A 144179-nucleotide genomic window follows, 5' to 3' on the forward strand; every position below is an offset into this window, starting at 1 on the left:
CCTTTGGTGGGTGGTGCTCAGATCCCACACCCGGTACAATGAAGCAGAGCCCTTTCTCCTGCGCACAGTTGAAAGTCACTTTAAGGCTGAGGCCACACGGGGCACTACTGCGATGCTCGCATGAGACTCGGCTCGCGCTGGAAGCACAGCAGGAGCCGAGTGTCATGCGAGCGTGCCTGCGTCTGAGGTCAGACCCTGCGAGCGGACCTCAGCTGCGGGGGGCGGGCTGGCAATGCGGAAGGGCGGACCAGCACTGCACAGGGGCGGGGCGGCACGGAGGAGGGGAGGGATTTCTCTCCCTCTCTCCTCCGTAGCCGGCTATTGCCATTCTCGCTCTGCACGCGCGGTACACCGGAGTACCGTTAGTGCAGTGCGATTTTTCTCTCGCCCCATTCACTTGAATGGGTGCGAGAGAAAAGGGTCTCACCTTACAATTGCAGCATGCTGCGATTGTTTTCTCGGTCCGATTAGGGCTGAGAAAATAATCGCTCATGTGCGCTGGTCCAAGGAGAATGCGATATTTTATTGCACTCCACTCGCACCGATTTTTCTCGCCGTGTGGCTTAGGCCTAACTCCTCTGCTTGGAACGGGGGAAGTAAACTTCCCTGCACTAGTCCGGATTCCCACTCACAATACCGGCGGGCCACTACCCTGCCCCGGTCCACTTCGGGTTCCTTCCTAGAGCAACTCGTTCCAGCGGTCCCGGAACTCACTTTCCACTTCAGTTCCCTGAGCTTACTCCTCACTTCGGCTCCCAGAACTTGGCTCACACTGCACGCTGCCACAGCAGCCCAGGAGCTGCAACCCCTGTCTGCTTTGCTCTGCTCTCCACTTACTTCCAACTACTTGTTTCCTCCCAAGACACTTCATATCCCCTGAGTGGGCATCCCTACTGTTCTAGGGGGAGGGGGGGGGTCTGTTGGATTGTACCAGTGTGGGATCAGGTGGATTTACCAAGGAGGAGTGAGTCCTGCACCCCTGTGGTAGATGAAGTCCTCTGTGCCACCCTGGTTTTGCCAGGGCGGCACATTAGCAAATTACTTTGGAATTCTGTTAGCTGTAAAGAAAACTGTACAACCTTGTTGTCAACTTGGGTTTTTAGTTAGTAGGCTATGTTCACACACTGCGTTTTTTACCTGCGTTTTTGGTGCTTTTTTGCTGCAGAAATTTCTTGAGAAATTCTTGTAACCTTTCTGCAGACATTCCCCAGCAAAACCTATGGCAAAAAAAATTAGCTGTGCACACACTGCGTTTTCTTCTTCAGAAAATTCTTTCAGTAGATTTTCTTAAGAAAAAGAATGAGCATGTCACTTCTTTTCTGCAGCTAACTGCGTTATTTGCCATAGATAATGGCACAATAACGCAGGGAGCAACCAGCGGTAAAAACGCACCAAAAACGCACCAAATCGCGGTAAAAACGCAGGTGCGCTAATCCTTCACTCTCAAGAAATTTCTTAAGAAATTTTCTTGAGAAAAATCCTTTTTCTAGTGTGCACATAGCCTTATTATAGACTCAGCTCAGATGGAGTGAACACTTCCTGCATTAGGCTACATGCGCACGCTGCTTTTTTTGCTGCTTTTTTGGCTGCAGTTTTGTTGTCAGAACTTTCTGACATTTGACTTCCAAGCAAAGTCTATGAGAAGTCAGATTTGTCATGCGCACATTGCAGTTTATTTGTCAGCGTTTTTTTGTCAAAAGTTTGTGACAAAAAAAAATGCAGCATGTTCATTCTTCCTGCGTTTTTGTCAACATTTGTCACCCATTGAAATCAATGAGGGCATCAAAAACGCAGGAACAATGCATGCTATCAAAAGTGGTGCATTTTACCTGCATTTTTGGTACCAAAAACGCAGGTGATTTGTCAGGAAGTGAGGTAACAGGCAAGTGGAAACCCCATTGTTCCATGCTAAATAGTGTAGGAGCAGAACTTTGGAGTGCAGCAGAAGACATGACCTGGTATCAACGTATGCAGATTAATGTAAGGAAGCTGATTGAATTGGTAAGTATATTACCAAAATTTCCACTGATAGTCCCGTCCTCCACGTGTTCCCCGAAGTACCACTGTCCCCAGCGTGCACGCACAGGGGAAATGATGTGGAGGATGGGACTATCAGCGGCGGCGGCAGCGAGAGGGGTCCATCATCTCCCCTGTGCGTGCACGCTGGGGACACGGTACTTCGGGGAACACGTGGAGGACGGGACTATCAGCGGCGGCGGTAGCGAGAAGGGGTCCATCATCTCCCCTGTGCGTGCACGCTGGGGACACGGTATTCGGGGAACACGTGGAGGACGGGACTATCAGCGTCGGCGGCAGCGAGAGGGGAAAAATCAATGTTTTCAGCTGCCAATGTCCATCCCCCTCTCGCTGCCGCTGATAGTCCCGTCCTCCACGTGTTCCCCGAAGTACCGCTGTCCCCAGCATGCACGCACAGGGGAGATGATGGACCCCTTCTCGCTGCCGCCGCCGCTCATAGTTCCGTCCTCCACGTGTTCCCCGAAGTACCGTTGTCTCCAGCGTGCACGCACAGGGGAGATGATGTGGAGGACGTGACTATCAGCGGCGGCAGCAGCGAGAGGGGAAAATCAATGTTTTCAGCTGCCAGAGCCACCAAATGAGGTGAGCCGCGCGATCAGATGAGCTGTCACTGAGGTTACTCACGGCCACCGCTGGAATCAGCGGTGGCCGTGGGTAACCTCAATGACATCATCAGTTCATCCCGCGGCTGTCTTCATTTGCTGCGTGGAGCTGACAGGAGCGGCGGTGTCTGCTGCTGCTCCGGTCACCTCCATGCAGCAGAGCTGGAAGCGACGCTGGACCATCCTGGATTACGCCGGACATGGAGGGCTTTGTCGGGCTTATTAAATGGGAGAACGAGGGAATTTGTTAGTGTTTTTTATTTCTAATAAAGGATTTTTTCAAGTGTGTGTTTATTTACTGTAACTTACAGATTAATCATGGAAGGTATCTCGGGGAGACGCCTGACATGATTAATCTAGGACTTATTGGCAGCTATGGGCTGCCAATAACTCCTTATTACCCCGATTTGCCAACGCACCAGGGCAAATCGGGAAGAGCCGGGTACTGTCCCAGAACAACCGCATCTAATGGATGCGGCCATTCTGGGCGGCTGCTGACTGATATTGTTAGGCTGGGGGGCTCCCCATAACGTGGAGCTCCCCATCCTGAGAATACCAGCCTTCAGCCGTATGGCTTTATCTGTCTGGCATTGAAATTGGGGGGACCGCACGGCGTTTTTTTAATTTATTTATTTCTTTCTATGCGCCATAGTGACACGCCCACCGGCTGCTGTGATTGGGTGCAGTGAGACACCTGTCACTCGGGGGGGGGGGGGGCGTCGCACTGCAACCAATCATAGGCGCCGGTGGGCGCGGGAAGCAGGGAAAATGTGATGGAATAATGAGCAGCCGGCATTTTCAAAAGAGGAGAAGCCGCCAGAGCAGTGTGACAGCCGTGCAGTGCCGCGCCAGTGATTGATGAGTATAAAGGAGGGAGGGAGGGAGGGAGAGACTGACCGACAGAGAAACTATTTACACACAGTCTGGGCATGCCCAAAAACGAAACCGGCGCCGGCTTTCGTCATATGATCCGGCGTCCATAGGCTATCATTATAAAACACCCCACCAGACCCGTATTTTTGCCGGGTACAAAAACGTTCCCCTCAACGTTCCATCCGGCCGCCGGACAAGCAAATTTTGCCGGATCAAGACAAGCATTATGGGCTTGTTTGAACTGAAAAATACATGAAACAATTGTTGACAAAACTGCTGCCAAAAACGCACCAAAAAAGCAGCAAAAACGCACCAAAAAAGCACCTACATTTTTTGTGACATTTCCAGGCTCTTTCTGACAAGGTGCAGTTTTGGCTGCAGTTTGTGAACACGAAAAAGAAGCAGCGTGCGCATGTTAATTAAGCTAAAATTCATATTCATAGATTTTTTAGCTAGAGAAAAATGTACATTGAAAGAATTGCAATGTTTGCTAGCCCTTTTTAATTTTGCTTTGTGTATAATTCCAAAGGGCAGAATTTTTTATAGACGTTAGTATGATGCGACAAAGAAAATCCTTTCCACAAGAGCGGAGGTCTCAAACACGCAGTCCGCGGGCCGCTCCCAGGCTGCTTCTTGCGGCTCACAGGCAAGTGCACCCCTTGACGATCACGACTGGTGCAGGGTCCGCAGCCGTCACTGCTCCCTGCTTTATTTCAGATGAACGTCTTATTTATGTTCTATCTGCACTAGTCCAATGGCAGCCACTGGCCAATCAGAGGCAAGTAGATTAGATGACGCATTAAGGCTGCTTTCACACATCAGTATTTTGCAATCAGGCACAATTCAGTTTGTGCCTGCTGCAACGGATCCGTCTCAGATTGTGTAAAAAGTGATGCGACGGATCCGGTAAAAAACGTTTTTTGTTTTTTTTTTAATGCTGAGAGAGCGACCCCATCATCAGCGCACAAAAAACCGGCACTACCGCCCACCCCATCACCACACACATGGGCACTACAGCCCCCATCATCACCGCACACACAGGCACTATCGCACGCATCATCACCGCACATGCAGGCACTCTCGCACGCATCACCACCGCACATGCAGGCACTCTCGCACGCATCATCACCGAACATGCCCCGCCATTACCTCAGTGACGTCACCGCTGACAGCGCGACTTCCTTCAGTTGCTGCATGGAGCTCCCGGGAGCGGCGGTGTTCTACTGCCGCTCCTGTCAGCTTCATGTAGCAGAGCTGATAGCGTCGTGGGACCTCTGTGGATTACGTCGGACCTGGAGGAGTATTTGGGGAATTTAATAAAATGGTGAAAGAGAGGGGTTTTTTTTGTCTTTTATTCCAAATAAAGTATTTTTTCGGGTGTATGTGTTTATTTACTTTCACCTACAGGTTAATCATCGGGGTGTCTCATAGACGCCTGCCATGATTAACCCCTTATTACCCCGATTGCTACCGCACCAGGGCAATTTGGGATGAGCCGGGTAAAGTCCCAGGACTGTCGCATCTAATGGATGCGGCAATTCCGGGCGGCTGCTGGCTGATATTGTTAGGCTGGGGGGCTCCCCATAACATGGAGCTCCCCATCCTGAGAATACCTGCTATTAGAGCATGTTAGTGCAGGGTGATTTTTCCCTCTTTTGCGATCGTTTATGGGCGCTCAGAGGAGTCACACTCCTGCACACACTGCGATCTCGCTAATGAGGCCGGATGTGCGTCACAACCACGGTGACCCCGACGATATCTCCGTAGTGATATCGCAGCGTGTAAAGCCCCCTTTAGTGTGTGGCAGGACCTGCTGGACAATGCAACAAACAGGCCATTTCAGGACTAAATCACAAGACTGCTGAAAGCTGAGTGTAGTGCAGGGCGAGATGTCTGATTAGGGTACAATTTGTGTAAAAAGGCATTTAGCCTACCTTGATTGTTTTAAATGACCCACTACTGCTACAAAGAAGATGAAATTTTAAAGGGATTATTCCATAACTGCTGCTATTAGAGCATGTTAGTGCAGGGCGATATTACCTACTTCACAAAACAAAATGCCATTTTAAAGATGGAATTCTAAAATTGCTGCTCTCAGCTGGTTAGTGCTTATAAAGTTTAATGGAGTAAGGTCAACAGAGTGTTTAACAATTTAATGTTCAATTACTTGGTGCTTCCACCACCAAAATGTCATTTTAAAGGGTGAATTCTAAAACCGCTTCTATCGTTCCTTATTACTGCTTATATAGTTTAATCGAGTAAAGTTGACAGAGTGAATAAAAAAAGGCAGTTGGGAAGGGTTGATTGTGTTCAGTTACCTGGGACTACCCCCACCAATACGGCATTTAAAAAAAGAATTCTAAAAACGCTTCTATCGTCCCTGTTAGTGCTTATATAGTTTAATGGAGTAAGGTTCAGATTATATTCAAAACTCTCATCTCCATTGCTCTGGGATCTGCAGCAGGCCTATAATTACTTGCACATTACGATTTCAACCAGGTGAGCCCACCAATTACTTCTTCTTTCCCTCCTCAACACTGGATAAGACCCTAGGTGCTCTTTTTTACAGTGAAATGCATTGTGCGAGCTGCGGAAAGTGTTTGTTCAGCTTAAATTTTGCTTACATCCAGAGTTAATAGAAAAAAAAACCAACACCGGCTATCCATCTCCGGAAATGTTTTGCTATGGGCTAAAAGCAAAACATTCCTGGAGGTGGGTGGGCAGTGTTGTAAGTTTTTTTTTTAATTCTCCATGAACAAGACATCTCTTAATGCTGGATTTAAGTAAATTTTGAGCCGAACAAACACTTTCCACAGCTCGCACAATCCTGCGCATCACACGAGCACAGAGCGATACTAACCTGGGAGAATTTCACGTCATTTTCCGAGCTGATATTTTAATAAATAATAAAATTTAATAATAACTATAATTATAAATTAATAATTAAAACCATACCTGTTACAGCAATTTCATTTTTTGATAACTCCGTTTGATGTGTGGCACCTATGAGGAAAGAATAAAAAAGATGATTATCTTAAGTGGAGAAAAACATTGTACAACAATTTCATTATGGTTATTATGATACAACTAATATTTAACCCCTGCGCGCAAGAGCCTATTTTTGCCTTCGTGACCAGGCCAATATTTTTATATCAGACCAGTGTCACTTTCACAGGTTATAACTCTGGAACGCTTCAACAGATCCCAGTGATTGTACTTCACGACACTGGTAAATTTAGAACAATATTTTTTGCATTCAATTGCGAAAATATTGGAAATTTGGCGGTAATTTTGCAATTTTCAAACTTTTAATTTTTATACCCTTAATCCAGAATATTAGAGCACACAAAATAGATAATAATTAATATTTCCCATATGTCTACTTTACATCAGCGCAATTTTTGAAATATCATTTTTCTTTTTTGTTTGGAAGTTAGAAGGGTTCAAAGTTTATCAGCAATTTCTCATTTTCCCAACAAAATTTACAAAACCGTTGTTTTAGGGACAACATCAGATTTGAAGTGACTTTCAGGGGCCTAGGTGACAGAAAATACCCAAAAGTGATAACTTCCTAAAATCTGCACATAAACTAAAGCATGGTAATGCATGATACTGTCAGATCGCCTTTCAGACCCTGCTGCAGGCTGGGCCTGACAGGCGCAGAGGTCATCATGTGACGTTCGGCTGACAACCCTCAGCTCCCCTGTGATCATGTCATGAGGAGCCGGAGAGGTAAGAGAAGGAGCGCACTGATTCTGACTTCTATGTGTTGCAATCGCAATTGATTGTGGCATATAGAAGATTGCAAAGGGTTAACATCATCAGGTCCCGATGATGTCTCTCGTCTGAAGTACCGTTCTTCACCAGAAACCCAGCGATTGTAGCGCGCAGGGGTTGCGACCTCATCTTGGCCACAGACTGTGAATAAATGTTGGTGCTGCACAAAACCGAGCAAGCGCAAACATTGATTTACCATCGGCAGTCATGAACAGGTTAATATTAATATACAGTAGTTACCCATTCATTTATTTTTTGCATTTTTTTATTTGCCTTGTGGCATGTGTCCTTATACTTTGCACTTACGTTACAAGCACACTCCGCTTTCACCATACACTTTCTAACATGCATTTTCACTAACATCTTTCAAGCCTCTCTCTAATATATGTAGTTCTCCTCTTATGTTCTTAGTATATTCACTTTGCTTTGCACACGGGGCTGGGAAGGAGGAAGGCGACTGACCAAGATGGAGGAGGCCCCGGACCGAGAGCAGTGACATCCATTGGACTGGACCGCCCCATAGGTGAGTATAATGAAGGGTTTTTTAAGTTCTACAGAGCGGCCTGGGCTGTTATATACAGGATTCTAGTATGCTGTATATAGGAGCTCACTGGTGGGGGCCGCAGGATATAAGGGAAAATCCTGGTGACAGGTTTCCCTTCGTTCACTTGGATTTCATTTCCTCATGGGTTTTTCGTTATGTTATTTTTTCAAAGCTTTTTCTACTTTTCTTCAATTGGTTTTGAAACATAAATGTGATTTTGGAGGGTGTTGCATTATCTGGACAATTTACTGTTCATTGGTCCTGCTGAATCTGATCCTAGTACGGTTTAATGGCTAAATTACAAGACTTAAGGCCCCGTCACACGCTACGATATAGCTAACGATATGTCGTCTGGGTCACAGAGTTTGCGACGCACATCCGGCATCGTTAGAGATTTCGTAGCGTGTTACATCTCCGAACGACTGTTAACGAGCAATAATACTCACCTTATCGTTGCTCGTTGACACATCGTTCATTTTCATAATGTCATTCCTCCTTCTGTGCGCCGGTTGTTCATCGTTCCTGAGGCACAACACATCACTATGTGTGACACCCCGGGAACGACGAACACAGCTTACCTGCGTCCCGCCGGCAATGCAGAAGGAAGGAGGTGGGCGGGATGTTACGTCCCGCTCATCTCTGCCCCTACGCTTCTATTGGGCAGCCGCTGTGTGACGTCGCTATGACGCCGAACGTCCCACCCCCTTCAGGAAGAGGATGTTCGCCGCCCACAGCGACGTCATTAGGGAGGTAAGTACATGTGACGGGGGTTAACGACATTGTGCGCCATGGGCAACGAATTTCCCGTGACGCATACATGACGGGGGCGTGTGCGATCGCTCTTGCGATCGCACGATATATCGGCGCATGTGGCGGGGCTTTTAGTGTCGCGGATGGGTGCCGCTGCGGCAACCGGGGCTGCTCGAGTGGCGCTTGGATCTGGGATCGTGTCTGGGGCTCGAGTGGTGACCGGACCCGGGGCTCGTGCAACCGCCCGTCCACTTACACAGTGAAAGAGGGGAGTATTTACAGAGGAGATTGTCTGTGACATGGGTTGCGGTGATGGGATGGTGGCACCGCCGCTGCCTCTCGGGGCAGGCGTCCGGGACCGATGGTGTGGGGGCAGCAAGGTGATATCCCCTCCACGGGTAGGGGAGGTGTAGTCCCGGGGCGCAGTTGGGAGTTGTGGTGGTGGCAGGGATAGCACAGTGGAACGCCGTCCGCAGGATTGGACCGGAGGGGACTGGTGTACTCACTCTGAGGATGACGCAGTAACTTCACACAAGTCCGTAAGGTAAACCAGAAATTGCCGGTGTCCGTGGGCCTTTGGTGGGTGGTGCTCAGATCCCACACCCGGTACAATGAAGCAGAGCCCTTTCTCCTGCGCACAGTTGAAAGTCACTTTAAGGCTGAGGCAACACGGGGCACTACTGCGATGCTCGCATGAGACTCGGCTCGCGCTGGAAGCACAGCAGGAGCCGAGTGTCATGCGAGCGTGCCTGCGTCTGAGGTCCGACCCTGCGAGCGGACCTCAGCTGCGGGGTGCGGGCTGGCAATGCGGAAGGGCGGACCAGCACTGCACAGGGGCGGGCCGGCACGGAGGAGGGGAGGGATTTCTCTCCCTCTCTCCTCCGTAGCCGGCTATTGCCATTCTCGCTCTGCACGCGCGGTACACCGGAGTACCGTTAGTGCAGTGCGATTTTTCTCTCGCCCCATTCACTTGAATGGGTGCGAGAGAAAAGGGTCTCACCTTACAATTGCAGCATGCTGCGATTGTTTTCTCGGTCCGATTAGGGCTGAGAAAATAATCGCTCATGTGCGCTGGTCCAAGGAGAATGCGATATTTTATTGCACTCCACTCGCACCGATTTTTCTCGCCGTGTGGCTTAGGCCTAACTCCTCTGCTTGGAACGGGGGAAGTAAACTTCCCTGCACTAGTCCGGATTCCCACTCACAATACCGGCGGGCCACTACCCTGCGCCGGTCCACTTCGGGTTCCTTCCTAGAGCAACTCGTTCCAGCGGTCCCGGAACTCACTTTCCACTTCAGTTCCCTGAGCTTACTCCTCACTTCGGCTCCCAGAACTTGGCTCACACTGCACGCTGCCACAGCAGCCCAGGAGCTGCAACCCCTGTCTGCTTTGCTCTGCTCTCCACTTACTTCCAACTACTTGTTTCCTCCCAAGACACTTCATATCCCCTGAGTGGGCATCCCTACTGTTCTAGGGGGAGGGGGGGGGGTCTGTTGGATTGTACCAGTGTGGGATCAGGTGGATTTACCAAGGAGGAGTGAGTCCTGCACCCCTGTGGTAGATGAAGTTCTCTGTGCCACCCTGGTTTTGCCAGGGCGGCACATTAGCAAATTACTTTGGAATTCTGTTAGCTGTAAAGAAAACTGTACAACCTTGTTGTCAACTTGGGTTTTTAGTTAGTAGGCTATGGTCACACACTGCGTTTTTTACCTGCGTTTTTGGTGCTTTTTTGCTGCAGAAATTTCTTGAGAAATTCTTGTAACCTTTCTGCAGACATTCCCCAGCAAAACCTATGGCAAAAAAAATTAGCTGTGCACACACTGCGTTTTCTTCTTAAGAAAATTCTTTCAGTAGATTTTCTTAAGAAAAAGAATGAGCATGTCACTTCTTTTCTGCAGCTAACTGCGTTATTTGCCATAGATAATGGCACAATAACGCAGGGAGCAACCAGCGGTAAAAACGCACCAAAAACGCACCAAATCGCGGTAAAAACGCAGGTGCGCTAATCCTTCGCTGTCAAGACATTTCTTAAGAAATTTTCTTGAGAAAAATCCTTTTTCTAGTGTGCACATAGCCTTATTATAGACTCAGCTCAGATTGAGTGAACACTTCCTGCATTAGGCTACATACGCACGCTGCTTTTTTTGCTGCTTTTTTGGCTGCAGTTTTGTTGTCAGAACTTTCTGACATTTGACTTCCAAGCAAAGTCTATGAGAAGTCAGATTTGTCATGCGCACATTGCAGTTTATTTGTCAGCGTTTTTTTGTCAAAAGTTTGTGACAAAAAAAATGCAGCATGTTCATTCTTCCTGCGTTTTTGTCAACATTTGTCACCCATTGAAATCAATGAGGGCATCAAAAACGCAGGAACAATGCATGCTATCAAAAGTGGTGCATTTTACCTGCCTTTTACCTGCATTTTTGGTACCAAAAACGCAGGTGATTTGTCAGGAAGTGAGGTAACAGGCAAGTGGAAACCCCATTGTTCCATGCTAAATAGTGTAGGAGCAGAACTTTGGAGTGCAGCAGAAGACATGACCTGGTATCAACGTATGCAGATTAATGTAAGGAAGCTGATTGAATTGGTAAGTATATTACCAAAATTTCCACTGATAGTCCCGTCCTCCACGTGTTCCCCGAAGTACCACTGTTCCCAGCGTGCACGCACAGGGGAAATGATGTGGAGGACGGGACTATCAGCGGCGGCGGCAGCGAGAGGGGTCCATCATCTCCCCTGTGCGTGCACGCTGGGGACACGGTACTTCGGGGAACACGTGGAGGACGGGACTATCAGCGGCGGCGGCAGCGAGAAGGGGTCCATCATCTCCCCTGTGCGTGCACGCTGGGGACACGGTATTCGGGGAACACGTGGAGGACGGGACTATCAGCGTCGGCGGCAGCGAGAGGGGAAAAATCAATGTTTTCAGCTGCCAATGTCCATCCCCCTCTCGCTGCCGCTGATAGTCCCGTCCTCCACGTGTTCCCCGAAGTACCGCTGTCCCCAGCATGCACGCACAGGGGAGATGATGGACCCCTTCTCGCTGCCGCCGCCGCTCATAGTTCCGTCCTCCACGTGTTCCCCGAAGTACCGTTGTCTCCAGCGTGCACGCACAGGGGAGATGATGTGGAGGACGTGACTATCAGCGGCGGCAGCAGCGAGAGGGGAAAATCAATGTTTTCAGCTGCCAGAGCCACCAAATGAGGTGAGCCGCGCGATCAGATGAGCTGTCACTGAGGTTACTCGCGGCCACCGCTGGATTCAGCGGTGGCCGTGGGTAACCTCAATGACATCATCAGTTCATCCCGCGGCTGTCTTCATTTGCTGCGTGGAGCTGACAGGAGCGGCGGTGTCTGCTGCTGCTCCGGTCACCTCCATGCAGCAGAGCTGGAAGCGACGCTGGACCACCCTGGATTACGCCGGACATGGAGGGCTTTGTCGGGCTTATTAAATGGGAGAACGAGGGAATTTGTTAGTGTTTTTTATTTCTAATAAAGGATTTTTTCAAGTGTGTGTTTATTTACTGTAACTTACAGATTAATCATGGAAGGTATCTCGGGGAGACGCCTGACATGATTAATCTAGGACTTATTGGCAGCTATGGGCTGCCAATAACTCCTTATTACCCCGATTTGCCAACGCACCAGGGCAAATCGGGAAGAGCCGGGTACTGTCCCAGAACAACCGCATCTAATGGATGCGGCCATTCTGGGCGGCTGCTGACTGATATTGTTAGGCTGGGGGGCTCCCCATAACGTGGAGCTCCCCATCCTGAGAATACCAGCCTTCAGCCGTATGGCTTTATCTGTCTGGCATTGAAATTGGGGGGACCGCACGGCGTTTTTTTAATTTATTTATTTATTTCTATGCGCCATAGTGACACGCCCACCGGCTGCTGTGATTGGGTGCAGTGAGACACCCGTCACTCGGGGGGGGGGGCGTCGCACTGCAACCAATCATAGGCGCCGGTGGGCGCGGGAAGCAGGGAAAATGTGATGGAATAATGAGCAGCCGGCATTTTCAAAAGAGGAGAAGCCGCCAGAGCAGTGTGACAGCCGTGCAGTGCCGCGCCAGTGATTGATGAGTATAAAGGAGGGAGGGAGGGAGAGACTGACCGACAGAGAAACTATTTACACACAGTCTGGGCATGCCCAAAAACGAAACCGGCGCCGGCTTTCGTCATATGATCCGGCGTCCATAGGCTATCATTATAAAACACCCCACCAGACCCGTATTTTTGCCGGGTACAAAAACGTTCCCCTCAACGTTCCATCCGGCCGCCGGACAAGCAAATTTTGCCGGATCAAGACAAGCATTATGGGCTTGTTTGAACTGAAAAGAAGGGAATTTTGTTACTTACCGTAAATTCCTTTTCTTCTAGCTCCAATTGGGAGACCCAGACGATTGGGTGTATAGCTACTGCCTCCGGAGGCCACACAAAGTATTACACTAAAAAGTGTAAGGCCCCTCCCCTTCTGGCTATACACCCCCCGTGGGATCACGGGCTGCTCAGTTTTAGTGCTAAAGCAAGAAGGAGGAAAGCCAATAACTGGTTTAAACAAATTCAATCCGAAGTAACATCGGAGAACTGAAACCGTTCAACATGAACAACATGTGTACCCGAACAAACCAAAAATCCCGAAGGAAACAGGGCGGGTGCTGGGTCTCCCAATTGGAGCTAGAAGAAAAGGAATTTACGGTAAGTAACAAAATTCCCTTCTTCTTCGGCGCTCCATTGGGAGACCCAGACGATTGGGACGTCCAAAAGCAGTCCCTGGGTGGGTAAATTAATACCTCATGTTAGAGCTGCAAAACAGCCCTTCCCTACGAGGAGGCAACCGCCGCCTGCAGGACTCTTCTACCTAGGCTGGCATCCGCCTAAGCGTAGGTATGCACCTGATAATGCTTGGTGAAAGTGTGCAGACTCGACCAGGTAACTGCCTGGCACACCTGCTGAGCCGTAGCCTGGTGCCGTAATGCCCAGGACGCACCCACGGCTCTGGTAGAATGGGCCTTCAGCCCTGATGGAACCAGAAGCCTAGCCGAACGGTAGGCTTCAAGAATTGGTTCCTTGATCCATCGAGCTAGGGTGGATTTGGAAGCCTGCGACTCTTTACGCTGACTAGCGACAAGCACAAAGAGTGCATCCGAGCGGCGCAGGGGCGCCGTGCGGGAAATGTAGATTCTGAGTGCTCTCACCAGATCCAACAAATGCAAATCCATTTCATATCGATGAACTGGATGAGGCAAGAGGAAGGTAAGGAGATATCCTGATTGATATGAAAGGGGGATACCACCTTAGGGAGAACTCCGGAATCGGGCGCAGCACTACCTTGTCTTGGTGAAACACCAGGAAGGGAGCTTTTGGATGACAGCGCTGCTAGTTCGGACACTCTCCTAAGAGACGTGACCGCTACCAGAAAGGCCACTTTCTGTGAAAATCGAGAAAGTGAACATCCCTCAGAGGCTCGAAGGCCGGCTTCTGGAGAGCAATTAGTACCCTGTTCAGATCCCATGGGTCTAACGGCCGTTTGTACAGAGGGAGAATGTGACAAACCCCCTGCAGGAACGTGTGTACCTGAGGAAGACGTGCTAGGCGCTTCTGAAGAATACAGATAGCGCTGAGACTTGTCCTTTAATGGAGCCGAGCGACAACCCTTTTTCCAAATGCAAATGGCCAGGGAGACACTCCCTTAGCAGAGCACTAAGAGAAGAATATCTTCCACATCCTGTGGTAGATCTTGGCAGGCGTCGGCTTCCTAGCCCGTCTCATGGTGGCAATGACGTCTTGAGATAATCCTGAAGACGCTAGGATCCAGGACTCAATGGCCTCACAGTTAGGTTCAGGACAGTAAGTCTGGCCGGTCTGGTAGTGCCCACGGTTGGTCGACCGTGAGATGCCACAGATCCGGGTCCATGACCTCCTCGGCCAGTCTGGAGCGACGAGGATGGCGCGGCGGCAATTGGAGCTGATCTTGCGTAGCACTCTGGGCAACGGTGCCAGAGGGGTAAACACATAGGGTAGCTGGAACTGCGACCAATCCTGAACTAAGGCGCCTGCCGCCAGAGCTCTTTGATCGTGAGACCGCGCCATGAAAATCGGGACCTTCTTGTTGTGCCGAGACGCCACTAGGTCGACGTCCGGCATCCCCCAGCGGCTACAGATTTCCTGAAACACGTTCGGGTGCAGAGATCATTCCCCTGCGTCCATACCCTGGCGACTGAGGAAGTCTGCTTCCCAGTTTTATACGCCCGGGATGTGAACTGCGGATATGGTGGATGTCTTTTCACCCACATGAGGATCCGCCGGACTACCTGGGAGGCTTGCCGACTGCGTGTTCCGCCTTGGTGGTTGATGTATGCCACCGCTGTGGAGTTGTCCGACTGAATTCGGATCTGTTTGCTTCCCAGCCACTGCTGGAAGGCTTGCAGGGCAAGATATACTGCCCAGATTTCCAGAACATTGATCTGAAGGGTGGACTCCTGCTGAGTCCACGTACCCTGAGCCCTGTGGTGGAGAACGACTGCTCCCAACCCTGACAGACTCGCGTCTGTCGTGACCACCGCCCAGGATGGGGGTAGGAAGGACTTTCCTTTTGACAATGAGGTGGGAAGAAGCCACCACTGAAGAGAGTCCTTGACCATCTGAGAAAGGTAGACGTTCCTGTCTAGGGACGTCGACTTCCCATCCCATTGGCGGAGAATGTCCCATTGAAGTGGACGCAGAAGAAACTGCGCGAAAGGGACTGCCTCCATTGCTGCTACCATCTTTGCTAGGAAGTGCATGAGGCGTCTTAAGGGGTGCGACTGGCCTTGAAGGAGAGACTGCACCCCCGTCTGTAGTGAACGCTGTGTGACCAGCGGAAGCTTCACTATCGCTGAGAGAGTATGAAACTCCATGCCAAGATATGTCAGCGATTGGGTCGGTGTCAGATTTGACCTTGAAAAGGTGATGATCCACCCGAAACTCTGGAGTGTCTCCAGCGCAACGTTCAGGCTGTGTTGGCATGCCTCTTGAGAGGGTGCTTTGACAAGTAAGGGATCACAGAGTGACCCTGAGAGTGCAGGACTGCTACCTCTGCTGCCATGACCTTGGTGAAAACCCGTGGGGCTGTCGCCAGACCGAAGGGCAGGGCTACGAACTGAAGATGCTCGTCTTCTATAACGAATCGTAGCAAACGCTGGTGCTCTGGAGCAATCGGCACATGGAGATAAGCATCCTGCTGTCTAATGATGCTAGGAAATCTCCTTGAGACATTGAGGCAATGACGGAGCGGAGGGATTCCATCCGGAACCGCCTGGTTTTCACGTGCTTGTTGAGCAGTTTTAGGTCCAGAACGGAACGGAAGAGCCGTCCTTTTTGTGGCACTACAACAAGATTGAAGTAAAAACCGTGAACTTGTGCCTGAAGGTAACAGGGATTACCACTCCTTCTGCCTGCAGAAGAGCATCGGCTCGGTCGGGAGGAGAAGAATCGAGCCAGAGGATGAGAACAAAACTCTATCCTGTACACGTGAGACAGATGTCTCTCACCCACCGGTCTTTGACCTGTGGCAGCTAAATGCCGCCAAGCGGGAGAGTCTGCCCCCGACCGCAGAGCGGAGAGAGGGAGAGAGGGCTGAAAGTTATGAGGAAACCGCCTTGGTAGCGGATCCTCCGGCTGCCTTCTTTTGGGCGTGAGTGAGCCCGCCAGGAATCTGAGCCCCTCTGGGCCATTTGAGTCATTTTGGACTAGGAATTGGGACCTGCCCGAGCCTGGAAAGGACCGAAACCTCGACCGTTTGATCTGGGTTGGAGTAAGGACGAATCCTTACCCTTGGACTGTTTGATTTCATCCAATCGCTCACCCAACAGTCTGTTACCAGATAATGGCAAATTGGTTAAGCCCTTTTTTGGAAACAGAATCTGCCTTCCATTCCCTTAACCCCAAGGCTCTGCGCAAAACCACGGAGTTGGCGTACGCCACCGGCGTACGGCTCGTAGAGTCCAGGACAGCATGAATAGCGTAAGTCGCAATGCAGACATATGCGAGGTTAAGGACGCCACCTGCGGCCCAGATGTACGTGAGACAGTGCCCATCTGCGCAAGACCAGCTGAGATAGCTTGGAAGTGCCCATACGGCTGCGAATGCCGGAGCAAACGACACGCCGATAGCGTCATAGACAGATTTGAACAGAGGTCCATCTGTCTGTCAATGGCATCTTGCAACTATGGATCTAGCCGCAAGCTCGGAGATTGGGGGATCCACCTTAGGACCTGGGTCCAGCGCTTGACCACGTCAGGGGAAGAAGGGTAACGTGTATCCTTAAGACGTTTGGAGCAAGCTTGTCTGGATAAGCGTAGTGTTTCTGGACTGCTTCCCTGAAGTCAGAGTAGCCCAGAAAATACTGAATTTACGCTTGGGATACATGAAATGGAATTTCTCCTGCTGTGAAGCTGCCTCCTCCAGTGGAGGGGCTGAGGGAGAAATATCCACCAGTGTATTGATGGGCGCTATGAGATCATTCACCCTGGCGTCACCATTAGGAGCATCCAGAATGAAAGCGGTCTCAGGATCAGAACCTGATTAGCTACCTCATCATACAGAGAATCCGCCCGCTGAGACCCTGACCAGTGTGTGAAGTCGAGGGTCTCTCCCAGCGAGCTCGCTTAGGCTGTCTGGGACTGTCGTCCGTGTTAGAGCCTTATAGGACCCCCTTGGAGCACGGATTAGTTCCAACTGAGGGAGACCGGGGATTGTACAACAGTGCCCATGGTCTGCGTCACCGGCCTGGACTGCAAAGTTGCTAGAATTTTGTCCATAGCCCTAGACATTTTATCAGCAAAAAACTGCAAACTCTGTCCTCTGGACAGTTTCACAGGTGGCCCCTCTGGGCCACCACTAGCAGAGACTCTACCCAATGGGGGTTAGTGGAACCTGCCGGTAAAGCAGCCGCACATGCGGTACAGACAGCATAAAGAGCCTGTGCCTTGGCCCCCTTGCTCTATGCTGACGACATGCTGTTGTCTCCTCAGAGCTATCTAGGGGTATATTGCCAAGAAGCGACCGTACAGCCACAAGTCTCAGCCGCGCCGCAGCCTCCAGCAGCGGCCGGCGCGGCAGTTTCCCACAGATAAACTCACTCAGCTAAGCTGCAGTGAGTATAATCCAAGCGTGCAGCGCTGTTGTCCGCGGCGCACTAACACACCCAGCAATGCTGGCGTGTGTCTGTGCATGGTCTTGCAACATAGGTACAAGCATAAACACAAAAACACTGTGGCAATAAAGGGGTCAGCACCAAGGTGCTGCTTACCGCCCGCATGAGCGGGTATGTGGTCGCCAGAATCCCTTTGCTGGGTCTCCCAGAGCCTGTGTCCGTTCACCAGCCTAGACTGCCTGCAGGAATGGCTGCCGGCGTCCTGTGAAGAGGGGCGGGCCATGGGCGTGCCCCAGACAAAGTGCGGGAAACTGGCGTCTCACTGTGCCCAGTGGAGAGGGCTGGAGTATGTAAATAAGACTCCAGCCCTCGGCGCTGACCATTGTACAGCGTCTCTCCCCTTCCCTGACTGACAGGCCTGGGGGCGGGAACGAAACGAAAGTAGGCCGCAAAAGCCGGGGACTCGATTTATAAGCGCTGCCGTCGTATAAGCACGGCCAGCGCGGAAGTCCCCGGCGCACCACAAGTCCCAGCCGCGCCGCAGTGTAAAACAGCCAGCGGCGGCCGGCGCGGCCGTTCCCCATACATAAACTCACACAGCCGAGCTGTTGTGAGTAATAGCCCAAGCGCGCAGCGCTGTTGTCCCCGGCGCACTAACACACCCAGCAATGCGGCGGTGTGACTGCGTGTGATCCATACGGGGACACAGAGTACCTTAACGTTGCAGGGCCTGTCCCTGACGATACTCCGCTCCATTCCAGCAGGATCTCCGGGTCTGTGGATGGAGCCCGGCCTCAGAGCCTGGAGGCCGGTAAGATCCCACTTCCCTCAGAGCCCTCGTGGGGATGGGGAAGGAAAGCAGCATGTGGGCTCCAGCCTCCGTACCCGCAATGGGTACCTCAACCTTTACAAACACCGCCGACAAAAGTGGGGTGAGAAGGGAGCATGCTGGCTCTTTTCTTCCATCCGACATAGTCAGCAGCTACTGCTGACTAAACAGTGGAGCTATGCGTGGATGTCTGACCTCCTTCGCACAAAGCTTGAAAACTGAGCAGCCCGTGATCCCACGGGGGGTGTATAGCCAGAAGGGGAGGGGCCTTACACTTTTTAGTGTAATACTTTGTGTGGCCTCCGGAGGCAGTAGCTATACACCCAATCGTCTGGGTCTCCCAATGGAGCGCCGAAGAAATACATGAAACAATTGTTGACAAAACTGCTGCCAAAAACGCACCAAAAAAGCAGCAAAAACGCACCAAAAAAGCACCTACATTTTTTGTGACATTTCCAGGCTCTTTCTGACAAGGTGCAGTTTTGGCTGCAGTTTGTGAACACGAAAAAGAAGCAGCGTGCGCATGTTAATTAAGCTAAAATTCATATTCATAGATTTTTTAGCTAGAGAAAAATGTACATTGAAAGAATTGCAATGTTTGCTAACCCTTTTTAATTTTGCTTTGTGTATAATTCCAAAGGGCAGAATTTTTTATAGACGTTAGTATGATGCGACAAAGAAAATCCTTTCCACAAGAGCGGAGGTCTCAAACACGCAGTCCGCGGGCCGCTCCCAGGCTGCTTCTTGCGGCTCACAGGCAAGTGCACCCCTTGACGATCACGACTGGTGCAGGGTCCGCAGCCGTCACTGCTCCCTGCTTTATTTCAGATGAACGTCTTATTTATGTTCTATCTGCACTAGTCCAATGGCAGCCACTGGCCAATCAGAGGCAAGTAGATTAGATGACGCATTAAAGCTGCTTTCACACATCAGTATTTTGCAATCAGGCACAATTCAGTTTGTGCCTGCTGCAACGGATCCGTCTCAGATTGTGTAAAAAGTGATGCGACGGATCCGGTAAAAAACGTTTTTTGTTTTTTTTTTAATGCTGAGAGAGCGACCCCATCATCAGCGCACAAAAAACCGGCACTACCGCCCACCCCATCACCACACACATGGGCACTACAGCCCCCATCATCACCGCACACACAGGCACTATCGCACGCATCATCACCGCACATGCAGGCACTCTCGCACGCATCACCACCGCACATGCAGGCACTCTCGCACGCATCTTCACCGAACATGCCCCGCCATTACCTCAGTGACGTCACCGCTGACAGCGCGACTTCCTTCAGTTGCTGCATGGAGCTCCCGGGAGCGGCGGTGTTCTACTGCCGCTCCTGTCAGCTTCATGTAGCAGAGCTGATAGCGTCGTGGGACCTCTGTGGATTACGTCGGACCTGGAGGAGTATTTGGGGAATTTAATAAAATGGTGAAAGAGAGGGGTTTTTTTTGTCTTTTATTCCAAATAAAGTATTTTTTCGGGTGTATGTGTTTATTTACTTTCACCTACAGGTTAATCTTTGGGGTGTCTCATAGACGCCTGCCATGATTAACCCCTTATTACCCCGATTGCTACCGCACCAGGGCAATTTGGGATGAGCCGGGTAAAGTCCCAGGACTGTCGCATCTAATGGATGCGGCAATTCCGGGCGGCTGCTGGCTGATATTGTTAGGCTGGGGGGCTCCCCATAACATGGAGCTCCCCATCCTGAGAATACCTGCTATTAGAGCATGTTAGTGCAGGGTGATTTTTCCCTCTTTTGCGATCGTTTATGGGCGCTCAGAGGAGTCACACTCCTGCACACACTGCGATCTCGCTAATGAGGCCGGATGTGCGTCACAACCACGGTGACCCCGACGATATCTCCGTAGTGATATCGCAGCGTGTAAAGCCCCCTTTAGTGTGTGGCAGGACCTGCTGGACAATGCAACAAACAGGCCATTTCAGGACTAAATCACAAGACTGCTGAAAGCTGAGTGTAGTGCAGGGCGAGATGTCTGATTAGGGTACAATTTGTGTAAAAAGGCATTTAGCCTACCTTGATTGTTTTAAATGACCCACTACTGCTATAAAGAAGATGAAATTTTAAAGGGATTATTCCATAACTGCTGCTATTAGAGCATGTTAGTGCAGGGCGATATATCTGTTTAGGGTCCAGTGAGTTTAAAAAGGTATTTAGACATGATTGATTTCGTTAAATTACCTACTTCACAAAACAAAATGCCATTTTAAAGATGGAATTCTAAAATTGCTGCTCTCAGCTGGTTAGTGCTTATAAAGTTTAATGGAGTAAGGTCAACAGAGTGTTTAACAATTTAATGTTCAATTACTTGGTGCTTCCACCACCAAAATGTCATTTTAAAGGGTGAATTCTAAAACCGCTTCTATCGTTCCTTATTACTGCTTATATAGTTTAATCGAGTAAAGTTGACAGAGTGAATCAAAAAAGGCAGTTGGGAAGGGTTGATTGTGTTCAGTTACCTGGGACTACCCCCACCAATACGGCATTTAAAAAAAGAATTCTAAAAACGCTTCTATCGTCCCTGTTAGTGCTTATATAGTTTAATGGAGTAAGGTTCAGATTATATTCAAAACTCTCATCTCCATTGCTCTGGGATCTGCAGCAGGCCTATAATTACTTGCACATTACGATTTCAACCAGGTGAGCCCACCAATTACTTCTTCTTTCCCTCCTCAACACTGGATAAGACCCTAGGTGCTCTTTTTTACAGTGAAATGCATTGTGCGAGCTGCGGAAAGTGTTTGTTCAGCTTAAATTTTGCTTACATCCAGAGTTAATAGAAAAAAAAACCAACACCGGCTATCCATCTCCGGAAATGTTTTGCTATGGGCTAAAAGCAAAACACTCCTGGAGGTGGGTGGGCAGTGTTGTAAGTTTTTTTTTTTAATTCTCCATGAACAAGACATCTCTTAATGCTGGATTTAAGTAAATTTTGAGCCGAACAAACACTTTCCACAGCTCGCACAATCCTGCGCATCACACGAGCACAGAGCGATACTAACCTGGGAGAATTTCACGTCATTTTCCGAGCTGATATTTTAATAAATAATAAAATTTAATAATAACTATAATTATAAATTAATAATTAAAACCATACCTGTTACAGCAATTTCATTTTTTGATAACTCCGTTTGATGTGTGGCACCTATGAGGAAAGAATAAAAAAGATGATTATCTTAAGTGGAGAAAAACATTGTACAACAATTTCATTATGGTTATTATGATACAACTAATATTTAACCCCTGCGCGCAAGAGCCTATTTTTGCCTTCGTGACCAGGCCAATATTTTTTATATCAGACCAGTGTCACTTTCACAGGTTATAACTCTGGAACGCTTCAACAGATCCCAGTGATTGTACTTCACGACACTGGTAAATTTAGAACAATATTTTTTGCATTCAATTGCGAAAATATTGGAAATTTGGCGGTAATTTTGCAATTTTCAAACTTTTAATTTTTATACCCTTAATCCAGAATATTAGAGCACACAAAATAGATAATAATTAATATTTCCCATATGTCTACTTTACATCAGCGCAATTTTTGAAATATCATTTTTCTTTTTTGTTTGGAAGTTAGAAGGGTTCAAAGTTTATCAGCAATTTCTCATTTTCCCAACAAAATTTACAAAACCGTTGTTTTAGGGACAACATCAGATTTGAAGTGACTTTCAGGGGCCTAGGTGACAGAAAATACCCAAAAGTGATAACTTCCTAAAATCTGCACATAAACTAAAGCATGGTAATGCATGATACTGTCAGATCGCCTTTCAGACCCTGCTGCAGGCTGGGCCTGACAGGCGCAGAGGTCATCATGTGACGTTCGGCTGACAACCCTCAGCTCCCCTGTGATCATGTCATGAGGAGCCGGAGAGGTAAGAGAAGGAGCGCACTGATTCTGACTTCTATGTGTTGCAATCGCAATTGATTGTGGCATATAGAAGATTGCAAAGGGTTAACATCATCAGGTCCCGATGATGTCTCTCGTCTGAAGTACCGTTCTTCACCAGAAACCCAGCGATTGTAGCGCGCAGGGGTTGCGACCTCATCTTGGCCACAGACTGTGAATAAATGTTGGTGCTGCACAAAACCGAGCAAGCGCAAACATTGATTTACCATCGGCAGTCATGAACAGGTTAATATTAATATACAGTAGTTACCCATTCATTTATTTTTTGCATTTTTTTATTTGCCTTGTGGCATGTGTCCTTATACTTTGCACTTACGTTACAAGCACACTCCGCTTTCACCATACACTTTCTAACATGCATTTTCACTAACATCTTTCAAGCCTCTCTCTAATATATGTAGTTCTCCTCTTATGTTCTTAGTATATTCACTTTGCTTTGCACACGGGGCTGGGAAGGAGGAAGGCGACTGACCAAGATGGAGGAGGCCCCGGACCGAGAGCAGTGACATCCATTGGACTGGACCGCCCCATAGGTGAGTATAATGAAGGGTTTTTTAAGTTCTACAGAGCGGCCTGGGCTGTTATATACAGGATTCTAGTATGCTGTATATAGGAGCTCACTGGTGGGGGCCGCAGGATATAAGGGAAAATCCTGGTGACAGGTTTCCCTTCGTTCACTTGGATTTCATTTCCTCATGGGTTTTTCGTTATGTTATTTTTTCAAAGCTTTTTCTACTTTTCTTCAATTGGTTTTGAAACATAAATGTGATTTTGGAGGGTGTTGCATTATCTGGACAATTTACTGTTCATTGGTCCTGCTGAATCTGATCCTAGTACGGTTTAATGGCTAAATTACAAGACTTAAGGCCCCGTCACACGCTACGATATAGCTAACGATATGTCGTCTGGGTCACAGAGTTTGCGACGCACATCCGGCATCGTTAGAGATTTCGTAGCGTGTTACATCTCCGAACGACTGTTAACGAGCAATAATACTCACCTTATCGTTGCTCGTTGACACATCGTTCATTTTCATAATGTCATTCCTCCTTCTGTGCGCCGGTTGTTCATCGTTCCTGAGGCACAACACATCACTATGTGTGACACCCCGGGAACGACGAACACAGCTTACCTGCGTCCCGCCGGCAATGCAGAAGGAAGGAGGTGGGCGGGATGTTACGTCCCGCTCATCTCTGCCCCTACGCTTCTATTGGGCAGCCGCTGTGTGACGTCGCTATGACGCCGAACGTCCCACCCCCTTCAGGAAGAGGATGTTCGCCGCCCACAGCGACGTCATTAGGGAGGTAAGTACATGTGACGGGGGTTAACGACATTGTGCGCCATGGGCAACGAATTTCCCGTGACGCATACATGACGGGGGCGTGTGCGATCGCTCTTGCGATCGCACAATATATCGGCGCATGTGGCGGGGCCTTTAGTGTCGTGGATGGGTGCCGCTGCAGCAACCGGTGCTGCTCGAGTGTCGCTTGGATCTGGGATCGTGTCTGGGGCTCGAGTGGTGACCGGACCCGGGGCTCGTGCAACCGCCCGTCCACTTACACAGTGAAAGAGGGGGGTATTTACAGAGGAGATTGTCTGTGACATGGGTTGCGGTGATGGGATGGTGGCACCGCCGCTGCCTCTCGGGGCAGGCGTCCGGGACCGATGGTGTGGGGGCAGCAAGGTGATATCCCCTCCACGGGTAGGGGAGGTGTAGTCCCGGGGCGCAGTTGGGAGTTGTGGTGGTGGCAGGGATAGCACAGTGGAACGCCGTCCGCAGGATTGGACCGGAGGGGACTGGTGTACTCACTCTGAGGATGACGCAGTAACTTCACACAAGTCCGTAAGGTAAACCAGAAATTGCCGGTGTCCGTGGGCCTTTGGTGGGTGGTGCTCAGATCCCACACCCGGTACAATGAAGCAGAGCCCTTTCTCCTGCGCACAGTTGAAAGTCACTTTAAGGCTGAGGCCACACGGGGCACTACTGCGATGCTCGCATGAGACTCGGCTCGCGCTGGAAGCACAGCAGGAGCCGAGTGTCATGCGAGCGTGCCTGCGTCTGAGGTCCGACCCTGCGAGCGGACCTCAGCTGCGGGGGGGCGGGCTGGCAATGCGGAAGGGCGGACCAGCACTGCACAGGGGCGGGCCGGCACGGAGGAGGGGAGGGATTTCTCTCCCTCTCTCCTCCGTAGCCGGCTATTGCCATTCTCGCTCTGCACGCGCGGTACACCGGAGTACCGTTAGTGCAGTGCGATTTTTCTCTCGCCCCATTCACTTGAATGGGTGCGAGAGAAAAGGGTCTCACCTTACAATTGCAGCATGCTGCGATTGTTTTCTCGGTCCGATTAGGGCTGAGAAAATAATCGCTCATGTGCGCTGGTCCAAGGAGAATGCGATATTTTATTGCACTCCACTCGCACCGATTTTTCTCGCCGTGTGGCTTAGGCCTAACTCCTCTGCTTGGAACGGGGGAAGTAAACTTCCCTGCACTAGTCCGGATTCCCACTCACAATACCGGCGGGCCACTACCCTGCCCCGGTCCACTTCGGGTTCCTTCCTAGAGCAACTCGTTCCAGCGGTCCCGGAACTCACTTTCCACTTCAGTTCCCTGAGCTTACTCCTCACTTCGGCTCCCAGAACTTGGCTCACACTGCACGCTGCCACAGCAGCCCAGGAGCTGCAACCCCTGTCTGCTTTGCTCTGCTCTCCACTTACTTCCAACTACCTGTTTCCTCCCAAGACACTTCATATCCCCTGAGTGGGCATCCCTACTGTTCTAGGGGGAGGGGGGGGGGGTCTGTTGGTTTGTACCAGTGTGGGATCAGGTGGATTTACCAAGGAGGAGTGAGTCCTGCACCCCTGTGGTAGATGAAGTCCTCTGTGCCACCCTGGTTTTGCCAGGGCAGCACATTAGCAAATTACTTTGGAATTCTGTTAGCTGTAAAGAAAACTGTACAACCTTGTTGTCAACTTGGGTTTTTAGTTAGTAGGCTATGTTCACACACTGCGTTTTTTACCTGCGTTTTTGGTGCTTTTTTGCTGCAGAAATTTCTTGAGAAATTCTTGTAACCTTTCTGCAGACATTCCCCAGCAAAACCTATGGCAAAAAAAATTAGCTGTGCACACACTGCGTTTTCTTCTTAAGAAAATTCTTTCAGTAGATTTTCTTAAGAAAAAGAATGAGCATGTCACTTCTTTTCTGCAGCTAACTGCGTTATTTGCCATAGATAATGGCACAATAACGCAGGGAGCAACCAGCGGTAAAAACGCACCAAAAACGCACCAAATCGCGGTAAAAACGCAGGTGCGCTAATCCTTCACTCTCAAGAAATTTCTTAAGAAATTTTCTTGAGAAAAATCCTTTTTCTAGTGTGCACATAGCCTTATTATAGACTCAGCTCAGATGGAGTGAACACTTCCTGCATTAGGCTACATGCGCACGCTGCTTTTTTTGCTGCTTTTTTGGCTGCAGTTTTGTTGTCAGAACTTTCTGACATTTGACTTCCAAGCAAAGTCTATGAGAAGTCAGATTTGTCATGCGCACATTGCAGTTTATTTGTCAGCGTTTTTTTGTCAAAAGTTTGTGACAAAAAAAATGCAGCATGTTCATTCTTCCTGCGTTTTTGTCAACATTTGTCACCCATTGAAATCAATGAGGGCATCAAAAACGCAGGAACAATGCATGCTATCAAAAGTGGTGCATTTTACCTGCCTTTTACCTGCATTTTTGGTACCAAAAACGCAGGTGATTTGTCAGGAAGTGAGGTAACAGGCAAGTGGAAACCCCATTGTTCCATGCTAAATAGTGTAGGAGCAGAACTTTGGAGTGCAGCAGAAGACATGACCTGGTATCAACGTATGCAGATTAATGTAAGGAAGCTGATTGAATTGGTAAGTATATTACCAAAATTTCCACTGATAGTCCCGTCCTCCACGTGTTCCCCGAAGTACCACTGTCCCCAGCGTGCACGCACAGGGGAAATGATGTGGAGGACGGGACTATCAGCGGCGGCGGCAGCGAGAGGGGTCCATCATCTCCCCTGTGCGTGCACGCTGGGGACACGGTACTTCGGGGAACACGTGGAGGACGGGACTTTCAGCGGCGGCGGCAGCGAGAAGGGGTCCATCATCTCCCCTGTGCGTGCACGCTGGGGACACGGTATTCGGGGAACACGTGGAGGACGGTACTATCAGCGTCGGCGGCAGCGAGAGGGGAAAAATCAATGTTTTCAGCTGCCAATGTCCATCCCCCTCTCGCTGCCGCTGATAGTCCCGTCCTCCACGTGTTCCCCGAAGTACCGCTGTCCCCAGCATGCACGCACAGGGGAGATGATGGACCCCTTCTCGCTGCCGCCGCCGCTCATAGTTCCGTCCTCCACGTGTTCCCCGAAGTACCGTTGTCTCCAGCGTGCACGCACAGGGGAGATGATGTGGAGGACGTGACTATCAGCGGCGGCAGCAGCGAGAGGGGAAAATCAATGTTTTCAGCTGCCAGAGCCACCAAATGAGGTGAGCCGCGCGATCAGATGAGCTGTCACTGAGGTTACTCGCGGCCACCGCTGCTGATTCAGCGGTGGCCGTGGGTAACCTCAATGACATCATCAGTTCATCCCGCGGCTGTCTTCATTTGCTGCGTGGAGCTGACAGGAGCGGCGGTGTCTGCTGCTGCTCCGGTCACCTCCATGCAGCAGAGCTGGAAGCGACGCTGGACCATCCTGGATTACGCCGGACATGGAGGGCTTTGTCGGGCTTATTAAATGGGAGAACGAGGGAATTTGTTAGTGTTTTTTATTTCTAATAAAGGATTTTTTCAAGTGTGTGTTTATTTACTGTAACTTACAGATTAATCATGGAAGGTATCTCGGGGAGACGCCTGACATGATTAATCTAGGACTTATTGGCAGCTATGGGCTGCCAATAACTCCTTATTACCCCGATTTGCCAACGCACCAGGGCAAATCGGGAAGAGCCGGGTACTGTCCCAGAACAACCGCATCTAATGGATGCGGCCATTCTGGGCGGCTGCTGACTGATATTGTTAGGCTGGGGGGCTCCCCATAACGTGGAGCTCCCCATCCTGAGAATACCAGCCTTCAGCCGTATGGCTTTATCTGTCTGGCATTGAAATTGGGGGGACCGCACGGCGTTTTTTTAATTTATTTATTTATTTCTATGCGCCATAGTGAAACGCCCACCGGCTGCTGTGATTGGGTGCAGTGAGACACCTGTCACTCGGGGGGGGGGGCGTCGCACTGCAACCAATCATAGGCGCCGGTGGGCGCGGGAAGCAGGGAAAATGTGATGGAATAATGAGCAGCCGGCATTTTCAAAAGAGGAGAAGCCGCCAGAGCAGTATGACAGCCGTGCAGTGCCGCGCCAGTGATTGATGAGTATAAAGGAGGGAGGGAGGGAGAGACTGACCGACAGAGAAACTATTTACACAGTCTGGGCATGCCCAAAAACGAAACCGGCGCCGGCTTTCGTCATATGATCCGGCGTCCATAGGCTATCATTATAAAACACCCCACCAGACCCGTATTTTTGCCGGGTACAAAAACGTTCCCCTCAACGTTCCATCCGGCCGCCGGACAAGCAAATTTTGCCGGATCAAGACAAGCATTATGGGCTTGTTTGAACTGAAAAATACATGAAACAATTGTTGACAAAACTGCTGCCAAAAACGCACCAAAAAAGCAGCAAAAACGCACCAAAAAAGCACCTACATTTTTTGTGACATTTCCAGGCTCTTTCTGACAAGGTGCAGTTTTGGCTGCAGTTTGTGAACACGAAAAAGAAGCAGCGTGCGCATGTTAATTAAGCTAAAATTCATATTCATAGATTTTTTAGCTAGAGAAAAATGTACATTGAAAGAATTGCAATGTTTGCTAGCCCTTTTTAATTTTGCTTTGTGTATAATTCCAAAGGGCAGAATTTTTTATAGACGTTAGTATGATGCGACAAAGAAAATCCTTTCCACAAGAGCGGAGGTCTCAAACACGCAGTCCGCGGGCCGCTCCCAGGCTGCTTCTTGCGGCTCACAGGCAAGTGCACCCCTTGACGATCACGACTGGTGCAGGGTCCGCAGCCGTCACTGCTCCCTGCTTTATTTCAGATGAACGTCTTATTTATGTTCTATCTGCACTAGTCCAATGGCAGCCACTGGCCAATCAGAGGCAAGTAGATTAGATGACGCATTAAGGTTGCTTTCACACATCAGTATTTTGCAATCAGGCACAATTCAGTTTGTGCCTGCTGCAACGGATCCGTCTCAGATTGTGTAAAAAGTGATGCGACGGATCCGGTAAAAAACGTTTTTTGTTTTTTTTTTAATGCTGAGAGAGCGACCCCATCATCAGCGCACAAAAAACCGGCACTACCGCCCACCCCATCACCACACACATGGGCACTACAGCACCCATCATCACCGCACACACAGGCACTATCGCACACATCATCACCGCACATGCAGGCACTCTCGCACGCATCACCACCGCACATGCAGGCACTCTCGCACGCATCATCACCGAACATGCCCCGCCATTACCTCAGTGACGTCACCGCTGACAGCGCGACTTCCTTCAGTTGCTGCATGGAGCTCCCGGGAGCGGCGGTGTTCTACTGCCGCTCCTGTCAGCTTCATGTAGCAGAGCTGATAGCGTCGTGGGACCTCTGTGGATTACGTCGGACCTGGAGGAGTATTTGGGGAATTTAATAAAATGGTGAAAGAGAGGGGTTTTTTTTGTCTTTTATTCCAAATAAAGTATTTTTTCGGGTGTATGTGTTTATTTACTTTCACCTACAGGTTAATCATTGGGGTGTCTCATAGACGCCTGCCATGATTAACCCCTTATTACCCCGATTGCTACCGCACCAGGGCAATTTGGGATGAGCCGGGTAAAGTCCCAGGACTGTCGCATCTAATGGATGCGGCAATTCCGGGCGGCTGCTGGCTGATATTGTTAGGCTGGGGGGCTCCCCATAACATGGAGCTCCCCATCCTGAGAATACCTGCTATTAGAGCATGTTAGTGCAGGGTGATTTTTCCCTCTTTTGCGATCGTTTATGGGCGCTCAGAGGAGTCACACTCCTGCACACACTGCGATCTCGCTAATGAGGCCGGATGTGCGTCACAACCACGGTGACCCCGACGATATCTCCGTAGTGATATCGCAGCGTGTAAAGCCCCCTTTAGTGTGTGGCAGGACCTGCTGGACAATGCAACAAACAGGCCATTTCAGGACTAAATCACAAGACTGCTGAAAGCTGAGTGTAGTGCAGGGCGAGATGTCTGATTAGGGTACAATTTGTGTAAAAAGGCATTTAGCCTACCTTGATTGTTTTAAATGACCCACTACTGCTACAAAGAAGATGAAATTTTAAAGGGATTATTCCATAACTGCTGCTATTAGAGCATGTTAGTGCAGGGCGATATATCTGTTTAGGGTCCAGTGAGTTTAAAAAGGTATTTAGACATGATTGATTTCGTTAAATTACCTACTTCACAAAACAAAATGCCATTTTAAAGATGGAATTCTAAAATTGCTGCTCTCAGCTGGTTAGTGCTTATAAAGTTTAAGGCTGGTTTCACACTACGTCTTTTTAACATCCGTCCTTAATGTTATTTTAGCGGACAAGCGGATCCAGTGCAAATGCGTTTTCATTTCAATGCATTTGCAATGGACTCGCGTTAACATCCGTTCACCTGCGTTTGCCTGCGTTATAGTGAGGATCCAGTGACTTGCAGTTTTTTAACATGTTTCAAAAACGCTACTTGTAGCGTTTTTGAGCTCCGTCCAAATACTGCAAATTGCTGGATCCTGACTATAACGCACGCAAACGCAGGTGAACGCTGGCATGCTGATAGACAGGATCCTGCTTTTGTACTGAGCATGCCCAGAAAGTACTGAGCATGCCCAGAACCAGTCTCGCGTGATCTGTCTATCTCTCTACTCCCTCCCTCACCCTCTCTCTCTCTATCTCTGTCTTTCCCCCTTCCTCTCTCTCCCACCTGACAGCTGCGGACACTCGGAACCAAGGTAAATATCGCGTAACCACTTCTCTTAGTTACCCGATGTTTACGTTGGTTACGTGTGCAGGCAGCCCTGCTCCTAGCAGCTGCAGACACTCGTAACCAAGATAAATATCGGGTATCCAAGGCCGATGTTTACCTTGGTTACCAGCGTCTGCAGCTGTCAGAAGCCTCCTCCCAGTCTAGTTCCCCTCACTCCCGATCACATGACTCCAATGCCCGCCCCTAAACATCCAGTGCAGGATCCTGCAAAATAACATATGCGTTTGCATACGTTATTTGCTGTAAAAGCAGGATCCGTACTTCCGCTAAAAAAACGTTTTCAGCGGATGTTAAAAAGACGTAGTGTGAAACTAGCCTAATGGAGTAAGGTCAACAGAGTGTTTAACAATTTAATGTTCAATTACTTGGTGCTTCCACCACCAAAATGTCATTTTAAAGGGTGAATTCTAAAACCGCTTCTATCGTTCCTTATTACTGCTTATATAGTTTAATCGAGTAAAGTTGACAGAGTGAATCAAAAAAGGCAGTTGGGAAGGGTTGATTGTGTTCAGTTACCTGGGACTACCCCCACCAATACGGCATTTAAAAAAAGAATTCTAAAAACGCTTCTATCGTCCCTGTTAGTGCTTATATAGTTTAATGGAGTAAGGTTCAGATTATATTCAAAACTCTCATCTCCATTGCTCTGGGATCTGCAGCAGGCCTATAATTACTTGCACATTACGATTTCAACCAGGTGAGCCCACCAATTACTTCTTCTTTCCCTCCTCAACACTGGATAAGACCCTAGGTGCTCTTTTTTACAGTGAAATGCATTGTGCGAGCTGCGGAAAGTGTTTGTTCAGCTTAAATTTTGCTTACATCCAGAGTTAATAGAAAAAAAAACCAACACCGGCTATCCATCTCCGGAAATGTTTTGCTATGGGCTAAAAGCAAAACACTCCTGGAGGTGGGTGGGCAGTGTTGTAAGTTTTTTTTTTTAATTCTCCATGAACAAGACATCTCTTAATGCTGGATTTAAGTAAATTTTGAGCCGAACAAACACTTTCCACAGCTCGCACAATCCTGCGCATCACACGAGCACAGAGCGATACTAACCTGGGAGAATTTCACGTCATTTTCCGAGCTGATATTTTAATAAATAATAAAATTTAATAATAACTATAATTATAAATTAATAATTAAAACCATACCTGTTACAGCAATTTCATTTTTTGATAACTCCGTTTGATGTGTGGCACCTATGAGGAAAGAATAAAAAAGATGATTATCTTAAGTGGAGAAAAACATTGTACAACAATTTCATTATGGTTATTATGATACAACTAATATTTAACCCCTGCGCGCAAGAGCCTATTTTTGCCTTCGTGACCAGGCCAATATTTTTATATCAGACCAGTGTCACTTTCACAGGTTATAACTCTGGAACGCTTCAACAGATCCCAGTGATTGTACTTCACGACACTGGTAAATTTAGAACAATATTTTTTGCATTCAATTGCGAAAATATTGGAAATTTGGCGGTAATTTTGCAATTTTCAAACTTTTAATTTTTATACCCTTAATCCAGAATATTAGAGCACACAAAATAGATAATAATTAATATTTCCCATATGTCTACTTTACATCAGCGCAATTTTTGAAATATCATTTTTCTTTTTTGTTTGGAAGTTAGAAGGGTTCAAAGTTTATCAGCAATTTCTCATTTTCCCAACAAAATTTACAAAACCGTTGTTTTAGGGACAACATCAGATTTGAAGTGACTTTCAGGGGCCTAGGTGACAGAAAATACCCAAAAGTGATAACTTCCTAAAATCTGCACATAAACTAAAGCATGGTAATGCATGATACTGTCAGATCGCCTTTCAGACCCTGCTGCAGGCTGGGCCTGACAGGCGCAGAGGTCATCATGTGACGTTCGGCTGACAACCCTCAGCTCCCCTGTGATCATGTCATGAGGAGCCGGAGAGGTAAGAGAAGGAGCGCACTGATTCTGACTTCTATGTGTTGCAATCGCAATTGATTGTGGCATATAGAAGATTGCAAAGGGTTAACATCATCAGGTCCCGATGATGTCTCTCGTCTGAAGTACCGTTCTTCACCAGAAACCCAGCGATTGTAGCGCGCAGGGGTTGCGACCTCATCTTGGCCACAGACTGTGAATAAATGTTGGTGCTGCACAAAACCGAGCAAGCGCAAACATTGATTTACCATCGGCAGTCATGAACAGGTTAATATTAATATACAGTAGTTACCCATTCATTTATTTTTTGCATTTTTTTATTTGCCTTGTGGCATGTGTCCTTATACTTTGTACTTCATATTTCTGTTTACAATATAATATGGGCATTATGCACTTTATAAATGCTTTTTATTAAGATTCAAATGTCTTCTTTGTTGTTTGTGTTCTATAATTGCTGCTTATATATTATTATGCCCTTCCATCATATTGCACTTACGTTACAAGCACACTCCGCTTTCACCATACACTTTCTAACATGCATTTTCACTAACATCTTTCAAGCCTCTCTCTAATATATGTAGTTCTCCTCTTATGTTCTTAGTATATTCACTTTGCTTTGCACACGGGGCTGGGAAGGAGGAAGGCGACTGACCAAGATGGAGGAGGCCCCGGACCGAGAGCAGTGACATCCATTGGACTGGACCGCCCCATAGGTGAGTATAATGAAGGGTTTTTTAAGTTCTACAGAGCGGCCTGGGCTAATATATACAGGATTCTAGTATGCTGTATATAGGAGCTCACTGGTGGGGGCCGCAGGATATAAGGGAAAATCCTGGTGACAGGTTTCCCTTCGTTCACTTGGATTTCATTTCCTCATGGGTTTTTCGTTATGTTATTTTTTCAAAGCTTTTCCTACTTTTCTTCAATTGGTTTTGAAACATAAATGTGATTTTGGAGGGTGTTGCATTATCTGGACAATTTACTATTCATTGGTCCTGCTGAATCTGATCCTAGTACGGTTTAATGGCTAAATTACAAGACTTAAGGCCCCGTCACACGCTACGATATAGCTAACGATATGTCGTCTGGGTCACAGAGTTTGCGACGCACATCCGGCATCGTTAGAGATTTCGTAGCGTGTTACATCTCCGAACGACTGTTAACGAGCAATAATACTCACCTTATCGTTGCTCGTTGACACATCGTTCATTTTCATAATGTCATTCCTCCTTCTGTGCGCCGGTTGTTCATCGTTCCTGAGGCACAACACATCACTATGTGTGACACCCCGGGAACGACGAACACAGCTTACCTGCGTCCCGCCGGCAATGCAGAAGGAAGGAGGTGGGCGGGATGTTACGTCCCGCTCATCTCTGCCCCTACGCTTCTATTGGGCAGCCGCTGTGTGACGTCGCTATGACGCCGAACGTCCCACCCCCTTCAGGAAGAGGATGTTCGCCGCCCACAGCGACGTCATTAGGGAGGTAAGTACATGTGACGGGGGTTAACGACATTGTGCGCCATGGGCAACGAATTTCCCGTGACGCATACATGACGGGGGCGTGTGCGATCGCTCTTGCGATCGCACGATATATCGGCGCATGTGGCGGGGCCTTTAGTGTCGCGGATGGGTGCCGCTGCGGCAACCGGGGCTGCTCGAGTGGCGCTTGGATCTGGGATCGTGTCTGGGGCTCGAGTGGTGACCGGACCCGGGGCTCGTGCAACCGCCCGTCCACTTACACAGTGAAAGAGGGGGGTATTTACAGAGGAGATTGTCTGTGACATGGGTTGCGGTGATGGGATGGTGGCACCGCCGCTGCCTCTCGGGGCAGGCGTCCGGGACCGATGGTGTGGGGGCAGCAAGGTGATATCCCCTCCACGGGTAGGGGAGGTGTAGTCCCGGGGCGCAGTTGGGAGTTGTGGTGGTGGCAGGGATAGCACAGTGGAACGCCGTCCGCAGGATTGGACCGGAGGGGACTGGTGTACTCACTCTGAGGATGACGCAGTAACTTCACACAAGTCCGTAAGGTAAACCAGAAATTGCCGGTGTCCGTGGGCCTTTGGTGGGTGGTGCTCAGATCCCACACCCGGTACAATGAAGCAGAGCCCTTTCTCCTGCGCACAGTTGAAAGTCACTTTAAGGCTGAGGCCACACGGGGCACTACTGCGATGCTCGCATGAGACTCGGCTCGCGCTGGAAGCACAGCAGGAGCCGAGTGTCATGCGAGCGTGCCTGCGTCTGAGGTCCGACCCTGCAAGCGGACCTCAGCTGCGGGGGGCGGGCTGGCAATGCGGAAGGGCGGACCAGCACTGCACAGGGGCGGGCCGGCACGGAGGAGGGGAGGGATTTCTCTCCCTCTCTCCTCCGTAGCCGGCTATTGCCATTCTCGCTCTGCACGCGCGGTACACCGGAGTACCGTTAGTGCAGTGCGATTTTTCTCTCGCCCCATTCACTTGAATGGGTGCGAGAGAAAAGGGTCTCACCTTACAATTGCAGCATGCTGCGATTGTTTTCTCGGTCCGATTAGGGCTGAGAAAATAATCGCTCATGTGCGCTGGTCCAAGGAGAATGCGATATTTTATTGCACTCCACTCGCACCGATTTTTCTCGCCGTGTGGCTTAGGCCTAACTCCTCTGCTTGGAACGGGGGAAGTAAACTTCCCTGCACTAGTCCGGATTCCCACTCACAATACCGGCGGGCCACTACCCTGCCCCGGTCCACTTCGGGTTCCTTCCTAGAGCAACTCGTTCCAGCGGTCCCGGAACTCACTTTCCACTTCAGTTCCCTGAGCTTACTCCTCACTTCGGCTCCCAGAACTTGGCTCACACTGCACGCTGCCACAGCAGCCCAGGAGCTGCAACCCCTGTCTGCTTTGCTCTGCTCTCCACTTACTTCCAACTACTTGTTTCCTCCCAAGACACTTCATATCCCCTGAGTGGGCATCCCTACTGTTCTAGGGGGAGGGGGGGGGGTCTGTTGGATTGTACCAGTGTGGGATCAGGTGGATTTACCAAGGAGGAGTGAGTCCTGCACCCCTGTGGTAGATGAAGTCCTCTGTGCCACCCTGGTTTTGCCAGGGCGGCACATTAGCAAATTACTTTGGAATTCTGTTAGCTGTAAAGAAAACTGTACAACCTTGTTGTCAACTTGGGTTTTTAGTTAGTAGGCTATGTTCACACACTGCGTTTTTTACCTGCGTTTTTGGTGCTTTTTTGCTGCAGAAATTTCTTGAGAAATTCTTGTAACCTTTCTGCAGACATTCCCCAGCAAAACCTATGGCAAAAAAAATTAGCTGTGCACACACTGCGTTTTCTTCTTAAGAAAATTCTTTCAGTAGATTTTCTTAAGAAAAAGAATGAGCATGTCACTTCTTTTCTGCAGCTAACTGCGTTATTTGCCATAGATAATGGCACAATAACGCAGGGAGCAACCAGCGGTAAAAACGCACCAAAAACGCACCAAATCGCGGTAAAAACGCAGGTGCGCTAATCCTTCACTCTCAAGAAATTTCTTAAGAAATTTTCTTGAGAAAAATCCTTTTTCTAGTGTGCACATAGCCTTATTATAGACTCAGCTCAGATGGAGTGAACACTTCCTGCATTAGGCTACATGCGCACGCTGCTTTTTTTGCTGCTTTTTTGGCTGCAGTTTTGTTGTCAGAACTTTCTGACATTTGACTTCCAAGCAAAGTCTATGAGAAGTCAGATTTGTCATGCGCACATTGCAGTTTATTTGTCAGCGTTTTTTTGTCAAAAGTTTGTGACAAAAAAAATGCAGCATGTTCATTCTTCCTGCGTTTTTGTCAACATTTGTCACCCATTGAAATCAATGAGGGCATCAAAAACGCAGGAACAATGCATGCTATCAAAAGTGGTGCATTTTACCTGCCTTTTACCTGCATTTTTGGTACCAAAAACGCAGGTGATTTGTCAGGAAGTGAGGTAACAGGCAAGTGGAAACCCCATTGTTCCATGCTAAATAGTGTAGGAGCAGAACTTTGGAGTGCAGCAGAAGACATGACCTGGTATCAACGTATGCAGATTAATGTAAGGAAGCTGATTGAATTGGTAAGTATATGACCAAAATTTCCACTGATAGTCCCGTCCTCCACGTGTTCCCCGAAGTACCACTGTCCCCAGCGTGCACGCACAGGGGAAATGATGTGGAGGACGGGACTATCAGCGGCGGCGGCAGCGAGAGGGGTCCATCATCTCCCCTGTGCGTGCACGCTGGGGACACGGTACTTCGGGGAACACGTGGAGGACGGGACTTTCAGCGGCGGCGGCAGCGAGAAGGGGTCCATCATCTCCCCTGTGCGTGCACGCTGGGGACACGGTATTCGGGGAACACGTGGAGGACGGTACTATCAGCGTCGGCGGCAGCGAGAGGGGAAAAATCAATGTTTTCAGCTGCCAATGTCCATCCCCCTCTCGCTGCCGCTGATAGTCCCGTCCTCCACGTGTTCCCCGAAGTACCGCTGTCCCCAGCATGCACGCACAGGGGAGATGATGGACCCCTTCTCGCTGCCGCCGCCGCTCATAGTTCCGTCCTCCACGTGTTCCCCGAAGTACCGTTGTCTCCAGCGTGCACGCACAGGGGAGATGATGTGGAGGACGTGACTATCAGCGGCGGCAGCAGCGAGAGGGGAAAATCAATGTTTTCAGCTGCCAGAGCCACCAAATGAGGTGAGCCGCGCGATCAGATGAGCTGTCACTGAGGTTACTCGCGGCCACCGCTGCTGATTCAGCGGTGGCCGTGGGTAACCTCAATGACATCATCAGTTCATCCCGCGGCTGTCTTCATTTGCTGCGTGGAGCTGACAGGAGCGGCGGTGTCTGCTGCTGCTCCGGTCACCTCCATGCAGCAGAGCTGGAAGCGACGCTGGACCATCCTGGATTACGCCGGACATGGAGGGCTTTGTCGGGCTTATTAAATGGGAGAACGAGGGAATTTGTTAGTGTTTTTTATTTCTAATAAAGGATTTTTTCAAGTGTGTGTTTATTTACTGTAACTTACAGATTAATCATGGAAGGTATCTCGGGGAGACGCCTGACATGATTAATCTAGGACTTATTGGCAGCTATGGGCTGCCAATAACTCCTTATTACCCCGATTTGCCAACGCACCAGGGCAAATCGGGAAGAGCCGGGTACTGTCCCAGAACAACCGCATCTAATGGATGCCGCCATTCTGGGCGGCTGCTGACTGATATTGTTAGGCTGGGGGGCTCCCCATAATGTGGAGCTCCCCATCCTGAGAATACCAGCCTTCAGCCGTATGGCTTTATCTGTCTGGCATTGAAATTGGGGGGACCGCACGGCGTTTTTTTAATTTATTTATTTATTTCTATGCGCCATAGTGACACGCCCACCGGCTGCTGTGATTGGGTGCAGTGAGACACCTGTCACTCGGTGGGGGGGGGGGGGGGCGTCGCACTGCAACCAATCATAGGCGCCGGTGGGCGCGGGAAGCAGGGAAAATGTGATGGAATAATGAGCAGCCGGCATTTTCAAAAGAGGAGAAGCCGCCAGAGCAGTGTGACAGCCGTGCAGTGCCGCGCCAGTGATTGATGAGTATAAAGGAGGGAGGGAGGGAGAGACTGACCGACAGAGAAACTATTTACACACAGTCTGGGCATGCCCAAAAACGAAACCGGCGCCGGCTTTCGTCATATGATCCGGCGTCCATAGGCTATCATTATAAAACACCCCACCAGAACCGTATTTTTGCCGGGTACCAAAACGTTCCCCTCAACGTTCCATCCGGCCGCCGGACAAGCAAATTTTGCCGGATCAAGACAAGCATTATGGGCTTGTTTGAACTGAAAAATACATGAAACAATTGTTGACAAAACTGCTGCCAAAAACGCACCAAAAAAGCAGCAAAAACGCACCAAAAAAGCACCTACATTTTTTGTGACATTTCCAGGCTCTTTCTGACAAGGTGCAGTTTTGGCTGCAGTTTGTGAACACGAAAAAGAAGCAGCGTGCGCATGTTAATTAAGCTAAGAAGGGAATTTTGTTACTTACCGTAAATTCCTTTTCTTCTAGCTCTTATTGGGAGACCCAGACGATTGGGGTATAGCTACTGCCTCCGGAGGCCACACAAAGCACTACACTAAAAAGTGCAAGGCCCCTCCCCTTCTGGCTATACCCCCCCGTGGTATCACGGGTTCTCCAGTTTTAGTGCCAAAGCAAGAAGGAGGAAAGCCAATAACTGGTTTAAACAAATTAACTCCGAGTAACATCGGAGAACTGAAAAACCGTTCAACATGAACAACATGTGTACCCGCAAACAACAAAAACATCCCGAAGGACAACAGGGCGGGTGCTGGGTCTCCCAATAAGAGCTAGAAGAAAAGGAATTTACGGTAAGTAACAAAATTCCCTTCTTCTTCAGCGCTCTATTGGGAGACCCAGACGATTGGGACGTCCAAAAGCTGTCCCTGGGTGGGTAAAGAAATACCTCATGTTAGGGCTGCAAAACAGCCCTCCCCTACGGGGGTGTCACTGCCGCCTGCAGGACTCTTCTACCTAAGCTGGCATCCGCCGAAGCATAGGTATGCACCTGATAATGCTTGGTGAAAGTGTGCAGACTGGACCAGGTAGCTGCCTGGTACACTTGTTGAGCCGAAGCCTGGTGTCGTAATGCCCAGGACGCACCCACGGCTCTGGTTGAGTGGGCTTTTAGCCCTGAAGGAACCGGAAGCCCCGCAGAACGGTAGGCCTCTAGAATTGGTTCTTTGATCCATCGAGCCAGGGTGGCTTTAGAAGCCTGCAACCCCTTGCGCGGACCAGCGACAAGGACAAAAAGTGCATCGGAACGGCGCATGGGCGCCGTGCGGGAAATGTAGAGTCTGAGTGCTCTCACCAGATCTAACAAACGTAAGTCCTTTTCATACCGGTGAACCGGATGAGGACAAAAGGAAGGCAAGGATATATCCTGATTAAGATGAAATGAGGATACGACCTTAGGGAGAAACTCCGGAATGGGGCGCAGCACTACCTTGTCCTGGTGGAACACCAGGAAGGGAGCCTTGGATGACAGAGCTGCCAGCTCAGACACTCGCCGAAGCGATGTGATCGCAACGAGAAACGCCACCTTCTGTGACAGGCGAGAAAGGAAACTTCCTTCAGAGGCTCGAAAGGCGGCTTCTGGAGAGCAACTAATACCCTGTTGAGATCCCATGGATCTAACGGCCGCTTGTACGGGGGTACGATATGACAGACCCCCTGTAGGAACGTGCGCACCTTAGAAAGACGTGCTAGACGCTTCTGAAAAAACACGGATAGTGCCGAGACTTCCCCCTTAAGGAAGCCGAGCGACAAGCCCTTTTCTAACCCCGATTGCAGGAAGGAAAGAAAAGTAGGCAATGCAAATGGCCAGGGAGACACTCCCTGAGCCGAGCACCAGGTTAAGAAAATCTTCCACGTTCTGTGGTAGATCTTAGCAGAGGTGGACTTCCTAGCCTGTTTCATGGTGGCAACGACCCCTTGGGATAATCCTGAAGACGCTAGGATCCAGGACTCAATGGCCACACAGTCAGGTTCAGGGCCGCAGAATTCCGATGGAAAAATAGCCCTTGGGACAGTAAGTCTGGCCAGCCTGGTAGTGACCACGGTCGGCCGACCGTGAGATGCCACAGATCCGGGTACCACGATCTCCTCGGCCAGTCTGGGGCGACGAGTATGACGCGGCTGCAATCGGATCTGATTTTTTGCGCAGTACTCTGGGCAAGAGTGCCAGAGGTGGAAACACATATGTGAGCCGGAACTGCGACCAATCTTGCACTAAGGCGTCTGCCGCCAGAGCTCTGTGATCGCGCGATCGTGCCATAAATGCCGGGACCTTGTTGTTGTGCCGAGACGCCATTAGGTCGACGTCCGGCACCCCCCAGCGGCGACAGATTTCCTGAAACACGTCCGGGTGAAGGGACCATTCCCCTGCGTCCATACCCTGGCGACTGAGGAAGTCTGCTTCCCAGTTTTCTACGCCCGGGATGTGAACTGCGGATATGGTGGATGCTGTGTCCTCCACCCACATGAGGATTCGCCGGACTTCCTGGAAGGCTTGCCGACTGCGCGTCCCTCCTTGGTGGTTGATGTATGCCACCGCTGTGGAGTTGTCCGACTGGATTCGGATCTGCTCTCTTTCTAGCCACTGCTGGAAAGCTAGTAGGGTAAGATACCCTGCCCCGATTTCCAGAACATTGATCTGAAGGGTGGACTCCTGCTGAGTCCACGTCCCCTGAGCCCTGTGGCGGAGACAAACTGCTCCCCACCCTGACAGACTCGTATCTGTCGTGACCACTGCCCAGGATGGGGGTAGGAAGGATCTTCACTGTGACAATGAGGTGGGAATAAGCCACCATTGCAGAGAGTCCTTGGCCGTCTGGGAAAGGGAGACTTTCCTGTCCAGGGAGGTTGACTGCCCGTCCCATTGGCGGAGAATGTCCCCTTGCAGTTGGCGCAGATGAAACTGCGCAAAGGGAACTGCCTCCATGGCTGCCACCATCTTCCCTAGGAAGTGCATGAGGCGCCTTAAGGGGTGCGACTGGCCTTGAAGGAGAGACTGCACCTCTGTTTGCAGTGAACGCTGCTTGTTCAGCGGAAGCTTCACTATCGCTGATAGAGTGTGAACTCCATGCCGAGATACGTTAGTGATTGAGTCGGTGACCGATTTGACCATGCCAAATTGATGATCCACCCGAAAGTCTGGAGAGTCTCCAGCGTAACATTCAGGCTGCGTTGTCATGCCTCGAGGGAGGGTGCTTTGACGAGTAGATCGTCCAAGTAAGGGATCACCGGGTGTCCCTGAGAGTGCAAGACTGCTACCACTGCTGCCATGACCTTGGTGAACACCCGTGGGGCTGTCGCCAGACCGAATGGCAGAGCTACGAACTGAAGATGGTCGTCTCCTATCACAAAACGTAGAAAACGTTGGTGCTCCGTAGCAATTGGCACGTGGAGATAGGCATCTTTGATGTCTGTTGAGGCAAGGAAGTCTCCTCGAGACATTGAGGTAATGACGGATCGGAGGGATTCCATCCGGAACCGCCTGGCGTTCGCATGCTTATTGAGCAGTTTTAGGTCCAGAACAGGACGGAAGGAGCCGTCCTTTTTTGGAGCCACAAAGAGATTGGAGTACAAACCCTCGCCCTCGTTCCTGAGGGGGGACAGGGATCACCACTCCTTCTGCTCTTAGAGCGTCCACCGCCTGCAGCAGGGCATCTGCTCGGTGGGGAGGTGGGGCCGTTCTGAAGAATGGAGTCGGAGGACGAGAACAGAACACTGTCCTGTGCACGTGAGCACAATGTCCGTCACCCACCGGTCTGTGACCTGTGGCAGCTAAATGTCGCCAAAGGCGGGGGAGTCTGCCATCAACCGCGGATGCGGAGAGAGAGAGAGAGCTGAGAGTCATGAGGAGACCGCCTTGGTAGCGGTTCCTCCGGCTGCCTTCCTTGGGCGTGATTGAGCCCGGCCGGAATCTGAGCCCGTCTGAGGTTTTGTAGCCCTTTTGCACGAGGACAATTGGGACCTGCCCGAGCTTGGGAAGGACCGAAACCTCGACTGTACTTTTAGGACAGCATTAATAGGGTAAGTCGCAGTGCAGACATTGCGGAGTTACGGACGCCTCTGCGGTACAGATGTACATGTGCTCAAGGCCAGCTGCGCAAGAACAGCTGAAAAGGTTAGGTTGCCTATACGGCTGTGAATGCCGGAGCAACCGACACGCCGATAGCCTCCTAGACAGATTTCAACCAGAGTCCATCTGTCTGTGAATGGCATCTTTAAGTGAAGCCCCATCTCCAGTGCAACTATGGCTCTAGACGCAAGCCTGGAGATTGGAGAATCCACCTTTGGACCCTGGGTCCAGCGCTTGACCACGTCAGGGGAAAAGGGATAACGTGTATCTTAAAAACGTTTGGAGAAGACGCTTATCTGGTAAGCGTGGTGTTTCTGGACTGCTTCTCTGAAGTCAGCGTGGCCAGAAAAATACTCAATATCCGTTTGAGATACTGAAAAGGGACTTCTCCTGCTGTGAAGCTGACTCCTCCACTGGGGGAGCTGAGGGAGAAAGATCCAACCTTCCATTGATGGACGCTATAGGATCATTCCGTATGGCGTTACCATCCGGTGTATCCGGATTGATAGCGATGTCAGGATCAAAGTCCTGGAGAGCTGCCTTATCATACAGAGAGTCCTCCTGGGACCCCCCCCGTTCCAAATGAGGTTGGTCAGGAAGATTGCCCATGGCCTGTCTGGACTGCAAGTCTCTATCTTATGACAATATATCTGTCGAAACTGCAACTCCGTCCCTGTCCTTGGACAGGGATGACAGGTGGTTTCTTTGGCCACGACTAGTAGAGACCCCGGCAGACGAAGTGCTAGAGACCCCGGCAGACGAAGTGCTACAGGGGAGCATGCACACAATGGGACGGTGTCATGAACAGCATCCCATGTAGTAAAAACAGCACTGAAAATCTGTGTTGCTTTTCTGCCGCTGCCGACTAGCCATCTAGAAGTATATAGCCAAGATTGGTGACCGTACAGTGCAATGTATAGCATACAAGCATAAAGTACAAATGAACACTGCAGCACAAGCAATACAAGCAGCATAGAAGCCTGTGCCCTGGCACCTCTGCTCTTCTGCTGCTGTAGACTAGTCATCTAGGGGAATATAGCCCAGAAGAGTGACCATACAGTGCAATGTATAGCATACAAGCACAAGTACAAATGCACACTGCAGCCCATGCAATACAAGCAGCATAGAAAAAAACCTGTGCCCCAGCACCCTTGGTTTTCTGCTGCTGTAGTCTAGCCATTCCAGGAGAATATAGCTAAGACTAGCGACTGTACAGTGCAGTGTATAGCATACAAGCATAAACACAAATGAACACTTCAGTACGTGCAATACAAGCAGCCTAGAAAGCCTGTGCCTTAGCACACCTGCTTTCCTGCTGCTGATGTGTCGCTCTCCAAGCGGGCATATAGCGACCTATGCAGTTAAAATACACATGTACACACTGCAGTATATATTGGGGTCAGCACTATGTGTGCCGCTTACCGCCCGCCTATAAGCGGGTGTATGGTCGCCACCGTCCTGCCTGGTTGCCGAAAGTCCGAGCTCGGACTGCAGTAATGGCTGCCGGCGTCTTCCCCAGCTCGTGTGAGGAGGGGCGGGCCGTGGGCGTGCCCCAAGTCAGAGCGGGAATCCGGCGTCCGACAGTGTGCAGTGAGAGGGCTGGAGCATGTAAATAAGGCTCCAGCCCTCGGCGCTGCTGATTGCTCAGCGTCTGTCCCCTTCCCTGAGTGACAGGGAGGGGGCGGGAACGAAGCGGCACTAGGCCGCAGAAGCCGGGGACTGGATTTATAAGCGCCGCCGCCGTAAAAGCGCGGTCGGCGCCCAGTCCCCGGCGAACTACAAGTCCCAGCCGCGCCGCCGCTCCCGGAGCGTCCGGCGCGGTAGTTCCCAATACACAAAGTCACTCAGCAAAGCTGCAGTGACTGTAACCCTTTACTGTCCCCGGCGCACTAGCACACCCAGCAAGTCTGGAGTGTGCTGTGCCTGTGTGTACGGGGACACAGAGTACCTGTAATGGTGCAGGGCCATGTCCCTGAACGGTACCCAGCTCCGTATCCAGCAGGTTCAAATGGGTCTGTGGATGGAGCCCGGCGTCAGAGCTTTGAGGCCGGCAGGATCCCACTTCCTCAGAGCCCCCCAGGGGGATGTGGAAGGAAAGCAGCATGTGGGCTCCAGCCTCCGTACCAGCAATAGGTACCTCAACCTTACAACACCATCAACGGGTGAGAAGGGAGCATGCTGGGGGCCCTATATGGGCCCTCTTTTCTTCCATCCGAAATAGTCAGCAGCTACTGCTGACTAAAATCTGTGGAGCTATGCATGGATGTCTGACCTCCTTCGCACAAAGCTTGAAAACTGGAGAACCCGTGATACCACGGGGGGGTATAGCCAGAAGGGGAGGGGCCTTGCACTTTTTAGTGTAGTGCTTTGTGTGGCCTCCGGAGGCAGTAGCTATACCCCAATCGTCTGGGTCTCCCAATAGAGCGCTGAAGAAAATTCATATTCATAGATTTTTTAGCTAGAGAAAAATGTACATTGAAAGAATTGCAATGTTTGCTAGCCCTTTTTAATTTTGCTTTGTGTATAATTCCAAAGGGCAGAATTTTTTATAGACGTTAGTATGATGCGACAAAGAAAATCCTTTCCACAAGAGCGGAGGTCTCAAACACGCAGTCCGCGGGCCGCTCCCAGGCTGCTTCTTGCGGCTCACAGGCAAGTGCACCCCTTGACGATCACGACTGGTGCAGGGTCCGCAGCCGTCACTGCTCCCTGCTTTATTTCAGATGAACGTCTTATTTATGTTCTATCTGCACTAGTCCAATGGCAGCCACTGGCCAATCAGAGGCAAGTAGATTAGATGACGCATTAAGGCTGCTTTCACACATCAGTATTTTGCAATCAGGCACAATTTAGTTTGTGCCTGCTGCAACGGATCCGTCTCAGATTGTGTAAAAAGTGATGCGACGGATCCGGTAAAAAACGTTTTTTGTTTTTTTTTTAATGCTGAGAGAGCGACCCCATCATCAGCGCACAAAAAACCGGCACTACCGCCCACCCCATCACCACACACATGGGCACTACAGCCCCCATCATCACCGCACACACAGGCACTATCGCACGCATCATCACCGCACATGCAGGCACTCTCGCACGCATCACCACCGCACATGCAGGCACTCTCGCACGCATCATCACCGAACATGCCCCGCCATTACCTCAGTGACGTCACCGCTGACAGCGCGACTTCCTTCAGTTGCTGCATGGAGCTCCCGGGAGCGGCGGTGTTCTACTGCCGCTCCTGTCAGCTTCATGTAGCAGAGCTGATAGCGTCGTGGGACCTCTGTGGATTACGTCGGACCTGGAGGAGTATTTGGGGAATTTAATAAAATGGTGAAAGAGAGGGGTTTTTTTTGTCTTTTATTCCAAATAAAGTATTTTTTCGGGTGTATGTGTTTATTTACTTTCACCTACAGGTTAATCATTGGGGTGTCTCATAGACGCCTGCCATGATTAACCCCTTATTACCCCGATTGCTACCGCACCAGGGCAATTTGGGATGAGCCGGGTAAAGTCCCAGGACTGTCGCATCTAATGGATGCGGCAATTCCGGGCGGCTGCTGGCTGATATTGTTAGGCTGGGGGGCTCCCCATAACATGGAGCTCCCCATCCTGAGAATACCTGCTATTAGAGCATGTTAGTGCAGGGTGATTTTTCCCTCTTTTGCGATCGTTTATGGGCGCTCAGAGGAGTCACACTCCTGCACACACTGCGATCTCGCTAATGAGGCCGGATGTGCGTCACAACCACGGTGACCCCGACGATATCTCCGTAGTGATATCGCAGCGTGTAAAGCCCCCTTTAGTGTGTGGCAGGACCTGCTGGACAATGCAACAAACAGGCCATTTCAGGACTAAATCACAAGACTGCTGAAAGCTGAGTGTAGTGCAGGGCGAGATGTCTGATTAGGGTACAATTTGTGTAAAAAGGCATTTAGCCTACCTTGATTGTTTTAAATGACCCACTACTGCTACAAAGAAGATGAAATTTTAAAGGGATTATTCCATAACTGCTGCTATTAGAGCATGTTAGTGCAGGGCGATATATCTGTTTAGGGTCCAGTGAGTTTAAAAAGGTATTTAGACATGATTGATTTCGTTAAATTACCTACTTCACAAAACAAAATGCCATTTTAAGAAGGGAATTCTAAAATTGCTGCTCTCAGCTGGTTAGTGCTTATAAAGTTTAATGGAGTAAGGTCAACAGAGTGTTTAACAATTTAATGTTCAATTACTTGGTGCTTCCACCACCAAAATGTCATTTTAAAGGGTGAATTCTAAAACCGCTTCTATCGTTCCTTATTACTGCTTATATAGTTTAATCGAGTAAAGTTGACAGAGTGAATCAAAAAAGGCAGTTGGGAAGGGTTGATTGTGTTCAGTTACCTGGGACTACCCCCACCAATACGGCATTTAAAAAAAGAATTCTAAAAACGCTTCTATCGTCCCTGTTAGTGCTTATATAGTTTAATGGAGTAAGGTTCAGATTATATTCAAAACTCTCATCTCCATTGCTCTGGGATCTGCAGCAGGCCTATAATTACTTGCACATTACGATTTCAACCAGGTGAGCCCACCAATTACTTCTTCTTTCCCTCCTCAACACTGGATAAGACCCTAGGTGCTCTTTTTTACAGTGAAATGCATTGTGCGAGCTGCGGAAAGTGTTTGTTCAGCTTAAATTTTGCTTACATCCAGAGTTAATAGAAAAAAAAACCAACACCGGCTATCCATCTCCGGAAATGTTTTGCTATGGGCTAAAAGCAAAACACTCCTGGAGGTGGGTGGGCAGTGTTGTAAGTTTTTTTTTTAATTCTCCATGAACAAGACATCTCTTAATGCTGGATTTAAGTAAATTTTGAGCCGAACAAACACTTTCCACAGCTCGCACAATCCTGCGCATCACACGAGCACAGAGCGATACTAACCTGGGAGAATTTCACGTCATTTTCCGAGCTGATATTTTAATAAATAATAAAATTTAATAATAACTATAATTATAAATTAATAATTAAAACCATACCTGTTACAGCAATTTCATTTTTTGATAACTCCGTTTGATGTGTGGCACCTATGAGGAAAGAATAAAAAAGATGATTATCTTAAGTGGAGAAAAACATTGTACAACAATTTCATTATGGTTATTATGATACAACTAATATTTAACCCCTGCGCGCAAGAGCCTATTTTTGCCTTCGTGACCAGGCCAATATTTTTATATCAGACCAGTGTCACTTTCACAGGTTATAACTCTGGAACGCTTCAACAGATCCCAGTGATTGTACTTCACGACACTGGTAAATTTAGAACAATATTTTTTGCATTCAATTGCGAAAATATTGGAAATTTGGCGGTAATTTTGCAATTTTCAAACTTTTAATTTTTATACCCTTAATCCAGAATATTAGAGCACACAAAATAGATAATAATTAATATTTCCCATATGTCTACTTTACATCAGCGCAATTTTTGAAATATCATTTTTCTTTTTTGTTTGGAAGTTAGAAGGGTTCAAAGTTTATCAGCAATTTCTCATTTTCCCAACAAAATTTACAAAACCGTTGTTTTAGGGACAACATCAGATTTGAAGTGACTTTCAGGGGCCTAGGTGACAGAAAATACCCAAAAGTGATAACTTCCTAAAATCTGCACATAAACTAAAGCATGGTAATGCATGATACTGTCAGATCGCCTTTCAGACCCTGCTGCAGGCTGGGCCTGACAGGCGCAGAGGTCATCATGTGACGTTCGGCTGACAACCCTCAGCTCCCCTGTGATCATGTCATGAGGAGCCGGAGAGGTAAGAGAAGGAGCGCACTGATTCTGACTTCTATGTGTTGCAATCGCAATTGATTGTGGCATATAGAAGATTGCAAAGGGTTAACATCATCAGGTCCCGATGATGTCTCTCGTCTGAAGTACCGTTCTTCACCAGAAACCCAGCGATTGTAGCGCGCAGGGGTTGCGACCTCATCTTGGCCACAGACTGTGAATAAATGTTGGTGCTGCACAAAACCGAGCAAGCGCAAACATTGATTTACCATCGGCAGTCATGAACAGTTTAATATTAATATACAGTAGTTACCCATTCATTTATTTTTTGCATTTTTTTATTTGCCTTGTGGCATGTGTCCTTATACTTTGTACTTCATATTTCTGTTTACAATATAATATGGGCATTATGCACTTTATAAATGCTTTTTATTAAGATTCAAATGTCTTCTTTGTTGTTTGTGTTCTATAATTGCTGCTTATATATTATTATGCCCTTCCATCATATTGCACTTACGTTACAAGCACACTCCGCTTTCACCATACACTTTCTAACATGCATTTTCACTAACATCTTTCAAGCCTCTCTCTAATATATGTAGTTCTCCTCTTATGTTCTTAGTATATTCACTTTGCTTTGCACACGGGGCTGGGAAGGAGGAAGGCGACTGACCAAGATGGAGGAGGCCCCGGACCGAGAGCAGTGACATCCATTGGACTGGACCGCCCCATAGGTGAGTATAATGAAGGGTTTTTTAAGTTCTACAGAGCGGCCTGGGCTGTTATATACAGGATTCTAGTATGCTGTATATAGGAGCTCACTGGTGGGGGCCGCAGGATATAAGGGAAAATCCTGGTGACAGGTTTCCCTTCGTTCACTTGGATTTCATTTCCTCATGGGTTTTTCGTTATGTTATTTTTTCAAAGCTTTTTCTACTTTTCTTCAATTGGTTTTGAAACATAAATGTGATTTTGGAGGGTGTTGCATTATCTGGACAATTTACTGTTCATTGGTCCTGCTGAATCTGATCCTAGTACGGTTTAATGGCTAAATTACAAGACTTAAGGCCCCGTCACACGCTACGATATAGCTAACGATATGTCGTCTGGGTCACAGAGTTTGCGACGCACATCCGGCATCGTTAGAGATTTCGTAGCGTGTTACATCTCCGAACGACTGTTAACGAGCAATAATACTCACCTTATCGTTGCTCGTTGACACATCGTTCATTTTCATAATGTCATTCCTCCTTCTGTGCGCCGGTTGTTCATCGTTCCTGAGGCACAACACATCACTATGTGTGACACCCCGGGAACGACGAACACAGCTTACCTGCGTCCCGCCGGCAATGCAGAAGGAAGGAGGTGGGCGGGATGTTACGTCCCGCTCATCTCTGCCCCTACGCTTCTATTGGGCAGCCGCTGTGTGACGTCGCTATGACGCCGAACGTCCCACCCCCTTCAGGAAGAGGATGTTCGCCGCCCACAGCGACGTCATTAGGGAGGTAAGTACATGTGACGGGGGTTAACGACATTGTGCGCCATGGGCAACGAATTTCCTGTGACGCATACATGACGGGGGCGTGTGCGATCGCTCTTGCGATCGCACGATATATCGGCGCATGTGGCGGGGCCTTTAGTGTCGCGGATGGGTGCCGCTGCGGCAACCGGGGCTGCTCGAGTGGCGCTTGGATCTGGGATCGTGTCTGGGGCTCGAGTGGTGACCGGACCCGGGGCTCGTGCAACCGCCCGTCCACTTACACAGTGAAAGAGGGGGGTATTTACAGAGGAGATTGTCTGTGACATGGGTTGCGGTGATGGGATGGTGGCACCGCCGCTGCCTCTCGGGGCAGGCGTCCGGGACCAATGGTGTGGGGGCAGCAAGGTGATATCCCCTCCACGGGTAGGGGAGGTGTAGTCCCGGGGCGCAGTTGGGAGTTGTGGTGGTGGCAGGGATAGCACAGTGGAACGCCGTCCGCAGGATTGGACCGGAGGGGACTGGTGTACTCACTCTGAGGATGACGCAGTAACTTCACACAAGTCCGTAAGGTAAACCAGAAATTGCCGGTGTCCGTGGGCCTTTGGTGGGTGGTGCTCAGATCCCACACCCGGTACAATGAAGCAGAGCCCTTTCTCCTGCGCACAGTTGAAAGTCACTTTAAGGCTGAGGCCACACGGGGCACTACTGCGATGCTCGCATGAGACTCGGCTCGCGCTGGAAGCACAGCAGGAGCCGAGTGTCATGCGAGCGTGCCTGCGTCTGAGGTCCGACCCTGCGAGCGGACCTCAGCTGCGGGGGGCGGGCTGGCAATGCGGAAGGGCGGACCAGCACTGCACAGGGGCGGGCCGGCACGGAGGAGGGGAGGGATTTCTCTCCCTCTCTCCTCCGTAGCCGGCTATTGCCATTCTCGCTCTGCACGCGCGGTACACCGGAGTACCGTTAGTGCAGTGCGATTTTTCTCTCGCCCCATTCACTTGAATGGGTGCGAGAGAAAAGGGTCTCACCTTACAATTGCAGCATGCTGCGATTGTTTTCTCGGTCCGATTAGGGCTGAGAAAATAATCGCTCATGTGCGCTGGTCCAAGGAGAATGCGATATTTTATTGCACTCCACTCGCACCGATTTTTCTCGCCGTGTGGCTTAGGCCTAACTCCTCTGCTTGGAACGGGGGAAGTAAACTTCCCTGCACTAGTCCGGATTCCCACTCACAATACCGGCGGGCCACTACCCTGCCCCGGTCCACTTCGGGTTCCTTCCTAGAGCAACTCGTTCCAGCGGTCCCGGAACTCACTTTCCACTTCAGTTCCCTGAGCTTACTCCTCACTTCGGCTCCCAGAACTTGGCTCACACTGCACGCTGCCACAGCAGCCCAGGAGCTGCAACCCCTGTCTGCTTTGCTCTGCTCTCCACTTACTTCCAACTACTTGTTTCCTCCCAAGACACTTCATATCCCCTGAGTGGGCATCCCTACTGTTCTAGGGGGAGGGGGGGGGGGTCTGTTGGATTGTACCAGTGTGGGATCAGGTGGATTTACCAAGGAGGAGTGAGTCCTGCACCCCTGTGGTAGATGAAGTCCTCTGTGCCACCCTGGTTTTGCCAGGGCGGCACATTAGCAAATTACTTTGGAATTCTGTTAGCTGTAAAGAAAACTGTACAACCTTGTTGTCAACTTGGGTTTTTAGTTAGTAGGCTATGTTCACACACTGCGTTTTTTACCTGCGTTTTTGGTGCTTTTTTGCTGCAGAAATTTCTTGAGAAATTCTTGTAACCTTTCTGCAGACATTCCCCAGCAAAACCTATGGCAAAAAAAATTAGCTGTGCACACACTGCGTTTTCTTCTTAAGAAAATTCTTTCAGTAGATTTTCTTAAGAAAAAGAATGAGCATGTCACTTCTTTTCTGCAGCTAACTGCGTTATTTGCCATAGATAATGGCACAATAACGCAGGGAGCAACCAGCGGTAAAAACGCACCAAAAACGCACCAAATCGCGGTAAAAACGCAGGTGCGCTAATCCTTCACTCTCAAGAAATTTCTTAAGAAATTTTCTTGAGAAAAATCCTTTTTCTAGTGTGCACATAGCCTTATTATAGACTCAGCTCAGATGGAGTGAACACTTCCTGCATTAGGCTACATGCGCACGCTGCTTTTTTTGCTGCTTTTTTGGCTGCAGTTTTGTTGTCAGAACTTTCTGACATTTGACTTCCAAGCAAAGTCTATGAGAAGTCAGATTTGTCATGCGCACATTGCAGTTTATTTGTCAGCGTTTTTTTGTCAAAAGTTTGTGACAAAAAAAATGCAGCATGTTCATTCTTCCTGCGTTTTTGTCAACATTTGTCACCCATTGAAATCAATGAGGGCATCAAAAACGCAGGAACAATGCATGCTATCAAAAGTGGTGCATTTTACCTGCCTTTTACCTGCATTTTTGGTACCAAAAACGCAGGTGATTTGTCAGGAAGTGAGGTAACAGGCAAGTGGAAACCCCATTGTTCCATGCTAAATAGTGTAGGAGCAGAACTTTGGAGTGCAGCAGAAGACATGACCTGGTATCAACGTATGCAGATTAATGTAAGGAAGCTGATTGAATTGGTAAGTATATTACCAAAATTTCCACTGATAGTCCCGTCCTCCACGTGTTCCCCGAAGTACCACTGTCCCCAGCGTGCACGCACAGGGGAAATGATGTGGAGGACGGGACTATCAGCGGCGGCGGCAGCGAGAGGGGTCCATCATCTCCCCTGTGCGTGCACGCTGGGGACACGGTACTTCGGGGAACACGTGGAGGACGGGACTTTCAGCGGCGGCGGCAGCGAGAAGGGGTCCATCATCTCCCCTGTGCGTGCACGCTGGGGACACGGTATTCGGGGAACACGTGGAGGACGGTACTATCAGCGTCGGCGGCAGCGAGAGGGGAAAAATCAATGTTTTCAGCTGCCAATGTCCATCCCCCTCTCGCTGCCGCTGATAGTCCCGTCCTCCACGTGTTCCCCGAAGTACCGCTGTCCCCAGCATGCACGCACAGGGGAGATGATGGACCCCTTCTCGCTGCCGCCGCCGCTCATAGTTCCGTCCTCCACGTGTTCCCCGAAGTACCGTTGTCTCCAGCGTGCACGCACAGGGGAGATGATGTGGAGGACGTGACTATCAGCGGCGGCAGCAGCGAGAGGGGAAAATCAATGTTTTCAGCTGCCAGAGCCACCAAATGAGGTGAGCCGCGCGATCAGATGAGCTGTCACTGAGGTTACTCGCGGCCACCGCTGCTGATTCAGCGGTGGCCGTGGGTAACCTCAATGACATCATCAGTTCATCCCGCGGCTGTCTTCATTTGCTGCGTGGAGCTGACAGGAGCGGCGGTGTCTGCTGCTGCTCCGGTCACCTCCATGCAGCAGAGCTGGAAGCGACGCTGGACCATCCTGGATTACGCCGGACATGGAGGGCTTTGTCGGGCTTATTAAATGGGAGAACGAGGGAATTTGTTAGTGTTTTTTATTTCTAATAAAGGATTTTTTCAAGTGTGTGTTTATTTACTGTAACTTACAGATTAATCATGGAAGGTATCTCGGGGAGACGCCTGACATGATTAATCTAGGACTTATTGGCAGCTATGGGCTGCCAATAACTCCTTATTACCCCGATTTGCCAACGCACCAGGGCAAATCGGGAAGAGCCGGGTACTGTCCCAGAACAACCGCATCTAATGGATGCCGCCATTCTGGGCGGCTGCTGACTGATATTGTTAGGCTGGGGGGCTCCCCATAACGTGGAGCTCCCCATCCTGAGAATACCAGCCTTCAGCCGTATGGCTTTATCTGTCTGGCATTGAAATTGGGGGGACCGCACGGCGTTTTTTTAATTTATTTATTTATTTCTATGCGCCATAGTGACACGCCCACCGGCTGCTGTGATTGGGTGCAGTGAGACACCTGTCACTCGGGGGGGGGGGGGGGGGGGCGTCGCACTGCAACCAATCATAGGCGCCGGTGGGCGCGGGAAGCAGGGAAAATGTGATGGAATAATGAGCAGCCGGCATTTTCAAAAGAGGAGAAGCCGCCAGAGCAGTGTGACAGCCGTGCAGTGCCGCGCCAGTGATTGATGAGTATAAAGGAGGGAGGGAGGGAGAGACTGACCGACAGAGAAACTATTTACACACAGTCTGGGCATGCCCAAAAACGAAACCGGCGCCGGCTTTCGTCATATGATCCGGCGTCCATAGGCTATCATTATAAAACACCCCACCAGACCCGTATTTTTGCCGGGTACAAAAACGTTCCCCTCAACGTTCCATCCGGCCGCCGGACAAGCAAATTTTGCCGGATCAAGACAAGCATTATGGGCTTGTTTGAACTGAAAAATACATGAAACAATTGTTGACAAAACTGCTGCCAAAAACGCACCAAAAAAGCAGCAAAAACGCACCAAAAAAGCACCTACATTTTTTGTGACATTTCCAGGCTCTTTCTGACAAGGTGCAGTTTTGGCTGCAGTTTGTGAACACGAAAAAGAAGCAGCGTGCGCATGTTAATTAAGCTAAAATTCATATTCATAGATTTTTTAGCTAGAGAAAAATGTACATTGAAAGAATTGCAATGTTTGCTAGCCCTTTTTAATTTTGCTTTGTGTATAATTCCAAAGGGCAGAATTTTTTATAGACGTTAGTATGATGCGACAAAGAAAATCCTTTCCACAAGAGCGGAGGTCTCAAACACGCAGTCCGCGGGCCGCTCCCAGGCTGCTTCTTGCGGCTCACAGGCAAGTGCACCCCTTGACGATCACGACTGGTGCAGGGTCCGCAGCCGTCACTGCTCCCTGCTTTATTTCAGATGAACGTCTTATTTATGTTCTATCTGCACTAGTCCAATGGCAGCCACTGGCCAATCAGAGGCAAGTAGATTAGATGACGCATTAAGGCTGCTTTCACACATCAGTATTTTGCAATCAGGCACAATTCAGTTTGTGCCTGCTGCAACGGATCCGTCTCAGATTGTGTAAAAAGTGATGCGACGGATCCGTTAAAAAACGTTTTTTGGTTTTTTTTTAATGCTGAGAGAGCGACCCCATCATCAGCGCACAAAAAACCGGCACTACCGCCCACCCCATCACCACACACATGGGCACTACAGCCCCCATCATCACCGCACACACAGGCACTATCGCACGCATCATCACCGCACATGCAGGCACTCTCGCACGCATCACCACCGCACATGCAGGCACTCTCGCACGCATCATCACCGAACATGCCCCGCCATTACCTCAGTGACGTCACCGCTGACAGCGCGACTTCCTTCAGTTGCTGCATGGAGCTCCCGGGAGCGGCGGTGTTCTACTGCCGCTCCTGTCAGCTTCATGTAGCAGAGCTGATAGCGTCGTGGGACCTCTGTGGATTACGTCGGACCTGGAGGAGTATTTGGGGAATTTAATAAAATGGTGAAAGAGAGGGGGTTTTTTTGTCTTTTATTCCAAATAAAGTATTTTTTCGGGTGTATGTGTTTATTTACTTTCACCTACAGGTTAATCATTGGGGTGTCTCATAGACGCCTGCCATGATTAACCCCTTATTACCCCGATTGCTACCGCACCAGGGCAATTTGGGATGAGCCGGGTAAAGTCCCAGGACTGTCGCATCTAATGGATGCGGCAATTCCGGGCGGCTGCTGGCTGATATTGTTAGGCTGGGGGGCTCCCCATAACATGGAGCTCCCCATCCTGAGAATACCTGCTATTAGAGCATGTTAGTGCAGGGTGATTTTTCCCTCTTTTGCGATCGTTTATGGGCGCTCAGAGGAGTCACACTCCTGCACACACTGCGATCTCGCTAATGAGGCCGGATGTGCGTCACAACCACGGTGACCCCGACGATATCTCCGTAGTGATATCGCAGCGTGTAAAGCCCCCTTTAGTGTGTGGCAGGACCTGCTGGACAATGCAACAAACAGGCCATTTCAGGACTAAATCACAAGACTGCTGAAAGCTGAGTGTAGTGCAGGGCGAGATGTCTGATTAGGGTACAATTTGTGTAAAAAGGCATTTAGCCTACCTTGATTGTTTTAAATGACCCACTACTGCTACAAAGAAGATGAAATTTTAAAGGGATTATTCCATAACTGCTGCTATTAGAGCATGTTAGTGCAGGGCGATATATCTGTTTAGGGTCCAGTGAGTTTAAAAAGGTATTTAGACATGATTGATTTCGTTAAATTACCTACTTCACAAAACAAAATGCCATTTTAAAGATGGAATTCTAAAATTGCTGCTCTCAGCTGGTTAGTGCTTATAAAGTTTAATGGAGTAAGGTCAACAGAGTGTTTAACAATTTAATGTTCAATTACTTGGTGCTTCCACCACCAAAATGTCATTTTAAAGGGTGAATTCTAAAACCGCTTCTATCGTTCCTTATTACTGCTTATATAGTTTAATCGAGTAAAGTTGACAGAGTGAATCAAAAAAGGCAGTTGGGAAGGGTTGATTGTGTTCAGTTACCTGGGACTACCCCCACCAATACGGCATTTAAAAAAAGAATTCTAAAAACGCTTCTATCGTCCCTGTTAGTGCTTATATAGTTTAATGGAGTAAGGTTCAGATTATATTCAAAACTCTCATCTCCATTGCTCTGGGATCTGCAGCAGGCCTATAATTACTTGCACATTACGATTTCAACCAGGTGAGCCCACCAATTACTTCTTCTTTCCCTCCTCAACACTGGATAAGACCCTAGGTGCTCTTTTTTACAGTGAAATGCATTGTGCGAGCTGCGGAAAGTGTTTGTTCAGCTTAAATTTTGCTTACATCCAGAGTTAATAGAAAAAAAAAACCAACACCGGCTATCCATCTCCGGAAATGTTTTGCTATGGGCTAAAAGCAAAACATTCCTGGAGGTGGGTGGGCAGTGTTGTAAGTTTTTTTTTTTAATTCTCCATGAACAAGACATCTCTTAATGCTGGATTTAAGTAAATTTTGAGCCGAACAAACACTTTCCACAGCTCGCACAATCCTGCGCATCACACGAGCACAGAGCGATACTAACCTGGGAGAATTTCACGTCATTTTCCGAGCTGATATTTTAATAAATAATAAAATTTAATAATAACTATAATTATAAATTAATAATTAAAACCATACCTGTTACAGCAATTTCATTTTTTGATAACTCCGTTTGATGTGTGGCACCTATGAGGAAAGAATAAAAAAGATGATTATCTTAAGTGGAGAAAAACATTGTACAATAATTTCATTATGGTTATTATGATACAACTAATATTTAACCCCTGCGCGCAAGAGCCTATTTTTGCCTTCGTGACCAGGCCAATATTTTTATATCAGACCAGTGTCACTTTCACAGGTTATAACTCTGGAACGCTTCAACAGATCCCAGTGATTGTACTTCACGACACTGGTAAATTTAGAACAATATTTTTTGCATTCAATTGCGAAAATATTGGAAATTTGGCGGTAATTTTGCAATTTTCAAACTTTTAATTTTTATACCCTTAATCCAGAATATTAGAGCACACAAAATAGATAATAATTAATATTTCCCATATGTCTACTTTACATCAGCGCAATTTTTGAAATATCATTTTTCTTTTTTGTTTGGAAGTTAGAAGGGTTCAAAGTTTATCAGCAATTTCTCATTTTCCCAACAAAATTTACAAAACCGTTGTTTTAGGGACAACATCAGATTTGAAGTGACTTTCAGGGGCCTAGGTGACAGAAAATACCCAAAAGTGATAACTTCCTAAAATCTGCACATAAACTAAAGCATGGTAATGCATGATACTGTCAGATCGCCTTTCAGACCCTGCTGCAGGCTGGGCCTGACAGGCGCAGAGGTCATCATGTGACGTTCGGCTGACAACCCTCAGCTCCCCTGTGATCATGTCATGAGGAGCCGGAGAGGTAAGAGAAGGAGCGCACTGATTCTGACTTCTATGTGTTGCAATCGCAATTGATTGTGGCATATAGAAGATTGCAAAGGGTTAACATCATCAGGTCCCGATGATGTCTCTCGTCTGAAGTACCGTTCTTCACCAGAAACCCAGCGATTGTAGCGCGCAGGGGTTGCGACCTCATCTTGGCCACAGACTGTGAATAAATGTTGGTGCTGCACAAAACCGAGCAAGCGCAAACATTGATTTACCATCGGCAGTCATGAACAGGTTAATATTAATATACAGTAGTTACCCATTCATTTATTTTTTGCATTTTTTTATTTGCCTTGTGGCATGTGTCCTTATACTTTGTACTTCATATTTCTGTTTACAATATAATATGGGCATTATGCACTTTATAAATGCTTTTTATTAAGATTCAAATGTCTTCTTTGTTGTTTGTGTTCTATAATTGCTGCTTATATATTATTATGCCCTTCCATCATATTGCACTTACGTTACAAGCACACTCCGCTTTCACCATACACTTTCTAACATGCATTTTCACTAACATCTTTCAAGCCTCTCTCTAATATATGTAGTTCTCCTCTTATGTTCTTAGTATATTCACTTTGCTTTGCACACGGGGCTGGGAAGGAGGAAGGCGACTGACCAAGATGGAGGAGGCCCCGGACCGAGAGCAGTGACATCCATTGGACTGGACCGCCCCATAGGTGAGTATAATGAAGGGTTTTTTAAGTTCTACAGAGCGGCCTGGGCTGTTATATACAGGATTCTAGTATGCTGTATATAGGAGCTCACTGGTGGGGGCCGCAGGATATAAGGGAAAATCCTGGTGACAGGTTTCCCTTCGTTCACTTGGATTTCATTTCCTCATGGGTTTTTCGTTATGTTATTTTTTCAAAGCTTTTTCTACTTTTCTTCAATTGGTTTTGAAACATAAATGTGATTTTGGAGGGTGTTGCATTATCTGGACAATTTACTGTTCATTGGTCCTGCTGAATCTGATCCTAGTACGGTTTAATGGCTAAATTACAAGACTTAAGGCCCCGTCACACGCTACGATATAGCTAACGATATGTCGTCTGGGTCACAGAGTTTGCGACGCACATCCGGCATCGTTAGAGATTTCGTAGCGTGTTACATCTCCGAACGACTGTTAACGAGCAATAATACTCACCTTATCGTTGCTCGTTGACACATCGTTCATTTTCATAATGTCATTCCTCCTTCTGTGCGCCGGTTGTTCATCGTTCCTGAGGCACAACACATCACTATGTGTGACACCCCGGGAACGACGAACACAGCTTACCTGCGTCCCGCCGGCAATGCAGAAGGAAGGAGGTGGGCGGGATGTTACGTCCCGCTCATCTCTGCCCCTACGCTTCTATTGGGCAGCCGCTGTGTGACGTCGCTATGACGCCGAACGTCCCACCCCCTTCAGGAAGAGGATGTTCGCCGCCCACAGCGACGTCATTAGGGAGGTAAGTACATGTGACGGGGGTTAACGACATTGTGCGCCATGGGCAACGAATTTCCCGTGACGCATACATGACGGGGGCGTGTGCGATCGCTCTTGCGATCGCACGATATATCGGCGCATGTGGCGGGGCCTTTAGTGTCGCGGATGGGTGCCGCTGCGGCAACCGGGGCTGCTCGAGTGTCGCTTGGATCTGGGATCGTGTCTGGGGCTCGAGTGGTGACCGGACCCGGGGCTCGTGCAACCGCCCGTCCACTTACACAGTGAAAGAGGGGGGTATTTACAGAGGAGATTGTCTGTGACATGGGTTGCGGTGATGGGATGGTGGCACCGCCGCTGCCTCTCGGGGCAGGCGTCCGGGACTGATGGTGTGGGGGCAGCAAGGTGATATCCCCTCCACGGGTAGGGGAGGTGTAGTCCCGGGGCGCAGTTGGGAGTTGTGGTGGTGGCAGGGATAGCACAGTGGAACGCCGTCCGCAGGATTGGACCGGAGGGGACTGGTGTACTCACTCTGAGGATGACGCAGTAACTTCACACAAGTCCGTAAGGTAAACCAGAAATTGCCGGTGTCCGTGGGCCTTTGGTGGGTGGTGCTCAGATCCCACACCCGGTACAATGAAGCAGAGCCCTTTCTCCTGCGCACAGTTGAAAGTCACTTTAAGGCTGAGGCCACACGGGGCACTACTGCGATGCTCGCATGAGACTCGGCTCGCGCTGGAAGCACAGCAGGAGCCGAGTGTCATGCGAGCGTGCCTGCGTCTGAGGTCCGACCCTGCGAGCGGACCTCAGCTGCGGGGGGCGGGCTGGCAATGCGGAAGGGCGGACCAGCACTGCACAGGGGCGGGCCGGCACGGAGGAGGGGAGGGATTTCTCTCCCTCTCTCCTCCGTAGCCGGCTATTGCCATTCTCGCTCTGCACGCGCGGTACACCGGAGTACCGTTAGTGCAGTGCGATTTTTCTCTCGCCCCATTCACTTGAATGGGTGCGAGAGAAAAGGGTCTCACCTTACAATTGCAGCATGCTGCGATTGTTTTCTCGGTCCGATTAGGGCTGAGAAAATAATCGCTCATGTGCGCTGGTCCAAGGAGAATGCGATATTTTATTGCACTCCACTCGCACCGATTTTTCTCGCCGTGTGGCTTAGGCCTAACTCCTCTGCTTGGAACGGGGGAAGTAAACTTCCCTGCACTAGTCCGGATTCCCACTCACAATACCGGCGGGCCACTACCCTGCCCCGGTCCACTTCGGGTTCCTTCCTAGAGCAACTCGTTCCAGCGGTCCCGGAACTCACTTTCCACTTCAGTTCCCTGAGCTTACTCCTCACTTCGGCTCCCAGAACTTGGCTCACACTGCACGCTGCCACAGCAGCCCAGGAGCTGCAACCCCTGTCTGCTTTGCTCTGCTCTCCACTTACTTCCAACTACTTGTTTCCTCCCAAGACACTTCATATCCCCTGAGTGGGCATCCCTACTGTTCTAGGGGGAGGGGGGGGGGGTCTGTTGGATTGTACCAGTGTGGGATCAGGTGGATTTACCAAGGAGGAGTGAGTCCTGCACCCCTGTGGTAGATGAAGTCCTCTGTGCCACCCTGGTTTTGCCAGGGCGGCACATTAGCAAATTACTTTGGAATTCTGTTAGCTGTAAAGAAAACTGTACAACCTTGTTGTCAACTTGGGTTTTTAGTTAGTAGGCTATGTTCACACACTGCGTTTTTTACCTGCGTTTTTGGTGCTTTTTTGCTGCAGAAATTTCTTGAGAAATTCTTGTAACCTTTCTGCAGACATTCCCCAGCAAAACCTATGGCAAAAAAAATTAGCTGTGCACACACTGCGTTTTCTTCTTAAGAAAATTCTTTCAGTAGATTTTCTTAAGAAAAAGAATGAGCATGTCACTTCTTTTCTGCAGCTAACTGCGTTATTTGCCATAGATAATGGCACAATAACGCAGGGAGCAACCAGCGGTAAAAACGCACCAAAAACGCACCAAATCGCGGTAAAAACGCAGGTGCGCTAATCCTTCACTCTCAAGAAATTTCTTAAGAAATTTTCTTGAGAAAAATCCTTTTTCTAGTGTGCACAAAGCCTTATTATAGACTCAGCTCAGATGGAGTGAACACTTCCTGCATTAGGCTACATGCGCACGCTGCTTTTTTTGCTGCTTTTTTGGCTGCAGTTTTGTTGTCAGAACTTTCTGACATTTGACTTCCAAGCAAAGTCTATGAGAAGTCAGATTTGTCATGCACACATTGCAGTTTATTTGTCAGCGTTTTTTTGTCAAAAGTTTGTGACAAAAAAAATGCAGCATGTTCATTCTTCCTGCGTTTTTGTCAACATTTGTCACCCATTGAAATCAATGAGGGCATCAAAAACGCAGGAACAATGCATGCTATCAAAAGTGGTGCATTTTACCTGCCTTTTACCTGCATTTTTGGTACCAAAAACGCAGGTGATTTGTCAGGAAGTGAGGTAACAGGCAAGTGGAAACCCCATTGTTCCATGCTAAATAGTGTAGGAGCAGAACTTTGGAGTGCAGCAGAAGACATGACCTGGTATCAACGTATGCAGATTAATGTAAGGAAGCTGATTGAATTGGTAAGTATATTACCAAAATTTCCACTGATAGTCCCGTCCTCCACGTGTTCCCCGAAGTACCACTGTCCCCAGCGTGCACGCACAGGGGAAATGATGTGGAGGACGGGACTATCAGCGGCGGCGGCAGCGAGAGGGGTCCATCATCTCCCCTGTGCGTGCACGCTGGGGACACGGTACTTCGGGGAACACGTGGAGGACGGGACTATCAGCGGCGGCGGCAGCGAGAAGGGGTCCATCATCTCCCCTGTGCGTGCACGCTGGGGACACGGTATTCGGGGAACACGTGGAGGACGGTACTATCAGCATCGGCGGCAGCGAGAGGGGAAAAATCAATGTTTTCAGCTGCCAATGTCCATCCCCCTCTCGCTGCCGCTGATAGTCCCGTCCTCCACGTGTTCCCCGAAGTACCGCTGTCCCCAGCATGCACGCACAGGGGAGATGATGGACCCCTTCTCGCTGCCGCCGCCGCTCATAGTTCCGTCCTCCACGTGTTCCCCGAAGTACCGTTGTCTCCAGCGTGCACGCACAGGGGAGATGATGTGGAGGACGTGACTATCAGCGGCGGCAGCAGCGAGAGGGGAAAATCAATGTTTTCAGCTGCCAGAGCCACCAAATGAGGTGAGCCGCGCGATCAGATGAGCTGTCACTGAGGTTACTCGCGGCCACCGCTGCTGATTCAGCGGTGGCCGTGGGTAACCTCAATGACATCATCAGTTCATCCCGCGGCTGTCTTCATTTGCTGCGTGGAGCTGACAGGAGCGGCGGTGTCTGCTGCTGCTCCGGTCACCTCCATGCAGCAGAGCTGGAAGCGACGCTGGACCATCCTGGATTACGCCGGACATGGAGGGCTTTGTCGGGCTTATTAAATGGGAGAACGAGGGAATTTGTTAGTGTTTTTTATTTCTAATAAAGGATTTTTTCAAGTGTGTGTTTATTTACTGTAACTTACAGATTAATCATGGAAGGTATCTCGGGGAGACGCCTGACATGATTAATCTAGGACTTATTGGCAGCTATGGGCTGCCAATAACTCCTTATTACCCCGATTTGCCAACGCACCAGGGCAAATCGGGAAGAGCCGGGTACTGTCCCAGAACAACCGCATCTAATGGATGCCGCCATTCTGGGCGGCTGCTGACTGATATTGTTAGGCTGGGGGGCTCCCCATAACGTGGAGCTCCCCATCCTGAGAATACCAGCCTTCAGCCGTATGGCTTTATCTGTCTGGCATTGAAATTGGGGGGACCGCACGGCGTTTTTTTAATTTATTTATTTCTATGCGCCATAGTGACACGCCCACCGGCTGCTGTGATTGGGTGCAGTGAGACACCTGTCACTCGGGGGGGGGGGGGGGGCGTCGCACTGCAACCAATCATAGGCGCCGGTGGGCGCGGGAAGCAGGGAAAATGTGATGGAATAATGAGCAGCCGGCATTTTCAAAAGAGGAGAAGCCGCCAGAGCAGTGTGACAGCCGTGCAGTGCCGCGCCAGTGATTGATGAGTATAAAGGAGGGAGGGAGGGAGAGACTGACCGACAGAGAAACTATTTACACACAGTCTGGGCATGCCCAAAAACGAAACCGGCGCCGGCTTTCGTCATATGATCCGGCGTCCATAGGCTATCATTATAAAACACCCCACCAGACCCGTATTTTTGCCGGGTACAAAAACGTTCCCCTCAACGTTCCATCCGGCCGCCGGACAAGCAAATTTTGCCGGATCAAGACAAGCATTATGGGCTTGTTTGAACTGAAAAATACATGAAACAATTGTTGACAAAACTGCTGCCAAAAACGCACCAAAAAAGCAGCAAAAACGCACCAAAAAAGCACCTACATTTTTTGTGACATTTCCAGGCTCTTTCTGACAAGGTGCAGTTTTGGCTGCAGTTTGTGAACACGAAAAAGAAGCAGCGTGCGCATGTTAATTAAGCTAAAATTCATATTCATAGATTTTTTAGCTAGAGAAAAATGTACATTGAAAGAATTGCAATGTTTGCTAGCCCTTTTTAATTTTGCTTTGTGTATAATTCCAAAGGGCAGAATTTTTTATAGACGTTAGTATGATGCGACAAAGAAAATCCTTTCCACAAGAGCGGAGGTCTCAAACACGCAGTCCGCGGGCCGCTCCCAGGCTGCTTCTTGCGGCTCACAGGCAAGTGCACCCCTTGACGATCACGACTGGTGCAGGGTCCGCAGCCGTCACTGCTCCCTGCTTTATTTCAGATGAACGTCTTATTTATGTTCTATCTGCACTAGTCCAATGGCAGCCACTGGCCAATCAGAGGCAAGTAGATTAGATGACGCATTAAGGCTGCTTTCACACATCAGTATTTTGCAATCAGGCACAATTCAGTTTGTGCCTGCTGCAACGGATCCGTCTCAGATTGTGTAAAAAGTGATGCGACGGATCCGGTAAAAAACGTTTTTTGTTTTTTTTTTAATGCTGAGAGAGCGACCCCATCATCAGCGCACAAAAAACCGGCACTACCGCCCACCCCATCACCACACACATGGGCACTACAGCCCCCATCATCACCGCACACACAGGCACTATCGCACGCATCATCACCGCACATGCAGGCACTCTCGCACGCATCACCACCGCACATGCAGGCACTCTCGCACGCATCATCACCGAACATGCCCCGCCATTACCTCAGTGACGTCACCGCTGACAGCGCGACTTCCTTCAGTTGCTGCATGGAGCTCCCGGGAGCGGCGGTGTTCTACTGCCGCTCCTGTCAGCTTCATGTAGCAGAGCTGATAGCGTCGTGGGACCTCTGTGGATTACGTCGGACCTGGAGGAGTATTTGGGGAATTTAATAAAATGGTGAAAGAGAGGGTTTTTTTTGTCTTTTATTCCAAATAAAGTATTTTTTCGGGTGTATGTGTTTATTTACTTTCACCTACAGGTTAATCATTGGGGTGTCTCATAGACGCCTGCCATGATTAACCCCTTATTACCCCGATTGCTACCGCACCAGGGCAATTTGGGATGAGCCGGGTAAAGTCCCAGGACTGTCGCATCTAATGGATGCGGCAATTCCGGGCGGCTGCTGGCTGATATTGTTAGGCTGGGGGGCTCCCCATAACATGGAGCTCCCCATCCTGAGAATACCTGCTATTAGAGCATGTTAGTGCAGGGTGATTTTTCCCTCTTTTGCGATCGTTTATGGGCGCTCAGAGGAGTCACACTCCTGCACACACTGCGATCTCGCTAATGAGGCCGGATGTGCGTCACAACCACGGTGACCCCGACGATATCTCCGTAGTGATATCGCAGCGTGTAAAGCCCCCTTTAGTGTGTGGCAGGACCTGCTGGACAATGCAACAAACAGGCCATTTCAGGACTAAATCACAAGACTGCTGAAAGCTGAGTGTAGTGCAGGGCGAGATGTCTGATTAGGGTACAATTTGTGTAAAAAAGGCATTTAGCCTACCTTGATTGTTTTAAATGACCCACTACTGCTACAAAGAAGATGAAATTTTAAAGGGATTATTCCATAACTGCTGCTATTAGAGCATGTTAGTGCAGGGCGATATATCTGTTTAGGGTCCAGTGAGTTTAAAAAGGTATTTAGACATGATTGATTTCGTTAAATTACCTACTTCACAAAACAAAATGCCATTTTAAAGATGGAATTCTAAAATTGCTGCTCTCAGCTGGTTAGTGCTTATAAAGTTTAATGGAGTAAGGTCAACAGAGTGTTTAACAATTTAATGTTCAATTACTTGGTGCTTCCACCACCAAAATGTCATTTTAAAGGGTGAATTCTAAAACCGCTTCTATCGTTCCTTATTACTGCTTATATAGTTTAATCGAGTAAAGTTGACAGAGTGAATCAAAAAAGGCAGTTGGGAAGGGTTGATTGTGTTCAGTTACCTGGGACTACCCCCACCAATACGGCATTTAAAAAAAGAATTCTAAAAACGCTTCTATCGTCCCTGTTAGTGCTTATATAGTTTAATGGAGTAAGGTTCAGATTATATTCAAAACTCTCATCTCCATTGCTCTGGGATCTGCAGCAGGCCTATAATTACTTGCACATTACGATTTCAACCAGGTGAGCCCACCAATTACTTCTTCTTTCCCTCCTCAACACTGGATAAGACCCTAGGTGCTCTTTTTTACAGTGAAATGCATTGTGCGAGCTGCGGAAAGTGTTTGTTCAGCTTAAATTTTGCTTACATCCAGAGTTAATAGAAAAAAAAACCAACACCGGCTATCCATCTCCGGAAATGTTTTGCTATGGGCTAAAAGCAAAATATTCCTGGAGGTGGGTGGGCAGTGTTGTAAGTTTTTTTTTTTAATTCTCCATGAACAAGACATCTCTTAATGCTGGATTTAAGTAAATTTTGAGCCGAACAAACACTTTCCACAGCTCTCACAATCCTGCGCATCACACGAGCACAGAGCGATACTAACCTGGGAGAATTTCACGTCATTTTCCGAGCTGATATTTTAATAAATAATAAAATTTAATAATAACTATAATTATAAATTAATAATTAAAACCATACCTGTTACAGCAATTTCATTTTTTGATAACTCCGTTTGATGTGTGGCACCTATGAGGAAAGAATAAAAAAGATGATTATCTTAAGTGGAGAAAAACATTGTACAACAATTTCATTATGGTTATTATGATACAACTAATATTTAACCCCTGCGCGCAAGAGCCTATTTTTGCCTTCGTGACCAGGCCAATATTTTTATATCAGACCAGTGTCACTTTCACAGGTTATAACTCTGGAACGCTTCAACAGATCCCAGTGATTGTACTTCACGACACTGGTAAATTTAGAACAATATTTTTTGCATTCAATTGCGAAAATATTGGAAATTTGGCGGTAATTTTGCAATTTTCAAACTTTTAATTTTTATACCCTTAATCCAGAATATTAGAGCACACAAAATAGATAATAATTAATATTTCCCATATGTCTACTTTACATCAGCGCAATTTTTGAAATATCATTTTTCTTTTTTGTTTGGAAGTTAGAAGGGTTCAAAGTTTATCAGCAATTTCTCATTTTCCCAACAAAATTTACAAAACCGTTGTTTTAGGGACAACATCAGATTTGAAGTGACTTTCAGGGGCCTAGGTGACAGAAAATACCCAAAAGTGATAACTTCCTAAAATCTGCACATAAACTAAAGCATGGTAATGCATGATACTGTCAGATCGCCTGTCAGACCCTGCTGCAGGCTGGGCCTGACAGGCGCAGAGGTCATCATGTGACGTTCGGCTGACAACCCTCAGCTCCCCTGTGATCATGTCATGAGGAGCCGGAGAGGTAAGAGAAGGAGCGCACTGATTCTGACTTCTATGTGTTGCAATCGCAATTGATTGTGGCATATAGAAGATTGCAAAGGGTTAACATCATCAGGTCCCGATGATGTCTCTCGTCTGAAGTACCGTTCTTCACCAGAAACCCAGCGATTGTAGCGCGCAGGGGTTGCGACCTCATCTTGGCCACAGACTGTGAATAAATGTTGGTGCTGCACAAAACCGAGCAAGCGCAAACATTGATTTACCATCGGCAGTCATGAACAGGTTAATATTAATATACAGTAGTTACCCATTCATTTATTTTTTGCATTTTTTTATTTGCCTTGTGGCATGTGTCCTTATACTTTGTACTTCATATTTCTGTTTACAATATAATATGGGCATTATGCACCTTATAAGTGCTTTTTATTAAGATTCAAATGTCTTCTTTGTTGTTTGTGTTCTATAATTGCTGCTTATATATTATTATGCCCTTCCATCATATTGCACTTACGTTACAAGCACACTCCGCTTTCACCATACACTTTCTAACATGCATTTTCACTAACATCTTTCAAGCCTCTCTCTAATATATGTAGTTCTCCTCTTATGTTCTTAGTATATTCACTTTGCTTTGCACACGGGGCTGGGAAGGAGGAAGGCGACTGACCAAGATGGAGGAGGCCCTGGACCGAGAGCAGTGACATCCATTGGACTGGACCGCCCCATAGGTGAGTATAATGAAGGGTTTTTTAAGTTCTACAGAGCGGCCTGGGCTGTTATATACAGGATTCTAGTATGCTGTATATAGGAGCTCACTGGTGGGGGCCGCAGGATATAAGGGAAAATCCTGGTGACAGGTTTCCCTTCGTTCACTTGGATTTCATTTCCTCATGGGTTTTTCGTTATGTTATTTTTTCAAAGCTTTTTCTACTTTTCTTCAATTGGTTTTGAAACATAAATGTGATTTTGGAGGGTGTTGCATTATCTGGACAATTTACTGTTCATTGGTCCTGCTGAATCTGATCCTAGTACGGTTTAATGGCTAAATTACAAGACTTAAGGCCCCGTCACACGCTACGATATAGCTAACGATATGTCGTCTGGGTCACAGAGTTTGCGACGCACATCCGGCATCGTTAGAGATTTCGTAGCGTGTTACATCTCCGAACGACTGTTAACGAGCAATAATACTCACCTTATCGTTGCTCGTTGACACATCGTTCATTTTCATAATGTCATTCCTCCTTCTGTGCGCCGGTTGTTCATCGTTCCTGAGGCACAACACATCACTATGTGTGACACCCCGGGAACGACGAACACAGCTTACCTGCGTCCCGCCGGCAATGCAGAAGGAAGGAGGTGGGCGGGATGTTACGTCCCGCTCATCTCTGCCCCTACGCTTCTATTGGGCAGCCGCTGTGTGACGTCGCTATGACGCCGAACGTCCCACCCCCTTCAGGAAGAGGATGTTCGCCGCCCACAGCGACGTCATTAGGGAGGTAAGTACATGTGACGGGGGTTAACGACATTGTGCGCCATGGGCAACGAATTTCCCGTGACGCATACATGACGGGGGCGTGTGCGATCGCTCTTGCGATCGCACGATATATCGGCGCATGTGGCGGGGCCTTTAGTGTCGCGGATGGGTGCCGCTGCGGCAACCGGGGCTGCTCGAGTGGCGCTTGGATCTGGGATCGTGTCTGGGGCTCGAGTGGTGACCGGACCCGGGGCTCGTGCAACCGCCCGTCCACTTACACAGTGAAAGAGGGGGGTATTTACAGAGGAGATTGTCTGTGACATGGGTTGCGGTGATGGGATGGTGGCACCGCCGCTGCCTCTCGGGGCAGGCGTCCGGGACCGATGGTGTGGGGGCAGCAAGGTGATATCCCCTCCACGGGTAGGGGAGGTGTAGTCCCGGGGCGCAGTTGGGAGTTGTGGTGGTGGCAGGGATAGCACAGTGGAACGCCGTCCGCAGGATTGGACCGGAGGGGACTGGTGTACTCACTCTGAGGATGACGCAGTAACTTCACACAAGTCCGTAAGGTAAACCAGAAATTGCCGGTGTCCGTGGGCCTTTGGTGGGTGGTGCTCAGATCCCACACCCGGTACAATGAAGCAGAGCCCTTTCTCCTGCGCACAGTTGAAAGTCACTTTAAGGCTGAGGCCACACGGGGCACTACTGCGATGCTCGCATGAGACTCGGCTCGCGCTGGAAGCACAGCAGGAGCCGAGTGTCATGCGAGCGTGCCTGCGTCTGAGGTCCGACCCTGCGAGCGGACCTCAGCTGCGGGGGGCGGGCTGGCAATGCGGAAGGGCGGACCAGCACTGCACAGGGGCGGGCCGGCACGGAGGAGGGGAGGGATTTCTCTCCCTCTCTCCTCCGTAGCCGGCTATTGCCATTCTCGCTCTGCACGCGCAGTACACCGGAGTACCGTTAGTGCAGTGCGATTTTTCTCTCGCCCCATTCACTTGAATGGGTGCGAGAGAAAAGGGTCTCACCTTACAATTGCAGCATGCTGCGATTGTTTTCTCGGTCCGATTAGGGCTGAGAAAATAATCGCTCATGTGCGCTGGTCCAAGGAGAATGCGATATTTTATTGCACTCCACTCGCACCGATTTTTCTCGCCGTGTGGCTTAGGCCTAACTCCTCTGCTTGGAACGGGGGAAGTAAACTTCCCTGCACTAGTCCGGATTCCCACTCACAATACCGGCGGGCCACTACCCTGCCCCGGTCCACTTCGGGTTCCTTCCTAGAGCAACTCGTTCCAGCGGTCCCGGAACTCACTTTCCACTTCAGTTCCCTGAGCTTACTCCTCACTTCGGCTCCCAGAACTTGGCTCACACTGCACGCTGCCACAGCAGCCCAGGAGCTGCAACCCCTGTCTGCTTTGCTCTGCTCTCCACTTACTTCCATACTTGTTTCCTCCCAAGACACTTCATATCCCCTGAGTGGGCATCCCTACTGTTCTAGGGGGAGGGGGGGGGTCTGTTGGATTGTACCAGTGTGGGATCAGGTGGATTTACCAAGGAGGAGTGAGTCCTGCACCCCTGTGGTAGATGAAGTCCTCTGTGCCACCCTGGTTTTGCCAGGGCGGCACATTAGCAAATTACTTTGGAATTCTGTTAGCTGTAAAGAAAACTGTACAACCTTGTTGTCAACTTGGGTTTTTAGTTAGTAGGCTATGTTCACACACTGCGTTTTTTACCTGCGTTTTTGGTGCTTTTTTGCTGCAGAAATTTCTTGAGAAATTCTTGTAACCTTTCTGCAGACATTCCCCAGCAAAACCTATGGCAAAAAAAATTAGCTGTGCACACACTGCGTTTTCTTCTTAAGAAAATTCTTTCAGTAGATTTTCTTAAGAAGGGAATTTTGTTTACTTACCGTAAATTCCTTTTCTTCTAGCTCCAATTGGGAGACCCAGACAATTGGGTGTATAGCTATGCCTCCGGAGGCCACACAAAGCATTACACTAAAAGTGTAAAGCCCCTCCCCTTCAGGCTATACACCCCCCGTGCTGCTACGGGCTCATCAGTTTTGGTGCAAAAGCCAGAAGGAGGAAAAAATTATAAACTGGTTTAAAGTAAATTCAATCCGAAGGAATATCGGAGAACTGAAACCATTTAACATGAACAACATGTGTATACAAAAAACAGGGGCGGGTGCTGGGTCTCCCAATTGGAGCTAGAAGAAAAGGAATTTACGGTAAGTAAACAAAATTCCCTTCTTCTTTGTCGCTCCATTGGGAGACCCAGACAATTGGGACGTCCAAAAGCAGTCCCTGGGTGGGTAAATAATACCTCATAGTAGAGCCGTAACGGCTCCGTCTTACAGGTGGGCAACTGCCGCCTGAAGAACTCGCCTACCTAGGCTGGCATCTGCCGAAGCATAGGTATGCACCTGATAGTGTTTCGTGAAAGTGTGCAGGCTCGACCAGGTAGCTGCCTGACACACCTGCTGAGCCGTAGCCTGGTGTCGCAAGGCCCAGGACGCTCCCACGGCCCTGGTAGATTGGGCCTTCAGTCCTGAGGGAACCGGAAGCCCCGAGGAACGGTAAGCTTCGAGAATTGGTTCCTTGATCCACCGAGCCAGGGTTGATTTGGAAGCTTGTGTCCCTTTACGCTGGCCAGCGACAAGGACAAAGAGTGCATCCGAGCGGCGCAGGGGCGCCGTACGAGAAATGTAGAGTCTGAGTGCTCTCACCAGATCTAACAAGTGCAAATCCTTTTCACATTGGTGAACTGGATGAGGACAAAACGAGGGTAAGGAGATGTCCTGATTGAGATGAAAAGGGGATACCACCTTAGGGAGGAATTCCGGAACCGGACGCAGAACCACCTTGTCCTGGTGAAACACCAGGAAAGGAGCTTTGCATGATAACGCTGCCAACTCAGACACTCTCCGAAGTGAGGTGACTGCTACTAGAAAAACCACTTTCTGCGAAAGGCGTGCGAGCGAAATATCCCTCATTGGCTCGAACGGTGGTTTCTGAAGGACCATCAGCACCCTGTTCAGATCCCAGGGTTCTAACGGACGCTTGTAAGGAGGGATGATGTGACAAACCCCCTGCAGGAACGTGCGTACCTGTGGGAGTCTGGCCAGGCGCTTCTGAAAAAACACAGAGAGCGCAGAGACTTGTCCCTTAAGGGAGCCTAGCGACAAACCCTTTTCTAATCCGGATTGAAGAAAGGACAGAAAAGTGGGCAAGGCAAAAGGCCAGGGAGAAAACGCCTGAGCAGAGCACCACGACAGGAATATTTTCCACGTCCTGTGGTAGATCTTGGCGGACGTTGGTTTCCTAGCCTGTCTCATAGTGGCAATGACCTCTTGAGATAATCCTGAAGACGCTAGGATCCAGGACTCAATGGCCACACAGTCAGGTTGAGGGCCGCAGAATTCAGATGGAAAAACGGCCCTTGAGACAGCAAATCTGGTCGGTCTGGCAGTGCCCACGGTTGGCCGACCGTGAGATGCCACAGATCCGGGTACCACAACCTCCTCGGCCAGTCTGGAGCGACGAGGATGGCGCGGCGGCAGTCGGCCCTGATCTTGCGTAACACTCTGGGCAACAGTGCCAGAGGAGGAAACACATAAGGAAGCTGAAACTGCGACCAATCCTGAACTAAGGCGTCTGCCGCCAGAGCTCTGTGATCTTGAGATCGAGCCATGAATGTTGGGACCTTGTTGTTGTGCCGTGACGCCATTAGGTCGGCGTCCGGCATCCCCCGGCGGCAACAGATCTCCTGAAACACGTCCGGATGAAGGGACCATTCCCCTGCGTCCATGCCCTGGCGACTGAGAAAGTCTGCTTCCCAGTTTTCTACGCCCGGGATGTAAACTGCGGATATGGTGGATGCTGTGGCTTCCACCCACAGCAGAATCCGCCGGGCTTCCTGGAAGGCTTGCCGACTGCGTGTCCCACCTTGGTGGTTGATGTAAGCCACCGCTGTGGAGTTGTCCGACTGAATTCGGATCTGTTTGCCTTCCAGCCACTGCTGGAACGCTTTTAGGGCAAGATACACTGCCCTGATCTCCAGAACATTGATCTGAAGTGAGGACTCTTGCTGAGTCCACGTACCCTGAGCCCTGTGGTGGAGAAAAACTGCTCCCCACCCTGACAGGCTCGCGTCCGTCGTGACCACCGCCCAGGATGGGGGTAGGAAGGAATTCCCCTTCGATAATGAGGTGGGAAGAAGCCACCACCGAAGGGAAGCTTTGGTCGCTTGAGAGAGGGAGACGTTCCTGTCTAGGGACGTCGGCATCCTGTCCCACTTGCGTAGGATGTCCCATTGAAGAGGACGCAGGTGAAAGTGCGCGAAAGGGACTGCTTCCATTGCTGCCACCATCTTCCCCAGGAAGTGCATGAGGCGCCTCAAGGGGTGTGACCGACCTTGAAGGAGAGATTGTACCCCTGTCTGTAGTGAACGCTGTTTGTCCAGCGGAAGCTTCACTATCGCTGGAAGAGTATGAAACTCCATGCCAAGATAAGTCAGCGATTGGACCGGTGTCAGATTTGACTTTGGAAAATTGATGATCCACCCGAAACTCTGGAGAATCTCCAGAGTAACGTTGAGGCTGTGTTGGCATGCCTCTTGAGAAGGGGATTCCATCCGGAACCGCCTGGTCCTTACGTGTTTGTTGAGCAGTTTTAGGTCCAAAACAGGACGGAAGGACCCGTCCTTCTTTGGAACCACAAACAGGTTGGAGTAGAAACCGTGACCCTGTTGCTGAAGAGGAACCGGGACCACCACTCCTTCTGCCTTCAGAATGCCCACCGCCTGCAGCAGAGCATCGGCTCGCTTGGGAGGCGGAGATGTTTTGAAGAATCGAGTCGGAGGACGAGAGCTGAACTCTATCCTGTAACCGTGAGACAAAATGTCTCTCACCCAACGGTCTTTTACTTGTGGCAGCCAGGTGTCGCAAAAGCGGGAGAGCCTGCCACCGACCGAGGATGCGGTGTGAGGAGGCCGTAAGTCATGAGGAAGCCGCCTTGGTAGCGGCACCTCCGGCGGTCTTTTTAGGGCGTGATTTAGACCGCCACGCGTCGGAGTTCCTCTGATCCTTCTGAGGCCTTTTGGACGAGGAGAATTGGGACCTGCCCGCACCCCGAAAGGACCGAAACCTCGACTGACCCCTCCTCTGTTGGGGTGTTTTTGGTTTGGCCTGGGGTAAGGATGTTTCCTTTCCCTTGGATTGTTTGATGATTTCATCCAATCTCTCACCAAATAAACGGTCGCCAGAAAATGGCAAACCAGTTAAGCACTTTTTGGAAGCCGAATCTGCCTTCCATTCCCGCAGCCACAAGGCCCTGCGTATTGCCACCGAATTGGCGGCTGCAACCGCCGTACGGCTCGCAGAGTCCAGGACAGCATTAATAGCGTAGGACGCAAATGCCGACGTTTGAGAGGTTATGGACGCCACCTGCGGCGCAGACGTACGTGTGAGTGCGTCAATTTGCGCCTGACCAGCTGAGATAGCTTGGAGTGCCCATACGGCTGCGAATGCTGGAGCAAAAGACGCGCCGATAGCTTCATAGATGGATTTCAACCAGAGCTCCATCTGCCTGTCAGTGGCATCCTTGAGTGAAGCTCCATCTTCCACTGCGACTATGGATCTAGCCGCCAGTCTGGAGATTGGAGGATCCACCTTGGGACACTGAGTCCAGCCCTTGACCACGTCAGGGGGGAAAGGGTAACGTGTATCCTTAATGCGCTTGGAAAAACGCTTATCTGGATAATCTCGGTGTTTCTGGACTGCCTCTCTGAAGTCAGAGTGGTCCAGAAACATACTCTTTGTACGCTTGGGAAACCTGAAACGGAATTTCTCCTGCTGAGAAGCTGACTCCTCCACTGGAGGAGCTGAGGGAGAAATATCCAACATTTGATTGATGGACGCAATAAGATCATTCACTATGGCGTCCCCATCAGGAGTATCAAGGTTGAGAGCGGCTTCAGGGTCAGAATCCTGATCAGCTACCTCCGCTTCATCATACAGAGAGTCCTCTCACTGAGACCCTGAACATTGTGATGATGTCGAGGGGATTTCATAGCGAGCTTTCTTAGTCGGTCTGGGGTTGCGGTACGTGTCAGAGACCTCACCCTGGGATCCATGAGACACCCCGGGAAGACATTGCTGTTCCAACTGAGGGGGACCAGGGGACAATGATTCCACAGTGCCCCTGGCTTGAGATGCTGGCCTTGACTGCAAGCTTCTAATATCTTAGCCATAGTCTCAGAAAGTCTTTCAGTAAAAACTGCAAACTCCGTCCCTGTCACCTGGACAGCATTAACAGGTGGATCTCCCTGGGTCACCCTTAGCAGAGACTCCGGCTGAGAAAGTGCCACAGGGGCCGAGCATTGCACACAATGAGGGTCAGTGAAACCTGCCGGCAGTATAGCCGTACATGCTGCACAGGCAGCATAGTAAGTCTGTCCCTTGCTATTTGTGGACGACATGCTGTTGTCTCCTCTGAGCAATACAGTAGGGGATATAGCCAAAAATCAACAGTGCACCATACAGTGTGAAGTATAGACTATAATCCATAAACTATAAATACACTTCTGCACTAGTGGGGCCAGCACCACAGGTGCTGCTTACCGCCCTTGCAAAGCGTTTGTGTGGGCACCAGAATTCCTGCCTGGGTCTTTGAGCTTGTCTGTCCTCTCCAGCGTTAGCAGAGCTGAGAGTAATGGCTGCCGGCGTCCTGAGGAGAGGAGGGAGCCGTGGGCGTGACCCAGAAAAGTGCGGGAACTGGTGCCCCACTGTGCAGAGTGAGGGGGGTGGAGTATGCAAAGCATGCTCCAGCCCTCAGTGCTGCTGTACTGTAGCCATACCCTGTACAGCGTCCCGCCCTTCCCCTGACTGGCAGGGCTGAGGGCGGGAAGAAAACGAGACTAGGCCGCAGAAGCCGGGGACTCGAGTTATAAGCGCGGCCGCCGTATAAGCGCGGTCGGCGCGGAAGTCCCCGGCGCACTAACAGTCCCAGCCGCGCCGCAGTGATACCCATGGCAGCGGCGGTCAGCGCGGCAGTCCCCCTACACAAACACACTCAGCAACGCTGAGTGTATAGTGGCACAAAACGCAGTTAGCGCTGCTGTCCCCGGTGCACTAGCACACCCAGCAATGCTGGAGTGTTGCTGTGCGCGGTCCCCACGGGGACACAGAGTACCTCCAAGTAGCAGGGCCATGTCCCTGAACGATACTCGGCTCCTATCCAGCAGGATCCTCAGGAGCTGTGGATGGAGCACGGTCTCCTGTGCCTGGAGACCGATGGGATCCCACTTCACCCAGAGCCCTAATTGAGGGATGGGGAAGGAAACAGCATGTGGGCTCCAGCCTCCGTACCCGCAATGGATACCTCAACCTTAACAACACCGCCGACAAGAGTGGGGTGAGAAGGGAGCATGCTGGGGACCCTGTCATGGGCCCTCTTTTCTTCCATCCGACATAGTCAGCAGCTGCTGCTGACTAAGCTGTGGAGCTATGCGTGGATGTCTGACCTCCTTCGCACAAAGCAAGAAAACTGATGAGCCCGTAGCAGCACGGGGGGTGTATAGCCTGAAGGGGAGCGGCTTTACACTTTTAGTGTAATGCTTTGTGTGGCCTCCGGAGGCATAGCTATACACCCAATTGTCTGGGTCTCCCAATGGAGCGACAAAGAAAAGAATGAGCATGTCACTTCTTTTCTGCAGCTAACTGCGTTATTTGCCATAGATAATGGCACAATAACGCAGGGAGCAACCAGCGGTAAAAACGCACCAAAAACGCACCAAATCGCGGTAAAAACGCAGGTGCGCTAATCCTTCACTCTCAAGAAATTTCTTAAGAAATTTTCTTGAGAAAAATCCTTTTTCTAGTGTGCACATAGCCTTATTATAGACTCAGCTCAGATGGAGTGAACACTTCCTGCATTAGGCTACATGCGCACGCTGCTTTTTTTGCTGCTTTTTTGGCTGCAGTTTTGTTGTCAGAACTTTCTGACATTTGACTTCCAAGCAAAGTCTATGAGAAGTCAGATTTGTCATGCGCACATTGCAGTTTATTTGTCAGCGTTTTTTTGTCAAAAGTTTGTGACAAAAAAAATGCAGCATGTTCATTCTTCCTGCATTTTTGTCAACATTTGTCACCCATTGAAATCAATGAGGGCATCAAAAACGCAGGAACAATGCATGCTATCAAAAGTGGTGCATTTTACCTGCCTTTTACCTGCATTTTTGGTACCAAAAACGCAGGTGATTTGTCAGGAAGTGAGGTAACAGGCAAGTGGAAACCCCATTGTTCCATGCTAAATAGTGTAGGAGCAGAACTTTGGAGTGCAGCAGAAGACATGACCTGGTATCAACGTATGCAGATTAATGTAAGGAAGCTGATTGAATTGGTAAGTATATTACCAAAATTTCCACTGATAGTCCCGTCCTCCACGTGTTCCCCGAAGTACCACTGTCCCCAGCGTGCACGCACAGGGGAAATGATGTGGAGGACGGGACTATCAGCGGCGGCGGCAGCGAGAGGGGTCCATCATCTCCCCTGTGCGTGCACGCTGGGGACACGGTACTTCGGGGAACACATGGAGGACGGGACTATCAGCGGCGGCGGCAGCGAGAAGGGGTCCATCATCTCCCCTGTGCGTGCACGCTGGGGACACGGTATTCGGGGAACACGTGTAGGACGGGACTATCAGCGTCGGCGGCAGCGAGAGGGGAAAAATCAATGTTTTCAGCTGCCAATGTCCATCCCCCTCTCGCTGCCGCTGATAGTCCCGTCCTCCACGTGTTCCCCGAAGTACCGCTGTCCCCAGCATGCACGCACAGGGGAGATGATGGACCCCTTCTCGCTGCCGCCGCCGCTCATAGTTCCGTCCTCCACGTGTTCCCCGAAGTACCGTTGTCTCCAGCGTGCACGCACAGGGGAGATGATGTGGAGGACGTGACTATCAGCGGCGGCAGCAGCGAGAGGGGAAAATCAATGTTTTCAGCTGCCAGAGCCACCAAATGAGGTGAGCCGCGCGATCAGATGAGCTGTCACTGAGGTTACTCGCGGCCACCGCTGCTGATTCAGCGGTGGCCGTGGGTAACCTCAATGACATCATCAGTTCATCCCGCGGCTGTCTTCATTTGCTGCGTGGAGCTGACAGGAGCGGCGGTGTCTGCTGCTGCTCCGGTCACCTCCATGCAGCAGAGCTGGAAGCGACGCTGGACCATCCTGGATTACGCCGGACATGGAGGGCTTTGTCGGGCTTATTAAATGGGAGAACGAGGGAATTTGTTAGTGTTTTTTATTTCTAATAAAGGATTTTTTCAAGTGTGTGTTTATTTACTGTAACTTACAGATTAATCATGGAAGGTATCTCGGGGAGACGCCTGACATGATTAATCTAGGACTTATTGGCAGCTATGGGCTGCCAATAACTCCTTATTACCCCGATTTGCCAACGCACCAGGGCAAATCGGGAAGAGCCGGGTACTGTCCCAGAACAACCACATCTAATGGATGCGGCCATTCTGGGCGGCTGCTGACTGATATTGTTAGGCTGGGGGGCTCCCCATAACGTGGAGTTCCCCATCCTGAGAATACCAGCCTTCAGCCGTATGGCTTTATCTGTCTGGCATTGAAATTGGGGGGACCGCACGGCGTTTTTTTAATTTATTTATTTATTTCTATGCGCCATAGTGACACGCCCACCGGCTGCTGTGATTGGGTGCAGTGAGACACCTGTCACTCGGGGGGGGGGGGGGCGTCGCACTGCAACCAATCATAGGCGCCGGTGGGCGCGGGAAGCAGGGAAAATGTGATGGAATAATGAGCAGCCTGCATTTTCAAAAGAGGAGAAGCCGCCAGAGCAGTGTGACAGCCGTGCAGTGCCGCGCCAGTGATTGATGAGTATAAAGGAGGGAGGGAGGGAGAGACTGACCGACAGAGAAACTATTTACACACAGTCTGGGCATGCCCAAAAACGAAACCGGCGCCGGCTTTCGTCATATGATCCGGCGTCCATAGGCTATCATTATAAAACACCCCACCAGACCCGTATTTTTGCCGGGTACAAAAACGTTCCCCTCAACGTTCCATCCGGCAGCCGGACGAAGGGAATTTTGTTACTTACCGTAAATTCCTTTTCTTCTAGCTCCTATTGGGAGACCCAGACGATTGGGTGTATAGCTACTGCCTCCGGAGGCCACACAAAGCATTACACTAAAAAGTGTAAGGCCCCTCCCCTTCTGGCTATACACCCCCAGTGGGATCACTGGCTCACCAGTTTTAGTGCAAAAGCAAGAAGGAGGAAAGCCAAGAACTGGTTTAAACAAATTCACTCCGAAGTAACGTCGGAGAACTGAAAACCGTTCAACATGAACAACATGTGTACCCGAAAAACAACCAAAAATCCCGAAGGACAACAGGGCGGGTGCTGGGTCTCCCAATAGGAGCTAGAAGAAAAGGAATTTACGGTAAGTAACAAAATTCCCTTCTTCTTCGGCGCTCCATTGGGAGACCCAGACGATTGGGACGTCCAAAAGCTGTCCCTGGGTGGGTAAACAATACCTCATGTAAGAGCTGCGAAGACAGCCCTCCCCTACGGGGAGGCAACTGCCGCCTGCAGGACTTTTCTACCTAGGCTGGCGTCCGCCGAAGCATAGGTATGCACCTGATAATGCTTGGTGAAAGTGTGCAGACTCGACCAGGTAGCTGCCTGGCACACCTGTTGAGCCGTAGCCTGGTGTCGTAATGCCCAGGACGCACCCACGGCTCTGGTAGAATGGGCCTTCAGCCCTGATGGAACCGGAAGCCCAGCAGAACGGTAGGCTTCAAGAATTGGTTCCTTGATCCATCGAGCCAGGGTGGCCTTAGAAGCCTGCGACCCTTTGCGCTTACCAGCGACAAGGACAAAGAGTGCATCCGAACGGCGCAGGGGCGCCGTGCGGGAAATGTAGATTCTGAGTGCTCCCACCAGATCTAACAAATGTAAATCCTTCTCATACCGATGAACTGCATGAGGACAAAAGGAAGGCAAGGAGATATCCTGATTAAGATGAAAAGAGGATACCACCTTCGGGAGAAACTCCTGAATGGGGCGCAGCACTACCTTGTCCTGGTGGAAAACCAGGAAGGGAGCCTTGGATGACAGCGCTGCTAGCTCAGACACTCTCCGAAGAGATGTGATCGCTACCAGAAAAACCACTTTCTGTGAGAGTCTAGAAAGTGAAACCTCCCTCAGAGGCTCGAAGGGCGGCTTCTGGAGGGCAACTAGTACCCTGTTCAGATCCCATGGATCTAACGGCCGCTTGTACGGGGGTACGATATGACAAACCCCCTGCAGGAACGTGCGCACCTTAGGAAGTCGTGCTAGACGCTTCTGAAAAAAGACGGATAGCGCCGAGACTTGCCCTTTAAGGGAACCGAGCGACAAACCTTTTTCTAACCCAGATTGCAGGAAAGAAAGAAAGGTAGGCAAAGCAAATGGCCAGGGAGACACTCCCTGAGCAGAGCACCAGGATAAGAATATCTTCCACGTTCTGTGGTAGATCTTAGCGGACGTGGGCTTCCTAGCCTGTCTCATGGTGGCAACGACCCCTTGGGATAATCCTGAAGACGCTAGGATCCAGGACTCAATGGCCACACAGTCAGGTTCAGGGCCGCAGAATTCCGATGGAAAAACGGCCCTTGGGACAGTAAGTCTGGTCGGTCTGGTAGTGCCCACGGTTGGCCGACCGTGAAATGCCACAGATCCGGATACCACGCCCTCCTTGGCCAGTCTGGGGCGACGAGTATGACGCGGCTGCAGTCGGATCTGATCTTGCGTAGCACTCTGGGCAAGAGTGCCAGAGGTGGAAACACATAAGGGAGCCGGAACTGCGACCAATCTTGCACTAAGGCGTCTGCCGCCAGAGCTCTGTGATCGCGAGACCGTGCCATGAAGGTTGGGACCTTGTTGTTGTGCCGGGACGCCATTAGGTCGACGTCCGGCCTTCCCCAGCGGCGACAGATTTCCTGAAACACGTCCGGGTGAAGGGACCATTCCCCTGCGTCCATGCCCTGGCGACTGAGGAAGTCTGCTTCCCAGTTTTCTACGCCGGGGATGTGAACTGCGGATATGGTGGAGGCCGTGGCTTCCACCCACATCAGAATCCGCCGGACTTCCTGGAAGGCTTGCCGACTGCGTGTCCCCCCTTGGTGGTTGATGTATGCCACCGCTGTGGAGTTGTCCGACTGAATTCGGATCTGCCTCCCTTCCAGCCACTGCTGGAAGGCTAGTAGGGCAAGATACACTGCCCTGATCTCCAGAACATTGATCTGAAGGGTGGACTCCTGCTGAGTCCACGTACCCTGAGCCCTGTGGTGGAGAAAAACTGCTCCCCACCCTGACAGGCTCGCGTCTGTCGTGACCACCGCCCAGGACGGTGGTAGGAAGGATCTTCCCTGTGATAATGAGTTGGGAAGAAGCCACCACTGCAGAGAGTCTTTGGCCGTCTGGGAAAGGGAGACTTTCCTGTCTAGGGATGTTGACTTCCCGTCCCATTGGCGGAGAATGTCCCATTGAAGTGGGCGCAGATGAAACTGCGCAAACGGAACCGCCTCCATTGCCGCCACCATCTTCCCGAGGAAGTGCATGAGGCGTCTTAAGGAGTGCGACTGACCTTGAAGGAGAGTCTGCACCCCAGTCTGTAGTGACCGCTGCTTGTCCAGCGGAAGCTTCACTATCGCTGAGAGAGTATGAAACTCCATGCCAAGATACGTTAGTGATTGTGTCGGTGACAGATTTGACTTTGAAAAGTTGATGATCCACCCGAACGTCTGGAGAGTCTCCAGCGCAACATTCAGGCTGAGTTGGCATGCCTCTTGAGAGGGTGCCTTGACAAGTAGATCGTCCAAGTAAGGGATCACAGAGTGTCCCTGAGAGTGCAAGACTGCTACCACTGCCGCCATGACCTTGGTGAACACCCGTGGGGCTGTCGCCAGACCAAATGGCAGAGCTACGAACTGAAGATGGTCGTCTCCTATCACGAAGCGCAGAAAGCGTTGGTGCTCTGTAGCAATCGGCACGTGGAGATAAGCATCTTTGATGTCTATTGATGCTAGGAAATCTCCTTGAGACATTGAGGCAACGACTGAGCGGAGGGATTCCATCCGGAACCGCCTGGCGTTCACATGCTTGTTGAGCAGTTTTAGGTCCAGAACAGGACAGAATGAGCCGTCCTTTTTTGGCACCACAAAGAGATTGGAGTAAAAACCTTGTCCTTGTTCCCGAAGAGGAACAGGAACCACCACTCCTTCTGCTCTTAGAGAATTCACCGCCTGCAGAAGGGCATCTGCTCGGTCGGGATGTGGGGAAGTTCTGAAGAACCGAGGCGGAGGACGAGAACTGAACTCTATCCTGTACCCGTGAGACAAAATGTCTGTTACCCACCGGTCTTTGACCTGTGGCAGCCAAATGTCGCAAAAACGGGAGAGCCTGCCACCGACCGAGGATGCGGAGGGAGGCGGCCGAAAGTCATGAGGCAGCCGGCTTGGAAGCGGTACCTCCGGTTGCTTTCTTGGGGCGTGAGTGAGCCCGCCAGGAATCAGAGCTCCTTTGCTCTTTCTGAGTCCCTTTGGACGAGGAGAATTGGGGCTTGCCCGAGCCTCGAAAGGACCGAAACTTTGACTGCCACTTCCTCTGTTGAGGTTTGCTTGATCTGGGCTGGGGTAAGGAAGAGTCCTTACCTTTGGACTGTTTAATGATTTCTGCCAATTGCTCACCAAACAGTCTGTCTCCAGATAATGGCAAGCTGGTTAAACATTTTTTAGAAGCAGAATCTGCTTTCCATTCTTTTAACCACAAGGCTCTGCGCAACACTACAGAGTTGGCGGATGCCATTGAGGTACGGCTCGTAGAGTCCAGTACCGCATTGATAGCGTAAGTCGCAAACGCAGTCATTTGCGTAGTTAAGGACGCCACTTGCGGCACTGCTGGACGTATGAGAGAGTCCACCTGCGCCAAACCAGCTGAAATAGCTTGGAGCGCCCACACGGCCGCGAATGCTGGAGCAAAAGACGCGCCAATAGCTTCATAGACAGATTTCAACCAAAGGTCCATCTGTCTGTCATTGGCATCTTTAAGTGAAGCCCCATCCTCCACTGCAACAATGGATCTAGCTGCAAGCCTGGATATTGGAGGGTCCACTTTTGGACACTGGGTCCAGCGTTTGACCACGTCAGGGGGAAAGGGATAACGTGTATCCTTAAGACGTTTGGAAAAACGCTTGTCCGGATAAGCATTGTGTTTCTGGATTGATTCTCTGAAGTCAGAGTGGTCCAGAAAAGTACTTGATTTACGCTTGGGATACAGGAAATGGAATTTCTCCTGCTGGGCAGCTGCCTCCTCTGCTGAAGGGGCTGGGGGAGAAATATCCAACAGCCTATTGATGGCCGCTACGAGGTCATTTACCATGGCGTCACCATCTGGCGTATCCAAATTGAGTGCGGTGTCAGGACTAGACTCCTGATCACCCACCTCTGTCTCATCATATAGAGACTCTTCTCGCTGAGACCCTGACCCGCGTGATGACGTGGAGGGTCTCTCCCAGCGAGCTCGCTTAGGCGGCCTGGGACTGTCATCGGAGTCCGAGCCCCCAGCCTGTGATGCCTGGGACCCCCTTGAGGTACGGATTAGTTCCAACTGAGGGGGACCGGGGAGCATAGACACAGCAGTGTGCATGGTCTGCGCAACTGGCCTGGACTGCAAGGTCTCCAGGATTTTTGTCATAGTCACAGACATTTTATCAGCAAAGACTGCAAATTCTGTCCCCGTCACCGGGGCAGGGTTCGCAGGCGACTCTGCCTGGGCTACTACCATCATAGGCTCTGGCTGACGAAGTGCCACTGGGACTGAACATTGCACACAATGGGAGTCGTTGGAGCCTGCCGGTAGATTAGCCCCACATGCTGTACAAGCAGTGTATACAGCCCGTGCCTTGGCACCCTTGCGTTTTGTGGATGACATGTTGTTGTCTCCTCAGAGCAATACAGGGTATACAGCCAAGAAGCGACCGTCCAGTGTAGTATATATATATATATATCTGGTACAGTAAAAAGTACACCAATATAACACTGTGGCACAAGTGGGGCCAGCACTAATGTACTGCTTACCGCCCGCTAAACGCGGGTGTGTGGTCGCCAGAAATCCCTAGTCTGAGTCTCCCAGAGCCTGTGTCCTTCCTCCAGCCAGACTGCATGCAGGAATGGCTGCCGGCGTCCTGTGGAGGGGGGGGCGGGCCCTGGGCGTATACAGACAAAGAGCGGGAAGCCTGCGTCCCACTGTGCCTAGTGAGAGGGCTGGAGCATGTAAATAAGGCTCCAGCCCTCGGCGCTGACGATTGTACAGCGTCTCTCCCTTACCCTGATTGACAGGGTGGGGGCGGGAACGAAGCGGAGCTAGGCCGCAAAAGCCGGGGACTAGAGTTAGAAACGCCGCCGCCGTAAAAGCGCGGTCGGCGCGTCCCCGGCGCACTACAAGTCTCAGCTGCGCCGCCGCTCCAGGGGCGGTCGGCGCGGCAGTCCCCCAACACAACAAAATCCCCCAGTAATCTGTAGGGACTATAACCCCAGCGCGCAGCGCTTCAGTCCCCGGCGCACTAGCACACCCAGCAAGCCTGGAGTGTGCGTGCCTGCCATACGGGGACACAGAGTACCTTAATGTTGCAGGGCCTTGTCCCTGAACGGTACCTCGCTCGTCATCCAGCAGGTTCTATGGGTCTGTGGATGGAGCCCGGCCTCAGGGCTTGGTGGCCGGAAAGATCCCACTTCCTCAGAGCCCCTCAGGGGGATGGGGAAGGAAAACAGCATGTGGGCTCCAGCCTCCGTACCAGCAATAGGTACCTCAACCTTACAAACCGCAAGTGGGGTGAGAAGGGAGCATGCTGGGGGCCCTATATGGGCCCTCTTTTCTTCCATCCGATATAGTCAGCAGCTACTGCTGACTAAACAGTGGAGCTATGCGTGGATGTCTGACCTCCTTCGCACAAAGCAGAAAACTGGTGAGCCAGTGATCCCACTGGGGGTGTATAGCCAGAAGGGGAGGGGCCTTACACTTTTTAGTGTAATGCTTTGTGTGGCCTCCGGAGGCAGTAGCTATACACCCAATCGTCTGGGTCTCCCAATGGAGCGCCGAAGAAAAGCAAATTTTGCCGGATCAAGACAAGCATTATGGGCTTGTTTGAACTGAAAAATACATGAAACAATTGTTGACAAAACTGCTGCCAAAAACGCACCAAAAAAGCAGCAAAAACGCACCAAAAAAGCACCTACATTTTTTGTGACATTTCCAGGCTCTTTCTGACAAGGTGCAGTTTTGGCTGCAGTTTGTGAACACGAAAAAGAAGCAGCGTGCGCATGTTAATTAAGCTAAAATTCATATTCATAGATTTTTTAGCTAGAGAAAAATGTACATTGAAAGAATTGCAATGTTTGCTAGCCCTTTTTAATTTTGCTTTGTGTATAATTCCAAAGGGCAGAATTTTTTATAGACGTTAGTATGATGCGACAAAGAAAATCCTTTCCACAAGAGCGGAGGTCTCAAACACGCAGTCCGCGGGCCGCTCCCAGGCTGCTTCTTGCGGCTCACAGGCAAGTGCACCCCTTGACGATCACGACTGGTGCAGGGTCCGCAGCCGTCACTGCTCCCTGCTTTATTTCAGATGAACGTCTTATTTATGTTCTATCTGCACTAGTCCAATGGCAGCCACTGGCCAATCAGAGGCAAGTAGATTAGATGACGCATTAAGGCTGCTTTCACACATCAGTATTTTGCAATCAGGCACAATTCAGTTTGTGCCTGCTGCAACGGATCCGTCTCAGATTGTGTAAAAAGTGATGCGACGGATCCGGTAAAAAACGTTTTGTTTTTTTTAATGCTGAGAGAGCGACCCCATCATCAGCGCACAAAAAACCGGCACTACCGCCCACTCCATCACCACACACATGGGCACTACAGCCCCCATCATCACCGCACACACAGGCACTATCGCACGCATCATCACCGCACATGCAGGCACTCTCGCACGCATCACCACCGCACATGCAGGCACTCTCGCACGCATCATCACCGAACATGCCCCGCCATTACCTCAGTGACGTCACCGCTGACAGCGCGACTTCCTTCAGTTGCTGCATGGAGCTCCCGGGAGCGGCGGTGTTCTACTGCCGCTCCTGTCAGCTTCATGTAGCAGAGCTGATAGCGTCGTGGGACCTCTGTGGATTACGTCGGACCTGGAGGAGTATTTGGGGAATTTAATAAAATGGTGAAAGAGAGGGGTTTTTTTTGTCTTTTATTCCAAATAAAGTATTTTTTCGGGTGTATGTGTTTATTTACTTTTACCTACAGGTTAATCATCGGGGTGTCTCATAGACGCCTGCCATGATTAACCCCTTATTACCCCGATTGCTACCGCACCAGGGCAATTTGGGATGAGCCGGGTAAAGTCCCAGGACTGTCGCATCTAATGGATGCGGCAATTCCGGGCGGCTGCTGGCTGATATTGTTAGGCTGGGGGGCTCCCCATAACATGGAGCTCCCCATCCTGAGAATACCTGCTATTAGAGCATGTTAGTGCAGGGTGATTTTTCCCTCTTTTGCGATCGTTTATGGGCGCTCAGAGGAGTCACACTCCTGCACACACTGCGATCTCGCTAATGAGGCCGGATGTGCGTCACAACCACGGTGACCCCGACGATATCTCCGTAGTGATATCGCAGCGTGTAAAGCCCCCTTTAGTGTGTGGCAGGACCTGCTGGACAATGCAACAAACAGGCCATTTCAGGACTAAATCACAAGACTGCTGAAAGCTGAGTGTAGTGCAGGGCGAGATGTCTGATTAGGGTACAATTTGTGTAAAAAGGCATTTAGCCTACCTTGATTGTTTTAAATGACCCACTACTGCTACAAAGAAGATGAAATTTTAAAGGGATTATTCCATAACTGCTGCTATTAGAGCATGTTAGTGCAGGGCGATATATCTGTTTAGGGTCCAGTGAGTTTAAAAAGGTATTTAGACATGATTGATTTCGTTAAATTACCTACTTCACAAAACAAAATGCCATTTTAAAGATGGAATTCTAAAATTGCTGCTCTCAGCTGGTTAGTGCTTATAAAGTTTAATGGAGTAAGGTCAACAGAGTGTTTAACAATTTAATGTTCAATTACTTGGTGCTTCCACCACCAAAATGTCATTTTAAAGGGTGAATTCTAAAACCGCTTCTATCGTTCCTTATTACTGCTTATATAGTTTAATCGAGTAAAGTTGACAGAGTGAATCAAAAAAGGCAGTTGGGAAGGGTTGATTGTGTTCAGTTACCTGGGACTACCCCCACCAATACGGCATTTAAAAAAAGAATTCTAAAAACGCTTCTATCGTCCCTGTTAGTGCTTATATAGTTTAATGGAGTAAGGTTCAGATTATATTCAAAACTCTCATCTCCATTGCTCTGGGATCTGCAGCAGGCCTATAATTACTTGCATATTACGATTTCAACCAGGTGAGCCCACCAATTACTTCTTCTTTCCCTCCTCAACACTGGATAAGACCCTAGGTGCTCTTTTTTACAGTGAAATGCATTGTGCGAGCTGCGGAAAGTGTTTGTTCAGCTTAAATTTTGCTTACATCCAGAGTTAATAGAAAAAAAAACCAACACCGGCTATCCATCTCCGGAAATGTTTTGCTATGGGCTAAAAGCAAAACATTCCTGGAGGTGGGTGGGCAGTGTTGTAAGTTTTTTTTTTTAATTCTCCATGAACAAGACATCTCTTAATGCTGGATTTAAGTAAATTTTGAGCCGAACAAACACTTTCCACAGCTCGCACAATCCTGCGCATCACACGAGCACAGAGCGATACTAACCTGGGAGAATTTCACGTCATTTTCCGAGCTGATATTTTAATAAATAATAAAATTTAATAATAACTATAATTATAAATTAATAATTAAAACCATACCTGTTACAGCAATTTCATTTTTTGATAACTCCGTTTGATGTGTGGCACCTATGAGGAAAGAATAAAAAAGATGATTATCTTAAGTGGAGAAAAACATTGTACAACAATTTCATTATGGTTATTATGATACAACTAATATTTAACCCCTGCGCGCAAGAGCCTATTTTTGCCTTCGTGACCAGGCCAATATTTTTATATCAGACCAGTGTCACTTTCACAGGTTATAACTCTGGAACGCTTCAACAGATCCCAGTGATTGTACTTCACGACACTGGTAAATTTAGAACAATATTTTTTGCATTCAATTGCGAAAATATTGGAAATTTGGCGGTAATTTTGCAATTTTCAAACTTTTAATTTTTATACCCTTAATCCAGAATATTAGAGCACACAAAATAGATAATAATTAATATTTCCCATATGTCTACTTTACATCAGCGCAATTTTTGAAGAAGGGAATTTTGTTACTTACCGTAAATTCCTTTTCTTCTAGCTCTTATTGGGAGACCCAGACGATTGGGGTATAGCTACTGCCCTCTGGAGGCCACACAAAGCACTACATTAAAAGTGCAAGGCCCCTCCCCCTCTGGCTATACCCCCCCCGTGGTATCACGGGTTCTCCAGTTTTAGTGCCAAAGCAAGAAGGAGGAAGCCAATAACTGGTTTAAACAAATTAACTCCGAATAACATCGGAGAACTGAAAAACCGTTCAACATGAACAACATGTGTACCCGCAAACAACAAAAAAACATCCCGAAGGACAACAGGGCGGGTGCTGGGTCTCCCAATAAGAGCTAGAAGAAAAGGAATTTACGGTAAGTAACAAAATTCCCTTCTTCTTCAGCGCTCTATTGGGAGACCCAGACGATTGGGACGTCCAAAAGCTGTCCCTGGGTGGGTAAATAAATACCTCATGTTAGAGCTGCAAAACAGCCCTCCCCTATGGGGGTGTCACTGCCGCCTGCAGGACTCTTCTACCTAAGCTGGCATCCGCCGAAGCATAGGTATGCACCTGATAATGCTTGGTGAAAGTGTGCAGACTGGACCAGGTAGCTGCCTGGCACACCTGTTGAGCCGAAGCCTGGTGACGTAATGCCCAGGACGCACCCACGGCTCTGGTTGAGTGGGCTTTTAGCCCTGAAGGAACCGGAAGCCCCGCAGAACGGTAGGCCTCTAGAATTGGTTCTTTGATCCATCGAGCCAGGGTGGCTTTAGAAGCCTGCAACCCCTTGCGCGGACCAGCGACAAGGACGAAAAGTGCATCGGCACGGCGTATGGGCGCCGTGCGGGAAATGTAGATTCTGAGTGCTCTCACCAGATCTAGCAAACGTAAGTCCTTTTCATACCGGTGAACCGGATGAGGGCAAAAAGAAGGCAAGGAAATATCCTGATTAAGATGAAAAGAGGATACGACCTTAGGAAGAAACTCCGGAATGGGGCGCAGCACAACCTTGTCCTGGTGGAACACCAGGAAGGGAGCCTTGGATGACAGAGCTGCCAGCTCAGACACACGCCGAAGCGATGTGATCGCAACAAGAAACGCCACTTTCTGCGACAGCCGAGAAAAGGAAACTTCCTTCAGAGGCTCGAAGGGCGGCTTCTGGAGAGCAACTAGTACCCTGTTCAGATCCCATGGATCTAACGGTCGCTTGTACGGGGGCACAATATGACAGACCCCCTGCAGGAACGTGCGCACCTTAGGAAGACGTGCTAGACGCTTCTGAAAAAACACGGATAGTGCCGAAACTTGCCCTTTAAGGGAGCTGAGCGACAAGCCCTTTTCTAACCCCGATTGCAGGAAGGAAAGAAACTTGGGTAATGCAAATGGCCAGGGAGACACTCCCTGGGCCGAGCACCAGGATAAGAAAATCTTCCACGTTCTGTGGTAGATCTTAGCAGAATTCGACTTTCTAGCTTGTCTCATTGTGGCAACCACTCCTTGAGATAATCCTGCAGATGCTAGGATCCAGGACTCAATGGCCACACAGTCAGGTTCAGGGCCGCAGAATTCTGATGGAAAAACGGCCCTTGGGACAGTAAGTCTGGTCGGTCTGGCAGTGACCACGGTCGACCGATCGTGAGATGCCACAGATCCGGATACCACGACCTCCTCGGCCAGTTTGGAGCGACGAGTATGATGCGGCTGCACTCGGATCTGATCTTGCGTAGCACTCTGGGCAAGAGCGCCAGAGGCGGAAACACGTAAGGGAGCTGAAACTGCGACCAATCTTGAACCAAGGCGTCTGCCGCCAGAGCTCTTTGATCGCGCGACCTCGCCATGAATGCCGGGACCTTGTTGTTGTGCCGGGATGCCATTAGGTCGACGTCCGGCACTCCCCATCGGCGACAGATTTCCTGAAACACGTCCGGGTGAAGGGACCATTCCCCTGCGTCCATGCCCTGGCGACTGAGGAAGTCTGCTTCCCAGTTTTCTACGCCTGGGATGTGAACCGCGGATATGGTGGATGCTCTGTCCTCCACCCACATTAGAATGCGCCGGACTTCTTGGAAGGCTTGCCGACTGCGCGTCCCTCCTTGGTGGTTGATGTATGCCACCGCTGTGGAGTTGTCCGATTGGATTCGGATCTGCTTTCCTTCCAGCCACTGCTGGAAGGCTAGTAGGGCAAGATACACTGCTCTGATTTCCAGAACATTGATCTGAAGGGTGGACTCCTGCGGAGTCCACGTCCCCTGAGCCCTGTGGTGGAGAAACACTGCTCCCCACCCCGACAGACTCGCATCTGTCGTAACTACTGCCCAGGATGGGGGCAGGAAGGATCTTCCCTGAGATAATGAGGTGGGAAGGAGCCACCATTGTAGAGAGTCCTTGGTCGTCTGGGAAAGCGAGACTTTCCTGTCCAGGGACGTTGACTTCCCGTCCCATTGGCGGAGAATGTCCCATTGAAGTGGGCGCAGATGAAACTGCGCAAAGGGAACTGCTTCCATGGCTGCCACCATCTTCCCTAGGAAATGCATGAGACGCCGCAAGGGATGCAACTGGCCCTGCAGGAGAGATTGCACCCCTGTCTGTAGTGACCGCTGCTTGTTCAGCGGCAGCTTCACTATCGCTGCTAGAGTATGAAACTCCATGCCAAGATACGTTAGTGACTGAGTCGGTGATAGGATCGACTTTGGAAAGTTGATGATCCATCCGAAAGACTGTAGAGTCTCCAGCGTAGCATTCAGGCTGTGCTGACATGCCTCCTGAGAGGGAGCTTTGACCAATAAGTCGTCTAGGTAAGGGATCACCGAGTGTCCCTGAGAGTGCAAGACTGCTACCACCGCCGCCATGACCTTGGTGAAGACCCGTGGGGCTGTCGCCAGACCAAATGGAAGAGCTACGAACTGAAAATGGTCGTCTCCTATCACAAAACGTAGAAAACGTTGATGTTCTGTAGCAATTGGCACGTGGAGATAAGCATCTTTGATGTCTATTGAGGCAAGGAAGTCTCCTCTGGACATTGAGGCAATGACAGAGCGGAGGGTTTCCATCCGGAACCTCCTGGCGTGCACATGTTTGTTGAGCCGTTTTAGGTCCAGAACAGGACGGAACGAGCCGTCCTTTTTTGGAACCACAAAGAGATTGGAGTAAAACCCTTGCCCTTGTTCCTGAGGAGGGACTGGGATCACCACTCCTTCCGCTTTTAGGGAATCCACCGCCTGCAGCAGAGCATCTGCTCGGTCTGGATGTGGGGAGGTTCTGAAGAACCGAGCTGGAGGACGAGAATTGAACTCGATTCTGTACCCGCGAGACAAAATGTCCGTCACCCACCGGTCTTTGACCTGTGACATCCAAATGCCGGAAAAGCGGGAGAGCCTGCCCCCGACCGGCGATGCGGAGGGGGGGGGCTGGAAGTCATGAGGTAGCCGCTTTGGAAGCGGTACCTCCATTTGCTTTCTTGGGGCGTGTGTGAGTCCGCCACGAATCTGAGTTTCTTTGCGTCCTCTGAGTCCCTTTGGACGAGGTAAATGGTGTCTTGCCCGAACCTCGAAAGGACTGAAACCTCTGCTGCCACTTTTTCTGCTGAGGTTTGGATGTTCTGGGTTGTGGTAAAGAGGAGTCTTTACCCTTGGACTGCTTAATGATGTCAGCCAATGGCTCGCCAAACAGTCTATCTCTAGACAAAGGCAAACTGGTTAAACATTTTTTGGAACCAGCATCTGCTTTCCAGTCCTTTAACCACAAGGCTCTGCGCAAAACTACCGAATTGGCGGACGCCATTGAGGTGCGACTGGTAGATTCTAGGACCGCATTGATAGCGTAAGACGCAAACGCCGACATCTGCGTGGTAAGGTGCGCCACTTGCGGCACTGCTGGATGCATGATAGCATCCACTTTTGCTAAGCCAGCTGAAATAGCCTGGAGTGCCCATACGGCTGCGAATGCCGGAGCAAACGACGCGCCAATAGCTTCATAGACAGATTTTAACCAAAGGTCCATCTGTCTGTCATTGGCATCTTTAAGTGAAGCGCCATCCTCCACTGCAACTATGGATCTAGCTGCAAGTTTGGAAATCGGGGGGTCTACCTTTGGACACTGTGTCCAGCGCTTGACCACCTCAGGGGGGAAAGGGAAACGCGTATCTTTAGATCGTTTAGAGAAACGCCTTTCTGGGTGAGCGTCGTGCTTCTGGATTGATTCTCTGAAGTCAGAGTGATCTAACAAAGCACTCAATTTACGCTTGGGATAAAGGAAACGAAACTTCTCCTGCTCCGCCGCCGCCTCTTCTGCTGAAGGGGCTGGGGGAGAAATATCCAACAGCCTATTGATGGCTGAGATAAGGTCGTTTACCATGGCATCCCCATCCGGGGTATCCAGGTTGAGAGGGGTTCCAGGAGTGGATTCCTGATCACTCTCATCAGACACATCACAGGGAGACTGATTGCGCTGAGACCCTGAGCAGTGTGAAGACGTCGAGGGTCTTTCCCAGCGAGCTCGCTTAGGGTGGCTGGGGCCATCATCTGAGTCATAATCCTCGGCCTGTGAAGCCGGGGACCCCCCTGTGGGCTGGATACATTCCAAGTAAGGGGGACCTGAGGACAGAGGCCTCGCCGTGCCCAGAGACTGAGCCCCATGCATAGATTGCAAGGTTTCAAGGATTTTTGCCATAGACACAGACATATTATCTGCAAAAACTGCAAAGTCTGTCCCTGTCACCGGGGCAGAACTTACAAGCGTCTCAGCCTGGGTCGCTACCTCTCCTGACTCCGGCTGGCGAAGCAGCACCGGGTCGGAGCATTGCACACAATGGGGGTCATCGGAGCCTGCTGGTAGATTAGCCCCACATGCAGCACACGCAGTATACACAGCCCTTTTTGCCTTGGCCGCCTTGCGTTTTGAGGATGACATGTTGCTGCTTCCACAGAGCGATCTGGGATATGCAGCCAGAAGCGCACCTCACAGTGCAAGAAATACAATATCTATATATCTGTACCCAGTACACTGATACACAGTGAGGCACTAGAGGGACCAGCACAGAAAAATCGCTTACCGCCCGCTTAAAAAGCGGGTGTGTGGTCGCCAGATAGCCCCTAGTCCAGGTCTCCCAGAGCCTTGCGTCCTTCCTCCAGCCAGGCATGCATGTAATGGCTGCCGGCGTCTCGAGAGAGGAAGGAGGGGCGGGCCCTGGGCGTTCCTGGCCAAGAGCGGGAAGCCTGCTTCCCTCTGTGCCAAGTGAGAGGGCTGGAGCATGTAAATCAGGCTCCAGCCCTCGTCGCTGCTAGCGAACAGCGTCTCTCCCCTACCCTGAATGACAGGGTGGGGGCGGGAACGAATCGGAGCTGCCGGCGTCCTAGGCCCAAAAAGCCGGGGACTAAATTTATAACCGCCGCCGCCGTAAAAGCGCGGACGGCGGATCCCCGGCGCACCACAAGTCACAGCAGCGCCGCCCGGTCCAGAGGGGGTCGGCGCTGCGTTCCCATACACAAAAAAGTCCCCCAGTAATCTGTAGGGACACCAACTCCACGTTGCGGTCCCCGGCGCACTACAACACCCAGCCAGCCCGGAGTGTGTCTGTGCCTGCCGGGGACACAGAGTACCTGTATGATGCAGGGCCTGTCCCTGATCGTACTCCTGCTCCGTCTCCATCAGGTTCTAATGGGTCTGTGGATGGAGCCCGGCGTCAGAGCTGAGAGGCCGGCAGGATCCCACTTCCACAGAGCCCTACCAGGGGATGTGGAAGGAAAACAGCATGTCAGGCTCCAGCCCTGTACCAGCAATAGGTACCTCAACCTTACAACACCATCCAGGGGTGAGAAGGGAGCATGCTGGGAACACTATATGTGTCCTCTTTTCTTCCATCCGAAACAGTCAGCAGCTACTGCTGACTAAAATCTGTGGAGCCATGCATGGAATGTCTGACCTCCTTCGCACACAAAGCTAAAACTGGAGAACCCGTGATACCACGGGGGGGGTATAGCCAGAGGGGGAGGGGCCTTGCACTTTTAATGTAGTGCTTTGTGTGGCCTCCAGAGGGCAGTAGCTATACCCCAATCGTCTGGGTCTCCCAATAGAGCGCTGAAGAAATATCATTTTTCTTTTTTGTTTGGAAGTTAGAAGGGTTCAAAGTTTATCAGCAATTTCTCATTTTCCCAACAAAATTTACAAAACCGTTGTTTTAGGGACAACATCAGATTTGAAGTGACTTTCAGGGGCCTAGGTGACAGAAAATACCCAAAAGTGATAACTTCCTAAAATCTGCACATAAACTAAAGCATGGTAATGCATGATACTGTCAGATCGCCTGTCAGACCCTGCTGCAGGCTGGGCCTGACAGGCGCAGAGGTCATCATGTGACGTTCGGCTGACAACCCTCAGCTCCCCTGTGATCATGTCATGAGGAGCCGGAGAGGTAAGAGAAGGAGCGCACTGATTCTGACTTCTATGTGTTGCAATCGCAATTGATTGTGGCATATAGAAGATTGCAAAGGGTTAACATCATCAGGTCCCGATGATGTCTCTCGTCTGAAGTACCGTTCTTCACCAGAAACCCAGCGATTGTAGCGCGCAGGGGTTGCGACCTCATCTTGGCCACAGACTGTGAATAAATGTTGGTGCTGCACAAAACCGAGCAAGCGCAAACATTGATTTACCATCGGCAGTCATGAACAGGTTAATATTAATATACAGTAGTTACCCATTCATTTATTTTTTGCATTTTTTTATTTGCCTTGTGGCATGTGTCCTTATACTTTGTACTTCATATTTCTGTTTACAATATAATATGGGCATTATGCACTTTATAAGTGCTTTTTATTAAGATTCAAATGTCTTCTTTGTTGTTTGTGTTCTATAATTGCTGCTTATATATTATTATGCCCTTCCATCATATTGCACTTACGTTACAAGCACACTCCGCTTTCACCATACACTTTCTAACATGCATTTTCACTAACATCTTTCAAGCCTCTCTCTAATATATGTAGTTCTCCTCTTATGTTCTTAGTATATTCACTTTGCTTTGCACACGGGGCTGGGAAGGAGGAAGGCGACTGACCAAGATGGAGGAGGCCCCGGACCGAGAGCAGTGACATCCATTGGACTGGACCGCCCCATAGGTGAGTATAATGAAGGGTTTTTTAAGTTCTACAGAGCGGCCTGGGCTGTTATATACAGGATTCTAGTATGCTGTATATAGGAGCTCACTGGTGGGGGCCGCAGGATATAAGGGAAAATCCTGGTGACAGGTTTCCCTTCGTTCACTTGGATTTCATTTCCTCATGGGTTTTTCGTTATGTTATTTTTTCAAAGCTTTTTCTACTTTTCTTCAATTGGTTTTGAAACATAAATGTGATTTTGGAGGGTGTTGCATTATCTGGACAATTTACTGTTCATTGGTCCTGCTGAATCTGATCCTAGTACGGTTTAATGGCTAAATTACAAGACTTAAGGCCCCGTCACACGCTACGATATAGCTAACGATATGTCGTCTGGGTCACAGAGTTTGCGACGCACATCCGGCATCGTTAGAGATTTCGTAGCGTGTTACATCTCCGAACGACTGTTAACGAGCAATAATACTCACCTTATCGTTGCTCGTTGACACATCGTTCATTTTCATAATGTCATTCCTCCTTCTGTGCGCCGGTTGTTCATCGTTCCTGAGGCACAACACATCACTATGTGTGACACCCCGGGAACGACGAACACAGCTTACCTGCGTCCCGCCGGCAATGCAGAAGGAAGGAGGTGGGCGGGATGTTACGTCCCGCTCATCTCTGCCCCTACGCTTCTATTGGGCAGCCGCTGTGTGACGTCGCTATGACGCCGAACGTCCCACCCCCTTCAGGAAGAGGATGTTCGCCGCCCACAGCGACGTCATTAGGGAGGTAAGTACATGTGACGGGGGTTAACGACATTGTGCGCCATGGGCAACGAATTTCCCGTGACGCATACATGACGGGGGCGTGTGCGATCGCTCTTGCGATCGCACGATATATCGGCGCATGTGGCGGGGCCTTTAGTGTCGCGGATGGGTGCCGCTGCGGCAACCGGGGCTGCTCGAGTGGCGCTTGGATCTGGGATCGTGTCTGGGGCTCGAGTGGTGACCGGACCCGGGGCTCGTGCAACCGCCCGTCCACTTACACAGTGAAAGAGGGGGGTATTTACAGAGGAGATTGTCTGTGACATGGGTTGCGGTGATGGGATGGTGGCACCGCCGCTGCCTCTCGGGGCAGGCGTCCGGGACCGATGGTGTGGGGGCAGCAAGGTGATATCCCCTCCACGGGTAGGGGAGGTGTAGTCCCGGGGCGCAGTTGGGAGTTGTGGTGGTGGCAGGGATAGCACAGTGGAACGCCGTCCGCAGGATTGGACCGGAGGGGACTGGTGTACTCACTCTGAGGATGACGCAGTAACTTCACACAAGTCCGTAAGGTAAACCAGAAATTGCCGGTGTCCGTGGGCCTTTGGTGGGTGGTGCTCAGATCCCACACCCGGTACAATGAAGCAGAGCCCTTTCTCCTGCGCACAGTTGAAAGTCACTTTAAGGCTGAGGCCACACGGGGCACTACTGCGATGCTCGCATGAGACTCGGCTCGCGCTGGAAGCACAGCAGGAGCCGAGTGTCATGCGAGCGTGCCTGCGTCTGAGGTCCGACCCTGCGAGCGGACCTCAGCTGCGGGGGGCGGGCTGGCAATGCGGAAGGGCGGACCAGCACTGCACAGGGGCGGGCCGGCACGGAGGAGGGGAGGGATTTCTCTCCCTCTCTCCTCCGTAGCCGGCTATTGCCATTCTCGCTCTGCACGCGCAGTACACCGGAGTACCGTTAGTGCAGTGCGATTTTTCTCTCGCCCCATTCACTTGAATGGGTGCGAGAGAAAAGGGTCTCACCTTACAATTGCAGCATGCTGCGATTGTTTTCTCGGTCCGATTAGGGCTGAGAAAATAATCGCTCATGTGCGCTGGTCCAAGGAGAATGCGATATTTTATTGCACTCCACTCGCACCGATTTTTCTCGCCGTGTGGCTTAGGCCTAACTCCTCTGCTTGGAACGGGGGAAGTAAACTTCCCTGCACTAGTCCGGATTCCCACTCACAATACCGGCGGGCCACTACCCTGCCCCGGTCCACTTCGGGTTCCTTCCTAGAGCAACTCGTTCCAGCGGTCCCGGAACTCACTTTCCACTTCAGTTCCCTGAGCTTACTCCTCACTTCGGCTCCCAGAACTTGGCTCACACTGCACGCTGCCACAGCAGCCCAGGAGCTGCAACCCCTGTCTGCTTTGCTCTGCTCTCCACTTACTTCCAACTACTTGTTTCCTCCCAAGACACTTCATATCCCCTGAGTGGGCATCCCTACTGTTCTAGGGGGAGGGGGGGGGGTCTGTTGGATTGTACCAGTGTGGGATCAGGTGGATTTACCAAGGAGGAGTGAGTCCTGCACCCCTGTGGTAGATGAAGTCCTCTGTGCCACCCTGGTTTTGCCAGGGCGGCACATTAGCAAATTACTTTGGAATTCTGTTAGCTGTAAAGAAAACTGTACAACCTTGTTGTCAACTTGGGTTTTTAGTTAGTAGGCTATGTTCACACACTGCGTTTTTTACCTGCGTTTTTGGTGCTTTTTTGCTGCAGAAATTTCTTGAGAAATTCTTGTAACCTTTCTGCAGACATTCCCCAGCAAAACCTATGGCAAAAAAAATTAGCTGTGCACACACTGCGTTTTCTTCTTAAGAAAATTCTTTCAGTAGATTTTCTTAAGAAGGGAATTTTGTTTACTTACCGTAAATTCCTTTTCTTCTAGCTCCAATTGGGAGACCCAGACAATTGGGTGTATAGCTATGCCTCCGGAGGCCACACAAAGCATTACACTAAAAGTGTAAAGCCCCTCCCCTTCAGGCTATACACCCCCCGTGCTGCTACGGGCTCATCAGTTTTGGTGCAAAAGCCAGAAGGAGGAAAAAATTATAAACTGGTTTAAAGTAAATTCAATCCGAAGGAATATCGGAGAACTGAAACCATTTAACATGAACAACATGTGTATACAAAAAACAGGGGCGGGTGCTGGGTCTCCCAATTGGAGCTAGAAGAAAAGGAATTTACGGTAAGTAAACAAAATTCCCTTCTTCTTTGTCGCTCCATTGGGAGACCCAGACAATTGGGACGTCCAAAAGCAGTCCCTGGGTGGGTAAATAATACCTCATAGTAGAGCCGTAACGGCTCCGTCTTACAGGTGGGCAACTGCCGCCTGAAGAACTCGCCTACCTAGGCTGGCATCTGCCGAAGCATAGGTATGCACCTGATAGTGTTTCGTGAAAGTGTGCAGGCTCGACCAGGTAGCTGCCTGACACACCTGCTGAGCCGTAGCCTGGTGTCGCAAGGCCCAGGACGCTCCCACGGCCCTGGTAGATTGGGCCTTCAGTCCTGAGGGAACCGGAAGCCCCGAGGAACGGTAAGCTTCGAGAATTGGTTCCTTGATCCACCGAGCCAGGGTTGATTTGGAAGCTTGTGTCCCTTTACGCTGGCCAGCGACAAGGACAAAGAGTGCATCCGAGCGGCGCAGGGGCGCCGTACGAGAAATGTAGAGTCTGAGTGCTCTCACCAGATCTAACAAGTGCAAATCCTTTTCACATTGGTGAACTGGATGAGGACAAAACGAGGGTAAGGAGATGTCCTGATTGAGATGAAAAGGGGATACCACCTTAGGGAGGAATTCCGGAACCGGACGCAGAACCACCTTGTCCTGGTGAAACACCAGGAAAGGAGCTTTGCATGATAACGCTGCCAACTCAGACACTCTCCGAAGTGAGGTGACTGCTACTAGAAAAACCACTTTCTGCGAAAGGCGTGCGAGCGAAATATCCCTCATTGGCTCGAACGGTGGTTTCTGAAGGACCATCAGCACCCTGTTCAGATCCCAGGGTTCTAACGGACGCTTGTAAGGAGGGATGATGTGACAAACCCCCTGCAGGAACGTGCGTACCTGTGGGAGTCTGGCCAGGCGCTTCTGAAAAAACACAGAGAGCGCAGAGACTTGTCCCTTAAGGGAGCCTAGCGACAAACCCTTTTCTAATCCGGATTGAAGAAAGGACAGAAAAGTGGGCAAGGCAAAAGGCCAGGGAGAAAACGCCTGAGCAGAGCACCACGACAGGAATATTTTCCACGTCCTGTGGTAGATCTTGGCGGACGTTGGTTTCCTAGCCTGTCTCATAGTGGCAATGACCTCTTGAGATAATCCTGAAGACGCTAGGATCCAGGACTCAATGGCCACACAGTCAGGTTGAGGGCCGCAGAATTCAGATGGAAAAACGGCCCTTGAGACAGCAAATCTGGTCGGTCTGGCAGTGCCCACGGTTGGCCGACCGTGAGATGCCACAGATCCGGGTACCACAACCTCCTCGGCCAGTCTGGAGCGACGAGGATGGCGCGGCGGCAGTCGGCCCTGATCTTGCGTAACACTCTGGGCAACAGTGCCAGAGGAGGAAACACATAAGGAAGCTGAAACTGCGACCAATCCTGAACTAAGGCGTCTGCCGCCAGAGCTCTGTGATCTTGAGATCGAGCCATGAATGTTGGGACCTTGTTGTTGTGCCGTGACGCCATTAGGTCGACGTCCGGCATCCCCCGGCGGCAACAGATCTCCTGAAACACGTCCGGGTGAAGGGACCATTCCCCTGCGTCCATGCCCTGGCGACTGAGAAAGTCTGCTTCCCAGTTTTCTACGCCCGGGATGTAAACTGCGGATATGGTGGATGCTGTGGCTTCCACCCACAGCAGAATCCGCCGGGCTTCCTGGAAGGCTTGCCGACTGCGTGTCCCACCTTGGTGGTTGATGTAAGCCACCGCTGTGGAGTTGTCCGACTGAATTCGGATCTGTTTGCCTTCCAGCCACTGCTGGAACGCTTTTAGGGCAAGATACACTGCCCTGATCTCCAGAACATTGATCTGAAGTGAGGACTCTTGCTGAGTCCACGTACCCTGAGCCCTGTGGTGGAGAAAAACTGCTCCCCACCCTGACAGGCTCGCGTCCGTCGTGACCACCGCCCAGGATGGGGGTAGGAAGGAATTCCCCTTCGATAATGAGGTGGGAAGAAGCCACCACCGAAGGGAAGCTTTGGTCGCTTGAGAGAGGGAGACGTTCCTGTCTAGGGACGTCGGCATCCTGTCCCACTTGCGTAGGATGTCCCATTGAAGAGGACGCAGGTGAAACTGCGCGAAAGGGACTGCTTCCATTGCTGCCACCATCTTCCCCAGGAAGTGCATGAGGCGCCTCAAGGGGTGTGACCGACCTTGAAGGAGAGATTGTACCCCTGTCTGTAGTGAACGCTGTTTGTCCAGCGGAAGCTTCACTATCGCTGGAAGAGTATGAAACTCCATGCCAAGATAAGTCAGCGATTGGACCGGTGTCAGATTTGACTTTGGAAAATTGATGATCCACCCGAAACTCTGGAGAATCTCCAGAGTAACGTTGAGGCTGTGTTGGCATGCCTCTTGAGAAGGGGATTCCATCCGGAACCGCCTGGTCCTTACGTGTTTGTTGAGCAGTTTTAGGTCCAAAACAGGACGGAAGGACCCGTCCTTCTTTGGAACCACAAACAGGTTGGAGTAGAAACCGTGACCCTGTTGCTGAAGAGGAACCGGGACCACCACTCCTTCTGCCTTCAGAATGCCCACCGCCTGCAGCAGAGCATCGGCTCGCTTGGGAGGCGGAGATGTTTTGAAGAATCGAGTCGGAGGACGAGAGCTGAACTCTATCCTGTAACCGTGAGACAAAATGTCTCTCACCCAACGGTCTTTTACTTGTGGCAGCCAGGTGTCGCAAAAGCGGGAGAGCCTGCCACCGACCGAGGATGCGGTGTGAGGAGGCCGTAAGTCATGAGGAAGCCGCCTTGGTAGCGGCACCTCCGGCGGTCTTTTTAGGGCGTGATTTAGACCGCCACGCGTCGGAGTTCCTCTGATCCTTCTGAGGCCTTTTGGACGAGGAGAATTGGGACCTGCCCGCACCCCGAAAGGACCGAAACCTCGACTGACCCCTCCTCTGTTGGGGTGTTTTTGGTTTGGCCTGGGGTAAGGATGTTTCCTTTCCCTTGGATTGTTTGATGATTTCATCCAATCTCTCACCAAATAAACGGTCGCCAGAAAATGGCAAACCAGTTAAGCACTTTTTGGAAGCCGAATCTGCCTTCCATTCCCGCAGCCACAAGGCCCTGCGTATTGCCACCGAATTGGCGGCTGCAACCGCCGTACGGCTCGCAGAGTCCAGGACAGCATTAATAGCGTAGGACGCAAATGCCGACGTTTGAGAGGTTATGGACGCCACCTGCGGCGCAGACGTACGTGTGAGTGCGTCAATTTGCGCCTGACCAGCTGAGATAGCTTGGAGTGCCCATACGGCTGCGAATGCTGGAGCAAAAGACGCGCCGATAGCTTCATAGATGGATTTCAACCAGAGCTCCATCTGCCTGTCAGTGGCATCCTTGAGTGAAGCTCCATCTTCCACTGCGACTATGGATCTAGCCGCCAGTCTGGAGATTGGAGGATCCACCTTGGGACACTGAGTCCAGCCCTTGACCACGTCAGGGGGGAAAGGGTAACGTGTATCCTTAATGCGCTTGGAAAAACGCTTATCTGGATAATCTCGGTGTTTCTGGACTGCCTCTCTGAAGTCAGAGTGGTCCAGAAACATACTCTTTGTACGCTTGGGAAACCTGAAACGGAATTTCTCCTGCTGAGAAGCTGACTCCTCCACTGGAGGAGCTGAGGGAGAAATATCCAACATTTGATTGATGGACGCAATAAGATCATTCACTATGGCGTCCCCATCAGGAGTATCAAGGTTGAGAGCGGCTTCAGGGTCAGAATCCTGATCAGCTACCTCCGCTTCATCATACAGAGAGTCCTCTCACTGAGACCCTGAACATTGTGATGATGTCGAGGGGATTTCATAGCGAGCTTTCTTAGTCGGTCTGGGGTTGCGGTACGTGTCAGAGACCTCACCCTGGGATCCATGAGACACCCCGGGAAGACATTGCTGTTCCAACTGAGGGGGACCAGGGGACAATGATTCCACAGTGCCCCTGGCTTGAGATGCTGGCCTTGACTGCAAGCTTCTAATATCTTAGCCATAGTCTCAGAAAGTCTTTCAGTAAAAACTGCAAACTCCGTCCCTGTCACCTGGACAGCATTAACAGGTGGATCTCCCTGGGTCACCCTTAGCAGAGACTCCGGCTGAGAAAGTGCCACAGGGGCCGAGCATTGCACACAATGAGGGTCAGTGAAACCTGCCGGCAGTATAGCCGTACATGCTGCACAGGCAGCATAGTAAGTCTGTCCCTTGCTATTTGTGGACGACATGCTGTTGTCTCCTCTGAGCAATACAGTAGGGGATATAGCCAAAAATCAACAGTGCACCATACAGTGTGAAGTATAGACTATAATCCATAAACTATAAATACACTTCTGCACTAGTGGGGCCAGCACCACAGGTGCTGCTTACCGCCCTTGCAAAGCGTTTGTGTGGGCACCAGAATTCCTGCCTGGGTCTTTGAGCTTGTCTGTCCTCTCCAGCGTTAGCAGAGCTGAGAGTAATGGCTGCCGGCGTCCTGAGGAGAGGAGGGAGCCGTGGGCGTGACCCAGAAAAGTGCGGGAACTGGTGCCCCACTGTGCAGAGTGAGGGGGGTGGAGTATGCAAAGCATGCTCCAGCCCTCAGTGCTGCTGTACTGTAGCCATACCCTGTACAGCGTCCCGCCCTTCCCCTGACTGGCAGGGCTGAGGGCGGGAAGAAAACGAGACTAGGCCGCAGAAGCCGGGGACTCGAGTTATAAGCGCGGCCGCCGTATAAGCGCGGTCGGCGCGGAAGTCCCCGGCGCACTAACAGTCCCAGCCGCGCCGCAGTGATACCCATGGCAGCGGCGGTCAGCGCGGCAGTCCCCCTACACAAACACACTCAGCAACGCTGAGTGTATAGTGGCACAAAACGCAGTTAGCGCTGCTGTCCCCGGTGCACTAGCACACCCAGCAATGCTGGAGTGTTGCTGTGCGCGGTCCCCACGGGGACACAGAGTACCTCCAAGTAGCAGGGCCATGTCCCTGAACGATACTCGGCTCCTATCCAGCAGGATCCTCAGGAGCTGTGGATGGAGCACGGTCTCCTGTGCCTGGAGACCGATGGGATCCCACTTCACCCAGAGCCCTAATTGAGGGATGGGGAAGGAAACAGCATGTGGGCTCCAGCCTCCGTACCCGCAATGGATACCTCAACCTTAACAACACCGCCGACAAGAGTGGGGTGAGAAGGGAGCATGCTGGGGACCCTGTCATGGGCCCTCTTTTCTTCCATCCGACATAGTCAGCAGCTGCTGCTGACTAAGCTGTGGAGCTATGCGTGGATGTCTGACCTCCTTCGCACAAAGCAAGAAAACTGATGAGCCCGTAGCAGCACGGGGGGTGTATAGCCTGAAGGGGAGCGGCTTTACACTTTTAGTGTAATGCTTTGTGTGGCCTCCGGAGGCATAGCTATACACCCAATTGTCTGGGTCTCCCAATGGAGCGACAAAGAAAAGAATGAGCATGTCACTTCTTTTCTGCAGCTAACTGCGTTATTTGCCATAGATAATGGCACAATAACGCAGGGAGCAACCAGCGGTAAAAACGCACCAAAAACGCACCAAATCGCGGTAAAAACGCAGGTGCGCTAATCCTTCACTCTCAAGAAATTTCTTAAGAAATTTTCTTGAGAAAAATCCTTTTTCTAGTGTGCACATAGCCTTATTATAGACTCAGCTCAGATGGAGTGAACACTTCCTGCATTAGGCTACATGCGCACGCTGCTTTTTTTGCTGCTTTTTTGGCTGCAGTTTTGTTGTCAGAACTTTCTGACATTTGACTTCCAAGCAAAGTCTATGAGAAGTCAGATTTGTCATGCGCACATTGCAGTTTATTTGTCAGCGTTTTTTTGTCAAAAGTTTGTGACAAAAAAAATGCAGCATGTTCATTCTTCCTGCATTTTTGTCAACATTTGTCACCCATTGAAATCAATGAGGGCATCAAAAACGCAGGAACAATGCATGCTATCAAAAGTGGTGCATTTTACCTGCCTTTTACCTGCATTTTTGGTACCAAAAACGCAGGTGATTTGTCAGGAAGTGAGGTAACAGGCAAGTGGAAACCCCATTGTTCCATGCTAAATAGTGTAGGAGCAGAACTTTGGAGTGCAGCAGAAGACATGACCTGGTATCAACGTATGCAGATTAATGTAAGGAAGCTGATTGAATTGGTAAGTATATTACCAAAATTTCCACTGATAGTCCCGTCCTCCACGTGTTCCCCGAAGTACCACTGTCCCCAGCGTGCACGCACAGGGGAAATGATGTGGAGGACGGGACTATCAGCGGCGGCGGCAGCGAGAGGGGTCCATCATCTCCCCTGTGCGTGCACGCTGGGGACACGGTACTTCGGGGAACACATGGAGGACGGGACTATCAGCGGCGGCGGCAGCGAGAAGGGGTCCATCATCTCCCCTGTGCGTGCACGCTGGGGACACGGTATTCGGGGAACACGTGTAGGACGGGACTATCAGCGTCGGCGGCAGCGAGAGGGGAAAAATCAATGTTTTCAGCTGCCAATGTCCATCCCCCTCTCGCTGCCGCTGATAGTCCCGTCCTCCACGTGTTCCCCGAAGTACCGCTGTCCCCAGCATGCACGCACAGGGGAGATGATGGACCCCTTCTCGCTGCCGCCGCCGCTCATAGTTCCGTCCTCCACGTGTTCCCCGAAGTACCGTTGTCTCCAGCGTGCACGCACAGGGGAGATGATGTGGAGGACGTGACTATCAGCGGCGGCAGCAGCGAGAGGGGAAAATCAATGTTTTCAGCTGCCAGAGCCACCAAATGAGGTGAGCCGCGCGATCAGATGAGCTGTCACTGAGGTTACTCGCGGCCACCGCTGCTGATTCAGCGGTGGCCGTGGGTAACCTCAATGACATCATCAGTTCATCCCGCGGCTGTCTTCATTTGCTGCGTGGAGCTGACAGGAGCGGCGGTGTCTGCTGCTGCTCCGGTCACCTCCATGCAGCAGAGCTGGAAGCGACGCTGGACCATCCTGGATTACGCCGGACATGGAGGGCTTTGTCGGGCTTATTAAATGGGAGAACGAGGGAATTTGTTAGTGTTTTTTATTTCTAATAAAGGATTTTTTCAAGTGTGTGTTTATTTACTGTAACTTACAGATTAATCATGGAAGGTATCTCGGGGAGACGCCTGACATGATTAATCTAGGACTTATTGGCAGCTATGGGCTGCCAATAACTCCTTATTACCCCGATTTGCCAACGCACCAGGGCAAATCGGGAAGAGCCGGGTACTGTCCCAGAACAACCACATCTAATGGATGCGGCCATTCTGGGCGGCTGCTGACTGATATTGTTAGGCTGGGGGGCTCCCCATAACGTGGAGTTCCCCATCCTGAGAATACCAGCCTTCAGCCGTATGGCTTTATCTGTCTGGCATTGAAATTGGGGGGACCGCACGGCGTTTTTTTAATTTATTTATTTATTTCTATGCGCCATAGTGACACGCCCACCGGCTGCTGTGATTGGGTGCAGTGAGACACCTGTCACTCGGGGGGGGGGGGGCGTCGCACTGCAACCAATCATAGGCGCCGGTGGGCGCGGGAAGCAGGGAAAATGTGATGGAATAATGAGCAGCCTGCATTTTCAAAAGAGGAGAAGCCGCCAGAGCAGTGTGACAGCCGTGCAGTGCCGCGCCAGTGATTGATGAGTATAAAGGAGGGAGGGAGGGAGAGACTGACCGACAGAGAAACTATTTACACACAGTCTGGGCATGCCCAAAAACGAAACCGGCGCCGGCTTTCGTCATATGATCCGGCGTCCATAGGCTATCATTATAAAACACCCCACCAGACCCGTATTTTTGCCGGGTACAAAAACGTTCCCCTCAACGTTCCATCCGGCAGCCGGACGAAGGGAATTTTGTTACTTACCGTAAATTCCTTTTCTTCTAGCTCCTATTGGGAGACCCAGACGATTGGGTGTATAGCTACTGCCTCCGGAGGCCACACAAAGCATTACACTAAAAAGTGTAAGGCCCCTCCCCTTCTGGCTATACACCCCCAGTGGGATCACTGGCTCACCAGTTTTAGTGCAAAAGCAAGAAGGAGGAAAGCCAAGAACTGGTTTAAACAAATTCACTCCGAAGTAACGTCGGAGAACTGAAAACCGTTCAACATGAACAACATGTGTACCCGAAAAACAACCAAAAATCCCGAAGGACAACAGGGCGGGTGCTGGGTCTCCCAATAGGAGCTAGAAGAAAAGGAATTTACGGTAAGTAACAAAATTCCCTTCTTCTTCGGCGCTCCATTGGGAGACCCAGACGATTGGGACGTCCAAAAGCTGTCCCTGGGTGGGTAAACAATACCTCATGTAAGAGCTGCGAAGACAGCCCTCCCCTACGGGGAGGCAACTGCCGCCTGCAGGACTTTTCTACCTAGGCTGGCGTCCGCCGAAGCATAGGTATGCACCTGATAATGCTTGGTGAAAGTGTGCAGACTCGACCAGGTAGCTGCCTGGCACACCTGTTGAGCCGTAGCCTGGTGTCGTAATGCCCAGGACGCACCCACGGCTCTGGTAGAATGGGCCTTCAGCCCTGATGGAACCGGAAGCCCAGCAGAACGGTAGGCTTCAAGAATTGGTTCCTTGATCCATCGAGCCAGGGTGGCCTTAGAAGCCTGCGACCCTTTGCGCTTACCAGCGACAAGGACAAAGAGTGCATCCGAACGGCGCAGGGGCGCCGTGCGGGAAATGTAGATTCTGAGTGCTCTCACCAGATCTAACAAATGTAAATCCTTCTCATACCGATGAACTGCATGAGGACAAAAGGAAGGCAAGGAGATATCCTGATTAAGATGAAAAGAGGATACCACCTTCGGGAGAAACTCCTGAATGGGGCGCAGCACTACCTTGTCCTGGTGGAAAACCAGGAAGGGAGCCTTGGATGACAGCGCTGCTAGCTCAGACACTCTCCGAAGAGATGTGATCGCTACCAGAAAAACCACTTTCTGTGAGAGTCTAGAAAGTGAAACCTCCCTCAGAGGCTCGAAGGGCGGCTTCTGGAGGGCAACTAGTACCCTGTTCAGATCCCATGGATCTAACGGCCGCTTGTACGGGGGTACGATATGACAAACCCCCTGCAGGAACGTGCGCACCTTAGGAAGTCGTGCTAGACGCTTCTGAAAAAAGACGGATAGCGCCGAGACTTGCCCTTTAAGGGAACCGAGCGACAAACCTTTTTCTAACCCAGATTGCAGGAAAGAAAGAAAGGTAGGCAAAGCAAATGGCCAGGGAGACACTCCCTGAGCAGAGCACCAGGATAAGAATATCTTCCACGTTCTGTGGTAGATCTTAGCGGACGTGGGCTTCCTAGCCTGTCTCATGGTGGCAACGACCCCTTGGGATAATCCTGAAGACGCTAGGATCCAGGACTCAATGGCCACACAGTCAGGTTCAGGGCCGCAGAATTCCGATGGAAAAACGGCCCTTGGGACAGTAAGTCTGGTCGGTCTGGTAGTGCCCACGGTTGGCCGACCGTGAAATGCCACAGATCCGGATACCACGCCCTCCTTGGCCAGTCTGGGGCGACGAGTATGACGCGGCTGCAGTCGGATCTGATCTTGCGTAGCACTCTGGGCAAGAGTGCCAGAGGTGGAAACACATAAGGGAGCCGGAACTGCGACCAATCTTGCACTAAGGCGTCTGCCGCCAGAGCTCTGTGATCGCGAGACCGTGCCATGAAGGTTGGGACCTTGTTGTTGTGCCGGGACGCCATTAGGTCGACGTCCGGCCTTCCCCAGCGGCGACAGATTTCCTGAAACACGTCCGGGTGAAGGGACCATTCCCCTGCGTCCATGCCCTGGCGACTGAGGAAGTCTGCTTCCCAGTTTTCTACGCCGGGGATGTGAACTGCGGATATGGTGGAGGCCGTGGCTTCCACCCACATCAGAATCCGCCGGACTTCCTGGAAGGCTTGCCGACTGCGTGTCCCCCCTTGGTGGTTGATGTATGCCACCGCTGTGGAGTTGTCCGACTGAATTCGGATCTGCCTCCCTTCCAGCCACTGCTGGAAGGCTAGTAGGGCAAGATACACTGCCCTGATCTCCAGAACATTGATCTGAAGGGTGGACTCCTGCTGAGTCCACGTACCCTGAGCCCTGTGGTGGAGAAAAACTGCTCCCCACCCTGACAGGCTCGCGTCTGTCGTGACCACCGCCCAGGACGGTGGTAGGAAGGATCTTCCCTGTGATAATGAGTTGGGAAGAAGCCACCACTGCAGAGAGTCTTTGGCCGTCTGGGAAAGGGAGACTTTCCTGTCTAGGGATGTTGACTTCCCGTCCCATTGGCGGAGAATGTCCCATTGAAGTGGGCGCAGATGAAACTGCGCAAACGGAACCGCCTCCATTGCCGCCACCATCTTCCCGAGGAAGTGCATGAGGCGTCTTAAGGAGTGCGACTGACCTTGAAGGAGAGTCTGCACCCCAGTCTGTAGTGACCGCTGCTTGTCCAGCGGAAGCTTCACTATCGCTGAGAGAGTATGAAACTCCATGCCAAGATACGTTAGTGATTGTGTCGGTGACAGATTTGACTTTGAAAAGTTGATGATCCACCCGAACGTCTGGAGAGTCTCCAGCGCAACATTCAGGCTGAGTTGGCATGCCTCTTGAGAGGGTGCCTTGACAAGTAGATCGTCCAAGTAAGGGATCACAGAGTGTCCCTGAGAGTGCAAGACTGCTACCACTGCCGCCATGACCTTGGTGAACACCCGTGGGGCTGTCGCCAGACCAAATGGCAGAGCTACGAACTGAAGATGGTCGTCTCCTATCACGAAGCGCAGAAAGCGTTGGTGCTCTGTAGCAATCGGCACGTGGAGATAAGCATCTTTGATGTCTATTGATGCTAGGAAATCTCCTTGAGACATTGAGGCAACGACTGAGCGGAGGGATTCCATCCGGAACCGCCTGGCGTTCACATGCTTGTTGAGCAGTTTTAGGTCCAGAACAGGACGGAATGAGCCGTCCTTTTTTGGCACCACAAAGCGATTGGAGTAAAAACCTTGTCCTTGTTCCCGAAGAGGAACAGGAACCACCACTCCTTCTGCTCTTAGAGAATTCACCGCCTGCAGAAGGGCATCTGCTCGGTCGGGATGTGGGGAAGTTCTGAAGAACCGAGGCGGAGGACGAGAACTGAACTCTATCCTGTACCCGTGAGACAAAATGTCTGTTACCCACCGGTCTTTGACCTGTGGCAGCCAAATGTCGCAAAAACGGGAGAGCCTGCCACCGACCGAGGATGCGGAGGGAGGCGGCCGAAAGTCATGAGGCAGCCGGCTTGGAAGCGGTACCTCCGGTTGCTTTCTTGGGGCGTGAGTGAGCCCGCCAGGAATCAGAGCTCCTTTGCTCTTTCTGAGTCCCTTTGGACGAGGAGAATTGGGGCTTGCCCGAGCCTCGAAAGGACCGAAACTTTGACTGCCACTTCCTCTGTTGAGGTTTGCTTGATCTGGGCTGGGGTAAGGAAGAGTCCTTACCTTTGGACTGTTTAATGATTTCTGCCAATTGCTCACCAAACAGTCTGTCTCCAGATAATGGCAAGCTGGTTAAACATTTTTTAGAAGCAGAATCTGCTTTCCATTCTTTTAACCACAAGGCTCTGCGCAACACTACAGAGTTGGCGGATGCCATTGAGGTACGGCTCGTAGAGTCCAGTACCGCATTGATAGCGTAAGTCGCAAACGCAGTCATTTGCGTAGTTAAGGACGCCACTTGCGGCACTGCTGGACGTATGAGAGAGTCCACCTGCGCCAAACCAGCTGAAATAGCTTGGAGCGCCCACACGGCCGCGAATGCTGGAGCAAAAGACGCGCCAATAGCTTCATAGACAGATTTCAACCAAAGGTCCATCTGTCTGTCATTGGCATCTTTAAGTGAAGCCCCATCCTCCACTGCAACAATGGATCTAGCTGCAAGCCTGGATATTGGAGGGTCCACTTTTGGACACTGGGTCCAGCGTTTGACCACGTCAGGGGGAAAGGGATAACGTGTATCCTTAAGACGTTTGGAAAAACGCTTGTCCGGATAAGCATTGTGTTTCTGGATTGATTCTCTGAAGTCAGAGTGGTCCAGAAAAGTACTTGATTTACGCTTGGGATACAGGAAATGGAATTTCTCCTGCTGGGCAGCTGCCGCCTCTGCTGAAGGGGCTGGGGGAGAAATATCCAACAGCCTATTGATGGCCGCTACGAGGTCATTTACCATGGCGTCACCATCTGGCGTATCCAAATTGAGTGCGGTGTCAGGACTAGACTCCTGATCACCCACCTCTGTCTCATCATATAGAGACTCTTCTCGCTGAGACCCTGACCCGCGTGATGACGTGGAGGGTCTCTCCCAGCGAGCTCGCTTAGGCGGCCTGGGACTGTCATCGGAGTCCGAGCCCCCAGCCTGTGATGCCTGGGACCCCCTTGAGGTACGGATTAGTTCCAACTGAGGGGGACCGGGGAGCATAGACACAGCAGTGTGCATGGTCTGCGCAACTGGCCTGGACTGCAAGGTCTCCAGGATTTTTGTCATAGTCACAGACATTTTATCAGCAAAGACTGCAAATTCTGTCCCCGTCACCGGGGCAGGGTTCGCAGGCGACTCTGCCTGGGCTACTACCATCATAGGCTCTGGCTGACGAAGTGCCACTGGGACTGAACATTGCACACAATGGGAGTCGTTGGAGCCTGCCGGTAGATTAGCCCCACATGCTGTACAAGCAGTGTATACAGCCCGTGCCTTGGCACCCTTGCGTTTTGTGGATGACATGTTGTTGTCTCCTCAGAGCAATACAGGGTATACAGCCAAGAAGCGACCGTCCAGTGTAGTATATATATATATATATATCTGGTACAGTAAAAAGTACACCAATATAACACTGTGGCACAAGTGGGGCCAGCACTAATGTACTGCTTACCGCCCGCTAAACGCGGGTGTGTGGTCGCCAGAAATCCCTAGTCTGAGTCTCCCAGAGCCTGTGTCCTTCCTCCAGCCAGACTGCATGCAGGAATGGCTGCCGGCGTCCTGTGGAGGGGGGGGCGGGCCCTGGGCGTATACAGACAAAGAGCGGGAAGCCTGCGTCCCACTGTGCCTAGTGAGAGGGCTGGAGCATGTAAATAAGGCTCCAGCCCTCGGCGCTGACGATTGTACAGCGTCTCTCCCTTACCCTGATTGACAGGGTGGGGGCGGGAACGAAGCGGAGCTAGGCCGCAAAAGCCGGGGACTAGAGTTAGAAACGCCGCCGCCGTAAAAGCGCGGTCGGCGCGTCCCCGGCGCACTACAAGTCTCAGCTGCGCCGCCGCTCCAGGGGCGGTCGGCGCGGCAGTCCCCCAACACAACAAAATCCCCCAGTAATCTGTAGGGACTATAACCCCAGCGCGCAGCGCTTCAGTCCCCGGCGCACTAGCACACCCAGCAAGCCTGGAGTGTGCGTGCCTGCCATACGGGGACACAGAGTACCTTAATGTTGCAGGGCCTTGTCCCTGAACGGTACCTCGCTCGTCATCCAGCAGGTTCTATGGGTCTGTGGATGGAGCCCGGCCTCAGGGCTTGGTGGCCGGAAAGATCCCACTTCCTCAGAGCCCCTCAGGGGGATGGGGAAGGAAAACAGCATGTGGGCTCCAGCCTCCGTACCAGCAATAGGTACCTCAACCTTACAAACCGCAAGTGGGGTGAGAAGGGAGCATGCTGGGGGCCCTATATGGGCCCTCTTTTCTTCCATCCGATATAGTCAGCAGCTACTGCTGACTAAACAGTGGAGCTATGCGTGGATGTCTGACCTCCTTCGCACAAAGCAGAAAACTGGTGAGCCAGTGATCCCACTGGGGGTGTATAGCCAGAAGGGGAGGGGCCTTACACTTTTTAGTGTAATGCTTTGTGTGGCCTCCGGAGGCAGTAGCTATACACCCAATCGTCTGGGTCTCCCAATGGAGCGCCGAAGAAAAGCAAATTTTGCCGGATCAAGACAAGCATTATGGGCTTGTTTGAACTGAAAAATACATGAAACAATTGTTGACAAAACTGCTGCCAAAAACGCACCAAAAAAGCAGCAAAAACGCACCAAAAAAGCACCTACATTTTTTGTGACATTTCCAGGCTCTTTCTGACAAGGTGCAGTTTTGGCTGCAGTTTGTGAACACGAAAAAGAAGCAGCGTGCGCATGTTAATTAAGCTAAAATTCATATTCATAGATTTTTTAGCTAGAGAAAAATGTACATTGAAAGAATTGCAATGTTTGCTAGCCCTTTTTAATTTTGCTTTGTGTATAATTCCAAAGGGCAGAATTTTTTATAGACGTTAGTATGATGCGACAAAGAAAATCCTTTCCACAAGAGCGGAGGTCTCAAACACGCAGTCCGCGGGCCGCTCCCAGGCTGCTTCTTGCGGCTCACAGGCAAGTGCACCCCTTGACGATCACGACTGGTGCAGGGTCCGCAGCCGTCACTGCTCCCTGCTTTATTTCAGATGAACGTCTTATTTATGTTCTATCTGCACTAGTCCAATGGCAGCCACTGGCCAATCAGAGGCAAGTAGATTAGATGACGCATTAAGGCTGCTTTCACACATCAGTATTTTGCAATCAGGCACAATTCAGTTTGTGCCTGCTGCAACGGATCCGTCTCAGATTGTGTAAAAAGTGATGCGACGGATCCGGTAAAAAACGTTTTTTTTTTTTTAATGCTGAGAGAGCGACCCCATCATCAGCGCACAAAAAACCGGCACTACCGCCCACTCCATCACCACACACATGGGCACTACAGCCCCCATCATCACCGCACACACAGGCACTATCGCACGCATCATCACCGCACATGCAGGCACTCTCGCACGCATCACCACCGCACATGCAGGCACTCTCGCACGCATCATCACCGAACATGCCCCGCCATTACCTCAGTGACGTCACCGCTGACAGCGCGACTTCCTTCAGTTGCTGCATGGAGCTCCCGGGAGCGGCGGTGTTCTACTGCCGCTCCTGTCAGCTTCATGTAGCAGAGCTGATAGCGTCGTGGGACCTCTGTGGATTACGTCGGACCTGGAGGAGTATTTGGGGAATTTAATAAAATGGTGAAAGAGAGGGGTTTTTTTTGTCTTTTATTCCAAATAAAGTATTTTTTCGGGTGTATGTGTTTATTTACTTTTACCTACAGGTTAATCATCGGGGTGTCTCATAGACGCCTGCCATGATTAACCCCTTATTACCCCGATTGCTACCGCACCAGGGCAATTTGGGATGAGCCGGGTAAAGTCCCAGGACTGTCGCATCTAATGGATGCGGCAATTCCGGGCGGCTGCTGGCTGATATTGTTAGGCTGGGGGGCTCCCCATAACATGGAGCTCCCCATCCTGAGAATACCTGCTATTAGAGCATGTTAGTGCAGGGTGATTTTTCCCTCTTTTGCGATCGTTTATGGGCGCTCAGAGGAGTCACACTCCTGCACACACTGCGATCTCGCTAATGAGGCCGGATGTGCGTCACAACCACGGTGACCCCGACGATATCTCCGTAGTGATATCGCAGCGTGTAAAGCCCCCTTTAGTGTGTGGCAGGACCTGCTGGACAATGCAACAAACAGGCCATTTCAGGACTAAATCACAAGACTGCTGAAAGCTGAGTGTAGTGCAGGGCGAGATGTCTGATTAGGGTACAATTTGTGTAAAAAGGCATTTAGCCTACCTTGATTGTTTTAAATGACCCACTACTGCTACAAAGAAGATGAAATTTTAAAGGGATTATTCCATAACTGCTGCTATTAGAGCATGTTAGTGCAGGGCGATATATCTGTTTAGGGTCCAGTGAGTTTAAAAAGGTATTTAGACATGATTGATTTCGTTAAATTACCTACTTCACAAAACAAAATGCCATTTTAAAGATGGAATTCTAAAATTGCTGCTCTCAGCTGGTTAGTGCTTATAAAGTTTAATGGAGTAAGGTCAACAGAGTGTTTAACAATTTAATGTTCAATTACTTGGTGCTTCCACCACCAAAATGTCATTTTAAAGGGTGAATTCTAAAACCGCTTCTATCGTTCCTTATTACTGCTTATATAGTTTAATCGAGTAAAGTTGACAGAGTGAATCAAAAAAGGCAGTTGGGAAGGGTTGATTGTGTTCAGTTACCTGGGACTACCCCCACCAATACGGCATTTAAGAAGGGAATTTTGTTACTTACCGTAAATTCCTTTTCTTCTAGCTCTTAGTGGGAGACCCAGACGATTGGGGTATAGCTACTGCCCTCCGGAGGCCACACAAAGCACTACACTAAAAAGTGCAAGGCCCCTCCCCTTCTGGCTATACCCCCCCGTGGTATCACGGGTACTCCAGTTTTAGTGCCAAAGCAAGAAGGAGGAAGCCAATAACTGGTTTAAACAAATTAACTCCGAGAAACATCGGAGAACCGAAAAAACCGTTCAACATGAACAACATGTGTACCCGCAAACAACAAAAAAAAAATCCCGAAGGACAACAGGGCGGGTGCTGGGTCTCCCAATAAGAGCTAGAAGAAAAGGAATTTACGGTAAGTAACAAAATTCCCTTCTTCTTCAGCGCTCTATTGGGAGACCCAGACGATTGGGACGTCCAAAAGCTGTCCCTGGGTGGGTAAAGAAATACCTCATGTTAGAGCTGCAAAAAAAAACAGCCCTCCCCTACGGGGATGTCACTGCCGCCTGCAGGCCTCTTCTACCTAAGCTGGCATCCGCCGAAGCATAGGTATGCACCTGATAATGCTTGGTGAAAGTGTGCAGACTCGACCAGGTAGCTGCCTGGCACACCTGTTGAGCCGAAGCCTGGTGTCGTAATGCCCAGGACGCACCCACGGCTCTGGTTGAGTGGGCTTTTAGCCCTGAAGGAACCGGAAGCCCCGCAGAGCGGTAGGCCTCTAGAATTGGTTCTTTGATCCATCGAGCCAGGGTGGCTTTAGAAGCCTGCAATCCCTTGCGCGGACCAGCGACAAGGACAAAAAGAGCATCGGAACGGCGCATGGGCGCCGTTCGGGAAATGTAGATTCTGAGTGCTCTCACCAGATCTAGCAAACGTAAGTCCTTTTCATACCGGAGAACCGGATGAGGGTAAAAGGAAGGCAAGGATATATCCTGATTAAGATGAAACGAGGATACGACCTTAGGGAGAAACTCCGGAATGGGGCGCAGCACTACCTTGTCCTGGTGGAACACCAGGAAAGGAGCCTTGGATGACAAAGCTGCCAGCTCAGACACTCGCCGAAGCGATGTGATCGCGACAAGAAACGCCACTTTCTGTGACAGGCGAGAAAAGGAAACGTCCTTTAGAGGCTCGAAGGGCGGCTTTTGCAGAGCAACAAGTACTCTGTTCAGATCCCATGGATCTAACGGCCGCTTGTACGGGGGCACAATATGACAGACACCCTGTAGGAACGTGCGCACCTTAGGAAGACGTGCTAGACGCTTCTGAAAAAACACCGACAGTGCCGAGACTTGCCCTTTAAGGGAGCTGAGCGACAAGCCCTTTTCCAACCCCGATTGCAGGAAGGAAAGAAAGGTGGGCAATGCAAATGGCCAAGGGGATACTCTCTGTGCAGAGCACCAAGATAAGAAAATCTTCCACGTTCTGTGGTAGATCTTAGCAGACGTTGACTTCCTAGCTTGTCTCATTGTGGCTACGACTCCTTGAGATAATCCTGCAGACGCTAGGATCCAGGACTCAATGGCCACACAGTCAGGTTCAGGGCCGCAGAATTCTGATGGAAAAACGGCCCTTGGGACAGTAAGTCTGGTCGGTCTGGCAGTGACCACGGTCGACCGACCGTGAGATGCCACAGATCCGGATACCACGATCTCCTCGGCCAGTCTGGGGCGACGAGTATGACGCGGCTGCAATCGGATCTGATCTTGCGTAACACTCTGGGCAAGAGTGCCAGAGGTGGAAAGACGTATGGGAGCCGGAACTGCGACCAATCTTGAACCAATGCGTCTGCCGCCAGAGCTCTTTGATCGCGCGACCTCGCCATGAATGCCGGGACCTTGTTGTTGTGCCGGGACGCCATTAGGTCGACGTCCGGCACTCCCCATCGGCGACAGATTTCCTGAAACACGTCCGGGTGAAGGGACCATTCCCCTGCGTCCATGCCCTGGCGACTGAGGAAGTCTGCTTCCCAGTTTTCTACGCCGGGGATGTGAACTGCGGATATGGTGGAGGCCGTGGCTTCCACCCACATCAGAATCCGCCGGACTTCCTGGAAGGCTTGCCGACTGCGTGTCCCCCCTTGGTGGTTGATGTATGCCACCGCTGTGGAGTTGTCCGACTGAATTCGGATCTGCCTTCCTTCCAGCCACTGCTGGAAGGCTAGTAGGGCAAGATACACTGCTCTGATTTCCAGAACATTGATCTGAAGGGTGGACTCCTGCGGAGTCCACGTCCCCTGAGCCCTGTGGTGGAGAAACACTGCTCCCCACCCTGACAGACTCGCATCTGTCGTGACCACTGCCCAGGATGGGGGCAGGAAGGATCTTCCCTGAGACAATGAGGTGGGAAGGAGCCACCATTGTAGAGAGTCCTTGGCCGTCTGGGAAAGAGAGACTTTCCTGTCCAGGGACGTTGACTTCCCGTCCCATTGGCGGAGAATGTCCCATTGAAGTGGACGCAGATGAAACTGCGCAAAAGGAACTGCTTCCATGGCTGCCACCATCTTCCCGAGGAAGTGCATGAGGCGCCGTAAGGGGTGCGACTGGCCCTGAAGGAGGGATTGCACCCCTGTCTGTAGTGACCGCTGCTTGTTCAGCGGAAGCTTCACTCTCGCTGCTCGAGTATGGAACTCCATGCCAAGATACGTTAGTGACTGTGTCGGAGACAGATTCGACTTTGGAAAGTTGATGATCCATCCGAACGTCTGTAGAGTCTGCAGTGTAGCATGTAGACTGAGTTGGCATGCCTCTAGAGAGGGTGCCTTGACAAGTAGATCGTCTAGGTAAGGGATCACCGAGTGTCCCTGAGAGTGCAAGACCGCTACCACTGCCGCCATGACCTTGGTGAAAACCCGTGGGGCTGTCGCCAGACCGAATGGCAGAGCTACGAACTGAAGATGTTCGTTTCCTATCACAAAACGTAGAAAACGTTGATGTTCTGTAGCAATTGGCACGTGGAGATAAGCATCCTTGATGTCTATTGAGGCAAGGAAGTCTCCTTGAGACATTGAGGCCACGACAGAGCGGAGGGTTTCCATCCGGAACCGCCTGGCGTGCACATGTTTGTTGAGCAGCTTTAGATCCAGAACAGGACGGAACGAGCCGTCCTTTTTTGGAACCACAAAGAGATTGGAGTAAAACCCTCTCCCTTGTTCCTGAGGCGGTACAGGAACCACTACTCCTTCCGCTCTTAGGGAGTCCACCACCTGCAGCAGGGCATCTGCTCGGTCTGGATGTGGGGAGGTTCTGAAGAACCGAGCTGGAGGACGAGAACTGAACTCGATTCTGTACCCGCGAGACAAAATGTCTGTCACCCACCGGTCTTTGACCTGTGACATCCAAATGACGGAAAAGCGGGAGAGCCTGCCCCCGACCGGAGATGCGGAGGGGGGGAGCTGGAAGTCATGAGGTAGCCGCTTTGGAAGCGGTTCCTCCATTTGCTTTCTTGGGGCGCGCGTGAGCCCGCCAGGAATCTGAGCTTCTTTGCGTCCTCTGAGTCCCTTTGGACGAGGAGAATTGTGTCTTGCCCGAACCTCGAAAGGACTGAAACTTCTGCTGCCATCTTTTCTGCTGAGGTTTGCTTGATCTGGGCTGGGGCAAAGAAGAGTCTTTACCCTTGGACTGTTTAATGATGTCAGCCAATGGCTCGCCAAACAGTCTATCTCTAGATAAAGGCAGGCTGGTTAAACATTTTTTGGAACCAGCATCTGCTTTCCAGTCCTTTAACCACAAGGCTCTGCGCAAAACTACCGAATTGGCGGACGCCATTGAGGTGCGGCTGGTAGATTCTAGGACCGCATTGATAGCGTAAGACGCAAACGCGGACATCTGCGAGGTAAGGGACGCCACTTGCGGCACCGCTGGATGTAAGATAGCATCCACTTTTGCTAACCCTGCTGAAATAGCTTGGAGTGCCCATACGGCTGCGAATGCTGGAGCAAACGACGCGCCGATAGCTTCATAGACAGATTTTAACCAGAGGTCCATCTGTCTGTCATTGGCATCCTTAAGTGAAGCGCCATCCTCCACTGCAACTATGGATCTAGCTGCAAGTTTGGAAATCGGGGGGTCAACTTTTGGACACTGGGTCCAGCGCTTGACCACATCAGGGGGGAAAGGAAAACGTGTATCCTTAGAACGTTTAGAGAAACGCCTTTCTGGATGAGCGTCGTGTTTCTGGATTGACTCTCTGAAGTCAGAGTGATCCAAGAAAGCACTTAATTTACGCTTGGGATAGAGAAAACGAAACTTCTCCTGCTCTGCAGCTGCCTCCTCTGCTGAAGGAGCTGGGGGAGAAATCTAACAGTCTATTGATGGCTGAGATAAGATCGTTTACCATGGCGTCCCCATCCGGGGTATCCAGATTGAGAGGGGTTCCAGGATAAGACTCCTGATCACTCTCATCAGACGCATCACAGAGCGACTGATTGCGCTGAGACCCTGAGCAGTGTGATGACGTTGAGGGTCTTTCCCAGCGAGCTCGCTTAGGGTGGCTGGGGCTATCATCTGAGTCATAATACTCAGCCTGTGAAGCCGGGGACCCCCTTGCAGCCTGGACTAATTCCAACTGAGGGGGATTAGAGGACAGAGACCTCGCCGTGTCCATAGACTGAGCCCCAGGCATGGATTGCAAAGTTTCAAGGATTTTTGCCATAGTCACAGACATATTATCAGCAAAAACTGCCAAGTCTGTCCCTGACACCGGGGCAGGACTTACAGGCGTCTCAGCCTGGGTCACTATCTCTCCTGACTCCGGCTGGCGAAGCAGCACCGGATCTGAGCATTGCACACAATGGGGGTCCTTGGAGCCTGCTGGTAGAGCAGCCCCACATGCAGCACACGCAGTGTACACAGCCCTAGCCTTGGCAGCCTTGCGTTTTGTGGATGACATGTTGCTGCCTCCTCAGAGCGATCTGGGTATACAGCCAGGAAGCGACCTCACAGTGCAAGCAATAAGGAAATATATATATGTCCAGTGACACAGTACACTAATACACACTGAGGCACTAGAGGGGCCAGCTGAAAAGCCGCTTACCGCCCGCTTAAGAGCGGGTGTGTGATCTCCAAAGCCCCCTAGTCCAGGTCTCCCAGAGCCTTGCGTCCTTCCTCCAGCCAGACATGCATGTAATGGCTGCCGGCGTCCTGAGAGAGGAGGGGGGGCGGGCCCTGGGCGTTCCTGACTAAGAGCGGGAAGCCTGCTTCCCTCTGTGCCAAGTGAGAGGGCTGGAGCATGTAAATCAGGCTCCAGCCCTCGTCGCTGCCGTGAAACAGCGTCTCTCCCCTACCCTGATTGACAGGGTGGGGGCGGGAACGAATCGGAGCTGCCGGCGTCCCAGGCCGCAAAAGCCGGGGACTAGATTTATAAACGCCACCGCCGTAAAAGCGCGGTCGGCGTGTCCCCGGCGAACTAAAAGTCACAGCAGCGCCGCCGGTCCAGCGGGGGTCGGCGCTGCGTTCCCACAACACAGAAAAAAGTCCCCCAGTAAACTGTAGGAACACTAGCTCTAGCGTTACGGTCCCCGGCGCACTACAACACCCAGCCAGCCCGGAGTGTGTCTGTGCCTGCCGGGGACACAGAGTACCTGTATGATGCAGGGCCTTATCCCTGATGGTACTCCTGCTCGGCATCCACCAGGTGCTATGGGTCTGTGGATGGAGCCCGGCGTCAGAGCTTAGAGGCCGGCAGGATCCCACTTCCACAGAGCCCTACAAGGGGATGTGGAAGGAAAACAGCATGTGGGGCTCCAGCCCCTGTACCAGCAATAGGTACCTCAACCTTACAACACCATCCATGGGTGAGAAGGGAGCATGCTGGGAACCCTATATGGGCCCTCTTTTCTTCCATCCGAAATAGTCAGCAGCTACTGCTGACTAAAATCTGTGGAGCTATGCATGGAATGTCTGACCTCCTTCGCACAAAGCTTGAAAACTGGAGTACCCGTGATACCACGGGGGGGTATAGCCAGAAGGGGAGGGGCCTTGCACTTTTTAGTGTAGTGCTTTGTGTGGCCTCCGGAGTGCAGTAGCTATACCCCAATCGTCTGGGTCTCCCAATAGAGCGCTGAAGAAAAAAAGAATTCTAAAAACGCTTCTATCGTCCCTGTTAGTGCTTATATAGTTTAATGGAGTAAGGTTCAGATTATATTCAAAACTCTCATCTCCATTGCTCTGGGATCTGCAGCAGGCCTATAATTACTTGCACATTACGATTTCAACCAGGTGAGCCCACCAATTACTTCTTCTTTCCCTCCTCAACACTGGATAAGACCCTAGGTGCTCTTTTTTACAGTGAAATGCATTGTGCGAGCTGCGGAAAGTGTTTGTTCAGCTTAAACTTTGCTTACATCCAGAGTTAATAGAAAAAAAAACCAACACCGGCTATCCATCTCCGGAAATGTTTTGCTATGGGCTAAAAGCAAAACATTCCTGGAGGTGGGTGGGCAGTGTTGTAAGTTGTTTTTTTTAATTCTCCATGAACAAGACATCTCTTAATGCTGGATTTAAGTAAATTTTGAGCCGAACAAACACTTTCCACAGCTCGCACAATCCTGCGCATCACACGAGCACAGAGCGATACTAACCTGGGAGAATTTCACGTCATTTTCCGAGCTGATATTTTAATAAAAAATAAAATTTAATAATAACTATAATTATAAATTAATAATTAAAACCATACCTGTTACAGCAATTTCATTTTTTGATAACTCCGTTTGATGTGTGGCACCTATGAGGAAAGAATAAAAAAGATGATTATCTTAAGTGGAGAAAAACATTGTACAACAATTTCATTATGGTTATTATGATACAACTAATATTTAACCCCTGCGCGCAAGAGCCTATTTTTGCCTTCGTGACCAGGCCAATATTTTTATATCAGACCAGTGTCACTTTCACAGGTTATAACTCTGGAACGCTTCAACAGATCCCAGTGATTGTACTTCACGACACTGGTAAATTTAGAACAATATTTTTTGCATTCAATTGCGAAAATATTGGAAATTTGGCGGTAATTTTGCAATTTTCAAACTTTTAATTTTTATACCCTTAATCCAGAATATTAGAGCACACAAAATAGATAATAATTAATATTTCCCATATGTCTACTTTACATCAGCGCAATTTTTGAAATATCATTTTTCTTTTTTGTTTGGAAGTTAGAAGGGTTCAAAGTTTATCAGCAATTTCTCATTTTCCCAACAAAATTTACAAAACCGTTGTTTTAGGGACAACATCAGATTTGAAGTGACTTTCAGGGGCCTAGGTGACAGAAAATACCCAAAAGTGATAACTTCCTAAAATCTGCACATAAACTAAAGCATGGTAATGCATGATACTGTCAGATCGCCTTTCAGACCCTGCTGCAGGCTGGGCCTGACAGGCGCAGAGGTCATCATGTGACGTTCGGCTGACAACCCTCAGCTCCCCTGTGATCATGTCATGAGGAGCCGGAGAGGTAAGAGAAGGAGCGCACTGATTCTGACTTCTATGTGTTGCAATCGAAATTGATTGTGGCATATAGAAGATTGCAAAGGGTTAACATCATCAGGTCCCGATGATGTCTCTCGTCTGAAGTACCGTTCTTCACCAGAAACCCAGCGATTGTAGCGCGCAGGGGTTGCGACCTCATCTTGGCCACAGACTGTGAATAAATGTTGGTGCTGCACAAAACCGAGCAAGCGCAAACATTGATTTACCATCGGCAGTCATGAACAGGTTAATATTAATATACAGTAGTTACCCATTCATTTATTTTTTGCATTTTTTTATTTGCCTTGTGGCATGTGTCCTTATACTTTGCACTTACGTTACAAGCACACTCCGCTTTCACCATACACTTTCTAACATGCATTTTCACTAACATCTTTCAAGCCTCTCTCTAATATATGTAGTTCTCCTCTTATGTTCTTAGTATATTCACTTTGCTTTGCACACGGGGCTGGGAAGGAGGAAGGCGACTGACCAAGATGGAGGAGGCCCCGGACCGAGAGCAGTGACATCCATTGGACTGGACCGCCCCATAGGTGAGTATAATGAAGGGTTTTTTAAGTTCTACAGAGCGGCCTGGGCTGTTATATACAGGATTCTAGTATGCTGTATATAGGAGCTCACTGGTGGGGGCCGCAGGATATAAGGGAAAATCCTGGTGACAGGTTTCCCTTCGTTCACTTGGATTTCATTTCCTCATGGGTTTTTCGTTATGTTATTTTTTCAAAGCTTTTTCTACTTTTCTTCAATTGGTTTTGAAACATAAATGTGATTTTGGAGGGTGTTGCATTATCTGGACAATTTACTGTTCATTGGTCCTGCTGAATCTGATCCTAGTACGGTTTAATGGCTAAATTACAAGACTTAAGGCCCCGTCACACGCTACGATATAGCTAACGATATGTCGTCTGGGTCACAGAGTTTGCGACGCACATCCGGCATCGTTAGAGATTTCGTAGCGTGTTACATCTCCGAACGACTGTTAACGAGCAATAATACTCACCTTATCGTTGCTCGTTGACACATCGTTCATTTTCATAATGTCATTCCTCCTTCTGTGCGCCGGTTGTTCATCGTTCCTGAGGCACAACACATCACTATGTGTGACACCCCGGGAACGACGAACACAGCTTACCTGCGTCCCGCCGGCAATGCAGAAGGAAGGAGGTGGGCGGGATGTTACGTCCCGCTCATCTCTGCCCCTACGCTTCTATTGGGCAGCCGCTGTGTGACGTCGCTATGACGCCGAACGTCCCACCCCCTTCAGGAAGAGGATGTTCGCCGCCCACAGCGACGTCATTAGGGAGGTAAGTACATGTGACGGGGGTTAACGACATTGTGCGCCATGGGCAACGAATTTCCCGTGACGCATACATGACGGGGGCGTGTGCGATCGCTCTTGCGATCGCACGATATATCGGCGCATGTGGCGGGGCCTTTAGTGTCGCGGATGGGTGCCGCTGCGGCAACCGGGGCTGCTCGAGTGGCGCTTGGATCTGGGATCGTGTCTGGGGCTCGAGTGGTGACCGGACCCGGGGCTCGTGCAACCGCCCGTCCACTTACACAGTGAAAGAGGGGGGTATTTACAGAGGAGATTGTCTGTGACATGGGTTGCGGTGATGGGATGGTGGCACCGCCGCTGCCTCTCGGGGCAGGCGTCCGGGACCGATGGTGTGGGGGCAGCAAGGTGATATCCCCTCCACGGGTAGGGGAGGTGTAGTCCCGGGGCGCAGTTGGGAGTTGTGGTGGTGGCAGGGATAGCACAGTGGAACGCCGTCCGCAGGATTGGACCGGAGGGGACTGATGTACTCACTCTGAGGATGACGCAGTAACTTCACACAAGTCCGTAAGGTAAACCAGAAATTGCCGGTGTCCGTGGGCCTTTGGTGGGTGGTGCTCAGATCCCACACCCGGTACAATGAAGCAGAGCCCTTTCTCCTGCGCACAGTTGAAAGTCACTTTAAGGCTGAGGCCACACGGGGCACTACTGCGATGCTCGCATGAGACTCGGCTCGCGCTGGAAGCACAGCAGGAGCCCAGTGTCATGCGAGCGTGCCTGCGTCTGAGGTCCGACCCTGCGAGCGGACCTCAGCTGCGGGGGGCGGGCTGGCAATGCGGAAGGGCGGACCAGCACTGCACAGGGGCGGGCCGGCACGGAGGAGGGGAGGGATTTCTCTCCCTCTCTCCTCCGTAGCCAGCTATTGCCATTCTCGCTCTGCACGCGCGGTACACCGGAGTACCGTTAGTGCAGTGCGATTTTTCTCTCGCCCCATTCACTTGAATGGGTGCGAGAGAAAAGGGTCTCACCTTACAATTGCAGCATGCTGCGATTGTTTTCTCGGTCCGATTAGGGCTGAGAAAATAATCGCTCATGTGCGCTGGTCCAAGGAGAATGCGATATTTTATTGCACTCCACTCGCACCGATTTTTCTCGCCGTGTGGCTTAGGCCTAACTCCTCTGCTTGGAACGGGGGAAGTAAACTTCCCTGCACTAGTCCGGATTCCCACTCACAATACCGGCGGGCCACTACCCTGCCCCGGTCCACTTCGGGTTCCTTCCTAGAGCAACTCGTTCTAGCGGTCCCGGAACTCACTTTCCACTTCAGTTCCCTGAGCTTACTCCTCACTTCGGCTCCCAGAACTTGGCTCACACTGCACTCTGCCACAGCAGCCCAGGAGCTGCAACCCCTGTCTGCTTTGCTCTGCTCTCCACTTACTTCCAACTACTTGTTTCCTCCCAAGACACTTCATATCCCCTGAGTGGGCATCCCTACTGTTCTAGGGGGAGGGGGGGTCTGTTGGATTGTACCAGTGTGGGATCAGGTGGATTTACCAAGGAGGAGTGAGTCCTGCACCCCTGTGGTAGATGAAGTCCTCTGTGCCACCCTGGTTTTGCCAGGGCGGCACATTAGCAAATTACTTTGGAATTCTGTTAGCTGTAAAGAAAACTGTACAACCTTGTTGTCAACTTGGGTTTTTAGTTAGTAGGCTATGTTCACACACTGCGTTTTTTACCTGCGTTTTTGGTGCTTTTTTGCTGCAGAAATTTCTTGAGAAATTCTTGTAACCTTTCTGCAGACATTCCCCAGCAAAACCTATGGCAAAAAAAATTAGCTGTGCACACACTGCGTTTTCTTCTTAAGAAAATTCTTTCAGTAGATTTTCTTAAGAAAAAGAATGAGCATGTCACTTCTTTTCTGCAGCTAACTGCGTTATTTGCCATAGATAATGGCACAATAACGCAGGGAGCAACCAGCGGTAAAAACACACCAAAAACGCACCAAATCGCGGTAAAAACGCAGGTGCGCTAATCCTTCACTCTCAAGAAATTTCTTAAGAAATTTTCTTGAGAAAAATCCTTTTTCTAGTGTGCACATAGCCTTATTATAGACTCAGCTCAGATGGAGTGAACACTTCCTGCATTAGGCTACATGCGCACGCTGCTTTTTTTGCTGCTTTTTTGGCTGCAGTTTTGTTGTCAGAACTTTCTGACATTTGACTTCCAAGCAAAGTCTATGAGAAGTCAGATTTGTCATGCGCACATTGCAGTTTATTTGTCAGCGTTTTTTTGTCAAAAGTTTGTGACAAAAAAATGCAGCATGTTCATTCTTCCTGCGTTTTTGTCAACATTTGTCACCCATTGAAATCAATGAGGGCATCAAAAACGCAGGAACAATGCATGCTATCAAAAGTGGTGCATTTTACCTGCCTTTTACCTGCATTTTTGGTACCAAAAACGCAGGTGATTTGTCAGGAAGTGAGGTAACAGGCAAGTGGAAACCCCATTGTTCCATGCTAAATAGTGTAGGAGCAGAACTTTGGAGTGCAGCAGAAGACATGACCTGGTATCAACGTATGCAGATTAATGTAAGGAAGCTGATTGAATTGGTAAGTATATTACCAAAATTTCCACTGATAGTCCCGTCCTCCACGTGTTCCCCGAAGTACCACTGTCCCCAGCGTGCACGCACAGGGGAAATGATGTGGAGGACGGGACTATCAGCGGCGGCAGCAGCGAGAGGGGTCCATCATCTCCCCTGTGCGTGCACGCTGGGGACACGGTACTTCGGGGAACACGTGGAGGACGGGACTATCAGCGGCGGCGGCAGCGAGAAGGGGTCCATCATCTCCCCTGTGCGTGCACGCTGGGGACACGGTATTCGGGGAACACGTGGAGGACGGTACTATCAGCGTCGGCGGCAGCGAGAGGGGAAAAATCAATGTTTTCAGCTGCCAATGTCCATCCCCCTCTCGCTGCCGCTGATAGTCCCGTCCTCCACGTGTTCCCCGAAGTACCGCTGTCCCCAGCATGCACGCACAGGGGAGATGATGGACCCCTTCTCGCTGCCGCCGCCGCTCATAGTTCCGTCCTCCACGTGTTCCCCGAAGTACCGTTGTCTCCAGCGTGCACGCACAGGGGAGATGATGTGGAGGACGTGACTATCAGCGGCGGCAGCAGCGAGAGGGGAAAATCAATGTTTTCAGCTGCCAGAGCCACCAAATGAGGTGAGCCGCGCGATCAGATGAGCTGTCACTGAGGTTACTCGCGGCCACCGCTGCTGATTCAGCGGTGGCCGTGGGTAACCTCAATGACATCATCAGTTCATCCCGCGGCTGTCTTCATTTGCTGCGTGGAGCTGACAGGAGCGGCGGTGTCTGCTGCTGCTCCGGTCACCTCCATGCAGCAGAGCTGGAAGCGACGCTGGACCATCCTGGATTACGCCGGACATGGAGGGCTTTGTCGGGCTTATTAAATGGGAGAAAGAGGGAATTTGTTAGTGTTTTTTATTTCTAATAAAGGATTTTTTCAAGTGTGTGTTTATTTACTGTAACTTACAGATTAATCATGGAAGGTATCTCGGGGAGACGCCTGACATGATTAATCTAGGACTTATTGGCAGCTATGGGCTGCCAATAACTCCTTATTACCCCGATTTGCCAACGCACCAGGGCAAATCGGGAAGAGCCGGGTACTGTCCCAGAACAACCGCATCTAATGGATGCGGCCATTCTGGGCGGCTGCTGACTGATATTGTTAGGCTGGGGGGCTCCCCATAACGTGGAGCTCCCCATCCTGAGAATACCAGCCTTCAGCCGTATGGCTTTATCTGTCTGGCATTGAAATTGGGGGGACCGCACGGCGTTTTTTTAATTTATTTATTTATTTCTATGCGCCATAGTGACACGCCCACCGGCTGCTGTGATTGGGTGCAGTGAGACACCTGTCACTCGGGGGGGGGGGGGGGGGGCGTCGCACTGCAACCAATCATAGGCGCCGGTGGGCGCGGGAAGCAGGGAAAATGTGATGGAATAATGAGCAGCCGGCATTTTCAAAAGAGGAGAAGCCGCCAGAGCAGTGTGACAGCCGTGCAGTGCCGCGCCAGTGATTGATGAGTATAAAGGAGGGAGGGAGAGACTGACCGACAGAGAAACTATTTACACACAGTCTGGGCATGCCCAAAAACGAAACCGGCGCCGGCTTTCGTCATATGATCCGGCGTCCATAGGCTATCATTATAAAACACCCCACCAGACCCGTATTTTTGCCGGGTACAAAAACGTTCCCCTCAACGTTCCATCCGGCCGCCGGACAAGCAAATTTTGCCGGATCAAGACAAGCATTATGGGCTTGTTTGAACTGAAAAATACATGAAACAATTGTTGACAAAACTGCTGCCAAAAACGCACCAAAAAAGCAGCAAAAACGCACCAAAAAAGCACCTACATTTTTTGTGACATTTCCAGGCTCTTTCTGACAAGGTGCAGTTTTGGCTGCAGTTTGTGAACACGAAAAAGAAGCAGCGTGCGCATGTTAATTAAGCTAAAATTCATATTCATAGATTTTTTAGCTAGAGAAAAATGTACATTGAAAGAATTGCAATGTTTGCTAGCCCTTTTTAATTTTGCTTTGTGTATAATTCCAAAGGGCAGAATTTTTTATAGACGTTAGTATGATGCGACAAAGAAAATCCTTTCCACAAGAGCGGAGGTCTCAAACACGCAGTCCGCGGGCCGCTCCCAGGCTGCTTCTTGCGGCTCACAGGCAAGTGCACCCCTTGACGATCACGACTGGTGCAGGGTCCGCAGCCGTCACTGCTCCCTGCTTTATTTCAGATGAACGTCTTATTTATGTTCTATCTGCACTAGTCCAATGGCAGCCACTGGCCAATCAGAGGCAAGTAGATTAGATGACGCATTAAGGCTGCTTTCACACATCAGTATTTTGCAATCAGGCACAATTCAGTTTGTGCCTGCTGCAACGGATCCGTCTCAGATTGTGTAAAAAGTGATGCGACGGATCCGGTAAAAAACGTTTTTTGTTTTTTTTTTTTAATGCTGAGAGAGCGACCCCATCATCAGCGCACAAAAAACCGGCACTACCGCCCACCCCATCACCACACACATGGGCACTACAGCCCCCATCATCACCGCACACACAGGCACTATCGCACGCATCATCACCGCACATGCAGGCACTCTCGCACGCATCACCACCGCACATGCAGGCACTCTCGCACGCATCATCACCGAACATGCCCCGCCATTACCTCAGTGACGTCACCGCTGACAGCGCGACTTCCTTCAGTTGCTACATGGAGCTCCCGGGAGCGGCGGTGTTCTACTGCCGCTCCTGTCAGCTTCATGTAGCAGAGCTGATAGCGTCGTGGGACCTCTGTGGATTACGTCGGACCTGGAGGAGTATTTGGGGAATTTAATAAAATGGTGAAAGAGAGGGGTTTTTTTTGTCTTTTATTCCAAATAAAGTATTTTTTCGGGTGTATGTGTTTATTTACTTTCACCTACAGGTTAATCAATGGGGTGTCTCATAGACGCCTGCCATGATTAACCCCTTATTACCCCGATTGCTACCGCACCAGGGCAATTAGGGATGAGCCGGGTAAAGTCCCAGGACTGTCGCATCTAATGGATGCGGCAATTCCGGGCGGCTGCTGGCTGATATTGTTAGGCTGGGGGGCTCCCCATAACATGGAGCTCCCCATCCTGAGAATACCTGCTATTAGAGCATGTTAGTGCAGGGTGATTTTTCCCTCTTTTGCGATCGTTTATGGGCGCTCAGAGGAGTCACACTCCTGCACACACTGCGATCTCGCTAATGAGGCCGGATGTGCGTCACAACCACGGTGACCCCGACGATATCTCCGTAGTGATATCGCAGCGTGTAAAGCCCCCTTTAGTGTGTGGCAGGACCTGCTGGACAATGCAACAAACAGGCCATTTCAGGACTAAATCACAAGACTGCTGAAAGCTGAGTGTAGTGCAGGGCGAGATGTCTGATTAGGGTACAATTTGTGTAAAAAAGGCATTTAGCCTACCTTGATTGTTTTAAATGACCCACTACTGCTACAAAGAAGATGAAATTTTAAAGGGATTATTCCATAACTGCTGCTATTAGAGCATGTTAGTGCAGGGCGATATATCTGTTTAGGGTCCAGTGAGTTTAAAAAGGTATTTAGACATGATTGATTTCGTTAAATTACCTACTTCACAAAACAAAATGCCATTTTAAAGATGGAATTCTAAAATTGCTGCTCTCAGCTGGTTAGTGCTTATAAAGTTTAATGGAGTAAGGTCAACAGAGTGTTTAACAATTTAATGTTCAATTACTTGGTGCTTCCACCACCAAAATGTCATTTTAAAGGGTGAATTCTAAAACCGCTTCTATCGTTCCTTATTACTGCTTATATAGTTTAATCGAGTAAAGTTGACAGAGTGAATCAAAAAAGGCAGTTGGGAAGGGTTGATTGTGTTCAGTTACCTGGGACTACCCCCACCAATACGGCATTTAAAAAAAGAATTCTAAAAACGCTTCTATCGTCCCTGTTAGTGCTTATATAGTTTAATGGAGTAAGGTTCAGATTATATTCAAAACTCTCATCTCCATTGCTCTGGGATCTGCAGCAGGCCTATAATTACTTGCACATTACGATTTCAACCAGGTGAGCCCACCAATTACTTCTTCTTTCCCTTCTCAACACTGGATAAGACCCTAGGTGCTCTTTTTTACAGTGAAATGCATTGTGCGAGCTGCGGAAAGTGTTTGTTCAGCTTAAATTTTGCTTACATCCAGAGTTAATAGAAAAAAAAACCAACACCGGCTATCCATCTCCGGAAATGTTTTGCTATGGGCTAAAAGCAAAACATTCCTGGAGGTGGGTGGGCAGTGTTGTAAGTTTTTTTTTTTAATTCTCCATGAACAAGACATCTCTTAATGCTGGATTTAAGTAAATTTTGAGCCGAACAAACACTTTCCACAGCTCGCACAATCCTGCGCATCACACGAGCACAGAGCGATACTAACCTGGGAGAATTTCACGTCATTTTCCGAGCTGATATTTTAATAAATAATAAAATTTAATAATAACTATAATTATAAATTAATAATTAAAACCATACCTGTTACAGCAATTTCATTTTTTGATAACTCCGTTTGATGTGTGGCACCTATGAGGAAAGAATAAAAAAGATGATTATCTTAAGTGGAGAAAAACATTGTACAACAATTTCATTATGGTTATTATGATACAACTAATATTTAACCCCTGCGCGCAAGAGCCTATTTTTGCCTTCGTGACCAGGCCAATATTTTTATATCAGACCAGTGTCACTTTCACAGGTTATAACTCTGGAACGCTTCAACAGATCCCAGTGATTGTACTTCACGACACTGGTAAATTTAGAACAATATTTTTTGCATTCAATTGCGAAAATATTGGAAATTTGGCGGTAATTTTGCAATTTTCAAACTTTTAATTTTTATACCCTTAATCCAGAATATTAGAGCACACAAAATAGATAATGAAGGGAATTTTGTTACTTACCGTAAATTCCTTTTCTTCTAGCTCCTATTGGGAGACCCAGACAATTGGGGGTGTATAGCTACTGCCTCCGGAGGCCACACAAAGCATTACACTAAAAAGTGTAAGGCCCCTCCCCTTCTGGCTATACACCCCCCGTGGGATCACGGGCTGCTCAGTTTTAGTGCTAAAGCAAGAAGGAGGAAGGCCAATAACTGGTTTAAACAAATTCACTCCGAGTAACATCGGAGAACTGAAAACCGTTCAACATGAACAACATGTGTACCCGAAAAAAACAAAAATCCCGAAGGACAACAGGGCGGGTGCTGGGTCTCCCAATAGGAGCTAGAAGAAAAGGAATTTACGGTAAGTAACAAAATTCCCTTCTTCTTCGGCGCTCCATTGGGAGACCCAGACAATTGGGACGTCCAAAAGCAGTCCCTGGGTGGGTAAAGAAATACCTCATATTAGAGCTGCTAAGACAGCCCTCCCCTACGGGGAGGCAACTGCCGCCTGCAGGACTCTTCTACCTAGGCTGGCGTCCGCCGAAGCATAGGTATGCACCTGATAATGTTTGGTGAAAGTGTGCAGACTCGACCAGGTAGCTGCCTGGCACACCTGTTGAGCCGTAGCCTGGTGTCGTAATGCCCAGGACGCACCCACGGCTCTGGTTGAGTGGGCCTTTAGCCCTGAAGGAACCGGAAGCCCAGCAGAACGGTAGGCTTCAAGAATTGGTTCTTTGATCCATCGAGCCAGGGTGGCTTTGGAAGCCTGCGACCCTTTGCGCTTACCAGCGACAAGGACAAAGAGTGCGTCGCAGGGGCGCCGTGCGGGAAATGTAGATTCTGAGTGCTCTCACCAGATCTAACAAATGTAAATCCTTCTCATACCGATGAACTGCATGAGGACAAAAGGAAGGCAAGGAGATATCCTGATTTAGATGAAAAGAGGATACCACCTTAGGGAGAAACTCCTGAATGGGGCGCAGCACTACCTTGTCCTGGTGGAAGACCAGGAAAGGAGCCTTGGATGACAGCGCTGCTAGCTCAGACACTCTCCGAAGAGATGTGATCGCTACCAGAAAAGCCACTTTCTGAGATAGTCGAGAAAGTGAAACATCCCTCAGAGGCTCGAAGGGCGGCTTCTGGAGGGCAACTAGTACCCTGTTCAGATCCCATGGATCTAACGGCCGCTTGTACGGGGGTACGATATGACAAACCCCCTGCAGGAACGTGCGCACCTTAGAAAGTCGTGCTAGACGCTTCTGAAAAAAGACGGATAGCGCCGAGACTTGCCCTTTAAGGGAGCCGAGCGACAAACCTTTTTCTAACCCAGATTGCAGGAAAGAAAGAAAAGTAGGCAATGCAAATGGCCAGGGAGACACTCCCTGAGTCGAGCACCAGGATAAGAATATCTTCCACGTTCTGTGGTAGATCTTAGCCGACGTGGGCTTCCTAGCCTGTCTCATGGTGGCAACGACCCCTTGGGATAATCCTGAAGACGCTAGGATCCAGGACTCAATGGCCACACAGTCAGGTTCAGGGCCGCAGAATTCCGATGGAAAAACGGCCCTTGGGACAGTAAGTCTGGTCGGTCTGGTAGTGCCCACGGTTGGCCTACCGTGAGATGCCACAGATCCGGGTACCACGACCTCCTCGGCCAGTCTGGGGCGACGAGTATGACGCGGCTGCAATCGGATCTGATCTTGCGTAGCACTCTGGGCAAGAGTGCCAGAGGTGGAAACACATAAGGGAGCCGGAACTGCGACCAATCTTGCACCAAGGCGTCTGCCGCCAGAGCTCTTTGATCGCGAGACCGCGCCATGAATGTCGGGACCTTGTTGTTGTGCCGAGACGCCATTAAGTCGACGTCCGGCACCCCCCAGCGGCAACAGATTTCCTGAAACACGTCCGGGTGAAGGGACCACTCCCCTGCGTCCATACCCTGGCGACTAAGGAAGTCTGCTTCCCAGTTTTCCACGCCTGGGATGTGAACCGCGGATATGGTGGATGCTCTGTCCTCCACCCACATCAGAATCCGCCGGACTTCCTGGAAGGCTTGCCGACTGCGTGTCCCTCCTTGGTGGTTGATGTATGCCACCGCTGTGGAGTTGTCCGACTGAATTCGGATCTGCTTTCCTTCCAGCCACTGTTGGAAGGCTAGTAGGGCCAGATACACTGCCCTGATTTCCAGAACATTGATCTGAAGGGTGGACTCCTGCTGAGTCCATGTACCCTGAGCCCTGTGGTGGAGAAAAACTGCTCCCCACCCTGACAGACTCGCGTCCGTCGTGACCACTGCCCAGGATGGGGGTAGGAAAGATCTTCCCTGTGATACAGAGGTGGGAAGAAGCCACCACTGAAGAGAGTCCTTGGTCGTCTGGGAAAGGGAGACTTCCCTGTCCAGGGATGTTGACTTCCCGTCCCATTGGCGGAGAATGTCCCACTGAAGTGGGCGCAGATGAAACTGCGCAAACGGGACTGCCTCCATTGCTGCCACCATCTTCCCCAGGAAGTGCATGAGGCGCCTTAAGGGGTGCGACTGACCTTGAAAGAGAGACTGCACCCCCGCCTGTAGTGAACGCTGTTTGTCCAGCGGAAGCTTCACTATCGCTGAGAGAGTATGAAACTCCATGCCAAGATACGTTAGTGATTGGGTCGGTGACAGATTGGACTTTGAAAAGTTGATGATCCACCCGAAAGTCTGGAGAGTCTCCAGCGCAACATTCAGGCTGAGTTGGCATGCCTCTTGAGAGGGTGCTTTGACAAGCAGATCGTCTAAGTACGGGATCACCGAGTGTCCCTGAGAGTGCAAGATTGCTACCACTGCCACCATGACCTTGGTGAAAACCCGTGGGGCTGTCGCCAGACCAAATGGCAGAGCTACGAATTGAAGATGGTCGTCTCCTATCACGAAACGTAGAAAGCGTTGGTGCTCTGTAGCAATTGGCACGTGGAGATAAGCATCTTTGATGTCTATTGATGCAAGGAAATCTCCTTGAGACATTGAGGCAATGACGGAGCGGAGGGATTCCATCCGGAACCGCCTGGCGTTCACATGCTTGTTGAGCAGTTTTAGGTCCAGAACAGGACGGAATGAGCCGTCCTTTTTTGGCACCACAAAGAGATTGGAGTAAAAACCTTGCCCTTGTTCCTGAAGAGGAACAGGGATCACCACTCCTTCTGCTCTTAGAGAGCCCACCGCCTGCAGAAGGGCATCTGCTCGGTCAGGATGTGGGGAAGTTCTGAAGAACCGAGGCGGAGGACGAGAACTGAGCTCTATCCTGTACCCGTGAGACAAAATGTCTGTTACCCACCGGTCCTTGACCTGTGGCAGCCAAATGTTGCAAAAGCGGGAGAGCCTGCCACCGACCGAGGATGCGGAGGGAGGAGGCCGAAAGTCATGAGGCAGCCGGCTTGGAAGCGGTTCCTCCGGTTGCTTTCTTGGGGCGTGAGTGAGCCCGCCAGGCATCTGAGCTCCTTTGCTCCTTCTGATTCCCTTTGGACGAGGAGAATTGGGGCTTGCCCGAGCCTTGAAAGGACCGAAACCTCGACTGCCACTTCCTCTGTTGAGGTTTGCTTGATCTGGGCTGGGGTAAGGAGGAGTCCTTACCCTTGGACTGTTTAATGATTTCAGCCAATTGCTCACCAAACAGTCTGTCTCCAGATAGTGGCAAGCTGGTTAAACATTTCTTGGAAGCAGAATCTGCTTTCCATTCCTTTAACCACAAGGCTCTGCGCAAAACCACAGAGTTGGCGGACGCCATTGAGGTATGGCTCGTAGAGTCTAGTATCGCATTGATAGCGTAGGTCGCAAACGCAGACATTTGCGTAGTTAAGGACGCCACTTGCGGTACTGCTGGACGTATGAAAGAGTCCACCTGTGCCAGACCAGCGGAAATAGCTTGGAGTGCCCACACGGCCGCGAATGCTGGAGCAAACGACGCGCCGATAGCTTCATAGACAGATTTCAACCAAAGGTCCATCTGTCTGTCATTGGCATCTTTAAGTGAAGCCCCATCCTCCACTGCAACTATGGATCTAGCCGCAAGCCTGGATATTGGGGGATCCACCTTTGGACACTGGGTCCAGCGTTTGACCACGTCAGGGGGAAAGGGATAACGTGTATCCTTAAGACGTTTGGAGAAACGTTTGTCCGGATAAGCATTATGTTTCTGGACTGATTCTCTGAAGTCAGAGTGGTCCAGAAAAGTACTCAATTTACGCTTGGGATACCGGAAACGGAACTTCTCCTGCTGTGCAGCTGCCTCTTCTGCTGAAGGGGCTGGGGGAGAAATATCCAACAGTCTATTGATGGCCGCTATAAGGTCATTTACCATAGCGTCACCATCAGGGGTATCTAGATTGAGAGCGGTGTCAGGATTAGACTCCTGATCACCCACCTCTGTCTCCTCACACAGAGACTCCTCTCGCTGAGACCCTGACCAGTGTGATGATGTCGAGGGTCTTTCCCAGCGAGCCCGCTTGGGCTGCCTGGGACTGTCATCCGAGTCAGAGTCTTCAGCCTGTGATGCCTGGGACCCCCTTGAAGTACGGATTAGTTCCAACTGTGGGGGACCGGGGAGCCTAGACACAGCAGTGTCCATGGCCTGAGTAACTGGCCTGGACTGCAATGTTTCCAGGATTTTTGTCATAGTCACAGACATCTTATCAGCAAAAATTGCAAATTCTGTCCCCGTCACCGGGGCAGGGTTCACAGGCGTCTCTGCCTGGGCCACTACTACCATAGACTCTGGCTGCCGAAGTGGCACAGGGATTGAACATTGCACACAATGGGGGTCATTGGAACCTGCCGGTAGATTAGCCCCACATGCGGCACAAGCAGCGCGTACCGCCTGTGTCTTGGCACATTTGCGTTTTGCGGATGACATGCTGTTGTCTCCTCAGAGCAATATAGGGTATAAGCCAAGAAGCGACCGTACAGTGCAATATAAATATATATGGTACAGGGAAAGAGTGCACCAAATAACACTGTGGCACTAGTGGGGCCAGCACTTATGTGCAGCTTACCGCCCGCATAAACGCGGGTGTGTGGTCGCCAAAGTCCCTTGTCTGGGTCCCCCAGAGCCTGTGTCCGTTCTCCAGCCAGACTGCATGCAGGAATGGCTGCCGGCGTCCTGTGGAGAGGGGCGGGCCCTGGGCGTGTTCAGACCAAGAGCGGGAAACTTGCGTCCCCACTGTGCCCAGTGAGAGGGCTGGAGTATGTAAATAAGACTCCAGCCCTCGGCGCTGACTAATGAACAGCGTCTCTCCCCTTCCCTGACTGACAGGGTGGGGGCGGGAACGAAGCGGAGCTAGGCCGCAAAAGCCGGGGACTAGATTTATGAGCGCTGCCGCCGTAAAAGCGCGGTCAGCGCGAGTCCCCGGCGCACTACAAGTCCCAGCCGCGCCGCCGCTCTCGGAGCGGCCGGCGCGGTAGTTCCCAACACCTAAAATCACCCAGCTAAGCTGCAGTGACTCTAACCCGAGCGCGCAGCGCTAATGCCCCCGGCGCACTAGCACACCCAGCAAGTCTGGAGTGTGCGGCCGGTCTGTGCGGGGACACAGAGTACCTGAATGTTGCAGGGCCTTGTCCCTGACGGTACTCAGCTCCTCCAGCAGGTTCTCTGGGTCTGTGGATGGAGCCCGGCCTCAGGGTTTGGGGGCCGGTAAGATCCCACTTCCACAGAGCCCCTCAGGGGGATGGGGAAGGAAAGCAGCATGTGGGCTCCAGCCTCCGTACCCGCAATGGGTACCTCAACCTTACAAATCACAAGTGGGGTGAGAAGGGAGCATGCTGGGGACCCTATATGGGCCCTCTTTTCTTCCATCCGATAAAGTCAGCAGCTACTGCTGACTAAACAGTGGAGCTATGCGTGGATGTCTGACCTCCTTCGCACAAAGCTTGAAAACTGAGCAGCCCGTGATCCCACGGGGGGTGTATAGCCAGAAGGGGAGGGGCCTTACACTTTTTAGTGTAATGCTTTGTGTGGCCTCCGGAGGCAGTAGCTATACACCCCCAATTGTCTGGGTCTCCCAATGGAGCGCCGAAGAAAATTAATATTTCCCATATGTCTACTTTACATCAGCGCAATTTTTGAAATATCATTTTTCTTTTTTGTTTGGAAGTTAGAAGGGTTCAAAGTTTATCAGCAATTTCTCATTTTCCCAACAAAATTTACAAAACCGTTGTTTTAGGGACAACATCAGATTTGAAGTGACTTTCAGGGGCCTAGGTGACAGAAAATACCCAAAAGTGATAACTTCCTAAAATCTGCACATAAACTAAAGCATGGTAATGCATGATACTGTCAGATCGCCTTTCAGACCCTGCTGCAGGCTGGGCCTGACAGGCGCAGAGGTCATCATGTGACGTTCGGCTGACAACCCTCAGCTCCCCTGTGATCATGTCATGAGGAGCCGGAGAGGTAAGAGAAGGAGCGCACTGATTCTGACTTCTATGTGTTGCAATCGCAATTGATTGTGGCATATAGAAGATTGCAAAGGGTTAACATCATCAGGTCCCGATGATGTCTCTCGTCTGAAGTACCGTTCTTCACCAGAAACCCAGCGATTGTAGCGCGCAGGGGTTGCGACCTCATCTTGGCCACAGACTGTGAATAAATGTTGGTGCTGCACAAAACCGAGCAAGCGCAAACATTGATTTACCATCGGCAGTCATGAACAGGTTAATATTAATATACAGTAGTTACCCATTCATTTATTTTTTGCATTTTTTTATTTGCCTTGTGGCATGTGTCCTTATACTTTGTACTTCATATTTCTGTTTACAATATAATATGGGCATTATGCACTTTATAAATGCTTTTTATTAAGATTCAAATGTCTTCTTTGTTGTTTGTGTTCTATAATTGCTGCTTATATATTATTATGCCCTTCCATCATATTGCACTTACGTTACAAGCACACTCCGCTTTCACCATACACTTTCTAACATGCATTTTCACTAACATCTTTCAAGCCTCTCTCTAATATATGTAGTTCTCCTCTTATGTTCTTAGTATATTCACTTTGCTTTGCACACGGGGCTGGGAAGGAGGAAGGCGACTGACCAAGATGGAGGAGGCCCCGGACCGAGAGCAGTGACATCCATTGGACTGGACCGCCCCATAGGTGAGTATAATGAAGGGTTTTTTAAGTTCTACAGAGCGGCCTGGGCTGTTATATACAGGATTCTAGTATGCTGTATATAGGAGCTCACTGGTGGGGGCCGCAGGATATAAGGGAAAATCCTGGTGACAGGTTTCCCTTCGTTCACTTGGATTTCATTTCCTCATGGGTTTTTCGTTATGTTATTTTTTCAAAGCTTTTTCTACTTTTCTTCAATTGGTTTTGATTCCTGCTGAATCTGATCCTAGTACGGTTTAATGGCTAAATTACAAGACTTAAGGCCCCGTCACACGCTACGATATAGCTAACGATATGTCGTCTGGGTCACAGAGTTTGCGACGCACATCCGGCATCGTTAGAGATTTCGTAGCGTGTTACATCTCCGAACGACTGTTAACGAGCAATAATACTCACCTTATCGTTGCTCGTTGACACATCGTTCATTTTCATAATGTCATTCCTCCTTCTGTGCGCCGGTTGTTCATCGTTCCCGAGGCACAACACATCACTATGTGTGACACCCCGGGAACGACGAACACAGCTTACCTGCGTCCCGCCGGCAATGCAGAAGGAAGGAGGTGGGCGGGATGTTATGTCCCGCTCATCTCTGCCCCTACGCTTCTATTGGGCAGCCGCTGTGTGACGTCGCTATGACGCCGAACGTCCCACCCCCTTCAGGAAGAGGATGTTCGCCGCCCACAGCGACGTCATTAGGGAGGTAAGTACATGTGACGTTGGTTAACGACATTGTGCGCCATGGGCAACGAATTTACCGTGACGCATACATGACGGGGGCGTGTGCGATCGCTCTTGCGATCGCACGATATATCGGCGCATGTGGCGGGGCCTTTAGTGTCGCGGATGGGTGCCGCTGCGGCAACCGGGGCTGCTCGAGTGGCGCTTGGATCTGGGATCGTGTCTGGGGCTCGAGTGGTGACCGGACCCGGGGCTCGTGCAACCGCCCGTCCACTTACACAGTGAAAGAGGGGGGTATTTACAGAGGAGATTGTCTGTGACATGGGTTGCGGTGATGGGATGGTGGCACCGCCGCTGCCTCTCGGGGCAGGCGTCCGGGACCGATGGTGTGGGGGCAGCAAGGTGATATCCCCTCCACGGGTAGGGGAGGTGTAGTCCCGGGGCGCAGTTGGGAGTTGTGGTGGTGGCAGGGATAGCACAGTGGAACGCCGTCCGCAGGATTGGACCGGAGGGGACTGGTGTACTCACTCTGAGGATGACGCAGTAACTTCACACAAGTCCATAAGGTAAACCAGAAATTGCCGGTGTCCGTGGGCCTTTGGTGGGTGGTGCTCAGATCCCACACCCGGTACAATGAAGCAGAGCCCTTTCTCCTGCGCACAGTTGAAAGTCACTTTAAGGCTGAGGCCACACGGGGCACTACTGCGATGCTCGCATGAGACTCGGCTCGCGCTGGAAGCACAGCAGGAGCCGAGTGTCATGCGAGCGTGCCTGCGTCTGAGGTCCGACCCTGCGAGCGGACCTCAGCTGCGGGGGGCGGGCTGGCAATGCGGAAGGGCGGACCAGCACTGCACAGGGGCGGGCCGGCACGGAGGAGGGGAGGGATTTCTCTCCCTCTCTCCTCCGTAGCCGGCTATTGCCATTCTCGCTCTGCACGCGCGGTACACCGGAGTACCGTTAGTGCAGTGCGATTTTTCTCTCGCCCCATTCACTTGAATGGGTGCGAGAGAAAAGGGTCTCACCTTACAATTGCAGCATGCTGCGATTGTTTTCTCGGTCCGATTAGGGCTGAGAAAATAATCGCTCATGTGCGCTGGTCCAAGGAGAATGCGATATTTTATTGCACTCCACTCGCACCGATTTTTCTCGCCGTGTGGCTTAGGCCTAACTCCTCTGCTTGGAACGGGGGAAGTAAACTTCCCTGCACTAGTCCGGATTCCCACTCACAATACCGGCGGGCCTGCCCCGGTCCACTTCGGGTTCCTTCCTAGAGCAACTCGTTCCAGCGGTCCCGGAACTCACTTTCCACTTCAGTTCCCTGAGCTTACTCCTCACTTCGGCTCCCAGAACTTGGCTCACACTGCACGCTGCCACAGCAGCCCAGGAGCTGCAACCCCTGTCTGCTTTGCTCTGCTCTCCACTTACTTCCAACTACTTGTTTCCTCCCAAGACACTTCATATCCCCTGAGTGGGCATCCCTACTGTTCTAGGGGGAGGAAGGGGGGGTCTGTTGGATTGTACCAGTGTGGGATCAGGTGAATTTACCAAGGAGGAGTGAGTCCTGCACCCCTGTGGTAGATGAAGTCCTCTGTGCCACCCTGGTTTTGCCAGGGCGGCACATTAGCAAATTACTTTGGAATTCTGTTAGCTGTAAAGAAAACTGTACAACCTTGTTGTCAACTTGGGTTTTTAGTTAGTAGGCTATGTTCACACACTGCGTTTTTTACCTGCGTTTTTGGTGCTTTTTTGCTGCAGAAATTTCTTGAGAAATTCTTGTAACCTTTCTGCAGACATTCCCCAGCAAAACCTATGGCAAAAAAAATTAGCTGTGCACACACTGCGTTTTCTTCTTAAGAAAATTCTTTCAGTAGATTTTCTTAAGAAAAAGAATGAGCATTTCACTTCTTTTCTGCAGCTAACTGCGTTATTTGCCATAGATAATGGCACAATAACGCAGGGAGCAACCAGCGGTAAAAACGCACCAAAAACGCACCAAATCGCGGTAAAAACGCAGGTGCGCTAATCCTTCACTCTCAAGAAATTTCTTAAGAAATTTTCTTGAGAAAAATCCTTTTTCTAGTGTGCACATAGCCTTATTATAGACTCAGCTCAGATGGAGTGAACACTTCCTGCATTAGGCTACATGCGCACGCTGCTTTTTTTGCTGCTTTTTTGGCTGCAGTTTTGTTGTCAGAACTTTCTGACATTTGACTTCCAAGCAAAGTCTATGAGAAGTCAGATTTGTCATGCGCACATTGCAGTTTATTTGTCAGCGTTTTTTTGTCAAAAGTTTGTGACAAAAAAAATGCAGCATGTTCATTCTTCCTGCGTTTTTGTCAACATTTGTCACCCATTGAAATCAATGAGGGCATCAAAAACGCAGGAACAATGCATGCTATCAAAAGTGGTGCATTTTACCTGCCTTTTACCTGCATTTTTGGTACCAAAAACGCAGGTGATTTGTCAGGAAGTGAGGTAACAGGCAAGTGGAAACCCCATTGTTCCATGCTAAATAGTGTAGGAGCAGAACTTTGGAGTGCAGCAGAAGACATGACCTGGTATCAACGTATGCAGATTAATGTAAGGAAGCTGATTGAATTGGTAAGTATATTACCAAAATTTCCACTGATAGTCCCGTCCTCCACGTGTTCCCCGAAGTACCACTGTCCCCAGCGTGCACGCACAGGGGAAATGATGTGGAGGACGGGACTATCAGCGGCGGCGGCAGCGAGAGGGGTCCATCATCTCCCCTGTGCGTGCACGCTGGGGACACGGTACTTCGGGGAACACGTGGAGGACGGGACTATCAGCGGCGGCGGCAGCGAGAAGGGGTCCATCATCTCCCCTGTGCGTGCACGCTGGGGACACGGTATTCGGGGAACACGTGGAGGACGGGACTATCAGCGTCGGCGGCAGCGAGAGGGGAAAAATCAATGTTTTCAGCTGCCAATGTCCATCCCCCTCTCGCTGCCGCTGATAGTCCCGTCCTCCACGTGTTCCCCGAAGTACCGCTGTCCCCAGCATGCACGCACAGGGGAGATGATGGACCCCTTCTCGCTGCCGCCGCCGCTCATAGTTCCGTCCTCCACGTGTTCCCCGAAGTACCGTTGTCTCCAGCGTGCACGCACAGGGGAGATGATGTGGAGGACGTGACTATCAGCGGCGGCAGCAGCGAGAGGGGAAAATCAATGTTTTCAGCTGCCAGAGCCACCAAATGAGGTGAGCCGCGCGATCAGATGAGCTGTCACTGAGGTTACTCGCGGCCACCGCTGGATTCAGCGGTGGCCGTGGGTAACCTCAATGACATCATCAGTTCATCCCGCGGCTGTCTTCATTTGCTGCGTGGAGCTGACAGGAGCGGCGGTGTCTGCTGCTGCTCCGGTCACCTCCATGCAGCAGAGCTGGAAGCGACGCTGGACCATCCTGGATTACGCCGGACATGGAGGGCTTTGTCGGGCTTATTAAATGGGAGAACGAGGGAATTTGTTAGTGTTTTTTATTTCTAATAAAGGATTTTTTCAAGTGTGTGTTTATTTACTGTAACTTACAGATTAATCATGGAAGGTATGTCGGGGAGACGCCTGACATGATTAATCTAGGACTTATTGGCAGCTATGGGCTGCCAATAACTCCTTATTACCCCGATTTGCCAACGCACCAGGGCAAATCGGGAAGAGCCGGGTACTGTCCCAGAACAACCGCATCTAATGGATGCGGCCATTCTGGGCGGCTGCTGACTGATATTGTTAGGCTGGGGGGCTCCCCATAACGTGGAGCTCCCCATCCTGAGAATACCAGCCTTCAGCCGTATGGCTTTATCTGTCTGGCATTGAAATTGGGGGGACCGCACGGCGTTTTTTTAATTTATTTATTTCTATGCGCCATAGTGACACGCCCACCGGCTGCTGTGATTGGGTGCAGTGAGACACCTGTCACTCGGGGGGGGGGGGGGGGCGTCGCACTGCAACCAATCATAGGCGCCGGTGGGCGCGGGAAGCAGGGAAAATGTGATGGAATAATGAGCAGCCGGCATTTTCAAAAGAGGAGAAGCCGCCAGAGCAGTGTGACAGCCGTGCAGTGCCGCGCCAGTGATTGATGAGTATAAAGGAGGGAGGGAGAGACTGACCGACAGAGAAACTATTTACACACAGTCTGGGCATGCCCAAAAACGAAACCGGCGCCGGCTTTCGTCATATGATCCGGCGTCCATAGGCTATCATTATAAAACACCCCACCAGACCCGTATTTTTGCCGGGTACAAAAACGTTCCCCTCAACGTTCCATCCGGCCGCCGGACAAGCAAATTTTGCCGGATCAAGACAAGCATTATGGGCTTGTTTGAACTGAAAAATACATGAAACAATTGTTGACAAAACTGCTGCCAAAAACGCACCAAAAAAGCAGCAAAAACGCACCAAAAAAGCACCTACATTTTTTGTGACATTTCCAGGCTCTTTCTGACAAGGTGCAGTTTTGGCTGCAGTTTGTGAACACGAAAAAGAAGCAGCGTGCGCATGTTAATTAAGCTAAAATTCATATTCATAGATTTTTTAGCTAGAGAAAAATGTACATTGAAAGAATTGCAATGTTTGCTAGCCCTTTTTAATTTTGCTTTGTGTATAATTCCAAAGGGCAGAATTTTTTATAGACGTTAGTATGATGCGACAAAGAAAATCCTTTCCACAAGAGCGGAGGTCTCAAACACGCAGTCCGCGGGCCGCTCCCAGGCTGCTTCTTGCGGCTCACAGGCAAGTGCACCCCTTGACGATCACGACTGGTGCAGGGTCCGCAGCCGTCACTGCTCCCTGCTTTATTTCAGATGAACGTCTTATTTATGTTCTATCTGCACTAGTCCAATGGCAGCCACTGGCCAATCAGAGGCAAGTAGATTAGATGACGCATTAAGGCTGCTTTCACACATCAGTATTTTGCAATCAGGCACAATTCAGTTTGTGCCTGCTGCAACGGATCCGTCTCAGATTGTGTAAAAAGTGATGCGACGGAGCCGGTAAAAAACGTTTTTTTGTTTTTTTTTTTAATGCTGAGAGAGCGACCCCATCATCAGCGCACAAAAAACCGGCACTACCGCCCACCCCATCACCACACACATGGGCACTACAGCCCCCATCATCACCGCACACACAGGCACTATCGCACGCATCATCACCGCACATGCAGGCACTCTCGCACGCATCACCACCGCACATGCAGGCACTCTCGCACGCATCATCACCGAACATGCCCCGCCATTACCTCAGTGACGTCACCGCTGACAGCGCGACTTCCTTCAGTTGCTGCATGGAGCTCCCGGGAGCGGCGGTGTTCTACTGCCGCTCCTGTCAGCTTCATGTAGCAGAGCTGATAGCGTCGTGGGACCTCTGTGGATTACGTCGGACCTGGAGGAGTATTTGGGGAATTTAATAAAATGGTGAAAGAGAGGGGTTTTTTTTGTCTTTTATTCCAAATAAAGTATTTTTTCGGGTGTATGTGTTTATTTACTTTCACCTACAGGTTAATCATTGGGGTGTCTCATAGACGCCTGCCATGATTAACCCCTTATTACCCCGATTGCTACCGCACCAGGGCAATTTGGGATGAGCCGGGTAAAGTCCCAGGACTGTCGCATCTAATGGATGCGGCAATTCCGGGCGGCTGCTGGCTGATATTGTTAGGCTGGGGGGCTCCCCATAACATGGAGCTCCCCATCCTGAGAATACCTGCTATTAGAGCATGTTAGTGCAGGGTGATTTTTCCCTCTTTTGCGATCGTTTATGGGCGCTCAGAGGAGTCACACTCCTGCACACACTGCGATCTCGCTAATGAGGCCGGATGTGCGTCACAACCACGGTGACCCCGACGATATCTCCGTAGTGATATCGCAGCGTGTAAAGCCCCCTTTAGTGTGTGGCAGGACCTGCTGGACAATGCAACAAACAGGCCATTTCAGGACTAAATCACAAGACTGCTGAAAGCTGAGTGTAGTGCAGGGCGAGATGTCTGATTAGGGTACAATTTGTGTAAAAAGGCATTTAGCCTACCTTGATTGTTTTAAATGACCCACTACTGCTACAAAGAAGATGAAATTTTAAAGGGATTATTCCATAACTGCTGCTATTAGAGCATGTTAGTGCAGGGCGATATATCTGTTTAGGGTCCAGTGAGTTTAAAAAGGTATTTAGACATGATTGATTTCGTTAAATTACCTACTTCACAAAACAAAATGCCATTTTAAAGATGGAATTCTAAAATTGCTGC

Source organism: Anomaloglossus baeobatrachus, chromosome 3 (assembly GCF_048569485.1).
Source record: "Anomaloglossus baeobatrachus isolate aAnoBae1 chromosome 3, aAnoBae1.hap1, whole genome shotgun sequence".
Lineage (NCBI taxonomy): Eukaryota > Metazoa > Chordata > Amphibia > Anura > Aromobatidae > Anomaloglossus > Anomaloglossus baeobatrachus.